The 144,179-nt window shown below is 40.8% G+C and overlaps 1 protein-coding gene across 1 annotated transcript; it reads left to right on the top strand.

The window, feature by feature from the left end:
* The first annotated feature begins 11,933 nt into the window (after positions 1-11,933).
* On the top strand, positions 11,934-69,498 carry trim29 (tripartite motif containing 29). The gene is made up of 9 exons (XM_016994710.2): positions 11,934-12,994; positions 37,924-38,019; positions 42,002-42,235; positions 42,937-43,135; positions 48,598-48,684; positions 50,209-50,304; positions 57,761-57,862; positions 58,145-58,224; positions 64,499-69,498. The coding sequence occupies exons 1-9, from the start codon at positions 12,155-12,157 to the stop codon at positions 64,559-64,561; spliced, it is 1,797 nt and encodes a 598-aa protein (XP_016850199.1). The 5' UTR covers positions 11,934-12,154; the 3' UTR covers positions 64,562-69,498.
* Positions 69,499-144,179: the final 74,681 nt, after the last annotated feature.

The following is a 144,179-nucleotide window of genomic DNA, read 5'->3' on the forward strand; positions in this document are numbered from 1 at the left end:
GAGACCAATGCTAATGGACAAGTAACTAAAGATATAATTTGGAATGCAAGTAAGGCAGTGATAAGGGGTTACTGTATAAGTTTAGAGGTAAATCTTAGAAGGAGATGGAGGAATGAACAGGATAACAGAAGCTTTCTCTCCTGTCGTTTCGCCCACATCTGTGGTAGGCATTCTCAGAGGTTGTGACTGCTGTGAGTCTTTTGTGACTGCTGGTTTCCAACAAAACTCGCAACTTCTGAGGATGCCTGCCATAGATGTGGGTGGAATGTCAGGAGAGAATGCTTCTGGAACATGGCCATACAGCCTGGGAAACTCACAGCAACCCACTATCTGAACTGTGATCACTGACTCTCAGTGGTTTGGTCACATGGCAAACAGAAGACAGAAACCGCTCTTGCTTCACGCCACGGTTTTAGCTTATTCAGGGGTTTCGCACAGAAGGTAAAGAAAGACATCTCCATAAAAACAAACAAAAAGAACCTTCTGGAGGAGCCTTCTTAGAGTTGACGGGGTGCAAATCAAAGGGAAACTGCTCCGCAAGCTGGGACAAGTCTCCTTGGGAGGAACATGAGCAGCACGCCCTTCTGTCTCCTTACTTAGCAAAAAAGGTGTTGGCAAGGAAGGCTGGGCTTGCATTTCATCTTATGTCATGAGATACATGCTTCCATTTCCCTGGTGGGGCAGAAACCCAGTGGAGAGATAGATGGTTATCTGGAGCACAAGAAGAATCATAGAATCATAGAATAGTAGAGTTGGAAGAAACCTCATGGGCCATCCAGTCCAACCCCCTGCCAAGAAGCAGGAAATCGCATTCAAAGCACCCCCGACAGATGGCCATCCAGCCTCTGCTTAAAAGCCTCCAAAGAAGGAGCCTCAACCACAGTCCGGGGCGGAGAGTTCCACTGCTGAACAGCTCTTCTCACAGTGAGGAAGTTCTTCCTGATGTTCAGGTGGAATCTCCTTTCCTGTAGTTTGAAGCCATTGTTCCCTTGTGTCCTAGTCTGCAGGGCAGCAGAAAACAAGCTTGCTCCCTCCTCCCTATGACTTCCCTTCACGTATTTGTACATGGCTATCATGTCTCCTCTCAGCCTTCTCTTCTGCAGGCTAAACATGCCCAGCTCTTTAAGCCGCTCCTCATAGGGCTTGTTCTCCAGACCCTTGATCATTTTAGTCGCCCTCCTTTGGACGCTTTCCAGCTTGTCAACATCTCCCTTCAATTGAGGTGCCCAAAATTGGACACAGTGTGATTCCAGGTGTGGTCTGACCAAGGCAGAATAGAATAAGGGGGAGCAGGACTTCCCTGGATCTAGATGCTATTCCCCTATTGATGCAGGACAGAATCTTGTTGGCTTTCTTAGCAGCCGCATCACATTGTTGGCTCATGTTTAACTTGTTGTCCACGAGGACTCCAAGGTCTTTTTCGTACACACTGCTGTCAAGCCAGGCATCGTCCCCCATTCTGTATCTTTGATTTCCATTTTTTTCTGCCAAAGTGGAGTTTCTTGCATTTGTCCCTGTTGAACTTCATTGTGTTAGTTTCGGCCCATCTCTCTAGTCTGTCAAGATCGTTTTGAATTCTGCTCCTGTCTTCTGGAGTGTTAGCTATCCCTCCCAGTTTTGTGTCGTCTGCAAACTTGATAATCGTGCCTTCTAACCCTTCGTCTAAGTCGTTAATAAAGATGTTGAATAGAACCAGGCCCAGGACGGAACCCTGCTTGTGGCACTCCACTTGTCACTTCTTTCCAAGATGAAGACGACGCATTGGTGAGAATCACCTTTTGGGTTCGTTCGCTTAGCCAATTACAGATCCACCTAACCGTAGTTTTGTCTAGCCCACATTTGACTAGTTTGTTTGTCGAAGGCCTTACTGAAATCCAGGTACGCTACATCCACAGCATTCCCTGTATCGACCCAACTCGTAACTCTATCGAAAGACATCTGGAAACTCTGCAAGACTGTTGAAAGAGAAGGAAGGAAGGAAGGAAGGAAGGAAGGAAGGAAGGAAGGAAGGAAGGAAGGAAGGAAGGAAGGGGGAAGGAAAAGTCAATGCAGTTCTGCTGGCTTGCAACTCTGTGGGGTAGTGAATCCATGCTTTTGTCTGAACTGTGTGAAAACGGTCTGTCTTGTCTGTACATGCTTCCCCTCGTCACTTCCCAGGCATTTCTCATCGTGAAAACTCCTCCCAAACGATGGTTCTGCAACCTCCTTTTATACTTCATGGCCTGATTTCCACCCGGCAAAAAACCTTTCATCTGAATCCACTTGTCAAGTCAACCATCATTCGTTCCCAAGCCAAAAAACGTTGAAGTTTGACAAGTTGGCATGATTGCACTACTGTAGGCTGGTCCAATGCTGGGAAGAATGTTTGGAAGATTCTCACTGACCTATTATCCAACTGTCAAACTATGAATTTTTTTTTTGCTTGGGAATGAAAACTACCATAATTACCGTATATACTCGAGTATACCCAGAGGATCCTGTGGGATTAGTTGGGCTTCAATAGTTACTTGTATGTGGTCTTTAGCCTAGATTTTAAATTGGTAAATAATTTAATTTTATAATGTTTTTTAAATTTTTTATTATAATTTTATTATTATTAATGAAGTCTGACATGGATGTACAGAACTAGGTACCCCTGTTACGAGCTGGTCATTGACTGTAATAAAAATTAGGACTTTATTTATCTTTTCTTTTTGTTGTATCAACCTAGAGCCATGGATGATGGGTTGTGTTGTCAAATTTCGAGGTTGGGGGGCCTGTAGTTTTGTTGTTTTGTGGGTCGCCGTGATGCCATCACTCTTTTATATATATATAGACTAGCTGTGCCCGGCCACGCGTTGCTGTGGCAAAGTGGTGGTGGTATTGGTTAAAAATACTTGTATTTTTAAATTTTATTTATTATATTTTATTATTTTCTTGTATAATTTTTAGTTATTTCTTTGTTATTATGGTATTTTAATGTATTAATTTTTTAGTGTTTTTAATTATTTTTTAGTGTTTTTTTATTATTTTTTTACTGGGTTGCTAGGAGACCAAGTTGGAGGAGCTTAGCCTTCTAACTGGCAGCAATTGGATAAAAGCAATTATTCCTCTCTCTCTAATTAGGACTTTATTTTTCTTTTCTTTTTGTTGTATCAACCTAGAGCCGTGGATGATGGGTTGTGTTGTCAAATGTCGAGGTTGGGGGGGGGGGGCTGTAGTTTTGTTGTTTTGTGGGTCGCCGTGATGCCATCACTCTTTTATATATATAGATTGCAAGCAATGGGCTCCAGGTTCTGTTGTCCGGCCTTGACTGTGACCCCATTATAAGCCGAGGGAGGATTTTTCACCTTAAAAAAAGGACTGAAAAACTCAGCTTATCTTTGAGTATAAACGGTAAGTACTGGTCTAATTTAGTCAGTCCAAAATTCAGGTGATTGTGCACCAGGTCTTTGATACATCTGCTGAGGAAGGAAAGGAAAAACATATTGTTAATGAGCAACCTCTGCAGACCAGCTGATGTCTGCCAAGCAAGGAGGATTAAACTGCTTCCTGAAACAGCAAGCCAGTTGCTCCGGTCCAGAAAATCATGCACGGAGTTCTAGCTCCAGCCAGCCAGCCCCTAACAAGACTAATTTGGAGTCGGGGCCAAAGATAATACAAATGGAAAGTGGAACTGGCACAACAGGTCCCTGGTCTGCCCTGGGGAGCGTTTTGGTAGGTCACAAAAAGGAAACGAAAGGGGAAGGAGAGAGAATGCCTGCTTTGTTTGCTTACCTCTTCTAATACGCCAAAGGAGGGAGGAGATGTCATTTTCTGACCTAATGGTATTTATTTAAGGGAAAGATTTGCATATTGCACTCTGCGCATGGTGTGCAGCCCTAAACAGCTTTGTTAGACCCCTATAACTATGAAACCCACCAAAGAGAAGGCGAAAGACCTTGTAAAATGACATCTCCCTTTTTCCATAGCATTGAGGCATTGGAGTCCAAGTGGTGCCAAACTGAATTAATTCTATAGTGTAGATCAGTGGTTCCCAAGCTTTGGGATTCCAGGTGTTTTGGGCTTCATCTCCCACAGTTCCTAACAGCTGGTAAGCTATGTATTGTCGAAGGCTTTCATAGCCGGGATCACAGGGTTGTTATATATTTTCCGGGTTGTATGGCCATGTTCTAGAAGTAACTCAAAAATCAACAGAGAAATGTAAAAAAAAAGGAAAGTATGGTATATAGTATGTAAGTACTGTTGGTAATGTAATATTATCTTCTATATAAACAACTTCCCTATGGAATCTCTTACGTTTACTAGTAGTATATATTGCAATGAATACTTTACTCAAGGTATCCACTATATGTATTCTCATTCACTACATTAGTGTAGTTAAATACAACACCATAATTCCCTTCGTTTGCAGCTTGTATAACAAGTGCCACTAAAAGTTGTTTATATAGAAGATAATATTACATCACCAACAGTATTTACATACTATATACCATACTTTCCTTTTTTATATTTCCATGTTCTAGAAGTAGCCAGTAGATGAAGCCATTCAATGCAAATTAGGGTGATTAACTGCAACATTTACACCAGCCTCCAACTGACAAAGAGTTCTTCCCTCACCCTGGACTTCCCAGATATATATATAAACCTTCCTTGCTGAGTTTCTCCATACCTCACAACCTCTGAGGATGCCTGCCATAGATGTAGGCGAAACGTCAGGAGAGAATACTTCTAGAACATGGCCATACAGCCCGGAAAACATACAACAACCCAGCTGGTAAGCTGGCTGGGATTTCTGGGAGTTGAAGTCCAAAGCATTGGAGGCCCAAAGGTTGGGAACCATTCCTTAGTTCTGGATTGGGAATCTCTAGTTGGATATTGTTGGGCTGTCGCTCTCAGCTGCTATAACCGGCATAGCCAATGGTGAGGGATGATGGGAGATGCAGTCCAACAATACCTGTGTAGATGCACCCTACAACAGGGGGCGGAGCTAGAGGAATGGGCGTGGCTTCTTTCCAAGAGTCCGAGACAGGGCTGAGAATCTATCTATACCTCTCCTGAGGAGCTTGTTGGGACACAGAGGGCGGAACTAGGGAACAAGGTGGGGTCTCCTTCCAAGAGCCTGAGACAGGGCTGAGCCTCTATACCTCTCCTGAGAGGCCTTTTAGGACTAAAGGGCGGGGCTAGGGGTGGGGGCGGGGCCTCTTCCCAAAAACATGAGACAGGGCTGAGCCTCTATACCTCTCCTGAGAGGCCTTTTAGGACTAAAGGGCAGGGCTAGGGGTGGGGGCGGGGCCTCTTCCAAAGAGCACGAGACAGGGCTGAGCCTCTGCATACCTCCCCTGAGGCACTTGTCAGAACACCGGGGGGGGGTATAGAGGTCCAGCCCCGTCAGGCACTTGGGAAGAGGCTCCGCCCCCTCCTCTAGCCCCGCCTCCTGTGTCCTGGAAGGCGCCACAGGACAGAGATAGAAGCTCAGCCCTGCCTCAGAGCTCGTAACTCCGCCCATCCCAGTCCTGGCTGCCCATTTGTGGCCCCGCCCACCTCCCCTCATAGCCCTGCATCTTGGACTAGGTGAAAGTCTTAGCCCCGCCCTCTTGAACAGTAGCCACACCCACTCCTCTAAGCCACGCCCCCTTTCCAAGGGGAAGCTGAGTCATATTTTTTATGGAAAGGGGGTGGACGGCCAAATAAGTTTGGGAACCACTGTTCTAATGGCTTTCTGTTGGCACAAAGCTTGGAACAAACTCATAAAGATCATATCCATTAAAAAGACAGTATCAGTATGTTTGATGTGCTGTGTACGGAATGGTTTCCTAGCACATTACGTTGATAGCACCATTTGGCTTGGGAATACCGGCGGTGGCAAGGAGATTGCTGGTGGAGATAGCGAGAGGATGCAACAGCTTCCGATGCCGAGGATGCAACAATCTGTCACCACCATCCACTTCCCCTGTCTAGACACACCTTGAGTTGAGAGAAATGACAAAAAGATTGGATCATGCCTGGGAAATGAGTCACCAATCACAATCAACAAAGTTCTGAATTCTGAAGAATGCAAGGAGAGGCGGGCTGGCAAAGACACAGCCATGCCCTTACCGGTCCTATCCCATGACCTAGATATTTTGTTTTTTAAAAATAATCTTTATTAAGATTTATTATTACAAAGTTAAAATATAGATATAGTGTGGAGCCTCCGGTGGCCTAGGGGATAAAAGCCTTGTGACTCGAAGGTTGGGTTGCTGACCTGAAGGCTGCCAGGTTCAAATCCCACCCGGGGAGAGCGCAGATGAGCTCCCTCTATCAGCTCCAGCTCCATGAGGGGACATCAGAGAAGCCTCCCACAAGGATGGTAAAACACCAAAACATCCGGGCAATGTCCCCTGGGCAACGTCCTTGCAGACAGCCAATTCTCTCACTCCAGAAGCAACTCCGGTTTGCTCCTGACACGAAAATAAATAAATAAATATATATAGTCAGAAAAATAGATAAGGAAGAAAAAAAATAAAAATGAAAGAATATATGATACGTGTCCAGTGTATTACCGTATATACTCGAGCATAAGATGACCCAAATATAAGCCGAGACACCTAATTTTATCACAAAAAAAACTGGGAAGACATTCACTCGAGTATAAGGCGAGAGCAGTAAGTTTCAAAAATAAAAATACAGTAGATATAACATAAATGCGCCGGCAGAATGTTGGATAAGCGAATACATTGGATAATAAGGAGGAATTAAGGAAAAGCCTATTAAACATCAAATTAGATTATGATTTTACAAATTAAGCACCAAAACATCATATTATACAACAAATTTGACAGAAAAAGTAGTTCAATGCGTAGTAATGTTATGTAGTAATTATGAATTTAGCACCAAAATATCACAATGTATTGAAAACGTTGACTACAAAAATATTGACTACTAAAAAGCAGACTGCGTTGGATAATCCAGAATGTTGGATAAGCGAATGTTGGATAAGCGAGACTCTACTGTAGATACCAATAAAATTATGGTAATTGAGGCATTATTCGGTTAAATGTTTTTGAATATTTACATAAAACGGTAATTTAAGATAAGCCTGTCCCACTCTGATTAAATCATTATTCTCATCTTCTTCAATGTAAATGTGCTTATGTATCTTTTTAATAATAATAGAGTAAAACAAGAAATGTAATAATAGAGTAAAATAATAAATGTAGTAACAATAATAATATCAGAGTGAAGTAATAAATGTATTAATAATAATAAAAATAGAGTAAAATCAATAGAATAGTAACAATTATAATAGAGTAAAATAATAAATATAATAATAATAATAATAATAATTATAATAAATAGAGTAAAATAATAAATGTAATAATGTCAATAATAATAATAGAGAAAAATAGTAAATGTACCATATATTGTCGAGTATAAGCCAACCCGAATATAAGCCAATCAGGACCCTCACCCAAGTATAGGCCGAGGGGGGCTTTTTCAGTCCTAAAAAAGGGCTGAAAAACTCGTCTTATACTCGAGTATATACAGTATGTATATATTTGGTACTACAGAATGATTAGGTAATTCTAAATAGTAGATTATTTAATCAACTGATGTAACTGTCAAAATTTAATGTTAGATTAAATTAAAAACTGGTATGAGTAAGTATAGTGATAGCAATGATAGAAATAAATAAAAAAGACAAGAATATTTTGATTTTGACTTCCTAGTATCTTCCTGAGGTCTGGTCCTTTTCTTTTCTTTCTTTCCTTTTCTTTCTCTTTATTCTCCCTCCTTTTTTCCTTCTTCCATCATTTCTTTGTATCTTCTCTTTTTCAGATCAGGATCTATTTATTCTTTTGTATAAGATATTCAGTTCCTTGTTTCCAGTCGGTTTCTTTTATTTCCATTCCCTTATTCTTTGACATGAGAAAAGTTAATCTGTCCATGTTTCTGATCTCTAATATTTTTGTTATCCATGTTTCTTCTTCTGGTTATTCATCTTGACCTAGATATTTTGCATATCTCCATCAGCCTGAAAGAACTGTCTTTCCTCTCTGCCCCTCTCACAGATCTGGTGCCTCCTAATAATTGCGAGCAAACGTTTTTTAAAGGATTATAAAAATCCAGAAATGACAGGTGAGTCATTCCCCGCAGGGCTGCTTCTTTTTTCTACCTGTGGTGGGATTTGCAGTCTGAAAAGTAGACTTTCAGGTAGAGTTTGTGATCCTCTTAAACACACACCCTTGCCGCAATCGCCTTTCACAACTTCTCATCCCTGGTCACAGCTTAAACATGATGGTTATCTTAGCACAATTGTCAGATTTCTTCCTTCTTTGCTGTGGGATCCTACTCAGTCAGTGCCTTGGCAATGGTTTCCAAACTTTGAACTTCAATTCCCAGAAGCCACAGCCAGCTTGGTCAACACCTTCTTGGAGGTGCCAAAGAATGCTGGTGTCTCACCAAACTGGAAGGGAACGGTTTAGTAAACACTGGGTTCAGTCAGGGATTTCGGGAAGACTAAAGTTTGGGAAAACCAAAGAATGCTAGTATCTCACCAAGATAGAAGACCAAAGTTTGGGAAACACTGGATTCAAGCAAGGAACTTGGGAAGATCAAACTTTGAGAAGACCAAAGAATATTTGTAGCTCACCAAGATGGAAGACCAAAGTTTGGGAAACACTGGATTCAAGCAGGGAACTTGGGAAGATCAAACTTTGGGAAGACCAAAGAATGTTGGTATCTCACTGTTGCACCCCAAGGCTGCGGGAGCACCCTGAAAACCAGACAGGAGCCAGTATAACACACAAGCGGTTTATTGAAGCGTGTGTGTATGTATATATATATATATATATATATATACACACACACACACACACACACACACACACATACATACATACACACACACACACACACACACAGAGTTAGTGAATAAGTCAGTATGAAGATTAGTCCTTAATATGAAGTCTTTAGCAATTCAAAACAAGTTCAGCAATGTCTTTTTTGTAATCCACCAGTGACACTCGATAGTTTCAAACCAGAGTCAAGGATAGTTCTTTAACAAAAGCTAAGAACCAAACACTGCAAAACTGCAACTGTAATCCACTTGGATAGTCCCGTCTCAGAACAAGGAAAGCAAAGTAAACAAGGAAAAGTCAGTCTCGACTCAGGAACAAGGATAGTAAGGCAACAAGGCAAGGTCTACTCGGGAGTCACTGCATGGCACGGCTTGCATGGAACTGGGAACCTGACACAGTTTCCAGACAGGAGACAAGGCTAGGAGCTGGATACTGGAACCTCTTCTGAGGAAAGGCAAAGTTGACACTGCAATGAGAACACAAAGAGGAACACCTTTAAGGAGATCCCAAGGTTGCAAGATTAAGGGAGTGCAGGACCCACAAAGCTTCACATGGGAAAGTTAGTCATTATCGAGCCTGAAAGCTGACCTCTTGCTTCTTCGAACACCCTCCTTTTTGCTCCTATCTCTTGTAACAAACTCCCTCTGATTAAAAAGTCCATCTTCACCCAAAACAACACCATCTGGTGTAGGCAAGATTGATGAGGCATCGGAATGCTCTCCAATTAGTGGATCCTCTAGGCAGCTGCAAGGCCAAGGGGCCTCGTTCCAGGCTGGGAATGTCTCCTGGATCTGTAGCATAATCTGTTTCCAAATCCATCTCCTGGTGAAATATAGGCCATGATGGCTGAGCCACAACACTCACCAAGATGGAAGACCAAGTTTGGGAAACACTGGATTCAAGCAGGAAACTTGGGAAAATCAAACTTTGGGAAGACCAAAGAGTGTTGGTATCTCACCAAGATGGAAGACCAACGTTTGGGAAACACTGGATTCAAGCAGGGAACTTGGGAACATCACACTTTGGGAAGACCAAAGAATGTTGGTATCTTGGGATGAACACGATAATGGCTGAGCTTGTGTAGTATACACAGTGTGTTTGTTTACACTATTGACACAATGCAGTATGAAACCACCTCACCTGCCCTGGCTCAATGCTATGGACTCTTGGGTGTTGTAGTTTGGTGAAGCATTTGTCCTCTTTGGCAGAGGAGTCCAAAGACCTCATAAAACTACAACTCCATGGATTCCATAGCATTGAGCCATAGCAGTTCCAAGGACTACCAAAGTGCATTAATACTCATTGATGGACTACTCTTGAATATACTGACTTGCAAGTTTGTAGAACTTGTAGTGCAAATTGTGTCATCCAATGTACACCATAATTTGCATGGGAGAGTTAAGGGAAGCATTGAATAGGTACAACTCTGCAGTGCAGACACTTTCAAAGCACACTGATTCCAGTCAACTGCCTCATTAGAAGTTGCAAAGGCTTGTTTATCCAAAGTACCCTTCGGCTTGAAGACGCTTGGTGTCCCAGTGGAACAGCTTACATTCCCCCAGACTACCAACCTAGATATGAATTTGTTCTTTCTCAGTGTGCAGTTGCTGATTACCAGCCGCTCTTTCAATCCTCAAGTGTTAATCTGGATTTGAAAGGGTATCTTTTTAAAGCACCCTGCATATTTGTCTCAGTATATCTGAGAACAGAAACCTCCACCCTAGAACATTTTTGAATTGTCTAGAGTCAGTTTCCTCAAGGCTATGGCCTTAAGAGATCACTTTAGCTCAAGAAAGGCAGAGCAAGGGTGGAGGAGGAAGAGGAGGAGGAGGATTTTCCTCAAAATATAAGATCTTCCAAAACATTTCACTTGCACTTCTAAAAAGGAGATGGAAAAAAGATCTCACGTGTCCCAACAGTGGATGCCTCTATGTCTCGAATGAGTGCTGTTTGATATCATTTCGCTGCCATATCTCAATGGTATTATTATTATTATTATTATTATTATTATTATTATTATTATTATTATTATTATTATTACTATTATTACTATATTTATTTATACCCCATTTTATATCTCCCAAAGGAGACTCAAAGCGACTTGGCATAAAAATTGAGTTGTAGTTTTACAAAGTCTTTAACCTACTTTGCCAGAGAGCTGGCACATCATTTGATAAAATTTAGCTGCCATGGCTCAATGGTATTATTTGTTTGTTTGTTTGTTTGTTCATTTATTTATTTATATCCCACTTTATATCTCCCAAAAGGAGACTCAAAGTGGCTTGGCATAAAAATTAAGTTGTAGTTTTACAAATTCTTTAACCTACTTTGTCAAAGAGTGCTGGAGCATCACTTGATATCATTTAGCTGCCATGGCTCAATGGTATTATTATTATTATTATTATTATTATTATTATTATTATTATTATTATTCCATTTTATATCTCCCGAAGGAGACTCAAAGCGACTTGGCATAAAAATTGAGTTGTAGTTTTACAAAGTCTTTAACCTACTTTGCCAAAGAGGGCTGGCACATCACTTGATATCATTTAGCTGCCATGGCTCAATGGTATTCTTATTCTTATTATTATTATCATTATTATTATTATTAATACCCCGCTTTATATCTCCTGAAGGAGACTCAAAGCAGCTTGACATAAAAATTGAGTTGTAGTTTTATAAGATCTTTAACCGACTTTGCCAAAGAGGGCTGGTGCCTCACCAAACTATATCTCCTATTTAAAGCAGTAAAAGTGACATCAAACTGCTTTATGTGGACATAACGCCGAAGTGAGCCACCCTTTGACTCTACGTCAATGGGAACGACCCAAGACTCCAAAAAGATTGTTCCACGCCTGCTGTCAATGGGGATCCCTTTTCAAAAGCAGGCAGCCAAACTGGTTGCTGCGTCCTCTTTGTGCACATTATTTTTTTAAAGAACAAATAAATAAATAAGTGGAAACGACACGTAAACAGATCTTCATTCCCCAACCTGGTCGGACAGGAATCTTCTTGGGTGTGTCGGCCTTATATAATTAGCTATGTAGCCGAATCTCTCTGATGTCTTTTGTAACATCTCTCGTTGGCTGACTCTGCCCAGCATAACTCAGGTGTTCGCTTTCTCCTCCCCGTTCTCACAGGTGTGGCATTTTGGTAGAGCTTTCGTTGTCGTTCCTCCTCCACTCCTTGCCGGGACAGGAGCCGAAAAGGTTGGTCTATCTCTGTGACAAGGGCAGGTGAGGCTGAGCTTTGACTGTTTCCTAACAGAAACTCAAAGTTGCAGGCCAGAAAGGAAGGGAAAGAGCCCAGAAAGATAGAAGAAAGCCTACGGCATGGAGACAGCAAGGACCAATGGGACCACCGGGAAGCCAGAAGAAGGGAAGAACTCAACCTCTCCTAAGAAGGAGGGAGAAGAAGGGAAGAAAGCCACCAGCCCAAATCGAGGGGAGAAGGACACCAACAAAAACAATGCCTCAGTGGAAACAGGCCAACTGAAAAATTCTATTTATGCTGGGGGTGACTGGAAGAGACCAATCATCCAGTTTGTGGAATCGTCCGATGAGAAGAGGTCAACTTACTTCAATATGGAGTCCGGAGAATCCAAGAAGTCCAACTTCCCAAATGTGCAGCTTGGAGAACCTCGAAGGGCCCAAGTTTCCTTCCCTGAGAGAGGAGATCTGAGGAAGTCCTTATTTAACATGGAAGCAAAGAAACCCTTTGCTAATGAAGGGGAGGAGAAAAAGTCGCTGTATTCGAGCGGGGCGATTGCAGATCTCAGGAAGCCCATTGCCTCCCTCCGGGAATCGGGAGAAGCCAAGAGGAACAACTACAACCGGCCCAGCCGAAGTCCCACCTCCAGGCCCCGCATCCTGGAAGAGGTCCTCTGTGACTCCTGCATCGACAACAAGCAGAAAGCGGTCAAGTCCTGCCTGGTGTGTCAAGCCAGCTTCTGCGAGCTCCACCTGAAGCCCCACTTGGAAGGGGCGGCTTTCCGGGACCACCAGCTCCTGGATCCCATCAAGGACTTTGAAGCCCGGAAATGCCCCGTCCACGGCAAGACAATGGAGCTCTTCTGCCAGACGGACCAGGTCTGCATCTGTTACCTCTGCATGTTCCAAGAGCACAAGAACCACACCACGGTGACGGTGGAGATCGAGAAATCTGGGAAAGAGGTACTGTCCTGCTTTATTTCTTCTTTGTTTACTTGCTGTATACTTTACCCTTTTCTCCCTACCAGGACCGCCAGGATGAGGCATTTTAAGCCAAAGACAAGTGTACAATTTCTAATACATCTCAGTCTCTCAAATAATTCTGGCTGGGCTATCTTTCCTTGCTACAGAACCCATATGAGTTGGTTAGTATGGACATATCATTTGATAACTTGCAATATATGCTCAGGTCGTACTTAAGGTTGCATGCTAGGTGGGTAACAAATACATCATCATTATACAACAATACATAAATTTATTATGGTCCATGGACCCACAGCTGTTAAGTAAATAACATACAAGAGTTTACAGAACAGTCAAACTGGAGAAATTACTAAACGAACTACACAATGTCAGGTAATATCCCGATCAGAGACTAGGCCCCTTTTCAGCCTTGACGCCACTGCAAAGAACTTTGCCACCATGAGGATCACCTCATGGTGCTTATCCTCCATCAGATATCTGACCTTCATAGTCAGACAATCGAGTCAGGATTGGGTGACTGAGCTGACCTCGTTGGGCTGAGTAATAGCGGCACTGCAACAAGATGTGTTCTAATGATTATATTTCATTTCCACCAGCATAATCTTTGGGAGTAGGGGATATTTATTTATTTATTTATTTATTTATTTACAGCATTTATATTCCGCCCTTCTCACCCCGAAGGGGACTCAGGGTGGATCACATTACACATATAGGCAAACATTCAATGCCTTTTAACATAGAACAAAGACAAACAAACATAGGCTCCGAGCGGGCCTCGAACTCATGACCTCCTGGTCAGAGTGATTCATTGCAGTGATTCATTGCAGCTGCTCTCCAGCCTGCGCCACAGCCCGAGCCCAGATAGTCTGCCATTTAGGAGCTCTGCTGGAAGTACATTTCGTATCGCTTTTGTGAAGAATCTTCAGTAATTAGACCCTGTGAGACTCTTAAGATAATTGCTCTTCCTCATCAAATTTCTAAACCAATTCAAATGATCAAAGGGGTCAGTCAGGGCTGTATCTTAGTTCCTACCCTGTTTAACATATTCTTAAACAACCTAGAAGAAGTCATGATGGATCCACAAGGACACCTTCCCAGCTTGGGCATGAGGAGAGTCCCCATTCTGCTTTAGGCAGATGACACAGTCATCCTGTCCAGACCCAGACCAGGGCTCCTACTCTCAAGATATTTACAGGGAGAGCTCAGAGTTTGCTCAAATTCACCATGTTCCCCTAGGGCCTAGAATTTACCATACACCAAGCCATTTAAGTTATTATTATTATTATTATTATTATTATTATTATTATTATTATATTGTATGACACAGCAAACAAGATAGATATGCTGGATTTCGTATCACAAAATCACAAGTCGAACACTTCCCAAGTGTCTAGGACTGTGTGATGTATTTTCGGATGATGCGTGCAGATCCCAGTAGGGTGGCCTTTTGCAGTTGGCAGATCATGATTTTGTCAATGTCTATTGTTTCCAAATGCCGGCTGAGATCTTTTGGCACGGCACCCAGTGTGCCCATCACCACCGGGACCACCTGCACTGGTTTCTGCCAGAGTCTTTGAAGTTCAATCTTGAGGTCCTGATAGTGGCTGAGTTTTTCCTGTTGTTTTTCATCAATGCGACTGTCACCTGGGATGGCGACATCAATGATCCAAACCTTTTTCTTTTCCACAACTGTGATGTCTGGTGTGTTGTGTTCCAGAACTTTGTCAATCTGGATTCGGAAGTCCCACAGTATCTTTGCGTGCTCATTTTCCAATACTTTTGCAGGTTTGTGATCCCACCAGTTCTTTACTGCAGGGAGGTGGTACTTGAGGCATAAGTTCCAATGAATCATTTGGGCCTCACAGTTGTGCCTCTGTTTGTAGTCTGTCTGTGCGATTTTCTTACAGCAGCTGAGGATATGATCAATGGTTTTGTCGGTTTCCTTGAACAGTCTGCATTTTGGGTCATCAACTGATTTTTCAATCTTGGCCTTAATTGCATTTTATTTGCGATTTAATTTAATTGCATATTATTATTATTATTATTATTATTATTATTATTATTATTATTATTATTATTAGGTCTTCCAAATGGGGCAGATGTCTTTTGAGAGCTCACAGAGCTGGCTCATAAATGTCAACATTCCCACTTGATGCTGCAAATAGTCAGGTGAAGAACATGCAACTTGTCCTTCTTCACAACCACCTCTTATTTATTTATCTAACTCATGCTTTTCCAGGATTGGGACCCAACAACTGAACCTTGCCCTTATTGTCTGCCTTCAAATAATCTCTGATTAATGGTGACCCTGCATAAGTAAGATTTATCTCTGTGTTGACTCCCCAACCAGTAACTGATAATTGGATCTACTCCACAACATTTGATCTGTAAAATCCTTGCTACCAATGTGGACTAGGGGAGGTTTACTTAGGCATGGAAAAAAATGCATCAGTATTCCAGCATTCTATTGCATGGAAACTGGGGAAGCCTGTGTCTTTCCTTAAGTGGTACAGGTTTTGTTTCACTGGGAAAGCGATGAAAGGAAAAGATAACATGGATCCTGTGCCTTTAATACTTAAGCAGCAGAGAGTTTCAGCTAGCTACTTGTTCAACTTGTCCTGGCACAAGCCCGCAGGCTGAGTAAGGCTGTACTTAGCGGAAGGCACTTTCTCCCTGGAACGGGCAACAGTCCATTAAAAGAAAGCTTGTATCTCATGAAAAAAAGTTGGCAAGAAGAAGGAAATATAGATGTCGGGTGCAGAATTTGCTCAAAGCCAATGAATTATGTGAGCCTGAAATGGAGATGGAGACCCAGACTATCTTTGTGATTCATTCTGCAAAGGGTTTGCAGATTCTCTGAAATCCCATTGGCAACATACTCAAGACTAATATCAAACTACACCTGCAAACAGAATTCAAAGATATAGCTATGTTAGTCTGGAATATCACTGTGCAAAGATGGTGCATTGGGTTAAACCCTTATGCTGGCAGGACTGTTGACTTGAAGATTGGGTTTCTGACCTGAAGGTTGCCAGTTTGAATCTAAACCGGGGAGAGCGTGGATGAGCTCCCTCTATCAGCTCCAGCTCCATGTGGGGACAAGAGAGAAGCTTTTAATTACTCTGATTTTATCTGCTTGGATTTTAATGTATTGTCTATTATCTTATTTTGTGTATTGTTGGAATGTTTCAAGTTTTTGTCAAATATGTTGTGTTGTTGTTTCGGGCTTGTCCCTGTTGTGAGCCGCCCCGAGTCCCTTCGGGGACATGGGACGGGATATAAAAATAAAGAAGAAGAAGAAGAAGAAGAAGAAGAAGAAGAAGAAGAAGAAGAAGAAGAAGAAGAAGATGATTATTATGCCTCCTACAAGGAGGGTAAAACCATCACAACATCCGGGCAATGTCCCCTGGGCAATGTCCTTGCAGATGGCCAGTTCTCTCCCACCAGAAGTGACTTGCAGTTTCTCAAGTCATTCCTGACATGGAAAAAAAAAAACTATGCAAAGGGTTCTTAGGGTCTGAGAGAACAAAGTTGGTAGCATAAGCTTTCATTGACTTTTCTACACAGGGGGTTAAAGCCAGAACTATAGTATTTATGCTCTGAGCAGATGCCAAAGCAACTATGATGGTGGCCAGATGTACCAAGCTGGATCTGCTATGGAATCACACTAAGCCTATATAATATACTCCATGCAGTCATGCCGGCCACATGACCTTGGAGGTGTCTATGGACAATGCTGACTCTTCGGCTTAGAAATGGAGATGAGCACCAACCCCTAGCGTCAGACATGACTGGCCTTAACATCAGGAGAAACCTTTAACTTTACCTATAATTTACAATAATAAATAATAATTACTATATTGCATATACATATAATATTGATAAAATATTATAATGCCATGCAATATAATATTTATTTATTTACATTTATTTACAAACATTCAATGCCTTTTAACATAGAACAAAGACAAGGCAAACATAGGCTCCGAGCGGGCCTCGAACTCATGACCTCCTGGTCAGAGTGATTCATTGCAGCTGGTTGCAGCTGGCTTGCTCTCCCGCCTGCACCACAGCTCGGGCCCAACAATATAATAATATTAATTATATATTATTTATGAATAACAATACAATATAATAATATTAATTATATATTATTTATTACATGTAATATTACTTGTAATATTACAGTTGGTGTGGTGCAATATGCTGGTATATAGTGCTAGTGTTGTGCTGTGCTAGTGATATAGTGCACTATATGTAAATATTATTTGTAAGCCGCTCTGAGTCCCCTTCAAGGTGAGAACGGCGGGATATAAATGTCATAAATAAATACAAAAATAAATAAAATATTCTACCTTTTTGTTCTTATGGTTAGTCTCTCAGGCTCCATCCACACTGCCATATAATCCCATTTCCAGATCCGGATTATCTGCTTTGAACTGGATTATACAGCCAATAGGAAGAAATGCATGGGTTGAACCTAGATGTGGTCCACAGTGGTAGTCCCACCACCCTTGATCATTAGTGATGGGAATTGGAGTCCAGGAATACCTGGAATATTGCACGATTCAGACTGCTGAGTTGGAGACTTTTGAGTCTGATAGACAATGGAGCCCACAGCCTTTCCCTGTGGGAATCCATTTGCGGTGACTCCACGCGTTCTCCACTCCTGCAGCATAATGAAGGGTGTGTGTGGGAAAGTCATTTTGTTTCTGCTGCTTATAAGCAATTGGGAGTCAGGAGTCTTTGTTGGTCTGTTGCAAATCATCCTGGGATCTGCAGAAGATGAAGGCTTGCTTCCCAACCCCGTTGTAGACTAAAGACTCAGCAGTAATAGGCTGGGTCATTTCCATCCCCACCCTGAAGTTTATTTGCAGGCCACGCTTTGCTGAGTGTGAAGAACTTGTACATCTACCAGCAGGATCCAGGCTTTGGATGTCAAGAGGGTCTGGGCTTCAGCTTCTAGAAGTCCTTACTAATAAAGTTGTTCAGTTGACTGCAGTTGAGAACATCTGGAACACCAAAGCTTGAGAACAACTGGTTTGAATTATGGTGGCCACCCAAATCACATGATAAGCAGAACCCAGATGTTAATGCTCCAGACATCCATTCAATTGACTGCAGTTGAGAACATCTGGAACACCAAAGCTTGAGAACAACTGGTTTGAATTATGGTGGCCACCCAAATCACATGATAAGCAGAACCCAGATGTTAATGCTCCAGACATCCATTTAGCTGACTGCAGTTGAGAACATCTGGAACACCAAAGCTTGAGAACAACTGGTTTGAATTATGGTGGCCACCCAAATCACATGATAAGCAGAACCCAGATGTCAATGCTCCAGACATCCATTCAATTGACTGCAGTTGAGAACATCTGGAACACCAAAGCTTGAGAACAACTGGTTTGAATTATGGTGGCCATCCAAATCACATGAAAAGCAGAATCTAGATGTCAATGCTCCAGACAGCCATTCAGTTGACAGCATTTGAGAACATCTGGAACACCAAAGCTTGAGAACAACTGGTTTAAACTATGGTGTCCAACCAAATCACATGAAAAACAGAACCTAGATGTCAATGCTCCAGACAGCCATTCAATTGACTGCAGTTGAGAACATCTGGAACATCAAAGCTTGAGAACAACTGGTTTAAACTATGGTGTCCAACCAAATCACATGAAAAGCAGAATCTAGATGTCAATGCTCCAGACAGCCATTCAATTGACTGCAGTTGAGAACATCTGGAACATCAAAGCTTGAGAACAACTGGTTTAAACTATGGTGGCCACCCAAATTACATGAAAAGCAGAATCTAGATGTCAATGCTCCAGACACCCATTCAGTTGACAGCATTTGAGAACATCTGGAACACCAAAGCTTGAGAACAACTGGTTTAAACTATGGTGTCCAACCAAATCACATGAAAAACAGAACCTAGATGTCAATGCTCCAGACAGCCATTCAATTGACTGCAGTTGAGAACATCTGGAACATCAAAGCTTGAGAACAACTGGTTTAAACTATGGTGTCCAACCAAATCACATGAAAAGCAGAATCTAGATGTCAATGCTCCAGACAGCCATTCAATTGACTGCAGTTGAGAACATCTGGAACATCAAAGCTTGAGAACAACTGGTTTAAACTATGGTGGCCACCCAAATTACATGAAAAGCAGAATCTAGATGTCAATGCTCCAGACACCCATTCAGTTGACAGCATTTGAGAACATCTGGAACACCAAAGCTTGAGAACAACTGGTTTAAACTATGGTGTCCAACCAAATCACATGAAAAACAGAACCTAGATGTCAATGCTCCAGACATCCATTCAGTTGACTGCAGTTGAGAACATCTGGAACACCAAAGCTTGAGAACGACCACTCAAATCACATGAAAAACAGAACCTAGACGTCAATGCTCCAGACATCCATTCAGTTGACAGCATTTGAGAACATCTGGAACACCAAAGCTTGAGAACAACTGGTTTAAATTATGGTGGCCACCCAAATGACATGAAAAGCAGAACCTAGATGTCAATGCTCCAGACATCCATTCAGTTGACTGCAGTTGAGAACATCTGGAACACCAAAGCTTGAGAAAAACTGGTTTAAACTATGGTGGCCACCCAAATCACATGAAAAACAGAACCTAGATGTCAATGCTCCAGACATCCATTCAGTTGACTGCAGTTGAGAACGTCTGGAACACCAAAGCTTGAGAAAAACTGGTTTAAACTATGGTGGCCACCCAAATCACATGAAAAGCAGAACCTAGATGTCAATGCTCCAGACATCCATTCAGTTGACTGCAGTTGAGAACATCTGGAACACCAAAGCTTGAGAAAAACTGGTTTAAACTATGGTGGCCACCCAAATCACATGAAAAACAGAACCTAGATGTCAATGCTCCAGACATCCATTCAGTTGACTGCAGTTGAGAACGTCTGGAACACCAAAGCTTGAGAAAAACTGGTTTAAACTATGGTGGCCACCCAAATCACATGAAAAGCAGAACCTAGATGTCAATGCTCCAGACATCCATTCAGTTGACTGCAGTTGAGAACATCTGGAACACCAAAGCTTGAGAAAAACTGGTTTAAACTATGGTGGCCACCCAAATCACATGAAAAACAGAACCTAGATGTCAATGCTCCAGACATCCATTCAGTTGACTGCAGTTGAGAACATCTGGAACACTAAAGCTTGAGAACTACTGGTTTAAATTATGGTGACCACCGAAATCACATGAAAAACAGAACTTAGATGTCAATGCATGGAATTATTACATAGCATAGCATTGAGCATCATGGAAAAAGGTGTGTGGAAGAGTTAAGAGGGTATAGTGCAGGCCTGGGCGAACTTTGGTTCTCCATGTGTTTTGGACTACAACTCCCACAATTCCTAGCAGCTCCATGGAAAGTAGTAATGTTAAAAATAATACAAATAGTGGTTATTCAGAATGAGAAGATGGCATTTTAGCACAAACACTCCCCAAAGAACTATCTACATTCCTCCCTACTTTGTCAGCCTCCCCAGTTCTGTTCCAAAGACTTAGGTGCAGGCTGTGATTCACACACGGCATGCTATGACTTGATGAGTTAGTTGAAATTGACTGGAAATCCATTGGCCTAATTCACATTTCTAATACAGCAAGAGACTGGAATTTATCTTTTTTTCCCCTTCTTAAAAAGAAGTCATTGCTCATTGAGCATAGACTGAGTATAAAGGTTGCCAAGAGACGTTTGCAGCGAAGGCTGAGACAAGTGAGTAGCACGAGAAGGACTTGGAAACAGGAACCAGCACCAAAAACAGGGTATTCATTCCTCTTTATGCCAAAGCCAAGAAATCAAACGCCCAGAAAATGGTTGACCCAGTTTGAACTGAGCCAGGTGTTCTGTTCTGGAAGAAGAAAAGGGGGAAAAAGCAGCACAAGAAGCAGTTTGAAAAGAACTTGATTTTGGAGGCCTGGCTTTTTTTTTTTGCTGAATTAATTTACTACCTTTTCATCCTAGCGTTTAAAAATATTATCCCAAATGATGCCATGCCTTCCAATGAAAACTGGGACACATGTGATGTTGTAGAATTAATTGGGACTGTCCAAATTGGGACATTGGAAGGATATGCAGTATGACCCTTTACTTTTATAGTTGCAACAGCCCTGTAAGTTATTCCAAAAGTCCTCATATTTTTCTGTGCAATGTTAAGTCCACCAAAGCACTGGCTGATCAAATAATAGGGGAAATTGTAGCTAGATTCTCATTTAGATTCTCATTCTCATCTGATAAGGTCTCCAACAGTTGGGAAAACTTATTTTTCAATGGGTTGTAGTGTGTTTTCTGGACGGTATGACCATGTTCCAGAAGTATTGTCTCCTGACGTTTTGCCCACATCTATGCCAGAAATCCTCAGAAGTTGTAAGATACATATACCGAATCAGTTCGGGGAGATGTTCATTCTCTGTAACTTTTTCCGGCTTGCGATCCCACCAGTTCTTGGTTGCAGGCAGATGGTATTTGTGGCACAAGTTCCAATGAATCATCTGAGCAATGGTGTTATGCCTCTGCTTGTAGTCTGTCTGTGCCACATTATTATTATTATTATTATTATTATTATTATTATTATTATTATTATATGTTTTAATCACGTAATTTGTATTGTGTTTTAATTGTACATCAAACTGATGTTTTTAGGGCTTGTCCCCATGTAAGCTGCCCCGAGTCCCTTCAGGGAGATGGAGGCGGGTTATAAGAAATAATAATAATAATAAGCCATCAGAACAAATGCAATTCAGGCCAAGATTGAAAAATCAGCTGATGACCCAAAATGCAGACTGTGCAAGGAAGCTGACGAAACCATGGACCATATCCTCAGCTGCTGTAAGAAAATCGCACAGACAGACTACAAACAGAGGCACAACTATGTGGCCCAAATGATTCATTGGAACTTATGCCTCAAGTACCACCTGCCAGCAGTAAAGAACTGGTGGGATCACAAACCTGCAAAAGTATTGGAAAATGAGCACGCAAAGATACTGTGGGACTTCCGAATCCAGACTGACAACGTTCTGGAACACAACACACCAGACATCACAGTTGTGGAAAAGAACAAGGTTTGGATCATTGATGTTGCCATCCCAGGTGACAGTCGCATTGACGAAAAACAACAGCCGCTATCAGGACCTCAAGATTGAACTTCAAAGATTCTGGCAGAAACCAGTAGAGGTGGTCCCAGTGGTGATGGGCACAATGGGTGCCGTGCCAAAAGATCTCAACCGGCATTTGGAAACAATAGGCATTGACAAAATTACAATCTGCCAACTGCAAAAGGCCACCCTACTGGGATCTGCACGCATCATCCAAAAATACATCACACAGTCCTAGACACTTGGGAAGTGTTCGACTTGTGATGTTGTGATACGAAACCCAGCATATCTATCTTGTTTGCTGTGTCATAATAAAATAATAATAATAATAATAATAATAATAATAATAATAATAATAATAATAATAATAATACACCACACAGTCCTAGAAACTTGGGAAGTGTTCGACTTGTGATTTTGTGATACGATACCCAGCATATCTATCTTGTTTGCTGTGTCATAATAAAATAATAATAATAATAATAATAATAATAATAATAATAATAATAATAATACACCACAGTCCTAGACACTTGGGAAGTGTTCGACTTGTGATTTTGTGATACGAAATCCAGCATATCTATCTTGTTTGCTGTGTCATAATAATAAAATAATAATAATAATAATAATAATAATAATAATAATAATAATAATAATAATACACCACACAGTCCTAGACACTTGGGAAGTGTTCGACTTGTGATTTTGTGATACGAAATCCAGCATATCTATCTTGTTTGCTGTGTCATAATAAAATAATAATAATAATAATAATAATAATAATAATAATAATACATCACACAGTCCTAGACACTTGGGAAGTGTTCGACTTGTGATTTTGTGATATGAAATACAGCATATCTATCTTGTTTGCTGTGTCATAATAATAATAATAATAATAATAATAATAATAATAATAATAATGTTATTTTTATACCCTGCCCCAGGGACTCGGGGCGGCTTACATGGGGCCAAGCCCATGCTAAACAGTCGTCGTGTCAATAATAATAATAATCATCATCATCATCGTCATCATAAATTGTATGGGAGACTATTAATGATAGTTTGAATCAGTTTTTTCCCCTGTCAAGTTACTTTTTCTAACCTTCTAGCAAACCCATCAAGCTCTCAGCCCTGTCCTTTTATAGGAAACAGATTGAAAAGGGAAAAGGTGAGAATCGAAGTAGGAACCACAGCGGGAGAAAAGAAAGATCACTGGATGAAATTCTCTTTCATGGGCAGAGTTGAAACACAGCGTTTCTTTCCCTGGTGAAACATGCAAAATAGTCTTACAAACAGAATCTGGAAGATCTTCCAGAAAGTCAGTTTCCTTTTTTGAAAAACACACACACTCATGCAGACACGCAAGCCAGCGATTTGTTTTTGAAGGTTGTTTTTCTTCCCGCTTCACCTGCTTCAGAAAACAACACAAGGGCCCAACAAAGCGCCAGAAATATCTGACAACCGTCCGTCTGGAAATAACAAAGATGTGCGGGTCCACCCTTCACCGCATGTCAGAGCTCATCTCACGGGATGGGTTTGAATTCCTCTCTTCTCCTTCCTCCTCTCGCTCGGCCTTTGTGGGGTTTAATGCAATGCCTTCGAAGAAGAGCCGTCGGTGATGGTGATTTGTTCTCATTTGAACAAAGTGCTTTCGTGGATGAAAAACCTTGTTCAAAGAGATTCCCCTGCCTTTGATAGCATACCTGCCGGAGAAGAGCTTTGGGAATTTCCCCGATTGGTTTGTACAAAGATTTGTGTTTTGGAACAAGTGTTCTCTCGGAGAACAAACACGGCTTCAAGGATGTGCCTCGGAGAGAGATTCTCCTTAGCTTGCAATTAGAAAAGGCTCAAGGATTTGGCATCCACTTGCAGCTGAGGTTCGGACTGGGTTGTAATTCAATACGCAGTAATGTTATGTTGTAATTACTGTATTTATGAATTTAGCACCAAAATATCATGAAATATTGAATACATTGACTACAAATATGGCTTGGATAATCCAGAAGCTTGGATGAGCGAGGCTTGGATAAGTGAGACTCTACTGTATTCAAAAACGTTTAACCTACTGATGCCTCAATTAATGTAATTTTATTGGTATATATTTTTATTTCTGAAATTTACCACCCTCGGCTTATACTGGAGTGTTCCCAGTTTTTTTGTGGTACAATTAGGTGCCTCGGCTTATATTTGGTTCGACTTATACTCAAGTATATACGGTACTTTAGAAGGCTCATTTGTGGTTTTTCTAGTTCAGAGGTTCTCAACATGGGGTCTCCAGATATTTTTGGCCTGCAACTCCCAAAAATCCAGCAAGTTTATCAAATGTTAGGATTTCTGGGAGTTGAAGGCCAAAAACATCTGGACACCAGGTGGAGAACCACTGTTGTAGTTCTTCATGCTCAAAAGGATACAGATGAATCTCCATATGAAACTCATTGAGTCACCTTGAGCAAGTCACACTCTCTCTTCTCTGAACAAACCTTGCCAAGCAAAGCCATTGGATTGCCATAATTCAGAAATGACAAAAATGCCCCCAAAATACCACCAGCATATGCACTGAAGCTTAAATTCAGCGCCAGTTGAATTCATGATATGGACTACATTGGAAAGCAATTTTGACCAACTTGAATAACAGAGACATCACATTGTGTCCTAATCCATGATGAAAGAACCACAGTCTGACGTCTTCAATGCTCCTTTCCCATTAAAGCAGTTATGTTTAGCCAAGGCTCTTGCAAATGACCAGAGGACATTTGGGTGAAAGCCCAGAACTTCCATCGAGGACTAATGTGACGTTTCTAGTGTCTTTTCTTCATCCCATTGATTTCTGGTGATGTTCCCTTGTTGACTTATCCATGCACGAGAGGGATGTTTTTAAGTACATTAAAACTCCAGCTTATTTCTCACCTGGTTAGTCATCTGATATAAGTCACTGTTCCAAAAATGCCACCCATGTTAATACATTCGAACTAGGAAAGTGTCCTTCCAAAAAGCAAATCAATTTAAGGCAAGATTATTATTTTAATTATTATAGTAATTTTAAACATAGAAAGGGTGAGAACAATATTGGGTATAGGAAAGAAAGTGAAAGGAGAAGGGGGGATGATGTGGGAAAAGAGGGAAGAAAAAAGAGAAAAAGAAAAAAAGAAAAAGGAGAAAATAATAATTTTTATATATATATAAATACCAAAAATATAATTTTAAAAAAGTCTGGTTTCTGTTCTATTTCTTTTCGGTTTTATTAACCATGGTTTATTATTTCTCCTTTGTATTTAGTCTTTCTTTCCTTTTTTGTTTCTATTCTCATTACATTCCATCTGATTATTGTTACATTTGTTATTTTACTCTATTTATTATTACATTTATTATTTTACTCTATTTATTAGTATTATTACATTTATTATTTACTCAATTATTAAAAGGATACATAAGCACATTTACATTGAAGAAGATGAGAATAATGATTTAATCAGAGTTGGACAGTTTTATCTTAAATTACAGTTTTATGTAAATATTCAAAAATGTTTAACCTACTGATGCCTCTATTAATGTAATTTTATTAGAATCTATTTTTATTTCTGAAATTTACCACCCTCGGCTTATACTGGAGTCAATGTTTTCCCAGTTTTTTTGTGGTAAAATTAGGTGCCTTGGCTTATATTCGGGTCGGCTTATACTCGAGTATATACGGTAGTTATTTTTTTTTCAGAAGTTATTTTTAGGATGTGGTTCTAGAAGCACCTTGATGGGACTTTGTTTTGCAGGAGACATTCTTTTACAAGTCTCTTTTAAAAAGCCAAATAAACCCGTCTATCAGAAATTAATAAAAGAGGAATGAGCTGCAGAGCGAGAAACATAAGTTTCCTTATCATGGGAAGAGGTCACTTCTGAAACCCTCTTACGAACAAGAGGAAGAAATTACTGCACTTTAAAAGACAACGTTGCGAGGGCTGAGTGGACTCCTCCGGGGCCTGAGTGGCTTCTCAAAATGATTACTTCTCAAATGCTGCAATGGGTAAGAGAAAGAAATTGCTCAAAAAGGAGAAACTTCCCAAACTCTAATCAGTTTCATGCAGGGCATGGACTGATGTGATAGCCCCTCATGTTCCTGAGCGTTCCCGCTGCCATTGACCTTTGATATCCATGATTTCTAACATCTCCATAATCCCAGGAGGACTTTGGCCAACTTTTTCCACTTGGAAAAAAAAAATCTTTTTAGACTTGTAGTCAATTACCAGGAAATTGACATGTGGGGACCTCATAATTAAGAGACTTCTAAGTCACTGTCATTTGCAGCTCTGCTTTGTTGAAGCCATTTTTACTTGGAATATAGTTTCCTTCTTAGAGGACAACCCAAGAATATTATATATTATTTGACAGTACAGAAATGCCGGACCACTATCATGTCCGACGACACAGAGAAGCCATTGAAATCCACAAGCATGTGGACAACTTCAACAGAAAGGAGGAAACCATGAAAATGAACAAAATCTGGTTACCAGTATTAAAAAAAACTCCAAAATCAGAACAGTAAATAAGGAGCAACACTCTGAAAACAGAAGAATTCCAGACATGAGTCAATCAGGGGCAGCTAACGACTCTGAACAAAGGATTCCCTCAGGCCAGGACATGAAGCTTGGAAGGCCATTTAATGGTAATGAAGGGGTTTAATTACAACATTCACACTGGCCTCCAACAGACAAGAGTTCTCCCCCCCACCCAGGAACTTCCACAGATATATACAGTAGAGTCTCACTTATCCGAGCCTCGCTTATCCAAGATTCTGGATTATCCAAGCCATTTTTGTAGTCAATGTTTTCAATACATTATGATATTTTGGTGCTAAATTCGTAAATACAGTAATTACAACATAACATTACTGCGTATTGAACTGCTTTTTCTGTCAAATTTGTTGTATAGCATGATGTTTTGGTGCTTAATTTGTAAAATCATAACCTAATTTGATGTTTAATAGGCTTTTCCTTAATCCCTCCTTATTATCCAAGATATTTATTTATTATTTATTTTATTTCCATCATTTCTATGCTGCCCTTCTCACCCGAAGGGACTCAGGGCGGCTCACAATCTGGCAAATTCAATGCCGGTATACAGTACAAAAATAAAACATAACAATTAAAACAATCAATTTAAAATAATCCAATAAATACATTTGAAACAGCACAATAAAAATACTTAATCCATTCGTCCACATAAACCTTGCACATAAACCTTAAGATATTCGCTTATCTAACGTTCTGCCGGCACATTTAGCTTGGATAAGTGAGACTCTACTGTACCTCACAACCTCTGAGGATGCCTGCCATAGATGTGGGTGAAACGTCAGGAGAGAATGCTTCTGGAACGTGGTATAACAGCTGGGATTTCTGGGACTTGTAGGCCAAAACACTTAGGGACCCACAGGTTGAGAACCACTGAGTTAAAGGAATTATCCAATGAGCCTACATTGGGGTAAAGGCTCTAACATCTTGGATAGCTCCTCTGAGCATATCCCAAAACATATCCCAAAATTTGGAGTTATCATCCCACTGGCATGGAGGCCACAAACCACAGTTGCAACTACAGGATCTAAGGGGCTGCAAGTTGCCCAATACTGACCTCCAGCTTGATCATGGAGAAGCTGGAGATTGTATCCAGGCCTCCACATCATTTAGTTCGAGCCTCCTTCTGATTTATATTGATTTTCTCCATCCCGTTTGTGAGCACTCTTAATATATGAGAAAGGGCATTTCTCCCATCCCGTTCATAAATTGCCCTTCTTTGGTGCCTTCCATTATCTGCTTCGCTGCTCATGTTCTTTCTCCAAAACACTTGGAATGCACTGTGCTTCTTTCCACATAAATCTTTGGGCCGGGCACATTTCAATTGCAATGACTCTGAGACTTGGGCGACTAAATTACAGATGAATTTTCATTTGCAATCACTCTGGTTGTCCTCCTGTCTCCCATAAAGATGGATGTTGACACACCTTCCAGACCTACTAATCAGGAATGATTAAAAGAATGGAAGATGAATGAATAACTGAAGGTTTATAATCCTTTCCCTCCTTCCTTTCATCATCATCATCTCCCTTTTTGAAATCACCCAAGCTCTATCTAGACCAATGGTTCTCAACCTGTGGGTCCCTAGATGTTTTGGACTACAACTCCCAGAAATCCCACACAGTTTACTAACTGTTAGGATTTCTGGGAGTTGAAGGCCAAAACATCTGGTGAACCACTGATCTAGAGAATGGTTTTTGTTGTTTATCTTCAAGCTATTTGTAATTTCTGGCAACCTAAGATGAACCTCAGATGAACCTAATTCCAGGACAACATCTTCATTAGATTTATTCACAAGGGATTTGTTGGAGGGCTGCTAAGCCAGCAGTTAAACCAGTTTAAGTCGGAAGTGGAGATGAGCACTGAGATTTGGAACAGGACACGTCTCTACTCACTTGATAACTAGTACAGCCACAGGCACAGGATATAGTTGGATGTAATCTGTATTTGAGTAGAGCTATCTTTACCCAAGAACCACTAGAGAGTTGAATGAGTGTTGATAAGTCACAGTTACTCAGAGAAAGACAATAGCAAATCTTCACCTGGGTAATACGAGGGTTATCCAGAAAGTAGAACACGTTTTGGAATTAAAAATGAACAAATTATAGGAGAAAACATTTACCATATGCAGTTGAAAGCCACACCCAAATACCACTTCTCAACATAGTCGCCATTCAAATCTAGGCACTTATCATAGCAATGAATGAGCTTGGCAACTCCTTCCCCACAAAACTCTGCCGCTAGTTTATAATATATGCGATAGAGTCTTAGATGTTGGAGGAACAATAACAAGTTTATTCAGGCACAGAGCTTAGTGGTTACAATTCTCACTTAGAGGCACTTTCATTAACAGTTACAATATTAGAATAAGATGAGTCAAACTCCCTAAAATGTCACTTCTTTAACTTAAAGTAGTCAGAACTTCATCCTCTGCCACTTTTAAATCGTAGTCACCCCTGTGATATACGATCACAGATTCTCTGTTCCTTACTAGGACACAGACTACATAAAATAAGTCACCGAACTTATTTTAAACCGACTCAAAATGAACAATTGAGTCTCCCTTGATCCCCTCAACCTAGGATCAATCTTCCCTGTGCCTCATCAGAGCACAGACTGACTCTCATTTTAAAACTCTGCACTTCTTCAACAAAACGGCAGTTGGCTCTGCCTACTTCTCCATGGCAACCAGCCTCTGAGTGCAGAGAAGCAATAACTGCAATACTCACCCTTTTAAAACACAAACACACAATTAAACATAACATCTATAAACCAAAAATTCATACTTCATTACAAAGAGCTCCTCAACATCTCCAGATAGCTTGGTCCATAAGGTCCAAGCCACCATGGCCAGCATGAAGATGGGGAATCTAAGACTTGCAGTCCTCAAAAGGCATTTTTTTCTGGTGGCTGTGATAAGAGAACTAGTGAGGAACAGGAATCAAAGGTGGGTCTTAGATTTAGCTGTAACTTTTTGCTTGCTCACAATTTTTCTTAACTGGCCTTGGGCCAGTGATTGAATCTTGTGCAAATTCGCTTCACAGGAAAGCACGGTAAAGAGGATAAAATGAGATGAAAGTTCTTCCTGCCCGGAGCCTGTAGGGATGGGAGAGAAATTATCACATTTATAATAAAGAAGGGAGTCCACCCAGGAGATCTGATAACGTTGACTGTGTTCCTCCCTCCCCATAAGTTATTCGGCATATGGATGGGTGATGTTTATCTACCGTTTGGATTTATTGCCGCACAGCCTCCTCTCATTAATAGCGTCAGCTTCTCTGAGAGTTTTGCTATTCACGTCCTGAACTTGGCAGAGGGTAATAACTCAGTGTTTGCTTCCCTTTTGTTTTCTTGTATGAGTAAACAACACAGCTTTAGAGCAGGAGCTGCTCTCCAGCTTCAATGAGTGGCACTACAGGATCATGAAAATGTGATCGAAAGCGGCACCTTGGCCATTTTAATCAAGATGGCAAGACAGCAAGACAAAGTAGAAAGTGATGTGTGTTTTGCTTTAAGCCACTGGAAATTAAAGGTGGCTTATGCTCGACGTTATCCCTAAGTGGAAATACTGAAAAGGAAATCAGGAGAAGATCTGAAATGATAAAAAATTACATAGTGCCTGACAGGTATCCAAAGCTCTTCCTGAGTATTATTTTGGCTATTCAATAGAAATTTTTTTAAAAGCAGACAGAGCTACACAGCGCAAGATTTGCATTGTGAGGTGATCCATTACTTCTCTGGAACCACATGAAGGTGCTCTGTAATAGAAAGATAGAAGTATAGAGTCAAAGAATTGGAAGAGATCTCAAAGGTCATACAGTCCAACCCCCTTCTTCCATGCAGTAAGATATTATCCGGGCTCGGGCTGTGGCGCAGGCTGGAGAGCAGCTGCAATGAATCACTGCAATGAATCACTCTGACCAGGAGGTCATGAGTTCGAGGCCCGCTCGGAGCCTATGTTTGTCTTGACTTTGTTCTATGTTAAAAGGCATTGAATGTTTGCCTATATGTGTAATGTGAGTCCCCTTCGGGGTGAGAAGGGCGAAATATAAATGCTGTAAATAAATAATAAATAAATATCCAATCACGCCTGACAAATGGCCACCCAGAATCTGTTTAAAAACCTACAGAGAGAAGACTCCACTGGACTGTGAGGGATTAGAGAATCCCACTGTCAAACAGCTCTGGAAAGTAGGGTCATCATCATCATTAGGAAAGTGGGATCATCAACATCCTCCGTGGCTCCATAGCCTAGTCTCTGGAGTCAAAGAAAACCATCAAATTCATCTCCCTGTTGTACTCCAAAGCAGGAAGCACCTCTGTACTTAACCACCGCACTCCAAGTGAAAACAGCAAAGCAGTATATTGGAGATTATATAGAAAGCAGTTCAGCAAACATAGAAAAAACACTGAAGTCTTGATGTATTAAAAAGTCCATAAGGTTCAAGGTACAATAATTGTTTCAAAATCCAAGACAAAAAGACATCCAGCATAAAATACAAAAAGGCAGCATAAAAAATCCAATACAGAAATCCAGGAACAATCACTTAAACTTGATAGTAGGAAACTTGAAAGCATGAAACATGAAGGCATGAAACATGGAATTAAAAATCCCTTAGCAGGCTAGCTAAGACTTGACCATGGATGTTGCTTCTCAAATGCCAATGTTGAACAAACTGCTGAAAAATCTCCCTGGTCTCTCTAATATAGACATGAAATCATGCAGTCTCCCCTGAGAACCTAGTAACGACTTTTTGGCTGACAAGCACTGTGACCTTTGCAAACTGTTGGGCAGCTCTGCATTCACGAAAACTAAGTTGTAAGCTGCCTTGAGAAAGGCAGGGTAGAAATGGAGTAAATAAATAAATGTCTCCTATCTATCAGCTCATTAGTCTGTCCACCTGGAATTTCAAATATTTAAACATGGTTTTTGTGTCTCCACCTTAACTTTCACTTCTTCAGCCTAACTCCCTAAACTGTTCCTCAAAAGGATTCATGGTTTCCAGACCAGATTGTTGCTGCTATGTGGTTCCAAGATCATTTTATCTTATGGCAGACCTATCCTAAGGAGGTTTTGGGGGCAAGATATACTTAGAGGACGTTTGTCATTGCTTATCTCTGAGATTGAAAGAGTCTGACTTTTCACCAGTGAGTCTGAGTGAAGATTCAAATCCTTGGATACATTCCCAGATTTTGCATGCAAAACTGTGGATAATAGAGAACCCTATTGAAATAAAGGCCCTGCTCCAAGAATACCATACTGGAGGACATTGACGATGCAGAGAGGCATATTTTGTGGATAAATGTATATGTTAATTTATTCACTACATTTATATCCCGCTCTTGTCACCCTGGAGGGGACCCAGAGCGGCTTACAAACCAAATGTACATACAGTATATTATTAGCATAGCACAATATAAGCATTAAATTACTATATTGTACTATATTATTATATGGTAATATTATTAGTAATATTACATTTAATATATAATATATTATTATCAATATTATTAGTATATACAATATATTATATTTTTATAAATTATAGTATATTTTATATATATACTAGCTGTGCCCGGCCACGCGTTGCTGTGGCGAAGTATGGTGGTATGGGAAATAAAAGTACTGAGGAATTGGTGGTAGTTAAGGTCAAGGGTAAAGATTTTACCTTACATTAAGTCCATTATAAATGGGTTATATAGCTGTGTGGAAGGGCCTTGAGTCTACACTGCCATATAATCCAGTTAAAATCAGATAATCGGTATTTTATACGCAGTGTGCAAGAGGCCTAAGTAAGGCCTAACTCTGTCTGTCCCCTGGGCTGAGTGGGTTGCTAGGAGACCAAGTGGGCGGAGCTTAACCTTCTAACCGGCAGCAATTGGATAAAAACAATTCTTCCTCTCCCTATAATTAGGACTTTATTTTTCTTTTCTTTTTGTTGTATGAACGTAGAGGCATGGATGACGGGTTGTGCTGCCAAGTTTAGTGTTTCTGGGATGTGCAGTTTTGTTGTTTTGTCCTAGGCCGAAATTTCATTACCCTTTTATATATATAGATTAAACCACTAGCATCATTCCCATGGATATGGGTTGTATTTGGGGGAAAATGAGGTCTAAAGTGATTGATATGCCCAAGACTAATTGAAGTATGGCTACTACTCATACTGTCAAATATTCACATAAAGAACTTTTTGCAAACCAAACTGAATTAAGAGAAATTATACTGGGGTAAAAACAGAAAAGACAGATAGAAAGACACATATAATTATTTTCCAGCCTAAAGGAATATTGAAAATACTTGCAATGCACAAAAATCAACTGGTCCAATGCAAACGAAGCATCCACCACCATATTTTGGGCTTCCTTCACACTCATCCAATATAATTCACCCTTTCGAAAGAGCCCCCAAGAGACTGATTCGAAGCAGCAATTACGGATGCAATTCCTTATCATGGGCTCATACAGCAGTGGGAATATTCCTACAATTGTCCCTCAGCCGGGTGACAAAGTGAGAGTTTTTCTGCCTTTATCAAAGAGGAGATTTGACACTTGTGAAGCTTTTGTGTCTGCTAATTGTACAACCAATTTCTATGCAAGCTACTGTCCTAATGGCTAGTTGCATAGACTTTTAAAAAGCAGAAGCATTGGCTTGCATCTTTCGGGTCAATTAACAACGTGCTCCCAGAGACTAGACGCTGCTTGCACAAAAGTGCTTATTTCACATGTTTTGCATTTTAGCATGAGCCATCTAATACGTTGTCAAAGGCTTTTATGGCCAGAATCACTGGGTTGCTATGAGTTTTCCAGGCTGTATGGCCATGTTCCAGAAGCATTCCCTCCTGACGTTTCGCCCACATCTATGGCAGGCATCCTCAGAGGTTGTGAGGTCTGCTGGAAACTAGGCAAGTGAGATTTATGAATCTGTGAACTTTTCAGCATGGGAGAAAGAACTCTTGTCTGTTGGTGGCAAGTGTGAATGTTGCAATTGGCCACCTTGATTAGCATTGAAAAGCCTTGCAGCTTCAAAGCCTGGCTGTTGCTGCCTGGGGGAATCCTTTGCTGGGAGGTGTCAGCTGTCCCTGATTGTTTCCTGTCTGGAATTCCCCTGTTTTCTGAGTGTTGTTCTTTATTTACTGTCCTGATTTATTTACTGTCCTGATTGTAGAATTTTTAAATACAGTAGAGTCTCACTCTACTGCGGCAGAACGTTGGATAAGCGAATATGTTGGATAATAAGGAGACATTAAGGAGAAGCCTATTAAACATCAAATTAGGTTATGATTTTACAAATTGAGCACCAAAACATATTATACAACAAATTTGAAAGAAAAAGTAGTTCAATAGGCAGTAATGCTACGTAGTAATTACTGTATTTACGAATTTAGCACCAAAATATCACAATGTATTGAAAACATTGACTACAAAAATGTGTTGGATAAACCAGAACATTGGATAAGTGAGACTCTACTGTACTGGAAGCCATTTAATAGTTTATTTGGATACTCCATTTGTCTTCCTGTAGGTTTACTTTTTTTAAAAAAAATGTTTTTAATGTAAACATCGGTAGAATAATAACAAAATCCATCACTATTTCAATATACATGTCAAATTATATATTCTTAGTAACATTCTCTTTGCTAATTCCACCTTTATCTCCCACTTCCTGTAGGCGTATTTACACTGTAGAGTTAATGCAGTTTAATACCATTTTAACTGGCATGGTTCAATACTATGGAATGAAAGGGAGCTGTAGTTTTACAAGATCTTTTGCTTTCTCTGCTAATGAGTGCTGGTGACTCACCAAACTTCAACACCCAGGATCTACAGCATTGTGGCATGGCACTTAAAGCATTGTAAAACTGCATTAATTCCACAGTGTCAGATGCGCTCTGGGTTGGGACGCGTTTTAAATACTTGTTGGGCAATTTCTGCATCTCAAATGACCCAGCTAGAGATATTACTGTGGGAATGGAGTGTCTATTTGCATATGCCATTAATTCACCTAATAGATCATGAATTAGGTATGGAGAGTAAATGCAACTGCCACATTGAGATGCAGCATGCATATTCAAAGTGCAAAATTAGTTTGCATTCGGTTAACTCAGCAACGGGGAGAGGAAGGGAAAGGATCTCAACTTTCCAAGAAGACAAAAGCAAACCGCTGCAGGAGCTTCAAACTAGTTTGTGTGTTCCATGCCTGCCCATCGGCAGTACTGGAGGGGAGGTACCGGAAGACCCCTGCTCCGGAGAGACTATGCCCTTGTGAGTCTGGCCATATCGAAACAATTGAGCACGTGCTCCTCCAGTGTATGTTTTATAGAGATATTAGAATCAATTTAATCACTCCTTGGCTTTTAAAACATCCAGGCCGCACTGAAAGATACTACACCTCTCTGCTGCTCTCAGACTCTTGTTCTGCGATAACCTATAGTGTCGCCAGGTTCTGTGCGACAGCAATTTCCATCAGACGGACGATGACTGACCCCGCAGGGCCTGTAGCCAGAGCAATCTGTTATAACTGAAATGCTACAAATGCTCATTCTATCCCCCTCCAGAGCATTTTAGTGGATTGATATTTACTATTAGCCGATCCTGCTAATAGTCTGCTTTTAATTTGTTTTTATTATAACATGTTTTTAACTTGTTCTTTTATTTGACTTTTATGGGAACTGCGATTCCCCTTTTTGGGCACCTGTGCCCATTTTTATATATTCTGGTCATAGACCGTAATAAATTGTTGTGTTGTATTGTATAGTTTGTGTGTTGTTCCTCGTTCATAACGTCTTGCCATCTTGACCGCGCTCGGATTCTACTTCCCCACATTTGCTCTGTAAAATGTTTAATAGCATGTCGTTGATGTTTTGTTTGGAGCCGTTAAGCAAAGACCAAGCATCTCCAAGTACTGCTGCTATTTAGAGTTAAGACATGGACCATCCACCATGTACCTGTCAAGGGTCTCCACCTTATATGCAAGCAACTCTCTCCCACCTTCAGCCTGTCTTTATCATGCCATGGAAGGGCTAAACCCAAGATGAAAAAATCCTGGGTCATGTCTAAACAAAATTTCTGCAGAGGGCGTTGCCTAGTCTGTTGCAAGACTGAAGGACGTCATCCCATAATTACCTGAAAAACTGTTATTGTTGCAAAAGACACACCTTGGGCAGGGCTCTTTGCTTCAAACGCAGCTGGGTTTTGAAATCCACCTCCCGGCCTCCTCGCCTCTCCTCACCCCAAGCCATGCCTTCGCTGGCAAGTGGCTCCATTCCGGAGGAAGAGGAACAAGTTCACATTCTCTTCCTCAACCCTCAACCTTACTGTTTGTTTCAGCCATTTATGGAAGTGGACTGGACTTTTCAGGACCTTTAAAAGTATACGTGTGCACATGTGTGTTGGAGAGAGTGTATACTAGAGAATACTCCAAAGTTCTAGTTATGTTGTGACTCAGCCTTTGTGTGACTCTGCTGAGGATTCTGGGATGCAGTTTCCAGATGATGGGATTCAGGTTCAGGATGAGTTTCAAGATGATTCTAATGGGAATTATGGGATTCAGGTGCAGAGTGTTCCTGCTGTGGGAGATGAGGAGCAGGGAGGCTTTCTCACGGGAAGAAATGATACTGTTACTGATGATGGTTTTCAGGTGCAAGAAGCAGAAAGGGAGAGTAGCTCCCAGCCTCAACTTGATAACACTAATGTGCTCTGTGGCCTTGAAAGTGATGATGAGGCCACATCTCTAGATCAGGCTAGTCGTTTGGAATTTCGGGGGTTGTGCAGAAGTCTCAGAATAGCAAATAAGAGGGAGGTCAAAGGGCAAAGAAATGCCTTCATGGTATGCTATTAAAACAGTCTGCTGAGAGGGAAATCTTCATCAAAGCAATTCCTCACTTGAATGAAGAACCAAGTCTGCTCTCCTGTAGTATCCTATAGCCCGGATGTATCCTCATTTTTGGGACTTTGGCTTCATTTTAAGGACCTTGCTTCATGCCTAATGTTTCCATGGATTTGTTTTTACAGCCTTTGTTTTTGTACCTATCTTTTGGAACTGAACTTATACCTTTTATGAACTGTCGGTTCCTTATTTCCTAATAAACTACAAAAGACTACAATCTGTGTGCAGCTTGGTGTCTTTAGCAAGGTGAAACTAACCTGAGGTGCGACAAGTTACCCAACATTTGCAAGCTCTTTGGTGTGTATTGTGTTTGAGTGTGTGCTGTTCGACTATTTTCCCCAACTGGAAAAATGTCTGTGTATGTGCTGGTCCAAAAGTCATAAAACCTAATGCAGGTGGAATTCTAAAAAATTGAAATATTCCAAAATCATCCAGATGGGTGACTGTTGTAGTGACACATTTGCTTTCTGATACTCCAAGGTACACAAACCTTGGTTCCTGCGAATCATTATCATGTATACAATTATATTCAATCTATGGGTAAGGTAAATGGATGTCTTGTTTAGACTTGGGTACCATCTTCAAAATAATAATAATAATAATAATAATAATAATAATAACAACAACAACAACAACAACAACAACAACAACAATGGCAGAAACCAGTGCAGGTGGTCCCGGTGGTGATCGGCGCATTGGGTGCCGTGCCAAAAGATCTCAGCCGGCATTTGGAAACAATAGACATTGACAAAATCACGATCTGCCAACTGCAAAAGGCCACCCTGCTGGGATCTGCGCACATCATCCGAAAATACATCACACAGTCCTAGACACTTGGGAAGTGTTCGACTTGTGATTTTGTGATACGAAATCCAGCATATCTATCTTGTTTGCTGTGTCATAATAATAATAAAATAATAATAATAATAATAATAATAATAATAATAATAATAATAATAATAATAATAATAGGACTCAGGGCAGATCACAGTACACATACATGGCAAACATTCAATGCCATTTGGACAGACAGGACAGAACAGAACAGCATTTAATGCCATTATGAGACATATCACATATACAGACAGATAGTAGATGTCTTGGTACGCACAAAGGATTCATAATCTGGGGAAAATGTCAACAGATATATGGAACACTTGTGGTCCTAGCATTTTGGATAAGGGATATGCAATATCTAGGAATCTATACTTTGTGGGTACTGAGGTTCAAATGTGTACACAGCATGATGTATCTACAGCCCTGGAAGCTGGCTTTGAGCAGCACTATTTCATTGACCTCCTTTTCTTTCGCCCCCAGACTGAACTCTCTCTGCAAAAGGAGCAGCTACAACTCAAGATCATTGAACTTGAGGATGAGGTGGATAAATGGCACAAAGAGCGGGACCGTATCAAGGTGAGTGTGACCCCATTCCTTCCCTTCCATCCTCCTGCCTTCCTTCCATCCACAGGTATTTACATTCTTACTTTAGACTTAGGGTTGACCTAAGTCTACCTGGTCTTTAGAGGTCTCTTTGTTTATCTATGGTCTTATAAGATTGTCTAGATGGTCTTTGAAGGTCTTTTTGCTTAGCTATGGCCTTATGAGACCATCTAGATGGCTTTTGGAGGTCACTTTCCTTACCTATGTCTTATGAGACCATTTAGATGGCCTTTGAGGGTCCCTTTCCTTACCTATGGTTTTATGAGATTGTTTAGATAGTCTATGGAGGCCCTTACCTTACTTATGGTCTTATGAAACCATTTAGGTGGTCTTTGAGGCCCCTTTCCTTATCTATGGTCTTATGAGACCATCTAGATGGTCTTTGGAGGTCTCTTTACTTAGCTATGGCCTTATGAGACCATCTGGATGGCTTTTGGAGGTCACTTTCCTTACCTATGTCTTATGAGACCATTTAGATGGCCTTTGAGGGTCCCTTTCCTTACCTATGGTTTTATGAGATTGTTTAGATAGCCTATGGAGGCCCTTACCTTACTTATGGTCTTATGAAACCATCAAGATGGTCTTTGAGGCCCCTTTCCTTATCTATAGTCTTATAAGATCGTCTAGATGGTCTTTGAGGGTCCCTTTCCTTATCTATGGTCTTATGAGACCATCTAGATGGTCTTTGGAGGTCTCTTTGCTTGCCTATGGTCTTATGAGATCATCTAGGTCAGGGGTCCCCAAACTAAGGCCCTCCAAGATCATTGACCTGGCATCTGTCCTAAACTTTAGACTTAGGCTTGACCTAAGTCTGAAATAACTTGAAGGCACACAACAACAACAATCCTAATTTTGGACTATTCCATCATAGTCTGGCCGCCCAGTGGTCTGAGGGACTGTGAATCGGCCCTCCACTTAAAAAGTTTGAGGGCCCCTGATCTAAAGTTATCCTTCCTCTCTTTGTGAGTTTCTTCTCAACTCTTTCTCTTTCCTCATGTTTCCTTTGGAGGACCTCTTGAGGGCTTGACCAACCTCGAGGACTGGGAAAATGTCTCCTGTGCAATGGGCTTGGCATCACGCCTAGAACACACAACGTGTTCTCACACTCCGGGGAACTTAAGCTCTGTGCATTAAAGTTTCGTTGTGTGCTGGCACCTTTGCCCAAGATTTCTGCTTATCTCGCCTGCCGGCATTCATCCCGGCATATCTGAGGGTGTTGCGAAAATTACGGTCCGTAAAATATGCAAAGCCCTCTCACACTTGCCAAGTTGTGAAGAGAACCCCTGAGAATGTAAAGTTTCCTATTATCTGAATTCAATGTGCCCCACGTACAAATCCTTCAATGCTTGTTGTTTGTGACATATTTATGCATTGTTCCATAGTTTTCTAACTTGGATTGGCTTTATCCTTTCAAAAACCATGAAAGAAAATACAAGTAACTTAAGGTGAATCCTATGGATGGATATCTCAATGGCCACCATCCATACCCTCCAACTGTTCCAGTTTAGCAGGACAGTCCAATTAAACCTCTTCCATCCCATTTTCCCACCTGGCTTTAAAATGTCCCAGCTTTTGTCTCTCTCCCATTTCCTCATTGTTGCACCCCTAGGCTGCATAGGCACCTTGAAACCACACTGGAGCCCAGAATATCAGCAAACAAGCTGTTTGTTGAAGATTATAAGTAAACACAAGCAAATAAAGTTCAGAGTCAATAAAATTGGTTTAAATCCACAAGAGCAGTGTACTTGAAAGTCTTAAACCAAGAGTCTAAGAAAGTCACTCAAATAACATAATCCAAACCAGAACTCTGGCTCAGTCCCACAAGAAGTATCAAGAATAGTCCAAACAAGATTCAATTCCAAGCCATGAAACAATCTGGAACCACAGGAAACAAGGCTAGAATGCAGGATCAAACTCCAATATAATCCAAGGTATTAGAAATCCACACTCTGCCGAGCAGAGAACGACCAGGCATTTAAGGAAAATCCAAGGTCTTCCTCTCATGAGAAAACTACTCATTCGCGCACTTCAAAAGCAGTCGTTTACTTCTTCGTAAACATTCACGCTCCCTCCTTCTGTGAGTGATCACCTTCCTTCCATACCTCACAACCTCTGAGGATGCCTGCCATAGAAGTGGGCGAAACGTCAGGAGAGAATACTTCTGGAACATGGCCACACAGCCCGAAAGACATACAACAACAACCTTCCTTCTGTCAAATACATCCTCCTCCTCCAAACTAGAATGTCCATCTGGCACCTGGTGAACTGGCCTTGACAGCGGGGAAGAATGTGGTTCAGAATGCCTGCTTGCGACCATTCTGTCTCTGGTCCCAGAATCCACTGGAACAGACTCCGGCTGCATCTCAGGCCCGGGCTGTGGCGCAGACTGGTGAGCAGCCAGCTGCAGCCATCTGCAACAAATCACTCTGACCAAGAGGTCATGAGTTCGAGGCCAGCTCGGAGACTACATTTGTGTCTGTCTTTGTTCTATGTTAAGGCATTGAATGTTTGCCTTATATGTGTAATGTGATCCGTCCTGAGTCCCCTTCGGGGTGAGAAAGAAGGGCGGAATATACATACTGTAAATAAATAAATAATAAATAAACTCTGGCTGCATGTCAGGTCCAAACCCAGAACCCTCTGGCAAAGCTGGTGCAGAGACAATTACTGGCTGAATGGGCTCAATCTCAGGCTCAGGCTGAACTACAACACTCTCATTGCTTGTTTTCCATTCCTACAAAATTATTCGACAATTGATTGAGTGGGCCTAGTCTAGTTGGGGCTAGTCAACAGAAGGCCAACTGAAGTGGAACTAATGAGGAAAATGCCCACACGTAAGCAATGCTCTCACCCTGAGATTCCTCCCTCTTGCCCTGGAGAGAAGGATCCAGGCCCTGAGAACTGTCAACCCAGCCCATCTTTAACATGATACAAATGTCTCTGGGAATCCATGTGTAGGTGGAACGCTTCTCAATAGAGACCGCTAACTTTGTTAGATGAATCGGCACCTGGGAAGAGAAAAATTGACAGTGATGTCACATCTTTGTTCTGTCCCTGCCTGGGGTTATATTGTGAAGTATGAAAGCACCCTTTCAAGCTTCTCTTTGCTCAGCTGCTGTTCATAATGCTAGTGAAAGGCTTATATTACAAGGCAAACCCTGAGTTCAGCTGAAGAGTGAGAAAAACCCATGGCATTCAACATTTCCTCTATCCATCCATCGCTTTTGTTTTCGGCCACTTTTCTCCTTCCAACTTGGACTCAAAGTAGAGATAATGATAAATAATGAATTACATATAAGTAAAACCATACTAAATGTTGTACTACAGTAACAACCAAATTGGCACAAAGTGGACCTTCAAGGTCTTCATCTGGTGCTGAAAAGACAGCTACGAAGGAACCATCTTAAGCTCCTTCTACATGGCCATATAAAATTCAAACTATTTGCTTTGTAGACTTATATAATCCAATTCAAAGCAGATAATGTGGACCATCACCTTTGATAATCTGGATTATATGGCAGTGCAGAAGGGGCCTTAGATTAAAAGAAAGAGAATTCCAGAACCTGGGAGCAGTAACAGAGAAGGTCCTTTTCCATTTCGTATGATCCCAGGATTGATCACAAAATCATGTTGAAGGACCTAGAGATTCACAGAGAGCTGTTCTCCTAGATTGTTTTAAATGGGTATTTTTTCATTCACAGATCTTCTACTTTCATGGAGGTCCTTCACTCCAACTTCCATGAAAATGGAAAGGCCACCATATTTAAAGATCAACTTCAAAACATGAAGAGGTGGAAAACCCCCCATTATGAAGCCATTCCACCCATGAATGGTTTAAAAGTTGACTTTTAGCTATATAGGCATATAAACACATGACTGTAACATCTGAACTTCATAAGAGACCTACTGAGATGTGTCCAAGTTCATCTCACTCTTATTCTCTCTCTGTCTTTAGAACTTTACCACCAACGAGAAAGCCACGGTAGACCAGCATTTCAAAGAGCTGATCCGTGACTTGGAGAAGCAGCGGGATGAAGTGAAGGCTGGCCTGGACCACAGGGAGAAGGTTGCGGTGGAGAACATCAAGGAGATTGTGGAGGAACTGGAAGAAAGGACCAAGCTGTTGCAAGAAGATAAGGAGACGAGGGAGCAGATCAGCCAAATCAGTGACTCAGTGCTCTTCCTACAGGTAAGCAAAACTATTCTCTGTCCAACCCTGGAGAATAGATTTAGATGTCTTCAAGGTGAAGAACTGGTGAGGTAGTCAACTTGTAGCTCCTTAGTGCCACCACCGGGTTTGTGGCCACCCTGTTTGGATATATGTACTGTATATATACCTCAGTTTCTTCATTCAACCAGAAAATTAAATACAGGCACCTGAAACAATGCCCTTAAGCCTCATGGTTCAAGGAGGTCCAATTATGAATGGCATATCAACACATAGATCAATCCCATTTATTCTATGAGTCTATTCTAATTGGAACCAACTGAGGGATTCAGAGTATTATGCAAATGAAATTAATATGTGCAGCTCTAAATGCATATTTTATTCTTCTAGCAATGAGGAAGGTGACCTATCTAACCAGACTGATTGAACTACAAGATTCCAGCCAAGCTCTGGATGTTCTGTTCTGAGCCTTAGACATTTCATAAGACCATGATCACTTGCATTGATGCTTATCTTTATTTTCCTCTAATCCGCACCCAGTTATCTTTTTATTTTTAGACTGACTATGTGAATAATCTGCTCTTCTTCCTCACATTAGGTCTCTTCCAACTCTACTATTCTATGATTCTATGATTCTATGTTTGTTTGAGATCCTACCTCGTTTTGATGTTTTGCCCCACTTCGGTTTGGCTGTTGTTGACATGATTATTGTAATGTGGCAGGAATTTGGTGCAATGATGAGGAACTACACAATCCCGCCATCTCTGCCGACCTACAGCATCCTGCTTGAAGGCGAGAACATGAGCCCATCCATGGGGGTCCTTAGAGATGACCTCCTGAACGTATGCATGAGACACGTTGAGAAGATCTGCAAGGCAGACCTCAGCAGGAACTTCATTGAGAGGAACCACATGGAGAATGGTAGGTGGAACAAAGCTGTGGTTGAATGCCTTCAAGGCATTTCTGACTTACTGCAACCTTAAGGTGGATCCATCATGGGGTTTTATTGGAAAGATTTGTTCAGAGCAGGTTCGCCTCTGAGGCTCGGAAAGTTTGGCTTGCTCAAGATCTCCTAGTGAGTTTCCATGGCTGAGCAGGGATATGAACCCTGGTGTCCAGATAGTTCAGTGTCCAAATCACGACACCATGCTGGAACTAAATGAAAGTTTGGCAAGCTAGAATTCAATCCAGAAGGCCACATCCTGCTTGAAGGCGAGAACATGAGCCCATCCATGGGGGTCCTTAGAGATGACCTCCTGCATGAGACACATTGAGAAGATCTGCAAGGCAGACCTCAGCAGGAACTTCATTGAGAGGAACCACATGGAGAATGGTAGGTGGAACAAAGCTGTGGTTGAATGCCTCCAAGACATTTCTGACTTACGTTGACCTTAAGGTGGATCCATCATGGGGTTTTCTTGGAAAGATTTGTTCAGAGCAGGTTTTCCATTGTTCTCCTCTGAGGCTGGGAGAGTGTGGCTTGCTCAAGATCTCCTAGTGAGTTTCCATAGCTGAACAGGGATATGAACCCTGGTCTCCAGATAGCTCAATGCCCAAACCACGACACCATGCTGGAACTAAATGAAAGTTTGGCAAGCTAGAATTCAATCCAGAAGGCCACATCTTGCTTGAAGGTGAGAACATGAGCCCATCCATGGTGGTCCTTAGAGATGTTCTCCTGCATGAGACACATTGAGAAGATCTGCAAGGCAGACCTCAGCAGGAACTTCATTGAGAGGAACCACATGGAGAATGACTTACCGCAACCTTACCGCGACCTTAAGGTGGATCCATCATGGGGTTTCCTTGGCAAGATTTATCCAGAGAGGGTTTGCCATTGCTCTCCTCTGAGGCTGGGAGAGTGTGGCTTGCTCAAGACCTCCTGGTGAGTTTCCATGGCTGAGCCCTGGTCTCCAGATAGCCTAATGCCCAAACCACAACACCATGCTGGAACTAAATTAAGGTTTGGCAAGCTAGAATTCAATCCAGAAGGCCACAGCCCTGAGTTTGGGAGGCCTGGGGACAATGTGTCATGGAGATCTCTCATTACTGGGATAGCCATGTCAAAGTATTTGATGGCAGTTGATAATGAAAATTAGTCAGTGAGAGAAACCCAGAATTCAAAATATGAGTTAACTACTCCAAGATGCTTCTGGAAGAGTCTATGTGTCTTTGTTGTTGGGCAGAAATAGGGCATGAAACTATTGAGAACTAGAAATATTGTCTTGGCGGAGCAACATGTGGCCCCAGGTCTGCCCAATGCCCACTCCTGGGGCCTTTTCACAGCATAGAATTATATGAATCTCCTTAATTGCTAGAGAAACATCTAATAGAATACTGGGATTTCCAGTTTGGGAGGAAGTATTCGGAATTTCCAGCCTGAGAGCTCACCAAACAACAAATCCAAGCATTCCACAAGCTGCAGCCTTATGGCGTGTGAAACTGACCCTAAGTGAGAGTGGGGAGTGTAAGGCCATATTCTTTTTCATCTTTCGGTTACCGATCCACAAACTAGGCACAGCCTTTCTCCAAATAAAAAATAGAAAATGCACATTTTAAAAAGGCATTAAAATTTGGCAGCAGCCAGTGTTGAGAACCAGCCGGAGGCGTTGATAGCTCATCTTCTCTCCTCCTCAAGTCAGAATCTGTTTAGCCCAGGTCACGGGAGTTGGCAGGGATGGATAGCTAATAGCGTGCCCATCACCTCTCTGTTTGCAAAGGGAAGACGAGGAGCCGGAGTGAGACTTCGGGAGCAGGGCAAAGGCTTTGATGTGGCTCTTGATGAAGGTTGCCATGGGAACCCCAGATCCTCATCCTTTCATTAAGATCTGTATCAAACAGGCTTCTGTTTATGCCTTGGCAAAGGGTCTCAACATCTCTCCGGGCTTCAAACACATCTAAAGACTGGAGACGTGCTGGAACACTCCACTGCAATCGCAATAGATAAGAAGGAGCAGATCAAATGCCAAGGGGAGGTGGAGGCGGAGAGGGGTGTGATTCAGCTGGAGCACCCAAGGCTTAAAACTGAAGAGCCCAAAGAATGAGTAAAGCACTTGGGGAACTACAGATCCTACAATCCAACAGCTAGTCTGGCTGCTGCGGGATTTGAGGAGCTGCAGTCCAGAAAGCTACATTTTCCAAGGCTGAAAGTAATGCACATTTTGGTTAAAGTTGACATAGTTTATGGCAAAGTACTGCATGAAGGTCACTTGCAGCTTCTAGTCCACACTGTTGTGATCTCTGGAGCCACACTTCCAATTCACATTAATTAATTAATCTATATCTATATATATAAAAGGGTAATGAAATTTCGGCCTAGGACAAAACAACAAAACTACACATCCCAGAAACACTAAACTTGGCAGCACAACCCCTCATCCATGCCTCTACGTTCATACAACAAAAAGCTCCAGCTACTCCAGAAAACGGCCAGGCTTTGAGACTGCAAGGCTATTCACTCCTATTCCACCTGGCCAACAAAGGATTCCCATAAGCCACAGCAACGCGTGGCTGGGCAAAGCTAGTATATATATATAAATGTAATGTAAGTTTGTAGGACTGAGTAAACAACGAAACCACTGAACCAAATCACACCAAATTTGGCCACAATACACCAAGACATCCAAGGTATGTCCTTCACTCAACCCCCCCCCCCCCCCCCCCAAAATGGATTGGTCTAGGTATAACACAGCCAGGCATTGAAGCTGCAAGGCTATTCAGTGCAATTTAACCAGACCAACAAAGGATTAACCTTGGTAGAAGGTGGCCAGCTTTGAAGCAGCGATACTACTCTGTACTATTGAAGCTGGCCAAGCAAAGAGTTCCCAAGTAGTAAGCAGCCAGGCTATGAAGCAGCGAGGCTATTCATTGCAATTCTAGCAGCCCAAAAAACTATTCCCCTAGAATGCAAGTACCCAGGCTTCCAAGCAGCAAGCCTATTCTGTTGCATTCTAACTCACCAAATAAGGATTTCCATAAGAAGGAAACGGCCAGGCTTTGAGGCTGCAAGGCTATTCACTGCTATTCCACCTGACCAACAAACGATTCCTATATGCCACAGCAATGCATGGCCGGGCACAGCTAGTGTGTGTGTGTCTTTGCATATATGTATACAATATATGTGTGTATATATAAAACCATTAGCATTATTTTTCTTTCCATAAACCATGCCAGAAGTTGTCATTCCCACTCCCGCAAGTACCCAAAATCACATTTGGCCCAAACATATGTTTTCTTCTACAGACCTTCTCAAAATAGTGGTAAGGAGTGATAGGACAGTCTTCTTACTGCCATGTTGGGAGGGAAGGCAGAAGGAATTTGAGGTTTAGGCGCATCTTTGGGTGCATGTAATATTTCCACACTCTTTTAGGACCTCAGGGCAAGATTTCACCTCTTTTGCACTTTGAGCTCAGTTAACAGCAATCGGGGTCGATTGAGGACAAAAAAGCAGGAAGAGAAGAGAGGAACTAGGACATATTAAAAATAACAGGAAAAGTGGGATGACAGAGGATGAGCTGAGATTTCCCCTTGCCAAATTGGAGCATAGGAGCCGTTGCTTGATTCTTGAACTGAATGTTTAAAGTGGTTTGAGCCAGAAAAATATTGTCTCCAAAAAGTCATGTTTCTAAGGATAAGGGGAAAAAATACCATGTTCCTTCAATGCAAGACCAAATTGTACTCTCTCTACTTTCTGCCCACCAGAAAAAGGGGGAAAATATGGAATTGGATTCTCCTGTCTGGTTCTGTAATTGTTGTCTTATTTTGAGAATATTGCAGTGGCATTTTCACAGCTGGACAATTCCATGGGCAGCTGCAAGGAGTGTAGATAAGGGAGCTGGAACCGAAAAAGGCACATAAGAACTCTGCTGCAATTGATAGTTATTGCTGCTGGTAAAATATACGTTCTGTCCTCAAATTCTGGCTTCCAGGAAACAGCGATTCCTCCCAACCAGTGGGATTTCTGCATGAGAGACCCATTAAGCCACACAGGATATGAACCCCTGTGCTTCTAAGTTGGAAATGCACATCCTTTTCATTTTGTATGGGTGGTGTTGCATTGATCAATGCCAGAACAGCAGCCATGGAATAGATCATACGCCATCACTCCTCTTCTGGTTCCTCCAAAACAAACAACAATCAATGTATTTACAGCAGCCAACATTCAATCATATGTGCATGTCTCAAATTTCCATAAGTCTCTGTTGAGAATCTGTGAGCTGTTAGGCTCAAAATGACCCTCTTTGTGAGGTAGATTCCCAATAATATAGCAGAGTGCAGAACAGCAGAAACTTACGTGAGGTGAGCTAAGGGAAGCCTTTCTTCTCAGGATGGCAAAGGATTGCAAAGTCAGCTTAAAAGTTCAAAAGGTATTTATTTATTGAGGTAAAAAGAAATCCATTGTAGATAGAAAAGGTTTTGGAGCTAACTAGCTGTCTAAGCTAGCTTCTAAGGGTAGGTAGGCAGGTAAAAATAACAAAGATATCTAGATAGCTACATTTTGTCTAAGAGACTGGCAAAATGCATCTTTCTTGGTAGGAAACAAAGGAGGAAAAATGGTAATGACTGCGTGGTCTGTGCCTTCTCTTTTGGGGCAATAAACATTCCAATCTACGTAGAGGAAGTTACCTCATCCCTGAAGAGATCACATTGCTAAAACAAGAAGGTGAAGGGAGTGGATGTAGATAGAACAGAAGAGAGAAAACAGTAAAGCCTATTTGGGCATGCATGGGATTATAGAGAGGATTCCCTTCATCTATTCTATCCACTACTTATCTAATAAATGAGACTTGTGTGGTCTAGAATGGTTTCCAACAGTCTCCAGCAGATAATTCCCAAGTAGTGCCTCCAACTACAAATCCCTGGATTCCATAGGATGAAATCAGTAGCCAACTTCTATATGTGTCCAGAAAACGAAATACTTCAAAATCCAAAATTGTTTGCATGCATGGTTAATATAATGGGATGGCAGAATTAATTGCCTCTGTTAAATTGGGACAATTACAGGGTTTATAAGGGTTGTCACTTCGTTTCAGGTGTGACTCCTAAATCTCAGAGCCTGGAAGGTGATGCCTTGGCAAACCTATTGACTCGCATGTGATTCACAATGCAGATGTGTTGGGATGAGATGCAGATGTGTTGGGATGAGATGAAACACACATCTACAATCTTGCTCCAAGCCGGTGTCCACCATGCTAGTTGGGGATGATGGAACTTTTAATCCAACATGTCCCAGGTTCTGGGAGCATAATATACTTCCATTTTGTTCTTTTCCAATGTAGTCTTTGAGCTTATTCTTTGCTGTCTTGCAATTGTTGCTCCGCTGTTTTTCTGCAATATGATGTCATGACTCGGTGTATTTCTTTTCTTGTCTTTATTAAATCTAGGAGATCACCGCTTCATGATCAACAACTACTCTGACTGGAACCAGCCAGATAGCCTGAAGAGGTTTTCCATGTTTTTGAATCCAAAAGGTACGAAGAAGAGTTATCATACTTTGGATGTATCGTGAGATGGCATGACTCATTAGGAAATATTATAATGCTTGGTAAGGTAGACATCCGTAAGAAAAGAAACAAACCACAGTACAAGTGGGGGCAGGGAAGAAACTACCCTAAAACAGTGGTTCTCAACCTGTGGGTACCACCACTGAATTCATTTCACCATTTAGGAAGAGTAATTGACTATACAATCACTGGAACTTACCAGTGAACTCTTTCCGTCATTGAGTAAATCCACTTTGTTTCCACTTTGTTATCATTTATACGAGGAATGTATACCGCATTTTATTTACTTTGAATGACTTCACCTTGAACAATACTACAACAGATCTTGAGAATTTATCAAGACGACAATAGGACTGTATTAAGAATCAACAATTACATGAGTTAGAACTGGATTTAAGACTAGAGACTGAATTAGCTTTAACCGAATTCAAGCCCGATGTGATGTTATAACTATTTATTTATTTACAGTATTTATATTCCGCCCTTCTCACCCCGAAGGGGACTCAGGGCAGATCACATTATATACATATAGGGCAAACATTCAATGCCCATATACACATAGAACCGACACAGAGACAGACACAGAGGCAATTTCACCTTCTCCTGAGGGGATGTTCGATTCTGGCCACAGGGGGGAGCAGCTGCTTCATCATCCACTGTGGCGGCACTTCCTCATTCCAACTTCGTAAATTAGTTAAATTAGCCTCCCCACTTTATAAATGGTACCTTATTTCTTACTTGATAGATGCAACTATCTTTTGGGTTGCTAGGTCAGCAACGAGCAGGGGCTATTTTTTAATTGATTTTAAAAAAATGTAATTGATTTTTAAATTTATTTTTAATTTATTTTAATAAATAAATAAGTGACTTGAAGGTTGGGGTTGCTGACCTAAAAGCTGCCAGGTTTGAATCCCACCCAGGGAGAGTGCGGATGAGCTCCCTCTATCAGCTCCAGCTCCATGCGGGGACATGAGAGAAGCCTCCCACAAGGATGGTAAAAACATCCTGGGCAACGTCCTTGCAGACGGCCAATTCTCTCACTCCAGAAGCGACTCAAGTTGCTCCTGACACACAAAAAAAATGGATTTGGGAGCGTTTCCATTTGTGGATTTGGGGTTTTGTGCTCCACTTCCTTAGCAAAGAGCATTTTACATTAGCTCTAGATCTCTCTTTCTGCACAGCTTGGAGTCTCAGCAGGCCAAAGATGTATTACCTGGGACATAATTGGTCTGAGAGAGATCATGGGGCGGCAAATGAATATAACTAACCACCACTCAGATGGAGATTTGGGTCATTTCGCTCCTAAGTCCCAATGGTGCCGTTAGAACGGGCAATTTCGTCCGCTCGCTCCCAGGGCTTGCCTTATTCAATCCATTCCTTTACATCTGGCTTCTCATGGGAGAATTGCTTTGATGATAACCCAAGGTGGAGCCCCAGATTTACGAGTTTCAGCGATGCCAACTAATTCCTGAACTGGATTGTCTTGTCTAGGAGGGAACTACAACTCCAGATCCTGGGAGTTTTCTACCATGCAGACGGCTGCGGAGGAGACGCTTGCAACAGGGAATTCTGCTTTCTCCCTGAAAGGTACGACTTCTCCCCAAACTTCAGTGGGATTGGTAGTGGGTCACCTTTTCCTCTCTACTTCCTTTGGGATGGTTGCCATCTTTCTTGCATCTGTTAATGAGGTTAGAGAAAAATCTACTGTGCACCCAAAAGATTCAGGCTCCACATCTTGGCACCTTATCCCTTTGTATCATCAAAAATAATAAACATGTTAATAATAATAATAAAAATAGAATGAAATAATAAATGTAATAATAATAATAATAATAATAATAATAATAACAATAATAGAGTAAAATAAATGTAATAGTAGCAACAACAACAACAACAACAACAATAATAAAAAATACAGGAAAATAATACAAGTAATAATAAATAGAGTAAAATAATACATGCAATGATAATAATAATAAGCATAATAATATCAGAGTGAAATAATAAATGCAATAATAATAATAATAATAATAATAATAATAATAATAATAACAATAATAGAGTAAAATAAATGTAATAGTAGCAACAACAACAACAACAACAACAATAATAAATACAGGAAAATAATACAAGTAATAATAAATAGAGTAAAATAATACATGCAATGATAATAATAATAAGCATAATAATATCAGAGTGAAATAATAAATGTAATAATAATACTAATAACAATAATAGAGTAAAATAAATGTAATAGTAGCAACAACAACAACAATAATAATAAATACAGGAAAATAATACAAGTAATAATAAATAGAGTAAAATAATACATGCAATGATAATAATAATAAGCATAATAATATCAGAGTGAAATAATAAATGTAATAATAATACTAATAACAATAATAGAGTAAAATAAATGTAATAGTAGCAACAACAACAACAATAATAATAAATACAGGAAAATAATACAAGTAATAATAAATAGAGTAAAATAATACATGCAATGATAATAATAATAAGCATAATAATATCAGAGTGAAATAATAAATGTAATAATAATAATAATAACAATAATAGAGTAAAATAAATGTAATAGTAGCAACAACAACAATAATAATAAATACAGGAAAATAATACAAGTACAGTAGAGTCTCGCTTATCCAACATAAACGGGCTGGCAGAATGTTGGATAAGTGAATATGTTGGATAATAAGGAGAGAGTAAGGAGAAGCCTACTAAACATCAAATTAGGTTATGATTTTACAAATTAAGCACCAAAACATCGTGTTATACAACAAATCTGGCAGAAAAAGTAGTTCAATGCACAGTAATGGTATGTAGTAATTACTGTATTTACGAATTTCACACCAAAATAACATGATATATTGAAAACATTGACTACAGAAATGCGTTGGATAATCCAGAACGTTGGATAAGCGAGGCTTGGATAAGTGAGACTCTACTGTAGTAGCAACAACAACAACAACAACAATAATAAATACAGGAAAATAATACAAGTAATAATAAATAGAGTAAAATAATACATGCAATAATAATAATAAGCATAATAATATCAGAGTGAAATAATAAATGTAATAATAATAATAATAATAACAATAATAGAGTAAAATAAATATAATAGTAGCAACAATAATAGAGAAAAATAATAAATGTACCATATATTCTCAAGTATAAGCTGATCCAAATATAAGCCAGCCAGGACCCTCACCCGAGTATAAGCCAAGGGGGGCTTTTTTAGTCTTAAAAAGGGCTGAAAAACTAGGCTTATACTCGAGTATATGCAGTATATGTCATGAAATATATAATGTCATGAAACATATGGGTATGGATGAGTTGAAGGAAGGAAGGAAAGAAGGAAGGAGAGCTAAATTTTGGAGACACCATTCAAAAATATTAAGGCCTGCAATGACTAACTACCTGCTTGCTGATTTTTATAGATAGATAGATAGATAGATAGATAGATAGATAGATAAATCTAATGTCCCAATCTTTCTGTCTCTATCTATTTGTCATTAATTCCTGGGACTTTTTAAAATCTAGAAGGTTGGTTGTGCATGTGTGTGTGTGTGTGTTGGGAGTTTCCAATATAACCCGGATAAATTCCCACTTCTCTCTCTATTGTCTTGATTCCTCCTACACTTCTTGCAAATCAGGTGAGTGACATTTTGAACGAGGCCGTGACTTGCAATGAAACCTTTCCATTTATCTTCCTTCCTGTGAAGCATTTCAAGACTGAACATTTCTTCCCCCCCCCCTCCCACTTTTCTATTACCATTATATTGCTATGACTATAACAACAGGTGAAGTAAGATGAGAAATAAATGTGTAAGAAAGAGAACATAGATACTAGGATGAGGAATGGAAAGGAAGTGTGGAGTTCAAAGAAGGGAGGAAATAGTGTCGACTATTAACCATCTCAAGAACAAGAACAAGAGAGTGAAATTTTGACATTTTGGGGACATAACTAGATGTTGGAGTCAGAATAATCACTGGAAAGTGTAGAGCCACATTAAGACAACATTTGCTCGAACTTTTGGCCCATCTGTAGGAGATGTCAGTTTGCAGATATATAAGAAATCAGTATGTGAAAAATCTGAACAAATGGTGTAAGAAAAACATCCTAGAAGTCTTGTAAATGACAAGTAAAACAGGAGCCAACAGTGTTGTGTGTTAGAAAATAAACCAAAGAGATAATGTGCATCTTGGTTGTATCAATAGAAGTACCGTATATACCGTATATACTCGAGTATAAGCTGAGGCACCTAATTTTACCACAAAAAACCCTGGGAAAACATTGACTCCAGTATAAGCTGAGATACCAATAAAATTACCATATATACTCGAGTATAAGCCGACCCGAATATAAGCCGAGGCACCTAATTTTACCACAAAAAAACTGGGAAAACATTGACTCCAATATAAGCCGAGGGTGGTAAATTTCAGAAATAACAATAGATACCAATAAAATTACATTAATTGAGGAATCCATAGGTTAAATGTTTTTGAATATTTACATAAAGCTCAAATTTAAGATAAGACTGTGCAACTCTGATCCAATCATTATTCTCATCTTCTTCAATGTAAATGTGCATATGTATCCTTTTAATAATAATAATAATAATAAGGTAAAATAATACATGTAATAATAATAAATAGAGTAAAATAAGAAATGCAATAATAATAATAATAATAAGATCAGAGTGAAATAATAAACGTGTTAATAATAATAATAAAAATAGAGTAAAATAAATGTAATTATACAAATAATAATAGAGAAAAATAATAAATATACCATATATTCTCAGGTATAAGCTGACCCAAATATAAGCCAACCAGGACCCTCACCCGAGTATAAGCCGAGGGGAGCTTTTTCAGTCTTAAAAAAGGGCTGAAAAACTAGGCTTATACTCGAGTATAATAAGCTCTTTGGTATAAGCTAAAGTGGCTCTTTGATTGAGGGTGCTACTCCAGCTACTCCAGGAAATGGCCAGGCTTTGAGGCTGCAAGGCTATTCACTGCTATTCCGCCTGGCCAACAAATGATTCCCATAAGCCACAGCAACACGTGGCTGGGAAAAGCTAGTGATTTATAATATCAACCGACAACCAGACAAAAATTCTATCGTCTTCATGGGTGGGAAGAACAAAGGTAGTAATACAAAATAGGGTGATAATTAAATATTACCTCTATATGGTCATTGCGTATGATATCTGAATGCGCTTGTACATACAATCTATGCAAATCCCACCATGATTTGAAGAAAAAAAAACTTCCTGTTTAGAAAAGCGAGTGCTTCTTGTAGTCATGCTGCCTAGAGAAAACAGAGATGAAGTCCTAAAACAATGATGGGCAACCTTTTGCGCTTGGTGTGTCAAAATTCGCCAAAAAACCTAGCATGACTTGGGTGGTGTGTCACTTCGAGAAAAAAAAACACAATTTCACAATATGTATAGTTTAAATAACAAAAAAATATAATTGTAATATATAACTATATTCAATAAATCATAACTATTTAATACCATTATTTCCATGTACAACAATCTATGGTACCTCTTGCAGTTTCCACGCTGATTTTTCTCTATTCTAGTTTCAATGTAGTCATGAATAATCAATAATATAATAATAATATAATAGTAATCTATATATATAAAAGGGTAATGAAATTTCAGCCTAGGACAAAACAACAAAACTACACATCCCAGAAACACTAAACTTGGCAGCACAACCCCTCATCCATGCCTCTACATTCATACAACAAAAAGAAAAGAAATATAAAGTCCTAATTAGAGGGAGAGGAATGATCGTTTTTATCCAATTGCTGCCAGTTAGAGGAATAAGCTCCGCCCACTTGGTCTCCTAGCAACCCATGTAGCCCAGGGGACAGGCAGAGTTAGGCCTCACTTAGGCCTCTTCCACACTGCCTATAAAATACAGATTATCAGATTTGAACTGGATTATATGGCAGGGTAGACTCAAGGCCCTTCCACACAGCTATATAACCCATTTATTATCTTATATTATCTGCTTTGAACTGGATTATCTTGACTCCACACTGCCATATAATCCACTTTAGTGTGCATACTAAACATAAAGACAACCATACAACAGACATTCAATACCACCACTATCTCAACAATTTCTCACCAACACCACCAGACAACACCACAGCAACGCGTGGCCGGGCACAGCTAGTATATTATGTGAAGCTGGAGACTGATGTTCTATTGAAAGGTTATCCACAGACATGCAGGTTCTTTGACATTATGCTGACAGTAGGTCGGAGTTAATAGATTGACATGGCCACATGCAAGCACAAACCTGCTTCTCCTCTCTGTTCATGATGAGAATAATGCCTGGATTCGGGTGAAAGCCTTCCTCCGCTTTTGGAAGCCTGCAGTTCATCGCAGCTGTGCAATATTCTGTATTCTGTGTCGCCACTTTACAAAAGTCTCCTGGTCCTCTGAAAACGGCAGAGACAAATTGCTCCAAAGTGTACTTCTTGGGCATTGAAAACCAGGACACGAAGTGGGGACACAACTTCAAATATAAATCAGCGAGAGGGTGAGAGGCACAGACCCCAATGCAACCAAACTTCCCCTAGAACTTTAGGCAATATAAAATTTATCAAAACCAGCAAGGCTATGTAAGCCCGTTATGGCAAAAACAGAAATGAAAGCTGCCACCTAATTAAACAAAAGTTTAATAGGGTTCCTTCTATGAATTTAAATTAATTCATTAATGATAGGTTGATTAAACATTCACATATTTGCAAGGGAGTCAAAGCAGGCGTTCTGAAGCTTTTTCTTTTGTGATAACAATATTTTCAAAACAATGATTGCCCAGTTCATCAAAAGTACTTTTAGAGTATACTTGAAAAACAAACAAAACGATAAACATTGCAAGCTTTAGGGGAAAAAAACTTTTTTTTCAGAATTAGGACTTGTTTATTTTGGGATACTGGAAAATTTGAGGAGAACTTGGCATCTGGTTTTATGCCATTGGAAAACACAAAAATCGGTAGGATAGGATTCTTATCCATTTCCCCAGTTTCACAGCTATTCTTATCTTCAGTTTACCTTTTACCAGTGAAGTGGAAGCCATAGATGGTTGACTCTTTGGATCCCATCTCTTCTTCTCTGAAACACCCGTGTTTATTCAGTCTAGAGATGAGTGAAAATTTCATTTCATTTCCTTTGAGATGTGAATTTATCCAAGTCTTCAAAAACAAATGAACAGATTTGCTAATCTCAGGAGAAGAAGGAGAAGTCTCCAAATACAATCAACAAAAGGGATAGATTTGCCTGCCGTTACCATTGTCAATCCTGCAACCTTCAGCTTTGGTACAAAGGCTTATTTACTTACTTACTTACTTACTTAGGCAATCCCTTGTAGCTTAAGGATGATGGTCCTCCAAGTGTAGGTGTCTTGGCGGTGGATGCGTAGGTGGCTGTGGAGACCGATTCTTGACCCACATGTTCTTCCACAGTGAAGACATCAGTTTCCAGATGAAACACGGTTCCAGTTAGGATTGGCTTGATGCGCCTTCCTCTTGGCACATTTCTCCCTTTCACCCTCCATTCGTGCCTCTTTGAATTCCACAGCACTGCTGGTCACAGCTGACCTCCAGTTAGAGCACACAAGTACCAGGGCTTCCCAGTTCTCGGTTGTTAAGGTTAGCTTTGAGCCCATCTTTAAATCTCTTTTCCTGTCCATAACATTATGTTTCCCATTCTTGAGTTGGGAGTAGAGTAACTGCTTCAGGAGACGGTGATCAGGTATTCGGACAACGTTGCCACTCCAGCAAAGTCAATGGTGTAAGAGCATCATGTCAATGCTGGTGGTGTGCTTCTTCCAGCACGCTGACATTTCTCTGACTGTCTTCCCAAGAGATTTGCAGGATTTTTTTGAAGGCAACGCTGATGGAATCTTTCCAGGAGTTGAGTGTGATATCTGTAGACAGTCCATGTTTCACAGGCATACAACAGGATTGGGAGGACAAGAGCTTTATAAATAAGCACTTTGCTATCCCTATGGATGTCCTGATCCTTAAACACTCTCTGCTTCATTCAGAGAAATGCTGCACTCGCAGAGCTCAGGCGGTGTTGCATTTCAGATCAATATTGACTTTTGTAGAAAGGTATTTATTTATTTATTTATTTATTTAATTACAGTATTTATATTCCGCCCTTCTCGCCCCAAAGGGGACTCAGGGTGGATCACATTGCACATATACATGGCAAACATTCAATGTCATAACATAGAACAGAGACAGAGACAGACGCAGGCATGGACGAGCCTCGAACTCATGACCTCTTGGTCAGAGTGAGTTGTTGCAGCTGGCTGCTAACCAGCCTGTGCCACAGCCCGGCCTTAGCAGGTGGCTGCTAAGATTTATTTATTTATTTATTTACACCATTTATATTCCGCCCTTCTCACCCCGAAGGGGACTCGGGGAGGATCACATTACACATATTAGGCAAACATTCAATGCCTTTTTAACACAGGACAAAGACAAACAAACATAGCTCCGAGTGGGCCTCGAACTTATGACCTCCTGGTCAGTGACTCATTGCTCTCCCATCTGCGCCACAGTTTCTAATGTTACACCATTAAGCTGTATTCCTGGTCTTGAGAAGGGTTGGCTGACAACTGCTGGAAGAGCACTTTGGTTTTCTCAATGTTCAGCATGAGGCCGAGCTTCTCGTTTGCTTCTGCAAAGGTGTTTAGAGTGGTTTGTAGGGCTTCTTCTGAGTGCATACAGACTACGTTATCATCAGCATATTGGAGTTCTATAACAAATGTTGTTGTGACCTTGGTTTTGGCTTTCAGTCTGCTGAGGTTTTTTGGAGGATGGTCCAGAGAGCTCTGCGATTCACTGTGTCAAATGCCTTTAAGCTGTAATCCTGGCAATGCCAGGTACAAAGGCACATGGGACAAGGCCCAACGGGGTGTAAATGTGAGAAACACAAGACAGCGTCCTACCCCTTCTCAATGTAATGTTGCTTCTTCTATTTTCCAGTGGGCAATGTGACCAAGATGCCATATCAGTTCTCCCCAATTGGTCAGAGTTCACCCGGCGATTTCAGCAAGCATTCCGATGGGAGCCTCTATACTAAGAATGGTACCTTCGGGATTGTGTACACTTTTGGTTCTGCCCTCCCTTCTCCCGTCTTCTTAACCGGTTTTTCCTCGGGGCTGTATTATTTCCAAATGCCCCAATCTGATCTGGCATTTTGGACTCCTTGCCTTACTAACTTGGAGATGGAAAACATAGCAAACCGTCACACCTACATTTAGATAAGAACCCTCTCGCTTTCTCTCGCTTTAATTGGGGAATACACTGAGTTGCATGCAAGAAAGGCTGTTGAAGGGAATAACCTCAGCTGCCTTCTGTCTTCCCCAGCTTACCCCTCAATAGTGAGGCACCAAACTGCATCTAAGGCCCAGCCCCAGACATGGAAATCTTCCAAGCAGAGCATGCTGGTAAGTTGTTACACCTGCGTTTTCCATGTCTTCTATGCGACCGACCTTTAAGGTCCAGCAAAGAAGTCGGATCAGCATGGAAGCCGATGCTGGGAATAAGCATCTGAAGACCATTTTGTGGGAAACGGGCACAAATATTTTATTATTAGAACTCCAGAAGCAGAGATAGGTAGAAAGGTCAGGGCTCTATGATGAGGAGAGGGCCAAATGAGCGTGCTTCCTCAAATAGGAATTCTGAAATTTTCTGAAATGTCCAAATTTTTAGCATTGTAGAAACGAAAAACTTCAGGAGAGCATTTCCAAATATATGAGGGTTATCCAGAAAGTATATTACGTTTTGGAATTAAAAATGAACGAAGTATAAAAGATAAAGATTTTCCCCTGACGTTAAGTCCAGTCATGTCTGACTCTGGGAGTTGGTGCTCATCTCCATTTCTAAGCCGAAGAGCCGGCATTGTCCGTAGACACCTCCAAGCTCATGTGGCCATTGGCATGACTGCATGGAGCGCTGTTACCTTCCCACCGGAGTGGTACCTATTGATCTACTCACATTGGCACACTTTTGAACTGCTAGGTTGGCAGAAGCTGGAGCTAACAGCGGGAGCTCATTCCGCTCCCGGGATTTGAACCTGGGATCTTTCGGTCTGCAAGTTCAGCAGCACACTTCGCCATCGGGGCTCTTTTGAACAAAGTATAGCAGAAAACATTTACCATGTGCTGTTGAAAGCCACACCCAAATACCACTTCTCAACATAATCGCCATTCAAATCTAGGCACTTCTCATAGCGATGAATGAGCTTTGCAACTCCTTCCCCACAAAACTCTGCCACTTGCGTCCTCAACCAGCCAGTCCCCCCTTCCCGTAGCTGCACATTGTCGCCGAAATGCTGCATTGAGGACGCTAGTGGCAGAGTTTTGTGGGGAAGGAGTTGCCAAGCTCATTCATCGCTATGAGAAGTGCCTAGATTTGAATGGTGACTATGTTGAGAAGTGGTATTTGGGTCTGGCTTTCAACTGCATATGGTAAATGTTTTCTCCTATACTTTGTTCATTTTTAATTCCAAAGCGTAATCTACTTTCTGGATAGCCCTCGTAGTTGGGCTTCCAAAGAAAAGACACGGGCAAACGACTGAGGGAATGAATAGAGCAAATGAATGAACTCTCAAGGCATTTTCAAGGCCTCACTCTCGTCAATGCTTGAAATTTGGGGACAGAAGGAAAATTTCACGGGGGAAAGGAGAATCCTTATTGGAGGAGCAATTCATCATTTGAGTTCTAGTTTATATTGCTATTTATATATGTCTGAGAGAGATAGAAGGAGAAGGTGAGTGGGAACCAGAGAGAGGAAGGAACTGAAGTATTTATGCAAAAAATAGTCTCATTTATTTATTTACAGTATTTACAGTATTACAGTATTTATATTCCGCCCTTCTCACCCCGAAGGGGACTCAGGGCGGATTACGATGCACATATACGTGGCAAACATTCAATGCCATTATTAGACATAGAATATACAAACAGACAATAGAGGCAATTTAAGATTTTTCCAGCTTCCGGCTTCATGAGGGTATGATCGATTCAGGCCACAGGGGGAGCTGTTGCGTCATCATCCACTGTGACACCGAGTCCTTTTGATGGTAGTACTTCCTCATTGCTCTTCGCATGCCAGGTGTCGTAAATTAAGAATTTACGACATTTATGGTGTCGTAAATTAGAAATTTACCATATTTATGGTGTCATAAATTAAATTAAATTAGCCTCCCCACATTAAGTGGTACCTAGAATTCTCTAGTCAGAGTAGCAACTGTTTTTGAGCTGCTTAGGTGGGCAGTAAGCTAGGCTATTAATGGTTGGGAGCTTAATCCTGACCCAGGCTTCGAACCAATGACTTTTCGGTCAGTAGTGATTTATTGCTGCTGGCTACTAACCAGCTGCGCCACAGCCCAGTCTTGGGAAGATGATGATGATGACGACGACAATAATAATAATAATAACAATAATAATAATAATAATATTTTCCTACCTGCCTTTTCCCACTAACTGATAGTACACAAAGCATAGAATGGGAGCATGCTGGATTGTTTTGCTTTTGTGTTTCCATGCCTATTACTCACTGTGGGAGCATCATGCTTAGCACAGGTGTGGTTTTTCCAACACAGAGTAGACTTCCTGTCTCAGACCTCTTCAAGTAAGTGTCAACAACTATATTTGACTATGACTGACTCATAGGCCAAGCTTTGAGCTTCAGGGGCCAATTTGGAGACTTTGAGCAAAATCCAGTAACTAATCCCAGCTAGAGAAAAATCAATGTGTTTGACTTCCAAAGGTCCTACTGAGTTACTATTTTAACAAATAGGATGAAACATGGTAGATGTTGTTGGACGTCAAGACTCAGCCACTCTAGCCAACATTGCCAATGGTGAGGGATGATGGATATTGCATCCCAGCCACACCCAGAGGACCACAGAATCTCTACTCTTAGGATAAGCTATATGCATAATACTCTACCGAGCAAGAATGGTTTACCCAGAGAAGTAACTATCACCCAGGTTCATCAGAAAAAACACCGTTTCTAAGTGGAAACTGGCAAACTAGGGTTGTCACATCTCCCATTCTCTGCTTTGAATCTTTTCTGCATGTGTCACTCACACATCCATTCCAGCATTGAAGACTTAGGGGTTTGAGGAAAGGATTAAGAAGGATCAAGGGAAAGAATAGTGGCTCAGCTCTACTGATGAAGGAGAATCTGGATTGTTAGTTATTGGCACTTTAAAAAAAATACGACAAAAATAATCCGCAGAATGTAGAATGTAGCCAACTTGCAAATTTGGCTCTGATGGGGACAGTTTGGCATACTCTTCCCGCAATAACTAAGGCATTTGCTTAAGCTGACTAATAACACTGGGTCAAGCACACATGACTACTTCTGACACAGAGCTGGGAAAAGTCAGTTGTTCGTACTGCAGTGGCCAAATCCCATTGCAAGCACATCCAATGCCATGTTTTTCTGACCATTGCTGGGAAAAGTAACATTGCTGAAAACATCCAAGAGTTTCCCATGAAAGTAGAAGAGATATTGAGCACAAGCTCTGATTCTGGCTAGGCTCATTTTCACCACATATGCAAACCTGTTTGGATATGTTCATGTATATATTTGAACGGGTTTTTAATAGACTTTTATATCATTACTAGCTGTGCCCAGCCACGTGTTGCTGTGGAGTAGTCTGGTGGTTAGGATCCCTCTGGTTAGGAAGCAGCCTGGCTTTGAAGCTGCAAGGCTGTTCAGTTGTATTCAAGGTGGCCAACCGAGGATCCCCTGGTTAGGAAGCAGCCTGACTTTGAAGCTGCAAGGCTGTTCCACCATGGCGTATTTTAAAATAATAATAATAATCATTACTAGCTGTGCCCAGCCACGTGTTGCTGTGGAGTAGTCTGGTGGTTAGGATCACTCTGGCTTTGAAGCTGCAAGGCTGTTCAGTGGTATTCAAGGTGGCCAACCGAGGATCCCCTGGTTAGGAAGCAGCCTGACTTTGAAGCTGCAAGGCTGTTCCACTATGGCGTATTTTAAAGTAATAATAATAATAATAATAATAATAATAATAATAATAATAATAATACTTTATTTTTCTATCCTGCCACTATCTCCCCGAAGGGACTCAGGGCGGCTTACATGGGACAAGGATTGGGGATTCTGGGACCTGAAGTCCAAAATACCTGGAAGAGCAGAGTTTCAGAAACACTGGAACAGAATGGGTTTCAAGCAGACCTCTCCAACCTGCGGCCTCCAGGCGTTTGGGCCTCCGCCTCCCCGAAGTCCCTATCGCCAGTTTGTCCAATGGCAGGGAATTCTGGGATCTGAAGTCCAAAACGCCTGGGGGACCAAAGGTTGGATACTACTAAACTAACGGATTAAACCGCTGAAATGCAACAGTTCAAAACAGTGATTCCCAAATGTTAGTCCTGCAAGTGTTTTGGTCTTCAATTGGGCAAGGATCGGGGATTATGGGACCTGGATTGTGGGAGTTGAAGTCCAAAACACTTGGAGGGCCATAGTTTGCCCATGCCTGGACTAACCAATGACTAACCATGCAAAGTGTGGTGCCATGCATTTGGAGCAGCTGCTTGGTTTTAATGCTGCATTTATATTCACCCATTCCACCCCAAAGCAGAACAACCAGACTGATAAATAAAGAGCATTAAAAAGTCCCAGAATAGATGCACTTCCACTGGGTTGCCGAGTCTCGGCAGGAGCTTTTATGGTCTGGTGGGCCAGTAATCCACCTTTTTAAAGCCGCTTTCAATATTATGCCTTTGCGTAATCCCTGTAAATTTGGGGGAGGCCCGTAAATATGAATTCTCACCCTCAGCCCATGCTTCGGGAGCCTTGTCCCTCCAGCCTGTTGAGGATTATTTAAAGGGTAGCTTGTTCTCCTCTTTAATTAGGGACAAAATTGGTGCAGTAAAGCAAATGGGTTTTAAGACTCCCGGCAATGGCTGAGCAGCAGGTACTTGGAAAGAACGGCCAGGGTTGCTAATCCGGCACCCATTACGGGTCCTTTGCTATCAGTATAAATCTCTTTAACCAGTTGAGTTAACAGAAATGTGGCTCATGCTGCACAGGGATAGTGTGTAATGAGGAAGCACAATGCCACATGAGTCCCACCATGGCCAACATTTGGAAGTGGTTCACATGGTGGCAATAAATAATAATAATAATAATAATAATAATAATAATAATAATAATAATAATAATCCTAGACACTTGGGAAGTGTCCAATGTGTCTATCTTGTTTGCTGTGTCATACAATAAAATAATAATAATAATAATAATAATAATAATAATAATAATAATAATCCTAGACACTTGGGAAGTGTCCAATGTGTCTATCTTGTTTGCTGTGTCATACAATATAATAATAATAATAATAATAATAATAATAATAATAATAATAATAATAATAATAATAGTCCTAGACACTTGGGAAGTGTCCGATGTGTCTATCTTGTTTGCTTGCTGTGTCATACAATAATAATAATAATAATAATAATAATAATAATAATAATAATAATAATAATAATAATAGTCCTAGACACTTGGGAAGTGTCCGATGTGTCTATCTTGTTTGCTTGCTGTGTCATACAATAATAATAATAATAATAATAATAATAATAATAATAATAATAATAATAATAATAATCCTAGACACTTGGGAAGTGTCTGATGTGTGATCCAATACAACAGGCAGCATAGCAATCATGTTTGCTATGTACTGATCTTGTTGTGTATCAAGTAGTAGTAGTAGTAGTAGTAGTAGTAATCTTATACATTTGGGAAATGTCAGATGTGTGATCCAATACAACAGCCAGCATAGTGATCTTGTTTGCTGTGTACTAATCTTGTTGTGTATCAAATAATAGTAGTAAAAGTAGTAGTAGTAGTAATAATAATAATAATAATAATAATATATTTTGTTAGCTGCCTCTCCTGATGAGGAGAGGTACGGCATAGTTGTAATACATAGATAAAATACAAACAGTAGAGTCTCACTTATACAACATAAACGGGCCAGCAGAACGTTGGATAAGCGAATATGTTGGATAATAAGGAGGAATTAAGGAAAAGCCTATTAAACATCAAATTAGGTTATGATTTTACAAATTAAGCACCAAAAACATCATGTTATACAACAAACAAATTTGACAGAAATTTGCAGTAATGCTATGTAGTAATTACTGTATTTACGAATTTAGCACCAAAATATCACAATGTATTGGAAACATTGACTACAAAAACATTGACCACTACAAGGCAGACTGCACTGGATAATCCAGAATGTTGGATAAGTGAGACTCTACTGTATATTAAAAACATAGAACAGAGATTAAAAGAATGCCAGGAAGCATTCTTGGATCAATGTCCCTCGTACTCCCATAATGACCATTTTCCTTCTCATTCCTTTGGTTTGGGTTGGAGCACCTCAGATTGGGTTCCAGTCTCCCCTTCTTTAAAGTTGTGTGTATAGATGTGTTAAGTAAGTTGTGTTTTTCACAACTGACTGCAGAACGAAAGTGAGATGGAGAGCTAAGGCAAGCCTTTCAGGTGTCTCTAATTGATAAAGCCGGAAAATGGATTTTGTGACTCTTCAGCCTGGATGGATGGAGGGATTTGTGGAGAAACACACACACAAGGGGATTTGATACAAACCGGGGAAATCCATCTTAGTGTTTGTGACTCTCAGCTGATTCCTTGTCTTCTTTTTCTTTCTCTTTGCAGTCCCACTACCGCCCTTTCTACGTGAACAAGGGCAATGGAGTCACTTCCAACGAAGCTCCGTGATCTCCGAAATCCACGGGAGCGGCTGATAAACACCGGAAACAAGAGTTTTCACAGAATGCCCCTGCTATTGTATTAACCTTCCTGTGTTTTAATCTTTTCATTGTGTTTTTTTTAAGGGGAAAAGGGGATTCTGGGTACAAGGTGTTGTAGTCAACATCATGTTGTGATGGGATCAACCACTGAAAACAACTGCCCTAACGCAAACCAAAACATATGTTGGGAAGTTGCTTTTTTTGGACTACAACTCCCAGAATTCCCAGGCAACACACAAAAGTTTCTAATCATTTGTATGCTCTTCAACACTTCAGACTAAAATGTCAAGTTCTCAATTGGGACAAATGCCATAATGTGTTGCTCTCGTGTTGCTTGGGAGTTGGGTCTATCCCATTCAATTCCTCCAAGGCCCATGCTGGCTATGGGATTCTGGGAGTTGTAGTCCTCAAATAGAATTTCTCCATGCAGTGATCCCATATCTCCATTATATCCCACATTCCTGTTTCAGGAAGAGCTCTCTCAGCTTGCATTCATCTGCTTTCTTCCTCAGTTGGAGACCAATGTCATGATACTGGAAGTTCTCAGCATAACTATCATATGTTATGAAGCTTTGAGTGGTTTGCTTCCAATGCAGCTTTGATGGCCTCCATACCCATAGATGCAAGGCTCAGATTCATACCATCGTCTATCCATTTTTGGAGAATTTCTCCATGCAGTGATCCCATATCTCCATTCTATCCCGCATTCCTGTTTCAGGAAGAGCTCTCTCAGTTTGCATTCATCTGTTTCTTCCTCGGTTGGAGACCAATGTCATAATACTGGAAGTTCTCAGCATAACTATCATATGTTATGAAGCTTTGAGTGATTTGCTTCCAATGCAGCTTTGATGCCCTCCAAACCCATAGATGCAAGTGATTCCATATCTCCATTCTATCCCGCATTCCTATTTCAGGAAGAGCTCTCTCAGCTTGCATTCATCTGCTTTCTTCCTCGGTTGGAGACCAATGTCATGATACTGGAAGTTCTCAACATAACTATCATAAGTTATGGAGCTTTGAGTGGTTTGTTTCCAATGCAGCTTTGATGCCTTCCAAACCCATAGATTCATACCGTCGTCTATCCATTTTTGGACGACATCTCCAAACCTTCTCCACCATTAATGGTCCTGGTTAGGAGATGCAGTCCAACAACATTTGGACAATCTCATAATTATTTCCATAGCTGTACAAGCGCTATACTGGATCATTATATTTGTTAACATTAATATACAAAAAATACACCAATACTAACTATGCTTTGGCAATACCGCTCAGGTGGAATTGATAGCCGAAAGGTCCTCCGGTAGTCCATTAACCCATCTCCTGTCCCTGCCTCCAGCTCCCTTTTCAAATTAAAGAAGAAAAAGGGGAAAATCTATCCCGCTAATAGAAGATTGATTCGATGCCTTAGCTCTTCCCTTTCCATTGCTACCCTCAGCTAATATTGGCGGATGCGTTTTGCTTCAGCTGTTCTGTTTTATCTACCAGAAGGATGGCTATTGGTCATTTTTGGAGATATATTCTACAACACGCATGCCGTGTTTGCGAGACAAAGGCGCCCGTGTTGGAGGCCTGCACATAAACCAAACTATTGCAAACTTAAGAGTCAGGGCAAGATAAGAATCAGGGTGACCCTTTGGAGCTACAGTCGCCATGGGAACCATTTTTCCTAGAATTGGAACCTAAGGATGAAAATCTTTTGACTATTATTTCACCATCCATAGTCGTTTCCTTCCTGCTGCAGGGAAGAAGAAAAAACATTTCTAATATTTGAAAATGAATATTGAGCACAATCTCCTTTACAAAGTAATGCACAGTCAACAATAAAGAAGCAAAAAAGAAGACAGAAAAGGGGAAAACAGACATAGAATGAATACAGTTGGCAGTCCACATTTTCTTTATGGGAATGCTATCATGTTCTCTTATTTTTGGTGAAAAATGGAGAGAAGTGTCTTCATGACATAGGGAAAATAACTAGTTCTCATGATAATTCATTCTAGACTATACAGACATATGTACAGTACACACACACACATATATACATATAGTACGTAAAGGTAAAGGTTTTCCCCTGACATTAAGTCTAGTCATGTCCAACTCTGGGGAGTTGGTGCTCATTTCCATTTCTAAGCCGAAGAGCCAGTGTTGTTCATAGACACCTCCAAAGTCATGTGGCCATTGGCATGACTGTACAGAGCGCTATTACCTTCCCACCAGAGCAGTACCTATTGATCTACTCAAATTAGCATGTTTTCGAACTGCTAGGTTGGCAGAAGCTGGGGCTAACAGCGGGAGCTCACCCTGCTCCCTGGATTTGAACCGCCGACCTATATATATGTATATGTGTGTGTGTAAAGTAAACTGAAACTTGCAACCCTATAAAATACTTCCACAGTAGGAAAGTCTAACGAACTCAGTGACATACATCCATAAAGAATTGGGCTGAATATATATATATATATATATATATATATATATACACAGTAGAGTCTCACTTATCCAAGCCTAGCTTATCCAAGCTTCTGGATAATCCAAGGCATTTTTGTAGTCAATGTTTTCAATATATCGTGATATTTTGGTGCTAAATTCATAAATACAGTAATTACAACATAGCATTATTTCGTATTGAACTACTTTTTATGTCAAATTTGTTGTATAACATGATGTTTTGGTGCTTAATTTGTAAAATCATAACCTAATTTGATGTTTAATAGGCTTTTCCTTAATCCCTCCTTATTATCCAAGATATTCACTTATCCAAGCTTCTGCCGGCCCGTTTAGCTTGGATAAGTGAGACTCTACTGTATATTGCCATTGTGAGAGCAAAATTGAGATCGGAATGTTTGCTTATTGTTGCTTTGAAAGCTCTTGTGCACGTTAAACATGATACTTATACTTATGACCGCAAATACATCTACACCAGGCATGAGCCAATTTGGGCCCTCCAGGTGTTTTGGACTTCAACTCCCACAATTCCTAACAGCCGGTAGGCTGTTAGGAATTGTGGGAGTTGAAGTCCAAAACACCTGGAGGGCCCAAGTTGGCCCATGCCTGATCTACACTGCAGACTTAATGCAGTTTGACACCTTTTAACTGCTTTGGTTCAATGCTATGGTAGATGACAGTTTTAGAAGGTCTTTAGCCTTCTCTGCCAAGGAGTGTCCAATGCACCAGCAAACTACAAATCTCATGGCTCCATAGTATTTAGGTGTGGCAGTTAAAGTTGATTCACTGCCCAGCTTTTAAAGCTATATAGAAAAAAACGGAAATAATTTATATTCCATTTTATTTACAAACTGGCTTGGGGCCAGCATTGCTTGGCCGGGTTAACCCCAGTACTTAAAGTTGGGTATGTTGGGCAAGTTTGCTGTAGATGTATCATGGGTGGGCTTCAGTGTGATCACTGGCTGTAGGGTAAACTACAACTCCCACTATGGTGAGTCAGTCCACTCAAACCCCTACAGTAGGTTGAGATAGTCTTAAGGGATCTGTGTGCCAAGTTTGGTCCAGGTCCATCACCAGTGGAGGTCATAGTTTCTCTGGTTTTGGGTGAACTATAACTCCCATATATAGTTATATATATGGTTATAGTTATAACTATAACTATAACTCCCCAAACCTCTCCAGTAATCAATTTTCAGCAATATCAGCTATGTGTGCGAAGTTTGGTCCAGATCCATCAGTGTTTGGGTTCGCAGTGCTCTCTGGATGTAGGTGAACTACAACTCCTCCAAATCAAGGTGAATTTCCATCAAAGACCTCCAGTATTTTTTGCTGGTCATGAGGGCTCTCTGTGCTGTTAGTTCCAGGTCCATCTTTGTTTCAGAGTCCTCATTGATGGTTATTGCCTTGCTCACAGAGAAGGTATAAAGCGGTATCTATCCATCCACCTTGCACGAGCACCTGAGTTTTTGCAAAGCTTGCTTTGTATATTGTAAAACTGTCATCCTAGCAAAGGTAGAATAGTACAAGACAGAAGAAATAAATGTTTTGTAACGCTTTGTGAGACCATGCCTTGTGGCGGCGAGGTCAATTGATCTTTCGAGAGTCGCTTGATCCTGAAAAGGGACACGCTTTTAAACATTCACTTTCAATGTCTTGGATATTGGGAGGAAAACCAATAATTGCAGCTTGAGGTGTAAATCTAATTTTAGCCTGAATCGGAGGAGACCTGATTAGATCAATGGAGCTTATATAAGGGGCAATTGAGACGATCTTTTCAATGCATCTGCTCTGGATAAGACTGAAATTGGGTTACGGCAAGAATATGTTCTTCTTTTATAAAACGTCGAGTTGGGTTCTGCAGGGATGAAATTACACTGCTTCCTTCTGGCACTCATGACAAAAATGTGAGAGTGCTCCAGAGCATGTACAGATAGTGTCTTTGAGTTTACAGTCTTTGATATAAAGCAGACATGGGCAAACTTGGGTCCTCCGGGTGTTTTGGACTGCAACTCCCACCATTCCTAACAGCCTCAGGCGGGAGTTGCAGTCCAAAACACCCGGAGGACCCAAGTTTGCCCATGCCTAGTGTAGATGCACCCACAATCAATGTAAACAGTATCAATACTCCCAGCAAATGCTGATGTTAGCCATTCCTTCTTCCTTTAGAAGAATTAAAATTGAGATAAATGGGGCTGGGTGGAAGGAAGAATCCCAAGTGATTATTTTGTATGTTAATTCTGCTTCTAAAACGGCTGTTTTTGTACACTTTAGCGCTGCTAATGCATACACTTGCCTTGACGTTGTCACATCCCGAGCTTTCGGAGAGAACTGGGGGCACAGCTTTATAAAACACCTTCCGTGACAAGTTAAATGTTAATTTCCTTAAACGTGTTGTTCTTGAATACTGTTTCGCTTTGTCTCTGAAAACAGAGTGTTAGAATAAAAAAAATATGTCTTCAATTCTGGATTTTCTCCCTATTTTTTGTTTGACAAACGTAATGTTCTATTCCGTTTTCCATTATTAAATTATATACAACACACACACACACACACACACACACACACACACACACGTTTCTCTGATTGTGTGTTTACAATTTAGGCTTCCTCTGTGTATAACTTTTGGAAAGACATGACTTTTTAGAGTTTAGAGTTTAGAGTTTATAGTCTTTTGGAAAACCAGAATCTCTATAGCCATTTGGAAGCGTAACCCTTTTTGAAGATCAATCGGCATTCACACTATTTGGAACAATCGTAACCTTTTTGTAAAATATGATCTTCCTGAGAAGAGTTGAAAAACCTGCTTGAGACAATCTTCTCCTTAGTGGTATATATCCACTAGTATGCATGCAAGGCGATTTAGGTTTCTCAGTTGTTAGACTGACATACCTGGCTATCTCTTTGAACTGTTAGGAAAAAATATATGCCAATGCATGAAATATACAGCAGATCTTCAGAAGTGTTATTTCAGTTGCCCAAAAAAGAATAATCTACTTTTCCATAAAATATATTGCTTTTAAATCATGCTCTCAAGAGACCAAAAATAAGTAGTCTTTGTTGAAAGTTAACATAGTTTATTTACTTACAAAACTTCATGTATTCAGCATACAGGTACATTGCATATTGGTTCAAAATGTAAACAGTCGGCTCTTTAAGCATTCTGTTTCAGTCTCTTCTCTGCTGAATACAGACTAACAATTTCTTCTGATGCTTACTGTACTTAACTACATACTGTACTGATCTCTGCAGCATACTTAACTAACTTCTAATGCATACTGACTACTATAATATACTCAACTGTACTGACTTCTAAAATGGAGTCTCAGTCTAAATAGTCCCAGATCTGGTCACATGGCCTGTAGTCCCTCCCACAACCTCAAGCAACATAGAGTTAAGGAAAAACTGCATATCAATATATACAAACTATCTCAATTATATACATAACAAATAGCTAGTATAGGAGGCTTGTAGAAAGTTGCTATTTCCAACAATACCTGTGAGATGGAAGGGAATGATTCTTTAAATGACTCACTAGAGCATGACTCTATTGAAGAATTTTATTATTTTTATCGTGTCAGAGGCGACTTGAGAACGTATTGTAAGTTTCTTCTGGTGTGAATGAATTGGCCCTCTACAGAGACGTTGCCCAGGGGACGCCTGAATGTGTTAGCTGGGAAGTTAGTCTCATGTCCTCGCAAGCTAGAGCTGACAAATGGGAGTTCACTAATTCTTGCGGATTCGAACCGGCAACCTTCAGGTCATCAACCCAACCTTCAGGTCAGCAGTTCATATGGCACAAGGGTTTAATCCATTGCACTGCCGCAGCTCCTAGCCATAAAACCTATGGAAGAATGAAGTGTGGAAGCACCCTGTTTCAGAAACAAAACAAGAAAGCTCACAATGTTCTTGGCTTTGGCTTGAGTCTTCATTGTAATCATGCAATCAATACTATTAATAGCTCAATGCTCGATGTTATTATATTTTTTTCAAACGCAGTGTTGCCAACTTTATATCCATTCTGTGTTGCTTTGTCTTTTATGAGCAACTGTGATCTTAGCAAGATTGGTTCCCATGATCGGAATATGTGTGACCCAATGATTCCTGTAAATAGAACTCTGGAACGAGCGCAGGAGCCGACAAGACCATTTGCTTGCCTCATCAGTTGGCAACTGTAGTTAAGGCTGCAGAGTTACAGAGATTTTCAAATACTCCTTGAACTTTTCCTCCCAAATAGACGGCTGCGACTGGAGGTGTGTCAGCTCCATCTTTTTCATCACCTGCATCTTAAAAGAGGGAAATTATGGCCATTTCAGAGCTTGTCCTGCCATGATTGGAAAGGCAGGGGCTTTTAAGTGGAGACGGCCATAAATTCTCCCCATTTATCCAACATGTGCGGACTTTTTGGCTCTTCTCATCCTTTCTGCTTGCTGCACCCATTACCATTATTACCGTGATTAAAAAGCAATCAGAGAAAATCTCCTCTTCCCAAAATGGCAGCAAATGTTTTGCTTCCACCTCCTTGTGCCGAAAAAAAATATTTCGGTTCCTGCTGATTTTGATGCTTCAGGATTCTAAAGAGTTTGGCCAACTAGAGCCATGGCTTGATTGAAGTCATTTGAAGCCATGAGTCTGAAACTGATACAAAAATCTACTATTGGTACGATTTTGTCAAAGAAAATAATAATGTCTTCTCTTTAGTTGTGACTTGCAAAATTTGGCATAAGCTGAGACCTAATAATAATAATAATAATAATAATAATAATAATAATAATAATAATAATAATAATGAGAAAAATTCTAAAACGCGAGCTCAATGGAGGCAAAACCATCAAGGCCATAAACACCTGGGCCATACCTGTCATAAGATATACTGCTGGCATTATAAACTGGACACAGGTGGAACTGGACAATTTGGACAGAAAAACAAGAAAACTCATGGCCATTCATCATTATCTGCACCCTCGCAGTGATGTTGACCGGCTATACCTGCCTAGAAGATCAGGGGGCAGAGGACTCTTACAAGTAAAACATGCAGTCAAAGAAGAAGAACATGCCCTGGCAGAAGATGTAAAGCAAAGTGAAGAACCTGCTTTGATTAAAGTCAAAAATCAGAAACTCCTCAAAGCACAGCAGACAAAAAATCAGTACAAGAAAACTGCACTACAAACTAGAGCTGACAGCTGGCACAACAAAACGTTGCATGGAAAGTTCCTTGACAAAACTGAAGGAAAAGCTGATAAGGAGAAGACCTGGCTCTGGCTCACGAATGGGACCCTGAAGAAGGAAAGAGACAGAAGGCCTGATCCTTGCAGCCCAGGAGCAAACCATCAGAACAAATGCAATTAAGGCCAAGATCGAAAAATCAGCTGATGAGCCAAAACGCGGACTGTGCAAGGAAACCGACGAAACCATTGATCATATCCTCAGCTGCTGTAAGAAAATCACACAGACTGACTACAAACAGAGGCACAATTACATGGCCCAAATGATTCATTGGAACTTATGCCTCAAGTACCACCTCCCTGCAGTAAAGAACTGGTGGGATCACAAACCTGCAAAAGTATTAGAAAATGAGCACGTAAAGATACTGTGGGACTTCCGAATCCAGACTGACAAAGTTCTGGAACACAACACACCAGACATCACAGTTGTGGAGAAGAAAAAGGTTTGGATCATTGATGTCGCCATCCCAGGTGACAGTCGCATTGATGAAAAACCTGGAAGGCCATCATACTTGGACAAGGAGGGCTCGCCTAAGTAAGTCATGGGACAGAAGTCTCCAGCAGATGTCACTCTTCCACTGCACTTCATTTGGGCCATTTCTTTGCTCTTCTGTTATTTTCCTTCCCTGGATTTTTTTTTTTTGGAATTCATTATCTATCACAATTGCCAGAACACCCACCTGGATGTCAGGAAAGTGATTTGGAAATGTAGCCTACCGCCCCCACCTGTGTTTACATAGAAAAACTTAGGGATGTGCAAACATAGGGCGAGGACTGCGCAGAATTCGCATCCCCACATTTTTCATCCCAACCGAAGCATCCAGAAAGCACCCCCTCCCCTTCGTGATTTCTTTTTCATCCTTACTTTAATAGTCTGAATCTGCAGTTCATTATCTTTTGATTAACTCCTTGAGCCTGAGCAGTGAAAACCCCAGGCATTTTCCTCCAGAGTTGCCTCCTTGCTTAATATGAAGTACGCAAGACTCACATCATAGTTTGGGATGAAATTATGTACTGATTCAGGTTAGTGGGTTTGAAATAGAGCAAGCTCATTGAAACAAAGGGTTTTACCTGTGAGATGGCTTACCATTGAAGTATTTTTGCATTGGGTCTACTCTAGGGTGCATCCAAACTGTAGCATTAATGCAGTTTGAGTCCACTTTAACTTTGATGAATGCTGGGTTTTATTTATTTTTAAAAAATAAATTTTTATCAGTGTTCCTTTCAACATAAACACAGACAAAAATATACAATAAAATAAATTTTTACAGAATTGAGAGAAAAGAAAAAAATAAAAGGAAAAAAATTAGAAGGGGAAGAAAAACAAACAAACATGTATAATATAAAATAAACTTCCAACTATTGCATGGTGTCTTTGGATCTCATCTTTTCACCCTTTCCTAAGTTCTTGAATTCTTCCTGATAACCCAGATCATTCCTTTTCTCCTATTATGAGGTTTTGTACATATTCTGATTTTCTTAGATCTCAAATTAAAATCTTCATTTTTTTCTCTTTTAAGTATTTTTGCTGGATCAATAAGATCTTAGAAATAATGAATATGGACAAATTGACGTATCTACTAGCGAACAATCAAGGTTGCCCAAGAAAACAAATGGACTGGGAAATGATTAAAAATACTTAAAAGAGGGTTTTATTTATTTACTTATTTACAGTATTTATATTCTGCCCTTCTCACCCCGAAGAGGACTCAGGGCGGATCACAATGCACATACACATGGCAAACATTCAATGCCATTAGACATACGACATATATAGACAGACACAGAGGCAATTTCACATTTTCCAGTTTCCGGCTTCATGAGGGTATACTCGATTCCAGCCACAGGGGGAGCTGCTGCTTCATCATCCACTTGTGACACCGAGTCCTTGATGGAGTACTTCCTCATTCCTTTCCGCACACTGCTGTCATAAATTAGTTAAATTAGCCTCCCCTAATTTCCTACTTGACAGATGCAACTATCTTTTGGGATGTTTAGGTCAACAGCAAGCTAGGCCATTAATGGTCGAGAGCTCAATCCGACCTGGGTTTCAATTTCATAACCTCGCAGCTACTAACTAGCTGCACCACAGCCCGGCTCTGTTGTGCCACAGCCCAGCTTTTGTGTTTCTTTTGTCCACATCCATAAGACAACTAGTGTGTTAAAGCACTGAGCTGCTGAACTTGCGGACCAAAAGGTCCCAGGTTCAAATCCCTGGAGCGGAATGAGTGCCCGCTGTTAGCCCCAGCTCCTGCCAACCTAGCTGTTCGAAAACATGCAAATGTGAGTAGATCAATAGGTACCGCTCTGGCGGGAAGTTAACGGTGCTCCATGCAGTCATGCCGGCCACATGACCTGGAGATGTCTATGGACAACGCCGGCTCTTTGGCTTAGAAATGGAGATGAGCTCCAACCCCCAGAGTCAGACACAACTGGACTTAATGTCAGGGGAAACCTTTACCTTACCTATAAGCTGACCATTGGTGGTGGCTCATAATGCTAACTTTCCAACGGATTTTGACTTCCTTTTAAGACTTCTTGTGTAGACTTGGCTTCACAATTCTTGCAGAGAGAAACTCTCAGCTCTTGGTTTTTAAACCATGATCTTCTATGTTTTACAGAGATGTACCTGATGGGTCTCAGACAAGGGAAGCAGGGAGAAAAATGATGAGACATTCTCCACCCATCATCTCCATATTTTGGGGTCATCTTAACTCCCAAAGAGACACATCCCTTGTCTACCGCAGTCCGTCATCAATCATTTGTTGGGTCCTAAAAGGTCTCGCTTTCGACAGATGACCCACATGGAGGCCTCTCTATCACACAAATCTGATAGTAATGAATCTCAGATTTGGATGGGTTGCTTGACTCGGTCATGCAAAGCAACTCCATTGGAACTCATTACAATAGATTTCGAACAAAGGCTTTGATGTTGAGTTGGAAGGGAAGATTTTGTACTGAATGTGCAGGAACCGTCACCCCAAAACTCAAAAATGAGTCAGTTCTCAACCATAACTGGCTCATTTGCATTCCATCTCCATCTACGAGCCGAATTCATTTTAAGGAGCTCTCCATTAACCTTCCTATCTTTGAAGAGAAGGAATGGTTCTTCAGGAAGGGACAGGAGGTTAATACTTGCGCAACCTCTTTCCTCAAAGGTTAACAGAACAGAACACATGGCCAGATGTTGTGGTAATTAATTTATCTGGGATTTCCCCCCCCCCCCCAATGTGTAAATTGAAAGTAGCCGTCTCACAGACCTCCATCAGTCATCTACATACTTTCCAGACAGTCCCTGGACTGAGCCAAACATGATGTTTCCAATCATTTGAAAATAATTGCCATCTCTTTGTCCCCTAGAAGCAAAAAATGATTTGCAAATGTACATTTGGGAATGCAAATACTTGGAGAAGGAAAGAAAAAATATTGTTTCAGAGAATGGAAATGGCAGGGTAATAATAATAATAATAATAATAATAATAATAATAATAATAATAACAACAACAACAACAATATTATCCTCAGCTGCTGTAAGAAAATCGCACAGACAGACTACAAACAGAGGCACAACGATGTGGCCCAAATGATTCATTGGAACTTATGCCTCAAGTACCACCTCCCAGCAGCAAAGAACTGGTGGGATCACAAACCTGCAAAAGTATTGGAAAATTAGCACGCAAAGATACTGTGGGACTTGTGAATCCAGACTGACAAAGTTCTGGAACACAACACACCAGACATCACAGTTGTGGAAAAGAAAAAGGTTTGGATCATTGATGTCGCCATCCCAGGTGACAGTCGCATTGACGAAAAACAACAGGAAAAACTCAGCCGCTCTCAGGACCTCAAGATTGAACTTCAAAGACTCTGGCAGAAACCAGTGCAGGTGGTCCCAGTGGTGATGGGCACACTGGGTGCCGTGCCAAAAGATCTCAGCTGGCATTTGGAAACAATAGGCATTGACAAAATTACGATCTGCCAATTGCAAAAGGCCACCCTACTGGGATCTGCACGCATCATCCGAAAATACATCACACAGTCCTAGACACTTGGGAAGTGTTCGACTTGTGATTTTGTGATATGAAATCCAGCATGTCTATCTTGTTTGCTGTGTCATAATAAAATAATAATAATAATAATAATAATAATAATAATAATAATAATAATAACAACAACAACAACAACAGTAGGCTGTTAGGAATTGTGGGATTTGAAGTCCAAAACACCTGGAGGGCCAAGATGTTTCCAATTCTTGCTTCTACACTGCCATATAATCCAGATTAGGTAAACGTAAAGGTTTCCCCTGACATTAAGTCCAGTTGTGACCAACTCTGAAGGTTGGTGTTCATCTCCATTTCTAAGCTGAAGAGCCGGCGTTGTCCTTAGACACCTCCAAGATCTTGTGGCCACTGGCATGACTGTATTTACGCTATTACCTTCCCACCCAAGCGGTACCTATTGATCTACTCACATTTGCATGTTTTTGAACTGCTACGTTGGCAGAAGCTGGGGCTAATAGTGGGTGCTCACTCTGCTCCCCGGATTCGAACCTACAACCTTTTGGTCCACATTATTTGCTTTGAACTGGATTAGATGCCTTACCTAGTCTACTTTTACAACCTCTCCATTTTAATCCATGTTTTTATTAGTTCTTGTCATTTGTTTTTATTGGCTAATATTTACATTTTTATAATTGTGCATGTTTTTTGTCTATTGTTGTGTTTTATATTGCTATTGTTTTTATTTGGGCTTGGCCCCATTTAAGCCGCCCTGAGTCCCCTTTGGGGAGATAGAGGCGGGGTATAAAAATAAAGTTATTATTATTTTATAATGACACAGCAAACAAGATAGATATGCTGGATTTCGTATCACAAAATCACAAGTCGAACACTTCCCAAGTGTCTAGGACTGTGTGATGTATTTTTGGATGATGCGTGCAGATCCCAGTAGGGTGGCCTTTTGCAGTTGGCAGATCGTGATTTTGTTTCCAAATGCCGGCTGAGATCTTTTGGCACGGCACCCAGTGTGCCCATCACCACCGGGACCACCTGTACAGGTTTCTGCCAGAGTCTTTGCAGTTCAATCTTGAGGTCCTGATAGCGGCTGAGTTTTTTCTGTTGTTTTTCGTCAATGCGACGGTCACCTGGGATGGCAACATCAATGATCCAAACCTTTTTCTTCTCCACAACTGTGATGTCTGGTGTGTTGTGTTCCAGAACTTTGTCAGTCTGGATTCGGAAGTCCCACAGTATCTTTGCGTGCTCATTTTCCAAGACTTTTGCAGGTTTGTGATCCCACCAGTTCTTTGCTGCTGGCAAGTGGTACTTGAGGCATAAGTTCCAATGAATCATTTGGGCCACATAGTTATGCCTCTGTTTGTAGTCTGTCTGTGCAATTTTCTTACAGCAGCTGAAGATATGATCCATGGTTTCGTCAGCTTCCTTGCACAGTCTGCATTTTGGGTCAACTGCTGATTTTTCGATCTTGGCCTTAATGGCCTTTGTCCTGATGTCTTGCTCCTGGGCTGCAAGGATCAGGCCTTCTGTCTCCTTCTTCAGGGTCCCATTCGTGAGCCAGAGCCAGGTCTTCTATTATTATTATTATTATTATTATTATTATTATTATTATTATTATTATTAATTGCCTTTGTCCTGATGTCTTGCTCCTGGGCTGCAAGGATCAGGCCTTCTGTCTCCTTCTTCAGGGTCCCATTCGTGAGCCATAGCCAGGTAATAATAATAATAATAATAATAATAATAATAATTATTATTATTATTATTATTATTATTATTATTATTATTATTATTATTATTATTATCCAGTTCAAAGCAGACAATGGCAGTGCAGAAGAGGCCCAGATCTACCTGTAGATTAGTTTGCTCAGGCTTTACTTCCTTTCTCAGAGATCACTCACTGCTTTTTATCTTCCCAGCAGGAAGCACATGAAGTCTTCATCATGGATTTTTTTTGTTGCTACGGGGCTTTCTATCACCAAGTATAGGGCTTTACCTGCACCCTTTGTCTCCTACCTTTAAAGATACTAATTTACTATGAGCATCCGAAGTACTTACGCCTATTTTATAGCCACACACTAGCAGCACTGGCACGCCACACTCTGCGAGCATAAATCCCAAGTCTGCTTACACCTCCTGTGGCTAAATTATTCACTTTGTGCCTTCTCAGTGGGCAAGGCGCCGTACGTGTAGGAGGGAGGAAGTGCCAGGAAATGAAGATTTCGCTCTTCAGGAGTTTAGGAACAGCATGTTTGTGGTACCTTCTTATTGGTTTATTTGTGTGTTTATCCGCATCCAGCCTTTTCCGAACATCACAAATCCTTTCCTCTGTTATCATGAGCTCTCACCTTCTCCTTTCTTGTCTCAATGAAGCATGTCTCATAACAGCCTCTCTAGGTGAGATGTTTCTTTCTTTTTTTGGGGTACCACCTAGTCCTGTTTCTTTTCTTACATTTCATCAAGAAGATGTGTTGATTATGCACAAATGTTCGTAAGTATGAGGGTTGAATGAAAAGTAATGCCTCCACCTTCATAACTCCTCAACAGATGGCAGTCCTGGTCTGTGGCAGGCTTGTTCAGTAGACTCTATTCTACAGTTCCATTTGGCGGGAAGCCTTAGCATTGAACAGTTGTGTTGTTAAAGTGCAAAGTATGGAACCCTGTGCAGACAGCGAAGCCTTAGCATTGAATTGTTGTGTTGTTAAAGTGCAAAGTATGAAACTCTGCGCAGACAGGGAAGCCTTAGCATTGAACGGTTGTGTTGTTAAAGTGCGAAGTATGAAACTCTGCGCAGACAGGGAAGCCTTAGCATTGAACAGTTGTGTTGTTAAAGTGCAAAGTATGAAACTCTGCGCAGACAGGGAAGCCTTAGCATTGAACGGTTGTGTTGTTAAAGTGCGAAGTATGGAACCCTGTGCAGACAGGGAAGCCTTAGCATTGAATTGTTGTGTTGTTAAAGTGCAAAGTATGAAACTCTGCGCAGACAGGGAAGCCTTAGCATTGAACAGTTGTGTTGTTAAAGTGCAAAGTATGGAATCCTGCGCAGACGGCGAAGCCTTAGCATTGAACGGTTGTGTTGTTAAAGTGCAAAGTATAGAACCCTGCCCAAACGGGGAAGCCTTAACATTGAACGATTGTGTAGTTAAAGTGAAAAGTATGGAAAATCTGCGCAGACGGGGAAGCCTTAGCATTGAACGGTTGTGTTGTTAAAGTGTAAAGTATGTGATGTATTTTTGGATTCTGCCAGGGCATGTTCTTCTTCTTTGACTGCTTGTTTTACTTGTAGGAGTCCTCTGCCCCCTGATCTTCTAGGCAGATATAGCCGGTCAACATCACTGCGAGGGTGCAGAGAATGATGAATGGTCATGAGTTTTCTTGTTTTTCTGTCCAAATTGTCCAGTTCCATCTGTATCCAGTTTATGATGCCAGTAGTATATTTTATGACAGGTATGGCCCAGGTGTTTATGGCCTTGATGGTGTTGCCTCCATTGAGCTTGCTTTTGAGAATTTTTCTGACCCTTTGTGTGTATTCTTTGCTGACCACAGTCTTCACATGTTCATCATCAAGTGCCTGGACGCCATCCGGATTAGTAAAAACGTTGGCACCTTCATTGAAAACATGATGGAGCACTGGAAAACTGAACTGTTTGTTGGAAATGAAAGCTATGGACTTGTCAACATCAGGAGAGGAATTTTCCAGGGAGACTCATTGTCCCCTCTGCTTTTCATTATTGCCATGATCCCTCTGTTAACAATCTTACAAAAAACAAATCTCGGCTATCAAACATCTAAGAATTCTCACAAAATTTCGCATCTGATGTACATGGATGACCTGAAGCTGTATGGGAAAACGGAAACTGAAATCCAGTCTCTGACTAACACTGTCCGAATTTTTAGCACTGATATCAGCATGGAGTTTGGCTTGGACAAATGTTCGACAGTGGCATTGAAGAAGGGAAAAATCATTGAAAGTGAGGGCATAAATATGCCCAATGGCCAAACAATAAAGTGTCACCAGCCAGAGGCCTATAAATATCTGGGCATATTACAGCTGGACAATATAATATATTATTATTATTATCAACACAACGACGTTGTATGGCACAGCAAACAAGATAGATATGCTGGATTTCGTTTCGCAAAACCACAAGTCGAACACTTCCCAAGTGTCTAGGACTGTGTGATGTATTTTCTGATGATGTGTGTAGATCCCAGTAGGGTGGCCTTTTGCAGTTGGCAGATGGTGATTTTGTCAATGTCTATTGTTTCCAAATGCCGGCTGAGCTCTTTTGGCATGGCACCCAGTGTGCCCATCACCACCGGGACCACCTGCACTGGTTTCTGCCAGAGTCTTTGAAGTTCAATCTTGAGGTCCTGATAGCGGCTGAGTTTTTCCTGTTGTTTTTCTATATTATTATTATTATCTATAATATTATTATTATTATTATTATTATTATTATTATTATTATTATTATTATTATTATTCCCTTAACACTAAGCCTACCTGGGTGTGATTTGTCTGTAAAGTTCCTCAGCGATGAGTTAAAACGGCGACAACGTTGTTATAGATAAAAATAGAGACGTGTCTGATCTCTCCGTTTGTCCTACCTTATTTCCACACTCCCACATATTCAGTGTTGCCAAAGGGCCTTTTTTGTCACTTGCTGTGTGTTAAATTCATTTACTTGGTCTTTCACCAGCTTCTGAAGCATTGTGTGTCAGTAAGCGGACCATAACACAGCCTCCTTTAAAGACTTCATAAAATGTTCAGTAAAATGTTTAATCTCACAGCGGAGCCGGTGGTACATAATAAGGGAGCGGCTACAACTCCAACACATTCTGCAAACATTTACTCTTTGGGCCGCAGCTCGTGTAGGGATGGGAAGGGAACTTGCGCGTACGTGTCGTGCGTTAATGCAATGGATGGAACAAATATTAGAAAACATTTGAGAAATGGTGGAACAAATGCCTTTGGTGAGTGCTGGGAATTTTAAATGAGAAGAATTCTGGACAGATGAGAATATCCACAGTTTGAGATTCTTCCTAAACGTCATCAAGCATTTCCTATGCAGAAAATAATTTCACCTTCCTATCAATCACTTATGATGGCACTTAAAAAAAAACCTTAGATTTTAACTACAGTAGAGTCTCACTTATACAACATAAACGGGCTGGCAGAATGTTGGATAAGCAAACATGTTGGATAATAAGGAGGGATTAAGGAAAAGTCTATTAAACATCAAATTAGGTTATGATTTTACAAATTAAGCACCAAAACATCATGTTATACAACAAATTTGACAGAAAAAGTAGTTCAATACGCAGTAATGCTATGTAGTAATTACTGTATTTATGAATTTAGCACCAAAATATCATGATATATTGAAAACATTGACTACAAAAATGCGTTGGATAATCCAGAACGTTGGATAAGCAAGTGTTGGATAAGTGAGACTCTACTGTACTTTTAAAGAATAAAAAACAAATGAATAAAAGGATTCTGTGAGTTTTCCAAGCTGTGTGGCCATGTTCCAGAAGCATTCTCTCCTGACGTTTCACCGACATCTATGGCAGGCATCCTCAGAGGTTGTGAGGTATATGGGGAAACTAAGCAAGGAAGGTTTCTATACAGTAGAGTATCACTTATCCAAGCTAAATGGGCCAGCAAGACCTTGGATAAGCAAATATCTTGTATAATAAGGAGGGATTAAGGAAAAGTTGTGAGGTCTGTTGGAAACTAGGCAAGTGGGATTTACAGATCTGTGAAAAATCCAGGGCAGGAGAAAGTATTCTTGTCTGCTTGAGGTGCAATTGGCCACCTTGATTAGCATTGAATGGCCTTGCAGCTTTATAGCCTGGCTGCTTCCTGCCTGGGGGAATCTTTTGTTGGGAGGTGTTAGCTGGTCCTGATTGTTTCATGCCTGGAATTCTTGTGTTTTCTGGTGTTGTTCTTTATTTACTGTCCTGATTCTAGAATCTTTTCTTTAATACTGGTAGCCAGATTTTGTTCATTTTCATGGTTTTGTCCTTTCTGTTGAAATAGTCCACATGAACTACGGAACTACAGACAAAGCATGAGGATGAACGGATCTGATTTTATGTTTGAAATTTATATTTTGTAATTTATAATGTATTTTAATAGTTTTAACTGTTTTATGCACTGTTTTATATTGATTTGTATGGGCATCGAATTGTTGCCATTATTGTAAGCCGCCCTGAGTCCCTTCGGGTGAGAAGGACGGGATATAAATGTGAGAAATAAAATAAATAATTTTTGGATTTCAATGGCTTCTCTGTGTAGTCTGACATTAGAGTGGTCCAGCATTTCTGTGTTCTCCAATAATATGCTGTATCCAGGTTGGTTCATCAAGTGTTCCACTATGGCTGACTTCTTTAGTCAGGAAGCAGCCAGACTTTGAAGCTGCAAGGCCATTTAATACTAATCAAGGTGGCCAATTGCACCATTCACACTTTCCTCCAACATACACGCGTTCTATCTCCCACCCTGGACTTTCCACAGATATATAAACCCCACTTGCCTAGCTTCCGACAGACCTCACAACCTATGATGATACCTGCCGTAGATGTGGGCGAAATGTCAGGAGAGAATGTCTGGACCAAGAAGCACTCTTTTCTAAGTGTTGTTGAAGGCTTTCATGGCTGGGATTACAGGGTTGTTGTATATTTTCCAGGCTGTATGGCCATGTTCCAGAACATGGAACATGGCCATACAGCCCGGAAAACATACAACAACCCACTCTTTTCTGAAGGTTGCCTCTCTTCAAATTTGGAAACAGGCACTTCCTTTAGAGTCACTAGAGTCACTGATGTTGGCCATATTTTGGTACTGATTCAAAACGTAGCCTTTTAAATTAAAGGCTTTGAGAGTCGAATAATTTCCTCCTATTTGAGCACAGTTTTAACTGCGTTAACCTGTATGAATTGGTTATCCGGCTTAATGCATTTTAGATTAGAAAAGGATATTTTGCTTTTTCACATCTAAAATCATTTCGAACTGTTAACTGGATTTTAAAATTATACACTGGTGGAAATGTTTTAATAAATAATACTTAATGAAGTCTGGGATCAAATATTAGGGATGCCTTCCTCGAAGGGACATTGGAGTCTATAGATGGAATTAGTAAGTGTGCCATTGTGTGGGTTACTTCTTTCCATGTGGCAATGGTGGTTAAATGGATTAAACCCTTGTACTGCTGAACTGCTGATCTGAAGGTTGGCAGTTTGATTCCGTGGGACAGGGTGAGCTTCCACTGTTAGCCCTAGCTCCTCGTTGTATGTAATTGTATCAAAGCATTGAATGTTTGCCTGTGTAAGCTGCCCTGAGTCTCCTCGGGGAGAAGGGCGGGGTAGAAATATCAGAAATAAATAATATATATATATATCTATATATATAAAAGAGTGATGGCATCACAGCAGCGGACAAAACAACAAAAGTAAACACCCCACAACCTCAAAAATTGACAGCACAACCCCTCATCCATGCCTCTAGGTTGATACAACAAAAAGAAAAGAAAAATAAAGTCCTAATTATAGAGAGAGGAATAATTTGCTTTTATCCAATTGCTGCCAGTTAGAAGGCTAAGCTCCTCCCACTTGGTCTCCTAGCAACCCAATAAAAAATAATAAAAAACACTAAAAATAATTTAAAACACTAAAAAATTAATACAATAAAATACTATAATAACAGAAAATAACTAAAAATAATTCAAGAAAATAATAAAATATAATAAATACAAAGATAACTTACAATAAAATTAACTAAAAAATACAAATAACGTCAAATAAAAATTACACAACAATTTTTAACCAATACCACCACCACTTTGCCACAGCAAGTATATATATATATATATATATATATATATATATATATATATCCTGTAATCCGTTCTGAGTCCCTTCGGGGAGAAGGGCGGAATATTAATAAAGTGTATCGTTATTATTAGTGTATTATTCCTTGGCATCACCATTTCTATCTCTTCCTCAGCAGTGATAATCCAGCAAAATCCAAGTCAATGCAATATTCTTTTTAGTGAATTTGAAGTGCCAATGCCTGTAAACACTCTCTTATCTCCAATCATTGCTTAGTAGCAGCAGCAGCAGAAGGAGCTTGTGTGCCAAATTTGGAGAAATGTCTTCAAACACCTTCTTATCTCCAATCACTGTTTAGAAAATGCAGCAGAAGGAGCTTCTGGGCCAGATGAGAAATTCTCTTATCTTCAATCACTGTTTAGAAAATGCATCAGAAAGAGCTCATGTGCCAAATTTGGAGAAATGATTTTAAACACCTTCTTATCTCCAATCACCTTTAAGAAAACACAGCAGAAGGAACTTCTGGGCCAGATGATGCACTCTCTTATCTCCAATCATTGTTTAGAAAACGTAACAGAAAGCGTTTGTGAGCCAAATTTGGAGAAACGTCTTCAAACACCTTCTTATCTCCAATCTCTGTTTAAAAAACGCAGCAGAAGGAGTTTTTGGGCCAGATGAGAAATTCTCTTATCTCCAATCACTGTTTAGAAAATGCATCAGAAAGAGCTCATGTGCCAAAGTTGGAGAAATGCCTCCAAACACCTTCTTATCTCCAATCGCTGTTTAGAAAAGGCAGCAGAAGGAGCTTCTGGGCCAGAGGAGACACCCTCTTATTTCCAATCATTATTTAGAAAATGTAACAGGAGTTCATGTGCCAAATTTGGAGAAATGCCTTTAAATATCTTCTTATCTCCAATCTCTGTTTAGAAAATGCAGTAGAAGGAGCCCGTGTACCAAATTTGGAGAAATGATTTTAAACACCTTCTTATCTCCAATTGCTGTTTAGAAAATGTAACAGAAGGAGTTCGTGTGCCAAATTTGGAGAAATGTCTTCAAACATCTTCTTATCTCCAATCTTTGTTTAGAAAATGCAGCCAAAGGGTGTTTTTGGGCCAGATGAGAAATTCTCTTATCTCCAATCACTGTTTAGAAAATGTAACAGAAGGACTTCATGTTCCAAATTTGGAGAAATGCCTTCAAACACCTTCTTATCTCCAATTGCTGTTTAGAAAATGCGGCAGAAGGAGCTTCTGGGCCAGATGAGACACTCTCTTATCTCCAAACACTGTTTAGAAAATGCATCAGAAAGAGTTCGTGTGCCAAATTTGGAGAAATGTCTTCAAACACCTTCTTATCTCCAATCTCTGTTTAGAAAACGCAGCAGAAGGAGCATTTGGGCCAGAAACATCTCCCGGCCTCATCTTTAGTTTAGATGAATGCCCACCTCTTCTCTTGACCCTTTTCTCGGACCCTCAAAAATGATCCGTTGTGATGCTTCCAGTCCTCTCGGAAGCCAGGATGGGTCGGAGTTGGCCTGGCCACCCTTCCTCTGCAGCTCTGCCTCCGCTTGCTTCTCGGCTGCTTGTGGATTCTGCTGGCCACCTCCTCTTGCAAATCCTGTAGGATTTAATATCCACTCTGTAATCTATTGGCACCAACAGGCATTATCTAACTAAACTTTAAATTGAAAATGTGAGTCTCTTCATTTCCCCAGACTATCAAGAGAAAAGTGTCGGGAGCTTTCATGGCCCAGTGTAATTTACTCTCTTGCTAATTAAAATATGTCCATCAGCTGGTCCGAGCAGGGCTTCTCAATGGCTAATATTATGGGTCCTTCAAGGCACAGCGGCATGTGCATGGCAAAGACTTGTGCAGGGAGAATTGTAATGGCCTCGATGATGGCAGCAAATGGAAAAGAGTGACAGGTAAAGTGGCCATAAATCTGGAAATTAAGACCTAGCAAATTATGGCTGGAATCCTGTTCGTGACATGTTGTATTACACCTGCATGTGTTTTTTTAATGGTCATTGCAGCTTTTGCATTTGAATACTTTTAGAAGTCAAGACTTCCAAAGTAACCTCTGGTGCTTTAGTTGTGCTTTAATGTTTTAGCCCCTCCATATCCATTTATTGGCTACTGCCATGAACCGATGGGTTTTAGAATCCTTGTTGGCATTGCAGCCAAGCAATAACACTTATCCAGTTGGCACCACAAGAGTTACTTTGTGTCGAGTAGGTCCAGCTTTAGTTTTGCAATTCAAACCAGGGCAGTAAATATATTTTTCACCCATGTCCTTACAACATTCTCATAGCTACTATAATGGGAGAGAGGTTGCACTTGTATAGTTAAGTCTACTTTCTTAAGTTTCCAATTCTGCCCTTTGTAACCTCAGAGGTCCATCACCCAGAGATCTTGTGGAGGAGGTTTATTGCAACTCACAGATCCATTATTCAGCCATTGACCTCAGCTTCCATTATTCCATAGTATTTATTTATTTACTATATTTACATCCCGCCCTTTTCACCCCGAAGGGGACTCAGAGCGGCTTAGAAATAATATGTGCATATAATAACTTATATTATTAGCATAGCACAATATTTGCATTACATATTACTATATTGTACTATACCACTATACTGTAATATTATTAGTAATATCGCATGTAATATATAATATATAATGAATATTATTATAATGTATTATTAGTATTATATTGTATTACATTACAACATTATTATCAATATTATATGTATATAGAATATATTATTATTATATATTACTAGTTGTGCCTGGCCACGCATTGCTGTGGCATAGTCCTAAGTGGCATTCAAGGTGGCCTAGAAAGGATTCCCCTATGTATGAAGCAGCCAGGCTTTGAACCTGCAAGGCTATTATTCAATGGTATCAAGTTGACCAACAATGGAATCCCCTAAGCATGAAACAGCCAGGCTTTGAAACTGCAAGGCTATTCAATGGTATTCAAGTCGGCCAACAATGGAGTCCCCTAGGTATGAATCAGCCAGGCTCTGAAGCTGCAAGACTATTCAATGGTATTCAAGTTAGCCAAAAATGGAGTCCCCTAGGTATGAAGCAGCCAGGCTTTGAAGCTGCAAGGCTATTCAATGGTATTCAAGTTGGCCAACAATGGAGTCCCCTAGGGATGAAGCAGCCAGGCTTTGAAGCTGCAAGGCTATTCAATGGCATTCAAGCTGGCCAACAATGGAGTCCCCTAGGGATGAAGCAGCCAGGCTTTGAAGCTGCAAGGTTATTCAATGGTATTCAAGTCGGCCAACAATGGAATCCCCTAGGTATGAAGCAGCCAGGCTCTGAAGCTGCAAGGCTATTCAATGGTATTCAATTGGGTAACAATGGGATTTTTCTGGCCTTGTCTCTGTTTTCTTTTCTTTTTTCTTTTCTTTGCTTTTGATGGTAACTCCTTGGAAAGTAATGAGTATTGTGGAGAAATTTGGTGCGATTTGGCTCAGTGGTTTTGTTGTTAACTCAGTCCTAATTACACACATTACATTTATACATATATATATATATATATATATATACACACACACACACACACACACACACACACAGTAGAGTCTCACTTATCCAACGTTCTGGATTATCCAACACATTTTTGTAGTCAATGTTTTCAATATATCATGATATTTTAGTGCTAAAGTCATAACTGCAGTACTACATAGCATTACTGCATATTGAACTACTTTTTCTGTCAAATTTGTTGTATAACATGATGTTTTGGTGCTTAATTTGTAAAATCATAACCTAATTTGATGTTTAATAGGCTTTTCCTTAATCCTTATTATCCAACATATTCGCTTATCCAACATTCTGCCGGCCCGTTTAACTTGGATAAGTGAGACTCTACTGTATATAAGAATGTAATCTGTGTTTTATTATGGAGTAAACAACAAAACCACTAAACCAAATCACACCAAATTTGGTCACAAAAGACATAGTCATCCAAAATATGTCTTTCAAATAGAAAAACCTAGAAAAGTAAAGTCCAAATTAGAGGACTAGGAAAAGCCGTTTTTTCCCCTAGCTGCCAGTTAGAAGGGTAGGCCCCACCCACTTCGTCTCCTAGCAACCCCCTCAGCCAAGGGACAGCCAGGGGTCAGTTAGGTCTCTTCCACGATACCTATAAAATACAGATGATCTGATTTGAACTGGATTATATGGCAGTGTAGACTCAAGGCCCTACCACACACCTATATAACCCAGAATGCCAAGGCAGGATAATCCACAGTATCTGCTTTGAACTGGATTATCTTGAGTCCACACTGCCATATAATCCAGTTCAGTGTGGATTTTATACAGTTGTTTAGAAGGGGCCTCATATTAGTAAAAGGTAAAATATATTATTGTTAGAATAGCATAGCATGTTAGTGGGGAGAAGATACTAGTACTGAGCCACGTGAGTGCAAATAGTATCAAATCGCATTAATTCTACAGTGTGGATGGACCCACAGGCTATAAAGTGCAGTTATGTTATTATCAAGATTCTGAGATGGCAATCTTTTCAGTTTCAGGCCTAATTCAACAAGACGTCAGCTTCCTTTGTAATAGCCTAAGTGAGAGATGTCTTCTGAGAATCAAACAGAAACCATCACATTTTATTCATGACCAACCAAGTCTCTGCTAGTAACACCTGTTGGCCAACTGCTTTGCTTTGTCAACCATCTGGAGTGGGATCAAGGGAGATAGAAAGGAATCCAAAACATTGCTGCTGAAATTCACATTGTTCCTGCCCAGATGTAGATGAGCAAGCAGATGATTAACCTTGCTCATTGCTGTGTTTCCAAGTAAGAGAGTCCTGTTCCCTGAAAGTCTTCCTGCCTTTTGTTCCTGGAATGTCATCTCAGGGAAACCATTGAGCCCTGAATGCCACTGAATATTGCTCATTTCCTTTGATGAGTTTTATTTTGAAAAGGGTGGACGTAAGTATGGGGGGAAATGGCCCGCATGCCGGCATGCAAAGGAAGAAGTGGTGGCGGCAGCGGGAAACCGAGCCAATCTTTTCTTTTTTCTGCACCACTTGGCTGGATGAGATTTCATAACAATCAAGCCTCGATATGAACGGGTGTTCCAAAGAGTGGAGAGTGGGAAATTGAAGCAAGGAGTCATTTCATCTTTGTCAGAGTTGGGGCCGGAAGACTTGCAAAAATGGCCACAATTAAGGATCCAATGTTGCCTAAGAATTTACAAGCATGGCAGTCCTACATCGAAGAGAAAATGTGAAGAAGCCTATGATGTTGATCATGATGATAATCCGCCCAAACGAAACTCAAAGCTGTGGCGGATGAGAGGTCAGCAGTCAAAGCCTACAATAGATTAGAGCTCAGAAGGCTCTATGTTTGGGACACTTTTATCTGAAATGAACTTCAGCAGGGACAAATGCAAGATACTCTGCTTACCGTATATACTCGAGTATAAGCCGACCCAAATATAAGCCGAGGCACCTAATTTTACCACAAAAAAAACTGGGGAAACATTGACTCCAGTATAAGCCGAGGGTGGTAAATTTCAGAAATAAAAATAGATACCAATAAAATTACATTAATTGAGGCATCAGTAGTAAAGGTAAAGATTTCCCCTGACGTTAAGTCCAGTCATGTCTGACTCTGGCGGTTGGTGCTCATCTCCATTTCTAAGCCGAAGAGCATTGTCCGTAGACACCTCCAAGGTCATGTGGCCGGCATGACTGTATGGATTGCCATTACCTTCCCGCCGGAGCGGTACCTATTGATCTACTCACATTGGCATGTTTTCGAACTGCTAGGTTTGCAGAACCTAGCAGTTGCATCAATAGGTTAAATGTTTTTGAATATTTACATAAAGCTCAAATTTAAGATAAGACTCCAACTCTGATCCAAATCATTCTTCTCGTCCTCTTCAATGTAAATGTGCTTATGTATCCTTTTAATAAAAATAGAGTAAAATAATACATGTAATAATAATAAATACAGGAAACGAATACATGTAATAATAAATAGAGTAAAATAATAAATGCAATAATAATAATAATAATAAGATCAGAGTGAAATAATAAATGTATTAATAATAATAATAAAAATAGAGTAAAATAAATGTAATAGTAGCAACAATAATAGAGAAAAATAATAAATGTACAGTAGAGTCTCACTTATCCAACATAAACGGGCCGGCAGAATGTTGGATAAGCGAATATGTTGGATAATAAGGAGGGATTAAGGATAAGCCTATTAAACATCAAATTAAGTTATGATTTCACAAATTAAGGACCAAAACATCATGTTAGACAACAAATTTGGAAGAAAAAGTAGTTCAGTACACAGTAATTCTATGTAGAAATTACTGGATTTATGAATTTAGCACCAAAATATCATGATATATTGAAAGCATTGACTACAAAAATGCGTTGGATAATCCAGAACGTTGGATAAGCGAGTGGTGGATAAGTGAGACTCTACTGTAATAATACCAATAATAATAGAGAAAAATAATAAATGTACCATATATTCTCGAGTATAAGCTGACCCAAATACAAGCCAACCAGGACCCTCACCCGAGTATAAGCCGAGGGGGGCTTTTTCAGTCTTAAAAAAAGGGCTGAAAAACTAGGCTCATACTCGAGTATATACAGTAAGTGGAAAAAAATGAAATGCAAAGAGACAGAATGGGGGACGATGATTAGCTCGACAGCAGGATGTGTAAAAAAGATCTTGGAGTCCTCGAGGACAACAAGTTAAACATGAGCCTACAATGTGATGCGGTGGCAAAAAAAGCCAATGGGATTTTGGCCTGCATAAATAGGAGTCTAGTGTCTAGATACAGGGAAGTCATGCTATCCCTCTATTCCGCCTTAGTCACATGGAATACTGTGTCCAATTCTGAGCAACACAATTGAAGGGAGATGTTGACAAGCTGGAAAGTGTCCAGAAAAGAGTGACTAAAATGATTAAGGGTCTGGAGAATAAGCCCTATGAGGAGCGGCTTAAAGAGCTGGGCATGTTTAGCCTGCGGAAGAGAAGGCTGAGAGGAGACATGATAGCTATGTATAAATACATGAAGGAAAGTCATAGGGAGGAGGGAGGGAGCTTGTTTTCTGCTGCCCTGCAGACTAGGACGCGGAACAATGGCTTCAAACTACAGGAAAGGAGATTCCATCTGAACATTTATTTATTTATTGACAGTTTTTATATTCTGCCCTTCTTTCTCACCCCGAAGAGGACTCAGGGTGGATCACAATGTACATATATATGGCAAAATATATGAAAAAACACTATTATGGATATCACCATTAGAGGCCTCCCAAAGAAGAAGAATAGGGTGGGAAAATTGGCTTAAATATAAAGATCTCTTAATAAAAATAAAAAAGGGAATTGGGCACTAAAAACACAACAAGAAATGAATAAATTAGATAAAAATATTTCCTGGTTTCAATATTATCACATAAGGAGGGGTAGATCATAATCAGACTCGGGAGGGAGAGTCTTACGGCGTCTATAAAGCAAGATTTGGGCCCATCTTAGCGTTAAAGTCACCTCCCGAAATGAGGGAAGCATTTGAGTTCTGCATTATGAGATCACCAACATACATTTCCAAATCGGAAACTGGGGAAAAGAGACTCGCGATCCGAGGATTCCAGGTTCTTCTGCACTGTGACAGGAGGGCAAATAGTTTGGTCCGGCTTTTCAGTCTGTAGCCAACAAGTCCCCATGAAAAGCAAAGGGCAGGATCTCACTTTGCAGTTGCCATAGCAAGTGGTGTGACAGGAAGTAAATACCGTCCTTTTGGCCTTTCTGCACCCAACGCTCGCATTGTGCAAGATCTTCTTTCTTTCTCTTACAAAATGCAACCCATTCTGGGATGAAAGCTGGAATGGGTGGATGAAGGAGGGAAGAGGACTGTGGGGCTGCCCTGCAGCTGATAAGCAGAAGAATGGTAGCATTTTCTGATGGGCTGGGCATGTAGCAAAGAAGACGATGGTTCTGGCAGGAAGCTAAAGAGAGGGTTATCTTCCTTAGCCTGCAGGTGTTTGGAAATGCTGCCTTTCCTTGATAGAGAGCCTTGAAGAATGCCTGGATATCATTAGAATTCACGAAATTCACAAATGTGTTGCAATTTCATTGTCTTTCTCAGATGCGTCTTCCCCATACATTTTGCCTGGGATTGATCCCCTATTCATGCCACATTATCATCCTATTTGCATGGTGTCCTTGAAAATTGGCATGGACTGGCAACAGCCAAGGGACTGCCACTTGACTTTGCATGACTTTGCGCAAGGTTGAAGGAGCGACTATGGTGCTGAAGCTGCTTTAAAGATAGGGTTCAGCACCATGGAGAGCTCCTTCAAAGCTGAGACTGGAATCTACACAGGTTGAATGAAAAATAATGCCTCCACCTTTGTAACGCCTCAACAGATGGCAATACTGGTATGCAAAAGGTCCTGGCTTGTTCAGTAGACTCTACTCTACAGTTCCATTTGGTGGGAAGCCTTAGCATTGAACGGTTGTGTTGTTAAAGTGCAAAGTATGGAACCCTGTGCAGACGGGGAAGCCTTAGCATTGAACGGTTGTGTTGTTAAAATGCAAAGTATGGAACCCTGCGCAGATGGGGAAACCTTAGCATTGAACGGTTGTGTTGTTAAAGTGCAAAGTATGGAACCCTGTGCAGACGGGGAAGCCTTAGCATTGAACGGTTGTGTTGTTAAAGTGCAAAGTATGGAACCCTGCGCAGACGGGGAAGCCTTAGCATTGAACGGTTGTGTTGTTAAAGTGCAAAGTATGGAACCCTGCGCAGACGGGGAAGCCTTAGCATTGAACGGTTGTGTTGTTAAAGTGCGAAGTATGGAACCCTGTGCAGACAGGGAAGCCTTAGCATTGAACGGTTGTGTTGTTAAAGTGCAAAGTATGGAACCCTGCACAGACGGGGAAGCCTTAGCATTGAACGGTTGTGTTGTTAAAGTGCAAAGTATGGAACCCTGTGCAGACGGGGAAGCCTTAGCATTGAACGGTTGTGTTGTTAAAGTGCAAAGTATGGAACCCTGCGCAGACGGGGAAGCCTTAGCATTGAACGGTTGTGTTGTTAAAGTGCGAAGTATGGAACCCTGTGCAGACAGGGAAGCCTTAGCATTGAACGGTTGTGTTGTTAAAGTGCAAAGTATGGAACCCTGCACAGACGGGGAAGCCTTAGCATTGAACGGTTGTGTTGTTAAAGTGCAAAGTATGGAACCCTGCACAGACGGGGAAGCCTTAGCATTGAACGGTTGTGTTGTTAAAGTGCAAAGTATGGAACACTACGCAGACAGTCGGTCAATGTGACTTAAGCAACGTGCAGTCATTGAATTCTTGACAGCAGAAGGTGTCACCCCAAAGGATTCATCAGAGAATGAAAACTGTTTATGGTGATTTTGTTGATGTGAGTCCTGTGCGTCATTGGGCGAGTAAGTTTAAAGATGTTGAGGTGGGAACACCTGACTTGCATGACAAACAAAGAGTTGGACATCCTGTGAAAGCAACTACCGAGTTTCACAAGCAAAAGGTTGACAGATTGATTCAGGACGATCATCGTATCACTCAGAGAGAAATTTCAAGCATCATCGGCATTTCACAAGAATGTGCATGAGTACTGTGTGTCGTTGGGAGAGTAAGTTTAAAGATGTTGAGGTGGGAACATTTGACTTGCGTGACAAACTAAGAGTTGGATGTCCTGTGACAGCAACCAGCGAGTTTCACAAGCAAAAGGTTGACAGATTGATTCAGGATGATCATCGTATCACTCAGAGAGAAATTTCAAGCATAATCAGCATTTCACAAGAACGTGTGAGTCGCATTATTGCTTTGCTTGGCTATCGGAAGATCTGTGCACAATGGGTCCTGTGAGACGCCGGTTGCAGAAACAGAGTGTCGACTTCTTCCGTGACGACTTCAGAAAACTTGTTCATCGTTGGCAGAAATGTATCCAATTGTCTGGTGATGATGTGGAAAAGTGAATAGTGATATTTAAAGAGCACATTCTAAAGATTATTTCTGCATGTGATTTGTTAAAATATTCCCATCCAAACCCAAGTAACAAAGGTAGAGGCATTACTTCTCATTCAACCTTCGTATTTATGGAAGCATTGCATACAAAGAGAGGGTGGTCAAAGTGGGTGCGTGAGTATGTCTAGATCAGGTATAGGAAAACTTGGGTCCTCCAGGTGTTTTGGGCTTCAACTCCCACAATACTGGGCTCGGGCTGTGGCGCAGGCTGGAGAGCAGCTGCAATGAATCACTGCAATGAATCACTCTGACCAGGAGGTCATGAGTTCGAGGCCCGCTCGGAGCCTATGTTTGTCTGTCTTTGTTCTATGTTAAAAGGCATTGAATGTTTGCCTATATGTGTAATGTGATCCGCCCTAAGTCCCCTTCGGGGTGAGAAAGAAGGGCAGAATATAAATGCTGTAAATAAATAATAAATAAATAAATACCTAACAGCCAGTGGGAGTTGAATTCCAAAACACCTGGAAGGCCCAAGTTTGTTCATGCCTGGTCTATATATACGTCTATATAGATATATATATTTTATTTATTTATTTATTTATTTCCAGAATTTATACCCCGCCCTTCTCACCCGGGGGGACTCAGGGCGGCTTACACAGTTGGCAACATTTAATGCCAAGAACATAATAATAAAACAAAAAACAGTACATATAATCAATTAAAACTATAAAAATACATCATTAAAATACATTATAAAAATTAAAACATAAGTAATTAGATCCATTTGTCTAAAAACCTCATGCTTCAGCCTTCAATCGGACCATGTCGATGTTATCATATTACTCGTTAAAAGCTTGTGCACACAGCCATGTTTTCACAGCCTTTCTGAAACCCAGAAGAGTTGGGGCTTGTCGGATATTTGTGGGGAGGGTGTTCCACAGCCGGGGAGCCACCACCGAGAAGGCCCTGTCCCTCGTTCCCACGAGCCGCGCCTGCGAGGCAGGTGGGACCGAAAGCAGGGCCTCTCCAGATGATCTTAGGGATCTAGCTGGCTCATAGGAGGAGATACGTTTGAATAAGTAAATTGGGCCAGAACCGTTTAGGGCTTTATAGGTCAAGACCAGCACTTTGAATTGGGCTCGGTAGCATATCGGCAGCCAGTGGAGCTGGCTTAGCAGGGGGGTGGTACGCTCCCTGTATGCCGCCCTAGTTATTAATCTGGCTGCCGCCCATTGGACTAGTTGGAGCTTCCGGGCCGTCTTCAAAGGCAACCCCATGTAGAGAGCGTTGCAGTAATCCAAACGAGCTGTAACCAGAGCGTGGACCACCGTGGCCAAGTCAGACCTCCCAAGGAACGGGCGCAGCTGGCGCACAAGTCTCAGTTGCGCGAATGCTCCCCTGGCCACCGCCGAGACCTGGGGCTCCAGGCTCAACGATGAGTCCAGGAGAACCCCCAGACTGCGAACCTGCGTCTTCAGGGGGAGTGCGACCCCGTCCAACACAGGCTGTAACCCTATTCCCTGTTCAGCCTTACGACTGACCAGGAGGACCTCTGTCTTGTCTGGATTCAGTTTCAATTTGTTGGCCCTCATCCAGTCCGACACAGAGGCCAGACACCGGTTCAGGACCTGAACAGCCTCCTTAGTGACAGGTGGGAAGGAGTGACAGAGCTGGACATCATCTGCGTACAGATGACACCGAACCCCGAAACTCCGGATGATCTCTCCCAGCGGCTTCATGTAGATGTTAAACAACATGGGGGACAGTACTGACCCCTGCGGGACCCCACAAGACAATGGTTGTGGGGTCGAGCAGGTGTCCCCCAATGACACCATCTGGGAACGACCCTCCAGGAAGGACCGGAGCCACTGCAGAACAGTACCTCCGAGCCCCATCCCAGCAAGGCGCCCCAGAAGGATGCCGTGATCGACGGTATCAAAGGCCGCTGAGAGGTCCAGCAGAACCAGCAGGGACACTCTACCCCTGTCCAGTTCCCGGCGTAGATCATCGACTAAGGCGATAGAGCAGTGTTTCTCAACCTGGGGGTTGGGACCCCTGGAGGGGGTCGCAAGGGGGTGTCAAAGGGATCGTCAAAGACTCACCCTGTCTCGCGGATTCAACCCAACCTTCATGACAGCAGTCCAGCCAGCGCAAGGGTTTAACCCTTTGCGCCACTGCATGCATGGATGTGACACAACCAGGATTCTTATCTTTATGCTCTTAATTCTGCATTTCACCACAGATTTGGCCCGTCTGCCAGGTCATTGTGGGGGCATGAAATTAACTATTTCCCCTCTTCTTTCTGTTCTTTTCAATGCAAAGCTTCCAGTCCTCAAAAATGCTTCAAGGCTTGCAAACGGCTTGCAACTACAGCTTAGAAAATGAAGGCAAAATATGGATGAGTAGGATTTGTAGTGGTCAGGGAAAGACAGCTTGGATATTCTGCCTGCCTCTTCCCATGGTGAGCAGAAGCAGTTGTAATTATGCAAATGAGAGCCATGTCTGCTAATTTCCCTAATTTCCACCATTCGTACCTGTCATAAAACTCCTTAGCTGTAAAATCTAGGTTGCCAGAGAGCAGAGCTCATATTGTCATTTTTAAGGGCAGGGCTTTTGCAGACAAAGGGTCCTGTTTGCTGCATTGATATTATATCACAGATCTCCCTGCAAAGTGCACTGTCACTGAGTGCTTCATTTCCTGCAGTAAATATTCATTCTATATTAATTTTAATCCTGCCGAGGAATCAATAATTTATGCCGTTGCCTCTTTTTACAACTTTCTCTCCCTCCCTGCCTCCCTCTCTCCCTGTAACAAGGAGAAAAGCAAGCCATATTTCATAACCGTCTTGCTCCGGCCGTCGCCAAAAGGGCCTCTAGTCAAAACACTGGCTTTAATCACCCAATAAAGAAAATTCGTCACACACACATATCCGAAATAAAAGCAAAGGAAGATGCAAATTTGCATAATATTTGGAGAAACTAATTTATTTGGAGTGATGCAAATTTTGACAGCATTGCAATATTTTGCATAGGAGTTCGGCTCACTGGAGTGGAGAAAATTGGGACTCGCTGAATCGTTTGTCCAGAGGCTAATGGTTGGTGGAAACATCCAGACCTCTAAACTGCCCTACTTTGTTGTGTTGTTTTTTAAAATCCCCAAATCGAACTGGGGCTGCCAGATAGCCTTGCAAAGAGAGGGTTCTTTCCTGTGCCAACCCTTCATAAAGAGGACTATAAAATGGGATGCATGGGGCAGATTTCTGCTATTAGTTTCTACTAATAAGCCCATCTTTCAATCTCTTTTCCTGTCCACCGACATTCCGTTTTCTGTTCTAAATTATGGTGTATTTAAAGACATTGCACAAGGAGGTATCCAGTACCTCCCTCTACAACACATTTGCATCAGGTGCTCAAGAGAACCTGGGACATCCTAGGTATAGTTCTGTTCTGTCAACTATTGAATGGAAACTTGGATATTAATATGCCCTTATGTGCCCCAGGGACAGACTTTCCTTTTGTCCAGGATTGGACAGCTGCTTTTTCTTTGCAAAATGTGTAGGTACTTCAAGATCCTAGTGGCCAGTCAATGGTTCCAAAAGTCTCAACTCTTCCAATGACTTGACCATGCCATGCCATGCTGATGTTGCTCATGGTTAAGAGATATGAAGTATCCTGAACTGTATTCTTTTGGAACTAAGATGTTTTTACCTGTATGACCATCATCATACAAGATTGTGAGTAAACGTATTTTTACTATTTTATTTTCGATGTCTCTGATGTTTATTTTATGCGCATGACTTTTTAAAGGGAAAGGGAGGCTGGCTATTTTGTTTCTTTTATATATTTTTTTTACCTCTGCTCACATAAACCCCTAGTCTTCTGTGTTTTTGCTACTCTGCACCAGTATCTAACCATATTGGTAACATAATCCTAACAGGTTATGAATATATATTTCTATTATAGGAGCCTCCGGTGGCGTAGTGGACTAAAGCCTCGTGACTTGAAGGTTGGGTTGCTGACCTGAAGGCTGTCAGGTTCGAATCCCACCCGGGGAGAGCGCGGATGAGCTCCCTCTATCAGCTCCAGCTCCATGCGGGGACATGAGAGAAGCCTCCCACAAGGATGGTAAAAACATCAAAACATCTGGGCAATGTCCCCTGGGCAACGTCCTTGCAGACGGCCAACTCTCTCACTCCAGAAGTGACTCAAGTTGCTCTTGACATGAAAAAGAAGTCTTACAATGCCAAGGCTGTACCCATAAGCTGTTCAGCTATTCTTGCACATTTTCATCACCCACTATCCCCATCCAGCCAGGATTCAACACATTTACTTTGTTGGACTATGGAGTTCCCAGAATCCCATGGATTACACCTAGGGTTTTTGGAACAAAGCTTCCAGAATCCACAAACTGGTGCCCATGCTGGAACCTTTTGTAGCCACCTTCTTTGGCTCTGGACTCTTAACTAAACTACAAGAGTAGGAGACAACTCTGGAGAGGTGAAGCCAATGCCTCAGAGCAGGATCAGGGCCTTTCCCAAAAGTTATTTCTTCCAAACCTGGGCGATGGAAGCAAATCCTGAAGTCACCCTTGGGAAAGGTCTTGCTCTTCCAAGCATGAAGGCAACAGATCTCATCCTCCTCACTCACTGAGATGGGTTTGTCTTCTAAACCTGTCTATTAGCATGAGGGATGCCACCCGAGGGGCCAAAACACCGCTTGTAAATCCAACGGTACAGATCTCCCCGCCCAAAGCGTGTTGTTTTGTTTGCAGCAGCTTAAAGACAGGAGATGGAAACCATGGCCTCTCGCTCTTTCCTTTTTTTCCGGTGTGGCGCTTAGAGTTGTCATCTCATCAGTCACTCAGCAGGGGTTAATTTGAGCCAAGGCTTAAGCTCCGAACAGGTGAAGGAATAAATAATAAAAGAGACAGAGCCGTGAACTGTACTGCTTCCTCGCAATTCAACAACTGTGGTGCCTCATACTTATGAGGAAGGAAGACATGTTCTTCATTTGCTGCCCTAAGCAAGGGCAATCCCACTTCAAGAGTTGGGATATCTCTTTGAGTCTCATCTTCGCAATATTTGGTTGGTTTCTGGCGGCTGGCGTTTCGGCTGAATATAAAGGAGCTCTCCAAGGCACTGACCCATTTGGGAAACCACATTCAACATCTTGCAGCCTGTAGGGTCCATGTGATCCCTGTTGACTAGTTTTGAACCAACAATCAAAGCAAGATAAGTGGTAAGGTCGCATTCATTGCATGGATGTCTGTACTTTGTCCTCCACATTAAATACAGGTGCGTTCCTCTCTCTGCTCTTTGCTAAAAGGCCTCCTTTCCTCACTGCCATGCTAAGAAATTACTTTCTGTTCTTCTGTATTTATAGAAGCAATAACTGCATTAGCCTAATTGATCTATTAGGCTGTCCTATTTATGGATTTAATCACCCTTCATTCTAAAGCTCGGCCTGGATCCAAGAGCCAATTAAGATCAATAAAAGGAATTCAATGGGTTTTCTATCTGCCTTCTAATAGCTGCAGGGTGTGTGTGTGCCCGCACGTAATTCAGTTCACTGTGTGTGTATATACTACATTTTCCTTTCCATTGTGGTTACTGGATAGCAAAGCAATCAAGGGGAAGGTGAACTGAAGAAGAAGGAGGAATAACTACCAGTCGGTTGATTAAATCTAAGCACTGAGATAAAAGCCTGCGGTCCTATGAAATCTTTTTTTAAGCGCCTCCTCCTTCAAGTGATTATTTTCTGATCAACCCTTGACCTAAGTCTATCAAACTGTTTTTATGAATGTACTTTAATTCTCTCGGAAGTTTAAGAGGAGAAGACAGATACCTGGTTGAAAATAGCATGGTGTCGATAGGAGGAGGTGCTCATATTTGAGCAAAACTGCAAAGACTTTCGAACAGAGGAGGAAATGTGTTGTCGAAGGCTTTCATGGCTGGAATCAGTGGATTGCTGTGAGTTTTCTGGGCTATGGCCATGTTCCAGAAGCATTCTCTCCTGATGTTTTGCCCACAGCTATGGCAAGCATCATCAGAGGTTGTGAGGTCTAGGCATGTGGTGTTTATATATCTGTGGAATAATGTCCAGGGTGGGAGAAAGAGGCAAATGTTGGAGGCAAATGTGAATGTTGCAATTGGCCACGTTGATTATCATTGAATGACCTTGCAGCTTCAAATCCTGGCTGATTCCTGCCTGGGGGAATCCTTTGTTGGGAGGTGTTATCCACAAGCATGTAGACAATTTCATATATCTGTGGAATAATGTCCAGGGTGGGAGAAAGAACTAGTGTCTGTTGGAGGCAAATGTGAATATTGCAATTGGCCACCTTGATTATCATTGAATGACCTTGCAGCTTCAAATCCTGGCTGATTCCTGCCTGGGGGAATCCTTTGTTGGGAGGTGTTATCCACAAGCATGTAGACCATTTCAGCTGAAAGGAACAAAATCTAGTTACCAATATTTAAAAAACTCAGGACATTAAATAAAGAACAACACTCAGAAAACAGGGGAATTCCAGACAAGAGGCAATCAGGGCCAGCTAACACCTTCCAACAAAGAAGACTTTGAAGCTGCAAGGCCATTAAATGCTAATCAAGGTGATTAATTACACCATTCCAACAAACAAGAGTTCGTCCTCCCACCCTGGATCTTCCACAGATATAGAAACCCCTCTTGCCTTGTTTCTAACAGACCTCACAACCTCTGAGGATGCCTGCCATAGATGTGGGCGAAACATCAGGAGAGAATGCTTCTGGAACATAGTCAGACAGCCCAGAAAACTCACAGCAACCCAGGAAATATTTGGCAGTGAGTCCTATCTTGAACATAAGTATTTGCCTATGTGAAGTGAAGCTCCTGGATATATTGGTTGCCTTGCCGTATTGCATTTACAGATTACAACATATTTCTATATTGTAATTACAGATCAATGACAGATTAGTAACATTACATAGCATTACTTTAAAACTATATTGTTGTCACTCCAAGGCACCTTAGGATCCAGCCGCTGAGATAGGCAAAACAGGTTTTCACAAAGAAGTCCAAAAATGCAAGTCCTAAAATCTTGAGGACGCGGACCATTATTTTCCTCAAACAGGTTATCCCAATGTGTTGAGACACACTTTCTCATTGTGAGCGTTATTTATGTTCCCTGTGCCAGGCCCATTGTGCAACCTGGGAACGAAATTGATGCTCCGAACCCTAAGACATCATCCGTATCCTTGCACCGAGCTGCATTCGTTCTACGGAAATGTAATAGGTGTTTTCTGCAGCGGCAAAGCAATTATGGTAAATTATAGCTTCTTCCCACACTTATCCTGGGATGTATATATGCACGAGGAATGAAATAAGGCAAGGCTCCTTTTGGGGTGAGCTGAATAAATAACAGGATCACGTTTTCTTGACAGCCTTCCGAAAGTGATGGCTTCTGTCTGGCCACAGAGTCCCCAGGAGAACGGATACCCATAGAATAAAATGATGCCTGCGGAATAAATTTACAATGAAGAAAAAAGAAAATTGTAAATGGCCCCCCACTAAAAAAAAGGTTACTTTTAGGACTACAACTTTCAATGTTTCCCAGCACTCCAGGAGTCAAAGTCCAAAAACGGAACTTTTCTGACTCTTTGAAAGTGAAAACATTCAATTGCTTTTGTTTCTGCAAAACTGTAACCATTTCTGTGTTTCCACAATGCATTGTGCATAAATCAGCAAGTCCAGACACTGAAAAGCTTACGAGATTTCGGATGGATTCTTCCAAGTCTTGTTTCTTTTTTGTGCTTGTCGATCGGTGGGAAATGTATAATAATTTTTCCATTGTTATTGGAGTAATTACATCTCCCTTTTTTTCCCAGTTTCTCTCCGTATATGTTATTGGCTTTGTCTGTTTGGCGAATAATGATCTCGGCAGTTAATTGTTGCTTTCCTTTCTCTCTCTAAATTATTGCTTTGCTTGTTCTGGGCAATCTTTTATCTTAGATTTGGTATTGATCCGCTCTCCGTTCTTGGTTATTTTTTTTTAATGTGTCTTAAAGTGACAAGGAACAGAACAGAATGAGAAGAGGCACAGTAGTGGAAGTACCTTGTGGATGATGACCGTGGAAATCTGGATTTAAGTTATAGAATTGGAAGGGACCACATGGGCTATCTAGTCCAATCCCATATGATGCAGGAAAAGCACAATTAAAGCACTCCTAACAGATGACCATCCAGAATCTATTTAAAAGCCTCCAAGAAAGGAGCTTTCATTGGACTCTGAAGCAGAGAGTTCCACTGTTGAATAGTTCTCCTTACAGCAGTGGTGCTCAACCTGGGGTCCCCAGATGTTAAGCTTTGGTGTTATTGCTGATCACAAATTGAACATGTGTCAACAGTGTGCTGCTGCAGAAAGAAAGCAATTTAAAATCCAGAGTGGATTCACCAACCCACTGAAATGGTAGTCAAGCAATGCCACTGGAAGTACATAGCCACATTTCTTCCTATGTACGAGGGTTGAATGAACAGTAATGCCTCCACCTTCATTACTTGGGTTTGGATGAGAGTATTTTAATAAATCAAACGCAGAAATAATCCTTAGAATGTGCTCTTTAACTAACACTATTCACTTTTCCACATAATTACCAGAAAATTGGATATATTTCTGACAACGATGAACATCGTGCACAGATCTTCCGATGGCCAAGCAAAGCAATAATGTGACCCACACGTTCTTGTGAAATGCCGATTATGCTTGAAATTTTTGTATAGAATGTAATCAGGTCTTTTCAAGCCTGGTTGTTTGGCTTGGTACTTTGATATGGCCTAAGGGCTAATCAATAAAATGTTCTTCTACAATATAATAATTTAATGCTAATATTGTGCTATGCTAATAATATATTGTATGTACATATGAGTCCCCTTTGGGGTCAGAGAGGGCGGGATATAAATGTACCAAATCAGGGGTCCCCAAACTTTTAAAGCTGAGGGCCGGTCCACAATCCTTCGGACTGTTAAGGGGCCGAATTATCATTTGAAAAAAAATACGAACAAATTCCTATGCACACTGCATATGTCTTATTTGTAGTGCAATACAACAATAACAATTAAAGAACAATACGATATTTAAAAATGAAAACAATTTTAACCAACATAAACCTATCAGGATTTCAATGGAAAGTGTGGGCCTGTTACTGGCCAATGAGATAGTCAAGTTAATTAGGATTGTTGTTGTTGTTGTGTGCCTTCAAGTCATGTCAGACTTTGGCCGAGCCTAAGTCTAAAATTATTTATTTATTTATTTACTACCTTTATTTACTACATTTATATCTCACCCTTCTCACTCCGAAGGGGACTCAGAGCAGCTGTATGTACATACAATATATTATATTATTAGCATAGCATAATATTAGCATTATATATTACTATATTGAACTATACCACTATACTGTAATAGTATATGTAATATATAACATAATTAATATTATTATATGGTATTATGATTAGTATTATATTGTATTTTTATCAATATTATATGTATACTAGCTGTGCCTGGCCACGCGTTGCTGTGGCGTTGTCCTGGTGGTGTTGGTGAGAAATTGTTGAGGTAGTGGTGGTATTGAATGTCTGTTGTATGGTTGTCTTTATGTTTAGTATGCACACTGAAGTGGATTATATGGCAGTGTGGAGTCAAAATAATCCAGTTCAAAGCAGATAATATAAGATTCTAAATGGGTTATATAGCTGTGTGGAAGGGCCTTGAGTCTACACTGCCATATAATCCAGTTTAAATCTGATAATCTGTGGAAGAGGCCTAAGTGAGGCCTAACTGTGCCTGTCCCCTGGGCTGAGGAGGTTACTAGGAGACCAAGTGGGCGGAGCTTAGCCTTCAAACTGACAGCAACTGGATAAAAACTATTATTCCTCTCCCTGTAATTAGGACTTTGTTTTTCTTTTCTTTTTTGTTGTATCAACCTAAAGCCGTGGATGATGGGTTGTGTTGTCAAATTTCGAGGTTGGGGGGGGGGCTGTAGTTTTGTTGTTTTGTCCGCTGCCCTGATGCCATCACTCTTTTATATATATACTAGCTGTGCCCGGCCACGCGTTGCTGTGGCAAAGTGGTGGTGGTATTGGTTAAAAATTGTTCTGTAATTTTTATTTGATGTTATTTGTATTTTTAAATTAATTTTATTGTAAGTTATCTTTTTATTTATTATATTTTATTATTTTCTTGTATTATTTTTAGTTATTTTCTGTTATTTTAGTATTTTATTGTATTAATCTTTTAGTGTTTTTAATTATATTTTAGTGTTTTTTATTATTTTTATTGGGTTGCTAGGAGACCAAGTTGGAGGAGCTTAGCCTTCTAACTGGCAGCAATTGGATAAAATAAATTATTCCTCTCCCTCTAATTAGGACTTTATTTTTCTTTTCTTTTTGTTGTATCAACCTAGAGGCATGGATGATGGGTTGTGTTGTCAAATTTCGAGGTTGGGGGGCCTGTAGTTTTGTTGTTTTGTGGGTCGCCGTGATGCCATCACTCTTTTATATATATAGATAGATACAATATGTTATATTATTAAAACTGATATGAAAATATTATATTATAAAACTGAGGGCGGGGGCCAGGTAAATGACCTTGGAGGGCAGCATCTGGCCCCCGGGCCTTAGTTTGGGGACCCCTGTACCAAATAAACAAATAAATAAATCTGTTGAGGCCTCAGATATACTTATGCGTATGATATGCGCGAGAACTGGTTAAAAATGCAATATAGATGGAGGCTGGGGGATTCCAAGTTTAGAAGTCTATCACGATGCGTTTCAAATCCAAAGATTATTGGAAATACAGTATACTAAAAAAAAATGGGCAAATATGGAGAAGATAATAAATAATACTAAAGAAAAAGAAATAATATTTAGGGAATGGAGTAGGAGAGAAGAAGCAGAATTTAAGGAACCTTTTAAAGGAACAATAAAAGTGTGGAAAAAAAGAAAGAAGAAGCTAAGTCCAGGCAATGAGAATAAGATGGCAACTATATGGCAAATTAATTACAATAACAACGAAATTATAGGCAGAACATTGAGATCAATTGAAAGTAGAGGGAAAAGGTTAGTGGAGGATTTGTACACAATAGATGGAGACCCTGTAGAACAAAAAGAAATTCAGAATTGGATAGGATCAGGGAATTGGATTCAAAGCTGGGCTATAAGACAGGAAATTTTTAGATTGAGAGAAAAAATTAGAGAACAGGACAGTCCATTTGAGAAGGCGATTAGGAAATGTTTGAGAGAGGAAAAGAAGGTGGCAGGAGATCTGTATGAACAAATTATAACGGTAAAAGAAGAAATAGTAGAGGAAATTTTCCAAACATGGAGAATGGACATGGAAATTGAGAGGGAAGATATACAAAGGGAAATAAGTAATATAGCAAAAGAAAAGTACAATGTATTAAGGGAAGCAAGAAGGAAAATGTTACAAAAATGGTGCAGAACTCCTGCACAACTTTCACGGTTTTTACCAGGGATGAAAGATAGGTGTTGGCACGGTTGTGAACAAAGAGGGGTGTTCAATCATATGATATGGGAGTGCGATCGGGTGCAAGAATACTGGAGAATGATTGAAGGAGAAATCAATAGAATGCTAAATCTACAAATAGTAATAGTTAATAGAAATGTACTACATGCAAGGATAACAGAAGTGAAGAATATACAAAAAGAAAAAATGATTGACAAATTAATAGCATGTGCACAAATTGTTTTAGTGAGCGGTTGGAAAGATAAAACAAAATGGACTCTGACGAATTGGTATAAGTATATAATTGATATGTTAAATGTAGAAATCACAAATTGCAAATGGAATAATATAGATAAAATTGAAAATATTGCAATAATCAAGGGGATGTGGGAACCAGTTAAGAACTATTTAGAGAATGTACTAAGATGTGGAGTGGAAAAATTAAGATTGAGATTGATATTTCAAATGTAACTTCTGTAGTTTGTTGTATAAAGAGTATGTACAAGGAGGGGAGGGTGGGAGGGTGGGAGTGGGATAAGATGACAAAACAACAATAAAAAAAAAAAATCTAAAATGCAATATAGATGGTATATAACCCCCTATAAAATGTCGAAATGTTATAAAAATTCCTCAGATAAATGTTGGAAGTGTGAGCATCAAACGGGCACGTTTTTTCACTTATGGTGGTCTTGCCCAAGAGCCCAACAATACTGGAAAGAGGTAAATGAAGCAATACAATCAATTCTAAAGATAAAGATCAGAAGAGAACCTGAGTACTTTTTACTCGGAATGTTAGATATAGAATATGACAAAGACAAAGAGATCCTGTTCAACTATCTGGTTATTGCGGCGAGAATAACTTATGCCAGGAGGTGGAGACAAAAAGAGACCCCAAATAAGGAGGAATGGCTGATTAAAGTCATGGACGTGATGAACATGGATAGGCTTACTTACTGGTTATCTCCAAGTCAAGGTCTGCCTAAGAAAGAAACTAACTGGGACCTAGTAAAGGACTATATAAAACAAATGAAATTTAATACCATCTGCTGAAAAAATTCAATCTTAGAATCTGATGAGGACGAAGGGGATATGGATTTGATTGACTTTCAGAATCTTTTTGTAGAACCAGTTAAAGGAAGATGGAAGTCAACATTTTTTTTTCTCTTTTCCTTTTTTTATAAAAATACTATTTTTATTTTTTATCAATTTTTTTTCCTATTTTTTTCTTTCTTTTTTCTCTCTCTCCTCTTTACTCTTTTTTCCTACTTTCTAACAAAAACAATTGTTCCCCCACTTTCGATGTAAAAATATTATTTTCTTATCAAGATATATATATATATATGTGTGTGTGTGTGTGTGTGTGTGTGTGTGTGTGTCTTTTCTTCATTTTTAATATATAAAACTTTGAATAAAGATAATTATAAAAAAAATAAATCTGTTGAGGAGTTACGAAGGTGGAGGCATTACTTTTCATTCAACCCTTGTATCAGTATTATATGCATGCATCCACATAAATGATAGAAAGGAGTATCTTCCCCTTCTCACTACTAGCTCAACAGCCAACATAATACCGAACAAGGGATAAGGAAAGGCGAAATGCAATTTCTCATTAACAGGAGTAAATTAGCGCAGGGCTGTTTGGCAAAAAGAGAGGAAGATGGAACATCCCCCATTGTCCCCAGCAGCAAACCTGGGCCCAGCCTCTCTTTTTCTCCCTCTCTTTTGCCCCCTTTTCATGCCTCCCTTTCTTGTTTTATGATCTAGCCTAATTTATTTCCTCCTCCTTCTTTTTTTAAAAAAGGAGCACACAAAACCTTCTGCCTGCATTATAAATTATACCAAGGTAGAGAGAGGGGAAAAATAAGAGAGAGGGGGGGGACTTTTCTGTTTTTGTTGTCGCCGGGATTCTTTTGAGCCAGGCGTTCATTAATCAAAGTTAATTGTAATCAGCTGTTGGGGCCTATAAATAATCAGCCCTGCCACCCAAGGAAGGGATGAATCCACTCCAATTATGCAAATGCAATGATTAGGGTTTCTTTCTTTTTTTAAAAAAAAAATCTAAATTTTGGAACAGCAAAGCAATCATTTGGGGGGAGAAATCCATTTCTGCCTCTCCCTGTGGCCTGTGGGTGTCCAGGGGCAGGAGGTGAGCCTATTAAATCCTTATTTAAAAAATAATAATAACAAAATTGAAAGTTGTTCAAAGGCAAAATGAAAGGCCTTAGAACCTGATCTTCTGCCTAGGAGAAGGCCATTGATGTTGCCCCACAACGTGTCCTGGAAAGCCAAATGGTTCACAATGAGTAAGCGGATAGAAACGTTAACAACAACAACAACAACTACAACTTTATTTTTGTATCCCACCTCCATCTCCCCGAAGGGACTCGGGGTGGCTAACATGGGGCCAAGCCCAAACAATTACAATAAAACAACATAAAATACATACAAGGCACACGACAGCATCCAATAAAATGCCTATATAATAACAAAGTAAAACATAACGTAGTAACCGCGGCATAATAAAACAAAGTATTAAAAAAAACTATTTGGATCTGTGCCTTTGGCTGGGCACAGCTAGTGTATGTGTGTGCGTGTATATATATATATATATATATATATATATATATATATATATATATATAAACAAACTTTGGTATGTGCATGCACCACCATGACCCCTTGTACATGTACATACCCAGGTACTATCTATCTATCTTTCTATATATATAAATATATATATATATACACACACACACACACACCCTAGCTGTGCCTGGCCATGAATTGCTGTGGCGTAGTCCTAAGTGGGGTGTTCTTCATGATAGTCAAGGTGGCCTAGAATGGATTCCCCTAGGTATGAAGCAGCCAGGCTTTGAAGCTGCAAAGCTATTCAATGGTATTCAAGTTGGCCAACAATGGAGTCCCCTAGGTATGAAGCAGCCAGGCTTTGAAGCTGCAAGCCTATTCAATGGTATTCAAGTTGGGCAACAATGAGATTTTTCTGGCCTTCTCTGTTTTCTTTCTTTTGATGGCCACTTTTTGGAAAGTAATGAGTATTGTAACCAAATTTGATGTGATTTGGCCCAGTGGCTTTGTTGTTAACTCAGTTCTAATTATGCACATTATATATATATATATATAAAAGCTGTGCCTGGCCACGTATTGCTGTGGCTTATGGGAATCCTTTGTTGGCCAGGTGGAACCATAGTGAATAGCCTTGCAACCTCAAAGCCTGGCCGTTTTCTTTTTATGGGAATCCTTGTTTGGTGAGTTAGACTGCAACAGAATAGGATTGCTGCTTGGAAGGCTGGGTACTTGCACACAAGGGGAATGGTTTTTTGCACTGCTAGAATTGCAATGAATAGCGTCGCTGCTTCAAAGCCTGGCCACCTTCTACCAAGGTTAATCCTTTGTTGGTCTGGTTAAATTGCACTGAATAGCCTTAAAGCTTCAATGCTTGGCTGTGTTATACCTAGGTCAATCCATTTTTTTAGGGGGGGGGGGGGTTGAGTGAAGGACATACCTTGGATGTGTTGGTATATTGTGGCCAAATTTGGTGTGATTTGGTTCAGTGGTTTTGTTGTTTACTCAGTCCTACAAACGTACATTACATTCATAGATATAGATATAAACATAGATATAGATATATAAGCCAACCCCATAAAACCCCATGAAAAGAGTCATCATAGGGTTGGCCTTAGTGTGAAATGACTTGAAAGCACCCAACAAGAAACATTATTATAGTATATGCTTATCTTTCCCTCTTTCTTTGTTTCTGTTTTTCCTTCTCTGATTTTAAATATTGATTTAATTGTCTGTATTGAAATTAATATAGTATGACTTTTAAGACATGGAAGTCGTCCAAGAACATTGTGCAAAATCAATGCAGCCCAGTACATCTTCTTAACCTCAGGGTATCTGAGTACGGAACATGCTTCCATCGGTGGATAATGGATTCTGTGCCAGTGGGATGATGATTCCACTTTAGCTTTAGTCTGAACTTTAAAGACACTTCTATGGTGCTAAAGCTATCAATGCATTCTTATAAAGTTCAGCCTAGAAGAATGCAAAATGGATTCACCATCTTCGTCAATTGCCACTGCGTTAATCCCTGAATCCTAACCCTGAGATATACCCTATAAACTTGAGTATAAGCTGACCCGAATATAAGCCGAGGCACCTAATTTTACCACAAAAAACTAGGAAAACATTGACTCAAGAGTGGTAAATTTCAAAAATAAAAAGGTACCAATAAAATTACATTAATTGAGGCATCAGTAGGTTAAATGTTTTTGTATATTTACATAAAGCTCAAATTTAAGATAAGACTGTCCAACTCTGATCAAATCTTTATTCTCATCTTCTTCAATGTAAATGTGCTTATGTATCCTTTTAATAATAATAGAGTAAAATAATACATGTAATAATAATAATAAAAATAATAATAAATACAGGAAAATAATACAAGTAATTATAAATAGAGTAAAATAATACATGTAATAATAATAATAACAATAATAATAAATACAGGAAAATAATACATGTAATAATAGAGTAAAATAATAAATGTAATAATAATAATAAGAGTGAAATAAATGTATTATTAATAATAAAAAAGAATAAAATAAATGTAATAGTAACAACAATAATAGAGAAAAATAATAAATGTAATAATATCAATAATAATAGAGAAAAATAATAAATGTACCATCTATTCTTGAGTATAAGCTGACCCAAATATAAACCAACCAGGCCCCTCACCCGAGTATAAACCGAGGGGTTTTTTTTCAGTCTTAAAAAAGGGCTGAAAAACTAGGCTTATACTCAAGTATATACAGTATATTTCTATCTTGTACATGGGATAGAAAAAACAAGTTTTGTCTGAGTCCCTTGTGCCGGTTCTTATGAGATTTTAATTTTAAGATTTGTCTCTCTCTCAGGCTTGCATCCGATCCTCTTCTCTTTCCATTTCTCGCCCCAGGGATTGTCGGAAGGAGCTTGTCTATCCTATCCGTTAACCTGAAATAACCCGCCGCTTAACTGGCTTCAGTTCCTAACCTGTTTACCCAATGAAAGTGTAAATAGAGTCTGAAGTGAGATTGAAAGTGAAGAAAATAGACTGAACTCAAGATCGGTGAGTCCTTCGTTTCGAGATAAGTTATGGTTTGAACAAATAACAGGCTTGTCGGAAGTTAGGTACAGACAAGGCAACTATCTGGTACACTCTACGATGAAATGAATACACAGTGGATGTCACGGTGCTTGATTCCAAACTATGTTGTGAATGTACGTGGAATATTGTGTGTTAGTTTTGGTGTCAGTTTGGGTGACATCAAAAATGTAAAGATGACACTATTTGGGGGCTAGTACAGGAAAAAGGCAACTAGGTTGAGGGTGACATCAAAGGAAAAGCCATCAAAGCAACAGGAAATTGGATTGAAAAGTGGAATAGTCTCAAAGCGTGGAGACATAACATGTATCTCCTCTTATAAAAATAAAATAAAAATGAGTCTCAAAACTTAAACCGGACAGTATTGAGGACAGTAGAGTCTCACTTATCCAACATAAACGGGCCGGCAGAACGTTGGATGGATAAGCGAAAATGTTGGATAATCAGGAGGGAAAAGCCTATTAAATGTCAAATTATGTTATGATTTTACAAATTAAGCACCAAAACATCATGTTTTACAAAAAATTGTCAGAAAGAGCAGTTCAGTACACAGTAAACTTTATGTAGTAATTACTGTATTTACGAATTTAGCACCAAAACATCACAATGTATTGAAAACACTGACTACAAAAACATTGATTACTAAAAGGTAGACTGTATTGGATAACAAAGAATGTTGGATAAGCAAAGGTTGGATAAGCGAGACTCTACTGTACTTATTTATTTACTTACTTACTTAGGCGATCCCTCGTAGCTCAAGGATGATGGTCCTCCAAGTGTAGTGTTTTGGTGATGGATGCATAGGTGGCTGTGGAGACCTATTCTTGGCCCACATGTTCTTCTGCAGCGAGGACATTGGTTTCCAGACAGAAGACAGTCCTGGTCAAGGTTGGATTAACGTGCCTTCCTCTTGGCACGTTTTTCCCTTTTGCCCTCCATTTGTGCCTCTTCAAATTCCACAGCACTGCTGGTTACAGCTGACCTCCAGTTAGAGCGCTGAAGGTCCTGGGCTTCCCAGTTTTTGGTGTCTATGCCACAGTTTTTAAGGTTGGCTTAACATTACATGTCCACCAACATTACGTTTCCCGTTCTTGAGTTGGGAGTATAGAAACTGGCTTGGAAGACAGAATTAAAAGGAGGCTACACCTTCTTCTGGAAGGGACTGCCTGAAGAAGAGCGATGAATACATGGAGTTGGCTTTGCTATCAGAAATGACCTAGTGAAGCACGTGTCCGAAGCACCCATTGGCATTAACGACTCTCAACCTTCTTAATTAACCTTGCCAAAAACCAAAAGGCATCTAGTATTGTCTATGCAGTAATACTAGATGCTGATGAAGACATCAAGGAAAGTTTTTACTATCAGTTGGACACCATCTTAGCAGAGATACCTAAATCATCCTCCTGGGAGATTTTAGCACAAGAGTCGGACGAGACTCCGACCTGTGGCCATAGGAAAAGAGGGCTGGAAACAACAACTCGAACGGCATCCTGTTTCTCACCAAATGTGCAGAACACAACCTTATCATCACCAACACATTCTTCTGCCAGAAAAACAAGCTCAAAACATCATGGAAGCATCCCTGGTCAAAGCATTGGCATCTCTTAGACTATGTAATGGCATGTGCCAGAGACTGCTGTGATGTGCTTCTCACAAGAGCCATGACAGGCGTTGATGACTGCTGGACAGACCACAGGTTAATCCGATCCATGATGTTTATCAAGATCACCTCCAAACAGTATTGATTATAGGTATAGCAGTGGTATCCTTCACCATCTTCTATAGCATCTGAACTCAACTTGAAGATTTCCAAAATCAAAGACGGCTCAAATGAGTGCCTGCCTTCCAACCCAATACGCAGCACTTTGAGGAGTCAGGAAGACTTAGCCTTGAGGAAGGTTCCTTCCCCTACACGGTTCTGTCTTCCCAGTAAAAGCTTTGCAGCATTCCCTGGGGTCCTTACAAGAAAATAGAAACTGAACGAAGGTTAAAATGCTGATCCTGAGTTGCTAATATCCCTCGGGGGCTTTGCAAAGCATCCGCTTGGAACGTGTCCCATCTGGATAACAGGGAGAAAAAGCTCAGGGGCGCAGAGAATCGAGAATAAAACTTTGAAAGGCTGGTGAATGCTTAGATCAAATATATTCCTTTTGCTCGACTCTCTTGATTCAGTGGCGGCTGAGGGCTGCCCTGTGAACCCAACTGGGGTTGCAGTCTAAACCTTAAGGAAAATATCTAAGGCGCTGAACCAGTTTTGGTATTGGGTTTCAGAATCTTGGAGAGCTTTTCTCAATTCTGGTCTAAAATCTAGGCAGAAATAATATTGAGGTCTGTGTTGTCGAAGGCTTTCATGACTGGGATCACAGGGTTGTTGTATGTTTTCTGGGCTGTTTGGCCATGTTCCAGAAGTATTCTCTCCTGATGTTTCGCCACATCTATGGCAGGCATCCTCAGAGGTTGTGAGGTATGGAGAAACTATACTTCGCACTTTAACAACACAACCTTTCAATGCTAAGGCTTCCCGCCAAATGGAACCATCTGCGCAGTGTTACATACTTCACACTTTAATAACACAACCGTTCAATGCTAAGGCTTCCCACCAAATGGAACCGCCTGCGCAGTGTTACATACTTCGCACTTTAACAACACAACCGTTCAATGCTAAGGCTTCCTGCCAAATGGAACTGTCTGTGCAGTGTTCCATACTTCGCACTTTAACAACACAACCGTTCAATGCTAAGGCTTCCAAACCAAATGGAACCGTCTGCACAGTGTTCCATACTTCTCACTTTAACAACACAACCGTTCAATGCTAAGGCTTCCAAACCAAATGGAACCGTCTGCACAGTGTTCCATACTTCGCACTTTAACAACACAACCGTTCAATGCTAAGGCTTCCAAACCAAATGGAACCGTCTGCACAGTGTTCCATACTTCGCACTTTAACAACACAACCGTTCAATGCTAAGGCTTCCCGCCAAATGGAACTGTAGAGGAGAGTCTACTGAAGAAACCCGTACCTGCCGCAGACCAGGACTGCCATCTATTGAGGAGTTACGAAGGTGGAGGCATTACTTTTCATTCAACCCTTGTATATATTTACTTACTGGGTGATGGTAGAAAGCTATGGAGCATGACTTTTGCTCTGCCACGCCATCATCAGCACGACCAATCTCATCTAATTTCAGTAGCTAAGCAGGGTTGTCCTGCTTACCAGATGGATAGGTAACCATTGAGGATTAAAGCTAGGAAGACTCCTCCATGGCAACCTGGAAAGAAAAATCAAGTTCCTATGTTCTTCAATCTAAAGGCCATTCTACCATCTAATAAGACACTGCTTCTCTTGGTTCAAATGCTAGAGCCCCTAAGAATGACCGTCATAGCTTTGATCCGACATGGTATGAGGAAAGACGTGATACTGAAAGTTCAGTTGCTTCCATTTTCGAGAGGAAAGAGTAGGCTTTATCCATATCTTCACTTTCTCCCAATTTATTAACAGATGCTGAGGTCAAAGACGTGGACAACAGAAGCACTCAGCATCAACAAATTAATTTCTTTCTCTTGTTCTCTCTCCCTCCGCCCTCTCTTTTATCTGGGCTGCGCCCGCCCGCCAGTGATGTCTTCTGTAGGAGAGAATCGAGTCTTCGCTGGGAAGCTGCAAATGTCAAAGAAGCCGTCACCCCCTCGATTTGCCTGTTTCAATAATGAATTGCCCTCGCCGTGAACAATTAAATGCCTTATCTCTAATTTGAGTTTGTTCAGGCATTAATTTCTTTTTATGCCTTCACCTGCGAGATTAAACAGCCTTTTCTGTAATATCCTCTACGTGCTGCCACTCACCAAATATGTTTTCTCAGTGTCTGAGAAAACTACAGGAAAGGAGATTCCACCTGAATGTTAGGAAGAACTTCCTCACTGTGAGATCTGTTCAACAGTGGAACTCTCTGCCACGAAGTGTGATGGAGGCCTCTCCTTTGGAGGCTTTTAAGTAGAGGCTGGATGGCCATCTGTCAGGGGTGCTTTATTTATTTATTTACAGTATTTATATTCCGCCCTTCTCACCCCGAAGGGGACTCAGGGCGGATTACAATGAACACATATATGGCAAACATTCAATGCCAACAGACAAACAACATACATTAGACAGACTCAGAGGCATTTTTAACATTTTTCCAGCTTCACGATTCCGGCCACAGGGGGAGCTGTTGCTTCACCGTCCAGAAGTGGCTGTACTTCCTCATTCCTTTCCTCGTGTTTTGCTGGCAGTTTTATGGTGTTGTAAATTAGTTAAATTAGCCTCCCGCATAAAGCGTCCCTAAATTTCCCTAATTGACAGATGCAACTGTCTTTCGGGGCTGCATAGGTCAACAGCAAGCCGGGGCTATTAATGGTCGGAGGCTTAACCTGACCCGGGCTTCGAACTCATGACCTCTCGGTCAGTAGTGATTTATAGCAGCTGGTTACTAGCCAGCTGCGCCACAGCCCGGCTTTGAATGTGATTTTCCTGCTTCTTGGCAGGGGGTTGGACTGGATGGTCCATGAGGTCTCTTCCAACTCTATGATTCTAGACTGCTGAGATTGATCCCATGACAAGTTCCCTCTACTATGTTGGAAGGATGAAACCCTCCAAAGATCCCCACTTTGCTGATCAACCATGATGTGAAGGCAACCTTGGATATTTGAAGACTCTGACAATGGAATGTTTGCTCTATGAGGTTCTATCAAGATAATAGGACTTCAGATATTTCTCTAAAAGTCGTATTTCTCATGGTTGAAGTTCCAACAATGTATTTATATGGTCATCTGGGAAGGTGATGGCTGGACTGTAGTATGGCAGATGTCTTCTAGGTGTTCAACAACTCAACAGGGTTTCATTCTTTAGTTTTTGAAAGAAACTAGGTCTTCCTTCCATAGACAAAGAACCACCAAGCATTGGAATGATGTGTTTCTTAGGAAGAAAGTGAACAAGTGTCTTCAGCTGCTCGTTCCTTGGTTGAAGCCAAAAACAGGCAGTGATGGGGATGTCACACTACATCCAGCTGCTGAAAAAGAGCCAGAAACACCCAATTCATCTTCCTGTTCTCCAGAAAGATGGACATGTTCATGTTGGAATGGAAATTATGTTGCTTAAGAAAATGGTTTTTGGGAGTAGCTTCAGCTAACTTGGTTTGAGCATCGGACTAGGACTCCAAAGACCAGGGTTCGAGTCTCAACTTAGACGTGGAACCCTACTGAGTGATTATAGGCAGGCCACTCTCATTCAACCTCAGAGGAAGGCAGTGACAACCCTTTCTGAAGAAATCTTGCCAAGACAACTCCTAGGGTCTGTTGCACCTCAGCGCTGGCTCACCTTACTCTTAACAGACACTCCACCACAGCAGACTAAGTTTAAACAGTTTATTGATAAAAGATAGCAAATTCTGAATAAAAAGCAGTAAAAAAAGCAGCCATTCAAATGCAATGGCAGTCAGTCAAAAAGGCAATAATCCAAGGGTAAAGGCAATTGTCAGAATATAGATCCAAGTCTCTGATATAGGAAATCAGTCCTGAAAACAAGACAACATGAACTTCAGAGCATAATCCAAAACATAGGTTCCAGGCATGAACAAAAAATCCTTCAACAAGGCAGGAGATGTGCTTTCCAAAATCAACGTTGCTTTGTCCGAAATCTTTCCCTGTTTCTCCCATATTTACCCATGTTTACAAGCCAAGAAAGCATTTCTCTGTCCTTGAATTCCCTTGCATTTGCCAGCTATTCTAAGAGATCTGGGATGATGAATCTTTAACCTTAACCTTGTATCTCTATCTAAGGAAGATTCCTCTGACTCACTGCCAGAGACACCTGGGACTAGTTGATGTTCTAAATCCTGTGAAAAGTCACCCTTATCACTAGTTTCTGTTTTCTCGCTAGCCTGCTGCTTCTCTGACAATATAGAGCCTTCAACATTCTGAGCATCAGAGCCTTCAACATTTCCCTCATCAGCATTGCTTTGGTCAGCCTGCATAAACCCAAATTGGTAACACATCTGGGTGTCCCCTGGGCAAAGTCTCTGTAGACAGCCAATTCTCTCACACCAGAAGTGACTTTCAGAATGTTCTCAAGTCACAAAGACGTTGCCCAGGGCTGAAAAACTCAGCTTATAATCGAGTATATACGGTATATCTTTGCCATTGACTTACCATTTCATTTGCATTTCTGCAAAGTAGCTACAGACCCAAAAAATTATGATTTCTAGGATGAGATATAGGAACTGAGCCAATTTCCTTTCCAGTAGTTATTTCCTTGTTCTGTACTACAGAAAGAACTCAGCACCTTTTACATGGAAGATTAGCTCTTACATAGAACTGAGTTAACCAGAAATAAATGGGGGGTAATGTACTGTCACTTATCACCAGAGACTTTCCCCCACTTTACCTAACCATCCGGATACTTTTGCAAATTATTGAACTATTTATTTTTGGTTTTGTGCATGCCAGAGACACGGGAGTAAAGCATCTTACCGATGTAGATGGTGGTGCGCTAATACGCGCCATTAGTGCTTTTCCGGCAAGGGCATTAGCGGCACTTGCCACCTTAATTCTCTGTTGCTATAGCAATGACACATAAACAACCCACTTTCAATAAGGGGACTTGGGGTTATCCGGATTTCCATTCTGCGGCTGGCATTCTTCCATTGAAGCAACAACACACCCTGCTGATCCTTGTCTCTCTCTTACGTTGCCTCCCTGCTGGGGACCACACAGAAAATTCACCCATTCTAATTATCAGGTCGAAAAGAGGAATATATTTATTCCCAAAGAAACTTTGAGTTTGCAAGATATCATATCCCTCTATGCCATTCTTTCCCTGTTTTATGTGGGAACAAAAGAAAGATCTCCTTGTAGGGTTTCAGTATTTCAGCAGATTCATATAGTTTCACACGGAGCTTCCAGGGCTCAGTGTGTTAAAGAGCTGAGCTGCTGAACTTGCAGACCGAAAGGTCCCAGGTTCAAATCCGGGGAGTGGAGTGAGCACCCGCTGTAAGCTCCAGCTTCTGCCAACCTAGCAATTCGAAAACATGCAAATATGAGTAGATCAATAGGTACTGCTCCGATGGGAGGGTAACGGCACTCCATGCACCCTTTTGAGTTTTAGAAAAGCCTTAAAAACATGGCTATGTGCCCAGGCTTTTAACAAATAAATGACAAAGACGACCCAGACTGTTATATGGATAAAATTGGAGGATATTGTACGAACGGATTTTAAGCATATGTTTTATGTTTTATATTTTATACTGTATTTAATTGGTTGTAATATATTTTTATATGTTGTTGTTTTTAATGATGTATCGGCATTGAATTGTTGTCAATTGTACGCCGCCCTGAGTCCTTTCGGGTGAGAAGGGTGGGATAGAAATGTTGGAAATAAATAAAGAAAGAAACAAAATGCAGTCATGCTGGCCACATGACCTTAGAGGTGTCTATGGACAATGCCGGCTCTTTGGCTTAGAAATGGAGATGAGCACCAACCTCCAGAGTCAGACATGACTGGACTTAACGTCAGGGGGAAACTTTATCTTTACCTATATAGTTTCACAGTGACACTTGATTAGTCCAACTTGAATAGTAAAAGTAAAGGTTTCCCCCTGAAATTAAGCTCATCTCCAGAGAAAATAATATACTGTGTCCAGAGAAATCAGCCATAGCAGAGCACTTGAGGAACCAACCTGGACACAGTAGATTATTTGAGAACACAGAAATGCTTGACCACTCCAACAACCACCATGTAGACGACACAGAGAAGCCATTGAAATCCACAAACATGTGGACAATTGAACATATATAAACCTTCCTTGCTTAGTTTCTCCATATACCTCACAACCTCTGAGGATGTCTGCCATAGATGTGGGCGAAACATCAGGAGAGAATATTTATTTATTTATTTACAGCATTTATATTCTGCCCTTCTCACCCCGAAGGGGATTCAAGGCGGATCACATTACACATATAGGCAAACATTCAGTGCCTTTTAACATAGAACAAAGACAAACAAACATAGGCTCCGAGCGGGCCTCGAACTCATGACCTCCTGGTCAGAGTGATTCATTGCAGCTGGTTGCAGCTGGCTTGCTCTCCCGCCTGCGCCACAGAATACTTCTGGAACATGGCCAGACAGCCCGGAAAACACACAACAACCCGGATCACGAGATGAACAATCTCCACTCCTCTGTTCTGGAAAGACAAAGAACGATTGAGAAAAGCTCGTGTCGATTGTAATAAAACCTCAGTAAATTTCCCATTCTGGGTACAGATCAGTGAAGCACTTGGCTTCTGTCCTGGCAAAATCAAGATGACTGCATGGCTAAATGGAATTATCTCTTCCTTCCTTCACTGTTCTTGCTGCAAATGCTCAACTTGCATTTATTTACTCTGATGGCAAGATTCGGAGAGTTCTTCATCAAGAATCTGGGCTATCCAGCGGCAAGTGTGCATGTGGACTGACAGCGCAATCTTCCAACGGAGGGAAATTCTCCATTTAAAGATGATGGGAAGTAAGGGCGGGTGGTTTTATCCATGAGTGCCTGCATTTAGGGTGTATGCATAATACATCACTTGGATTATTTATGCCGTAAGCATCCTTTAACCACCTTGTCTCCCATCTAATCAGCCTGATAGTTTTCCCAAGGCATGTTTACAGGTGAAGTGGGGATTCTCAGACACTTTCAGGACTGAGATGCTGGTGTGCGCTTATGTGCCCGTGGAGGAAAACCACTTGACAATAAATGGATCACGAGTACGAAGTTGTGATTACAAAGACGATGGTGTCAGAATTCATCACGAGGATGCAGAAGAAGGAGATCTTTTGGAGAACTTTATAAAAGTCAGAGTTAGTAAAAAATCTTGAGTTAGTGAATGTGAATGTGAAGGTGATGGTGATGAGGATGGTGTTGCTGTTGGAAAGCTGTTGGGGTGGAGCTGAAGAGAATTTGAAGACTAAGAGTCAAAACCAGAGAGTTTGAAAGGTTGGAGCTTGAAAGTTTGAAGATAAGAACAATTTGTTTCGCCATTTGAAAGCAGCTGGTAAAAGCCAAGGACTGTTGTGTTGTATATATTTTCATATAAATCTTTCTTTACTAAAAGACAGTTTGCTTATGGGTTTTTCTCCTTGGACGAAGGGTGCAGCTTCCGCAGAAGCAGTTGAATGTTTGGAACCCCAGTTTGATAGCTGCGTCTTCAGGGATGGCCAACTATCACATATGCTCACTGTGCCTTTTCCTATCTCCACTTTACTCCATCTTTATCAAGACAGAGATAGAAGTCTTCGAGCTCTGTTTCTGGGAAACAGAATGCCATTAAGTCCTTATATATCATCTGATGGTCTCCAAGGGCCTCGTATTCCATGCGCATGGAAATTGAGCCCATAGACCATCTAATAAGGTCCATAGTCTCAATTAGTAGCACTTCTAAACTCTGGCCTCAGATGATGCATATCAGTAAGAGTCAAGGGGATTTTCACTCAATGGATAGCTTTGGAGTCAAGCCTTACTGTATGTACTCAAATATAAGCCTAGTTTTTCAGCCCTTTTTTAAGACTGAAAAAGCCCCCCTCGGCTTATACTCGGGTGAGGGTCCTGGTTGGCCTATATTTGGGTCAGCTTATACTCGAGAATATATGGTACATTTATTATTTTTCTCGATTATTATTGGTATTATTACATTTATTATTTTTCTCTATTATTGTTGCTACTATTACATTTATTTTACTCTATTTTTATTATTATTGCATTTATTATTTTACTCTATTTATTATTACATATATTATTTTCCTGTATTTATTATTATTATTGCATGTATTATTTTACTCTATTATTATTAAAAGGATACATAAGCACATTTACTTTGAAGAAGATGAGAATAATGATTTGATCAGAGTTGGACAGCCTTATCTAAAATTTGAGCTTTATGTAACCTACTGATGCTTCAATTAATGTAATTTTATTGCTATCTATTTTTATTTCTGAAATTTACCACCCTCGGCTTATACTGGAATCAATGTTTTTCCAGGTTTTTTTATGGTAAAATTAGGTGCCTTGGCTTATATTTGGGTTGGCTTGTACTTGAGTATATATGGTAAGTGAAAGGGCAGAAACCACTTGTTGGCCTCTTGTTCTCAAAAAGCTGTTGCAGGTAAACACATGTATGGGGGTTGCAAAGAGAAGAATCTAAGTCTTTCAGTTTGGGCAAGAAGCGGGTCAAGGATTACACCAATCTGGGCCAGGCTGTGGCACAGCTGGTTAGTAGCCAGCAGCAATAAATCATTACATTGGTTCGAAGCCCATGTCGGATTAAGCTCCCAACCGTTTAATAGTCTAGCTTGCTGCCCACCTAAGCAGCTCGAAAACAGCTGCAGCTGTGACTAGAGAATTTAGGTACTGCTTTAATTTAACTTAATTTACGACACCATAAAACTGCTGGTGTGGAAAGAGCAATGAGGAAGTACTACGATCGAAAAGGACTTGGTGTCACAGTGGATGATGAAGCAACAGATCCCCCTGTGGCCAGAATCGAGCATAACCTCATGAAGCTGGAAGCTGGAAAATGCTAAAATTGCCTCTATTGTCTTTTTGTATATGTCGTATGTCTAATAATGGCACTGAATGTTTGCCATGTACATTTGCATTGTAATCCACCCTGAGTCACCTTCAGGGTGAGAAGCGCAGAATATACGAGGGTTGAATGGAAAGTAATGCCTCCACCTTTGTAACTCCTCAGCAGATGGCAGTTCTGGTCTGCGGCAGGTACTGGCTTGTTGAGTAGACTCTCCTCTACAGTTCCATTTGGTGGGAAGCCTTAGCATTGAATGGTTGTGTTGTTAAAGTGCAAAGTATGGAACCCTGCACAGATGGTTGGTCAATGTGACTTAAGCAACGTGCAGTCACTGAATTCTTGATTTGTAAAATCATAATCTAATTTGAAATTTAATAGACTTTTCCTTAATTCCTCCTTATTATCCAACATATTTGCTTATCCAACATTCTGCCGGCCCGTTTATGTTGGATAAGTGAGACTCTACTTACATTTAATTTGGGATACTTCTGGCTTGCAACATGCTTTAAAAGCACCAATGGGAGGTTGTGTTTATGCAAATACAAATCGCCAAGACACAAAAAGAAGTTGCATCAATGGTAATGTTCCGGCAGTTTTGAGAGATAAGAGATGGCTAAATAAGCATGTGGATTTCAGGCACGCACTTGCAAGCCACACAGCTCCAACCACACTGTATTTAAGGGGTCCTGGCCCCTGTTTGGGTGCCAAATTTGGCCTGACCCGTCTGCCCACCGCATTGCCCCGGTTGCCTCCTCCTCCCCTCCCCGGAGTCATCAATGAAGCAGTTTCCAGGTGCCTCTCTGTGCTCTCAATGCTGGCAGGTTATTTATATGCAAATTCCTCCCCTGCCTGGCATGGCTTGTTCGTAAACATGATAAGGGAACCTTCTGCGGAGATGGGACGTGACTGCATCCCATGAGGCCCCTTCTGATCCAGGCGGGAGAGTTAATATGGGATTATCCGCAAGCAATTAGATGGTATCAGAAGCCCCCAAAAAGGATACAGTTTGCTTTACTGACACATGGATTGTTCAAAGTGGGATTGTGGCGAGGAGAAGAAGGGGGCAGAGGAAGAAAAAGAAGGGAGTGATACCCTTCCCGCTTCCCTATTTATTTGCCGAGGATTAGAAGCCACCTTTCACTGTTTCCAAGGACATGGCGGAAACTTTTCCGACTGTGAGGTTTACTTCTTTGCATTTCTGCTCTACAGATAGCGAGTCAAGACATGGTTTGAAATGTTCTTGCAAAGAGAAGAAATGAAATTATACTCTCCAGTCTTCCTTATGGTTGTTGTGTGTTTTCCGGGCTGTATGGCCATGTTCCAGAAGTATTCTCTCCTGACGTTTCACCCACATCTATGAAGCCGTCTTTCACTTTTTCCTCTTTGCATTTCTGCTCTACAGATAGCGAGTCAAGACATGGTTTGAAATGTTCTTGCAAATAAAAGAAATGCAATTATATTCTCCAGTCTTCCTTATGGTTGTTGTGTGTTTTCCGGGCTGTATGGCCATGTTCCAGAAGTATTCTCTCCTGACGTTTCACCCACATCTATGAAGCCGTCTTTCACTTTTTCCTCTTTGCATTTCTGCTCTACAGATAGCGAGTCAAGACATGGTTTGAAATGTTCTTGCAAATAAAAGAAATGCAATTATATTCTCCAGTCTTCCTTATGGTTGTTGTGTGTTTTCCGGGCTGTATGGCCATGTTCCAGAAGTATTCTCTCCTGACGTTTCACCCACATCTATGAAGCCGTCTTTCACTTTTTCCTCTTTGCATTTCTGCTCTACAGATAGCGAGTCAAGACATGGTTTGAAATGTTCTTGCAAATAAAAGAAATGCAATTATATTCTCCAGTCTTCCTTATGGTTGTTGTGTGTTTTCCGGGCTGTATGGCCATGTTCCAGAAGTATTCTCTCCCGACGTTTCACCCACATCTATGAAGCCATCTTTCACTTTTTCCTCCTTGCATTTCTGCTCTAGAGATAGTGAGTCAAGACATGGTTTGAAATGTTCTTGCAAAGAGAAGAAATGCAATTATACTCTCCAGACTTCCTTATGGTTGCTGTATGTTTTCCAGGCTGTATGGCCATGTTCCAGAAGTATTCTCTCCCGACGTTTCACCCACATCTATGGCAGGCATCCTCATACCTCACAACCTTTATTTCGACATATTCTTTATATAGCTATTGAAGAAACGTTGCTCAGCAAGTTTAGTCAGCTAGCTGAGTAAGTGCAAACTGTGTACATGCATAGCCACTTGCGGAGCAAGTTCAGCAAGCTGACTATGTGGCGATCTGGGGACGTGGCAGGCAGTTGCAGCATATATGGCAGGGTAACACTTTTCTTTTATTGCTCTCTCTCAGCTATAAGAGGGTTAAACTGATGCAACACTGAATCGCAGGGCTGGGAATGTCAGAGTAATTCGCAGCACAGCAGTAGTTGGATGGAACCAGTGGAATGCAGAACGAAGAGACACCCAGAGACGTTGGTAAAACTATATACAAAGTTTTACTGACTTCAGCAATAATCAATACAAACAGACTTGCAGAGAATAGACACAGGACTTGACTTCTCAGCAGACAGCAGAACAGAACTGAACTGAACAGATGCGATTAGTAATGCATACACACTTGTGTCTGGATACTCCCCAGTTCCAGCCACACATCAAAGTCATCACAGCTTCTCAGCAATTAACTCTTTCCAGACTATGTTACACTCTGGATGATGCAATCAGTATGCAATACATGCAAGACACAAATTGCATTTAAACACTATCAATACACAAATCCTACATTAACAGGGAAAGTGGGGAAAGTGCAAGCAGGGGCCTAGCCAATGGCCAGGATAGGATCTGAAAATGGATCTAACCATTTTCACTATGTGGCGATCTGGGGACGTGGCAGGCAGTTGCAGCATATATGGCAGGGTAACACTTTTCTTTTATTGCTCTCTCTCAGCTATAAGAGGGTTAAGCTGATGCAACACTGAATTGCAGGGCTGGGAATGTCAGAGTAATTCGCAGCACAGCAGTAGTTGGATGGAATCAGTGAACGCAGAACGAAGGGACGTTGGTAAAACTCTATACAAAGTTTTACTGACTTCAGCAATAATCAAGACAAACAGGCTTGCAGAGAATAGACACAGGACTTGACTTCTCAGCAGACAGCAGAACAGAACTGAACTGAACAGATGCAATCAGTAATGCATACACACTTGTGTCTGGATACTCCCCAGTTCCAGCCACATATCAAGGTCATCACAGCTTCTCAGCAATTAACTCTTTCCAGACTATGTTACACTCTGGATGATGCAATCAGTATGCAATACATGCAAGACACAAATTGCATTTAAACACTATCAATACACAAATCCTGCATTAACAGGGAAAGTGGGGAAAGTGCAAGCAGGGGCCTAGCCAATGGCCAGGATAGGATCTGAAAATGCATCTAACCATTTTCAAAGGCCTGTTGGGAACCACAAGCTTTTCAGGTCCCTCTGAAGGAAGATCTAGACGGACTTGCCTTATTTTTTTGGTCCTCCCGACCATCCTTGAATGTTGTTTGCCCACACGTCTTCTACTTTTTAATCTGTGGAAGTGTCCTTGTGTGACCCTGGCCTAATTTCTGCACTGCCAAGGCTCCCAAGCCCTGCCACTCATTTCAGTGGCCTTTTGACTTCCAAGGTTGGAGGCTTCACATGTCCCCTTTTGTCACAATGGACCTAACGCTCCCTGACAGCCTTTGTCGGCTCCCACTTTGCCACTTTTGACAATGTTGTCAAAGTTTCAGAAGCCTGGCAGAGCCTCCAAGTCTTTGCCCTGTCTTCCTATGCTCACTCCTTGCAAAAAAGCAACACAAACAAAAAATGCCAGGACTTGTGGCTTTGCGTCGCGGGAGAGAGCGACAATCATCAAGGCTCCGCAACAGTGAATGGGGCTAAATTTAGCAGGATTTCATCGTGAAGCACAACAAAGTGGAAGGTGAGGCCCGGCTCTGAGTCACGCCATCCTGCTTTCTCTGATCAAGGGCTGGAGAAACACTAATGAGGCTCGGCTAATAAGGAAGGCACAACAGCAACTCCTCTCTGCCTGTCGTGGTTGTCTCGGCCTCACACCTTATTCATTAGTCAAAGGAAATCCAGGCTCCTTTCTGTATTTGCTGTGGGTGTGATAGCTTCATGGTTTTTGACAGACATCAAAAGCGTGTGGTGCAGAGTAAATGAGATTCACCCCCTCCCTCTCCTCTTTTCGGTATGTGTGTGGCTAAGTTTGTTTTGCCTGCTGTCAGGCTTTAGACGCGGCCGCCTTTGACCCTCTCTTGCGAATTTGCTCCGCCGGCAATTGCCAGATCAAAACACCGAAGACAAAAAAGATGCTGCGATAGCACAACCTCAAATAAGGACATGCAGAGCATTGACACTCTCAAAAGAAGGGTTTGAGCCACAAGCAAGCCTCGAGGATTTGTATTCCCAGATAGTAATGGCTGGAGGCTCCGAGGTTAGTGGAATGTTGAGTCCGTTTGAGGTTTTAGTCCAAACTTTAAAGTGTCTCCGGTCAGAGTAGTATACTGGCTTGAGTGTTGGATTAGAGGTGCATTTATATTGTAGAACTAAAGCAGTTTGGTACCACTTTTCCTGCCATGGCTGAATGCTATGGACACTTCATTTCCTCTCAGCCTGTGCAAGGTTCACGTTAGGGCAGAAATGACGTAAAGGCAAACAACAACAACAACAACAACAACAACAACAACAACAACAGGCCAGTTGAACCCATTGTTGAACCATGAGTCAACATGGGGATACATTTAATTGAGTCAATGGGATGTTGAGTCCACTTGGGGTTTTAGTCCAAACTTTAGAATGTCTCCAATCGGAGTAGTATACTGGCTTCAGTGTTGGATTAGAGGTGCATTTATATTCTAGAACTAATGCAGTTTGACACCACTTTTCCTGCCATGGCTGAATGCGATGGACACTTCATTTTCTTTCAACCTATGCAAGGTTCACGTTAGGGTCAGAAATGACTTAAACGCAAACAACAACAACAGGCCAATTGAACCCATTGTTGAACCATGAGTCAACAGGGAGATAAATCTAATTGAGTCAATGGGATGTTGAGTCCGCTTGGGATTTTAGTCCAAACTTGAAAATGTCTCTGTTCAGAGTGGTATACTGGCTTGAGTTTTAGATTAGAAGTGCATTTATATTGTAGAACTAAAGCAGTTTGGTACCACTTTTCCTGCCATGGCTGAATGCTATGGCATCATGGGTTGTGTAGTTTTACAAGGCAGAGATGTCACAAAGTACTGGTGCCTCACTGAGCTCCCATTATTCCATAGCTTTGAGCAGTGATAAAAACTGTATTAATTCCACAGTATAGATCTAGTCTAGGTTAAGGTTTGAATCCCCACTTTAGTCATGGAAACCCACTGGGTGACTTTGGACACTTCACTTTCTCTCGACCCGTGCAAGGCTCACGTTAGGGTCAGAAATGACTTAAAGGAAAACAAAAACAACAACAGCAGCAGCAGCAGCAACAACAACAACAACAACAACAGGAACAGGCCAATTGGATCCATTGTTGAACCATGAGTCAACATGGAGGTACAGTAGACTCTTGCTTATCCAACGTTCTGGATTATCCAACGCAGTCTGCCTCCCACTCAGATCCACAGCTGTTTCTCTAGGCAGCAAGAACTGGACTTTTTATGGATTTAACTTCCGACAATATTGTTACTCTAAGTTCGTTTTATGCAATTCTATCTTTATTTGTAGTCAATTTTCTAGTAGCCAATGTTTTTGTAGTCAATATTTTCAATACATTGCAATGTTTTGGTGCTAAATTTGTAAATACAGCAATTACTACATAATGCTGCTGTGTATTGAACTTCTTTTTCTGCCAATTTGTTGTTTAATAGGCTTTTACTTAATCCCTCCTTATTAGCCAATATTTTCGCTTATCCAATGTTCTGCCAGACCATTTATGTTGGATAAGTGAGAATCTACTGTACTACAAAATATTACCATGTATTGAACTGCTTTTTCTGTTGATTGGTTGTAAAACATGATGTTTTGGTGCTTAATTTGTAAAATCATAACATAATTTGTCATTTAATAGGCTTTCCTTAATCCCTCCTTATTATCCAACGTTTTCGCTTATCCAACTTTCTGAAAGCCTGTTTATGTTGGATAAGCGAGACTCTACTGTAAATTTAATTGAGTCAATGGGTTTCTTTTAACCAAAACTAGCAATAAGAATTGAACCATGGTAATTCCCTCTCCAATTATTACTTCCGAGTTTCTTTGCAAACACACATATCGTTTTGTAATTAATGAGCAAAGAAACAAATCAATTTGGAAAATGAAATGATAGGCGAAAGGCAAAAAAAATTCTCCCTTCTCTTTCAGGGATTCTAAAGGAACTTATATTCCGAATGAGAGCAAATATGGCAGAGTACTTTGGGTTTTGGACTATAATATCTGTCTCAGAGGCAGTGGGGTCTACAATTTTGCTCAGCCATAGGAATCCATTGAGCGACCTTGATCGAGTCATCTTCTCCCGGCCTAAAAAGACCTAAGATGTGAGTCACTTTGAAGGCACGTAACAACTAGAGATAGGAATGAAGGTTGCAAGGTATGATTGACTCCATTCTCGTCACCTGACAAGAAGAGTCTTGCTCAAGCCCTGAAAATACCAACATGACATTGGACTGACTTGCGTTGGATGTCTAATCTTTTCTGCTGCAAAGTGGAAGGAAAATAACTTGTAATGAAAGAAAGCTGCAATAACAGCCCTGCCAAAGGAGGGAGGGAAGAAAAAAGGAAGTGCTAGAGGTTGCAGAAGTAAATAAATAGAAGCTTTACCACAGTATCTGAACCAAAATATACCCTCCACTATAGGAAAGTGTCACTCAGGCGTGTGTAACAAGTAATAGTAGCTTTACTTCAGTTCAAAAGATCAAACAGGGCAACAATATATACAGCAGTCTCTCTGAATTCACACAGAAAACAGAGTGAATATGGTAAAGGTAAAGGTAAAGGTTTCCCCTGATGTTAAGTCCAGTCATGTCTGAATCTGGGGGTTGGTGCTCATCTCCATTTCTAAGCCAAAGAGCCGGCGTTGTCCGTAGACACCTCCAAGGTCATGTAGCCAGCATGGTTGCATGGAACACCGTTACCTTCCCACCGGAGTGGTACCTATTGATCTACTCACATTTCCATGTTTTCGAACTGCTAGGTTGACAGATGCTGGAGCTAACAGTTGGCGCTCACTCCGCTCCTTGGATTTGAACCTGGGACCTTTTGGTTCGCAAGTTCAGCAGCTCAGTGCTTTAACACACTGAGCCACTGGAGGCTCCATTCAGTCTTTAAATAAGCCTCATTTCCTTATACAGTAGAGTCTCACTTATCCAACATAAACGGGCCGGCACAATGTTGGATAAGCGAATATGTTGGATAATAAGAAGAGATTAAGAAGAAGCCTATTGAACACCAAATTAGGTTATGATTTTACAAATTAAGTACCAAAACATCATGTTATACAACAAATTTGACAGAAAAAGTAGTTCAATACATAGTAATGCTATGTAGTAATTACTGTATTCAGAAATTTAGCACCAAAATATCACAATGTATTGAAAACACTGACTACAAAAATGTGTTGGATAATCCAGAACGTTGGATAAGCGAATGTTGGATAAGTGAGACTCTACTGTAAATAGTCAGGCTTCAGAGAGTTGGCAGCCATTTCCTTCCTGACCATTTCCAGTCAGCGTTCTCTTCACTCTCCGAGGTGAAAGTAACAGTTAAAACTGTTCGTCTCAACAGCAAGCTAGAGACAGTAGCTCCAAACTTAAAATTTACTACGGACAAGACACTTGTTTTACTTACCCCTGTCCTCGTTCAAACCTTAGGAAATTACTAATTTTAACCTTTTTACTCTGTATTTGTCTAGGAGCGGGTTATTAGGCCGAAGGTCTGGATGTTTTGTATCTTTACATGGTTTTATTGTATGTATGCGTAAGTGTGTACATATTGTATGTTTTACATGTTTTGATATGGTCAAAAGTGACTAATCAATAAAGAATTGTGTGTGTGTGTGTGTGTGTGTGTGTGTGTGTGTGTGTGTGTGTGTGTGTGTATTAGCTGTGCCCGGCCACTCGTTGCTGTGGCAAAGTGGTGGTGGTATTGGTTAAAAATTGTTGTGTAATTTTTATTTGATGTTATTTGTATTTTTTAATTAATTTTATTGTAAGTTATCTTTTTATTTATTATATTTTATTATTTTCTTGTATTATTTTTAGTTATTTTCTGTTATTATAGTATTTTATTGTATCAATTTTTTAGTGTTTTTAATTATTTTTTTAGGTTTTTTTTGGGTTGCTAGGAGACCAAGTTGGAGGGGCTTAGCCTTCTGACAGCAATTGGATAAAAGAAATTACTCCTCTCCCTCTAATTAGGACTTTATTTTTCTTTTCTTTTTGTTGTATCAACCTAGAGGCATGGATGATGGGTTGTGTTGACAAATTTAGAGGTTGGGGGGCCTGTAGTTTTGTTGTTTTGTCAGGTGCCCTGATTCCATCACTCTTATATATATATATATATATATATATAGAGAGAGAGAGAGAGAGAGAGAGTAGCCAATCGGAATTCTGGCTCCTGGCTGGCTCAGCCAATCAGCAGTCGACACATGCTTTTCCAGTCAACCCATTATATCATGGTGTCTTTTTACAAATCTCCACAGGAAGGAAGGAAGGAAGGAAGGAAGGAAGGAAGGAAGGAAGGAAGGAAGGAAGGAAGGAAGGAAGGAAGGAAGGAAGGAAGGAAGGAAGGGAAGAGAGAATGAACAGCCTTCATTTGGATCAGCTTGCCATACTGCCGAATGACTCACAGGCAATGAGCTCTTGAAGAACCTGTCAGAAAGCCCAGGATGCCAGGCTGAGATTTATGCTGGCAAAATAAATATATTTCGCCCTGGTGACAATTGCTTTTCTAATATTTTAATCACACTTTTCACCTTCGGAGTGGCTGGAGGAATCCCAAAGCCAACCCTCTCGGCTGAACTTCCTTGTGAGTTAATGGCCGGGGCAGAGAGGGTTTTGAAGAGGAGGCCACAGAGCCAGAGGTCAGGGGAGCATCTGGCGCTCTGGATTCTGGAGATCTGAAGAGCGTGTGTTTTGCAAGTCTAATCAGGGCAGCGCCTTGCATTGATGTCCGGAAGAAAGTGCCAGGTTATTTTTATATTCAGCAAGTGGAATAATCAGGTCACCTTATTATGACCACTGAAATCGGAGTGGGTTGTATATTATTCCAGGAAATTATAGGGGCCACTTAGGGTTTGTCATGGTAAAAGACCAGGCCAGGAAGTGTCAGAAGGCATGGTCAAGGCTTGCTCATCCATTTGTCATCCAAATGCAGTCTACCATTGCATATATATGGGATCATCTATGCCTCACACAGCAGAGAAAACAAAGAAGCAGAGCTTGGAAAGAATAAGCACAATGACAATGGTAATCAAGCCTACCCTAACGAAAGAGAGATAGATTGATGCTCTTGTTGTTCCTAATTGTCACCAAGTTGACTTTGACTTATGGTGGCTCCATGAAGAAGAGACCTTGAAGGAGTAATAGAATCATAGAATTGGAAGAGACCTCGTGGGCCATCCAGTTCAACCCCATTCTGCCAAGAAGCAGAAAAATTGCATTCAAAGCAGCCTCCCTTTTCTTCTCTATGGTCTTCTGATGGCCTGATGAGATCATCTAGATGGCCTTTGAGGGTCACTTTTCTTACCTATGATCTTATGACATCATCTAGATGGTCTTCAAAGGTCTCTTTGCTTAGCTACGGCCTTATGAGACCATCTAGATGGTTTTTGGAGGTCACTTTCCTTAGCTATGGTCCTATGAGACCATCTAAATGGCCTTTGAGGGTCCCTTTCCTTACCTATGGTTTTATGAGATTGTCTAGATGGCCTTTGGGGCCCCTTTCATTACTGATAGTCTTATGAAACCATGTAGATGTTCTTTGATGTCTCTTTTCTTATCTATGGTCTTCTGATGGCCTGATGAGATCATCTAGATGGCCTTTGAGGGTCGCTTTTCTTACCGATAGTCTTATGAGACCATCTAGATGGTCTTTGGAGGTCTCTTTGCTTACCTATGGAGCCCCGGTGGCTCAGTGCTTTAAGAGCTGCTGAACTTGCAGGCCGAAAGGTCCCAGGTTCAAATCAGATCAGATTAGTCTGGCATGATTTGTTTTTAATAAATCCGTGTTGACTATTAGTGATGACAGCATTTGTTTCTAAGTGTTTGCAGACCACTTCCTCAGAGAGCTTGATTCCTAACTGAATCCATTTAATATATATTTCCTTTCTTCCTACTACTCTCCACCTTTCCAAGCTGACTGTGATTTCTTGTGAGTCGTGTCTTCTCATGACATATCCATAGTATGATAGGGGAGTCGTCTTGGTTTCTAAAGGAGAATTCAGGCTCGATTTGCTCCAGGACCTATCGATTTGTCTTTTTAGTGAGGACTTCTTTATGAATATTTCCTGAGGATATTCTCCTTTGTGTTTTCTTAGTTGTGTTAAGAATTACAAAACAGGCGTCAGGTGCAGAAAGGTCAATCTTTTAAGCAGCATTACCCAAAACAGGCATATGATTCAGCCAAGGAATAAGAAGACTTAATGCAGGAGCCTTTTCTGCTTGTTATGGAGGGGATAAGATGGGTGAAAAAAATGGGGTTGGAGTTGAGTTTAATACAAAATCGCAGCTTAATGGGAAATTTCATGGCTAGTACTGATACCGAAGGCTCGAGGTTTTATCTATGTTCTTTGGGTTTTGCAACATCTCAATAAAACAAGGGCTGTCTTTTAAAAACAGGGAGTGACAAGTGCATTAGCAAAAAATCAATACGAAGTATCTTTGCCTTGTTGATCCAAAAACCAGTTGCTGCTGCTATTCTTAAATATTTTCTTCTCCGCATCTCAGAGGCTGTTTTTTTAAAAAACCAAAGTTGGTGTAAAAGAAAAATACGATTAGAAACAAACTAACTTTCTCTGCCAGGGAGTTGCTAGAGGCTACTTGTCCAGGCAGCAAACTGATGATGCGAGCCAAAGAATAAGCAAACAAAATTGGCTGCTGTGCTGCCGCCTGCCCAAAACCAAGCCTCTTATCTTGATAAGAGAAAACAAATTCCATCTGTGCGGCCCTGAGAAACTGCGATTAGAAGACAGTCCTTGTACATCAATCCCTTTCTCGGCCCCATGCTCTTAATAAACCCTTTTCCAGAGATCGGCAGCACAAATGTGATACTGCAGGCAAGCATCGGACCCTTTTGTTCATGCTAAAAAGGCAAAGAAGTCTGCAGAAAGAAGACGAGAGAAGAAGCAAAGGAGAATGGAGAGGGAGAAAAACCGGACAGAGGGTGGAGATGAAACCCTCTAGATAGAGAGAAAGATGGGAATACTTTCTCAGTTTGGGTTGCAAAAACTTTTGCTGTGTGCAAAATACTATGATTTGTACCTTCCATGCCAGTAGAACATTATCCAAGCTTATGGACATTGAGTGCACTCTCCAAGGTGCTGATCTACACAAAGTACTGAACTCAGTTCTAGGACAGGGCTCATCACTTGACGAGCTATTTCAAAGTTTGGACTAAACCCCAAAGTGGATTATACATAAGCAGACCAGGATGTGACTTTACTAAGTCCAAATAGCATTGTGCTTAAAACTGTTAATGTGGGATTTGTGTATTGATAGTGTTTAAATGAAATTTGTGTCTTGGTTTGTATTGCATACTGATTGCATAATCCAGAGTGTACTATAGTCTGTAAAGAGTTAATTACTGAGAAGCTGTGATGACCTTGATGTGTGGCTGGAACTGGGGAGTGTCCAGACACAAGTGTGTATGCATTACTGATTACATCAGTTCAATTCTGTTCTGTTCTGAGTTGAGTCAAGTCCTGTGTTTGTCTGCAAGTCTGTTTGTCTTTATTACTGCTTTCAGTAAAACTTTGTATATAGTTTTACCAACGTCTCTGATGTCTCTTCGTTCTGCGTTCCACTGATTCCATCCAACTACTGCTGCGCTGTGTAAATTACTCTGACAATAACAATAGTCCTCTGCGTGGCTGCTAGCACCAATTAGACAACTGGTGGGTTCTGGAAATTGCTAAGTCAACAACCCATATGCAAGCACCATGGTTTCAGCAGGGTTACTCTAAAGGGCAGTTGACATTTTGATCTAGGCCCAAGAGTCTTGTGGCATCTTACAGACAGAGAAGTTTATTATGGTATGAGCTTCCATGGGCAACTTTTGGAATGCCAACAGTGTAAATGTTGATACATCTTCATCCTCATCTTCATCTTCATCTTCATCTTCATCATCATCATTATCTTCATTTTCACCTTCACCATCATCATCTTCACCTTCACGTTTACCTTCATCATCATCGTCATCATCCTCTTCATCTTCATCTTCATCTTGTGGACCTTCAAGTCAATTCCTACTTCTATTGAAGCTATCCTATGGTTTCTTGGCAAGGCTGATGCATGGGGTGTTTCCTAGTAGTTTCAGTAGGATTGTTTAGCTGGATCTGTAATGATACAACAATAATTTCTCCCCATTACAGTCAGGACTAGAGTGGCTTCTAGAGCTTTTCTGTGTTATATACTTTTTGGTCTTTTTCCCTTCTCTCTCTTCTTTTTGACTCAATGTGATAACTTTCCTGGTTAATCTAAATTCACAAAGAAGGTGAGATGGAATCCTCGATCCTGGACATATGATGACATTTCAGAGACACTTACGACAGTGTGTTTGTTTGAAAATGTTCTTCTCTTTCCTCCGATCCTTTTCTGTCTGTCTATTATGCTGTCCAACAGACAGACTTTCCAGAAGGCCTCGGCATCTGGAATTAGAACGGCTGATATTAAAGCACAAAACCTGTTTCCAAGTCACACTCTTTGACCCCGAAGCTCTGTCTGTTAATTGCAGATTCATAGACCTGGACAAAGGCATTTCTTTAAGGTCAAGAGAAGACCTACAGCCAGAAAATTGATCCGTGAGGCCGGCTTTGGATCACGTAAATCTGGCTCTAATGGACAAAATTGATCAATATGCACATACACTGACAGATATATCTGCTGCAAGAAAAACAAACACAGAGATGGAGAGAGAAGGAGACAACAAAGAGACAGATGGACAGACATGTGATTTAATTGCTTACAAAATACTTTAGTTGTTGGGGGCTGGGTTACGGCAATACACATTTCAAATCACATCAAGGACTGTGAAACGTCTCATGGGAAGCCGAGAGAGACAAATTCCCCGGGAAAATTATGTTTATTGCAAACACATGCTTTGCAAAATGTATTTCCCCCCACGGAAATTCATCGTAGAGATGCAATTTATGCCACCGAGTAGCCCCGCGATCCATCTATTGATCAGTCCATAGATAAAGATCTCAATAAACGAAGAGTTAAATGAGAACTTGGCGCATTTAATCTCTTTTGGAAGGAGTTATTTAAGAATTTAAAGTGCTTCCTATTTCCTCCATTTATAGATGTCGAACGATATCTTGAGAGGAGTCAATATAGTTGAGAAAGTGTATTTACTAGCAGGCTACTTACATGGCTTAAAATGTGCTCTGGAGTGTGAAATTATGCTTTACTGCGGTCAGAATGAAACCAGGGGGAACAAACCCCACCACAAATTCTAAATTGGAACAATCCTGTTGCTTTAGAGATAATGCAGAGCTGGTTCTGCGTTCTTCAAGAAGGATTGATAAAGGCTTTGGCTGAAGATTTTGCCTGATTCTTTGGACATGGCCCCACAGGATAGGATGCAATTCATGTTCCAGCCAAGCCTTTGTGGCTCGGTGATGATGCCAAATGGAGTCAGCTTTGAGTGATGATTTCTTTTTGTGTCAGGAGTGACTTGAGAAACTGCAAGTCGCTTCTTGTGTGAGAGAATTGGTCGTCTGCAAGGATGTTGCCCAGATATTTTGGTGTTTTTTTACCATCCATCTCTCAAGTTCCCACATGGGGAGCTGGAGCTGATAGAGAGAGCCCATCAGTGCTCTCCTCAGGTTGGATTCGAACTGTGAGTGATGATGCTACATGGAAAACAAGCAAAGCCAACTGAGAATAAGGGCAGGAGAGGACAGCAAGGTCTAAGCAGCTTTGCAAGAAGTGCCACATAAATATTTTAATTAAAACAATTTCTGATATATAAATAATAATAATAATAATAATAATAATAATAATAATAATAACAATAATATTATAATAATAATAAACTGCACTACAAACTAGAGCTGACATGGAAAGTTCCTTGACAAAATTGAAGGAAAAGCTGACAAGGAGAAGACCTGGCTCTGGCTCACGAATGGGACCCTGAAGAAGGAGACAGAAGGCCTGATCCTTGCAGCCCAGGAGCAAGACATCAGGACAAAGGCCATTCAGGCCAAGATCGAAAAATCAGCTGATGACCCAAAATGCAGACTGTGCAAGGAAACCGATGAAACCATGGATCATATCCTCAGCTGCTGTAAGAAAATTGCACAGACAGACTACAAACAGAGGCACAACTATGTGGCCCAAATGATTCATTGGAACTTATGCCTCAAGTACCACCTCCCAGCAGCAAAGAACTGGTAGGATCACAAACCTGCAAAAGTATTGGAAAATGAGCATGCAAAGATACTGTGGGACTTCCGAATCCAGACTGACAAAGTTCTGGAACACAACACACCAGACATCGCAGTTGTGGAAAGGAAAAAGGTTTGGATCATTGATGTCGCCATCCCAGGTGACAGTCGCATTGATGAAAAACAACAGGAAAAAATCAGCCGCTATCAGGACCTCAAGACTGAACTTCAAAGACTCTGGCAGAAACCAGTGCAGGTGGTCCCGGTGGTGATGGGCACACTGGGTGCCGTGCCAAAAGATCTCAGCTGGCATTTGGAAACAATAGACATTGACAAAATTACGATCTGCCAACTGCAAAAGGCCACCTTACTGGGATCTGCACATATCATCCGAAAATACATCACACAGTCCTAGACACTTGGGAAGTGTTCGACTTGTGATTTTGTGAAACGAAATCCAGCATATCTATCTTGTTTGCTGTGTCATACAACGTCGTTGTGTCAATAATAATAATAATAATAATAATAATAATAATAATAATAATAAAAAAAACTTTATTTATACCCCGCCACCATCTCCCCGTGAGGACTCGGGGCGGCTCACAACATTACAAAAATAACAGCGCAAATACATTAAACAATATACACAGTATAAAACACAAGAAGATGATAAAACAGAAGTTAAAAGAAAGGTTTATACAACAGTAATAATATCAAACAACCACCGATGCAATTCAGTCAACTTCAAAGGTGTTTGGGGGGGGGGGGGGGGGACTATAGCAGCAATATAAGATAAAATCATTAGATTAAAATACTCTGATGAAAGGAACCTAATAACATTCAGAATAGAATTATAATGAGGCTGGTCATCCAATGGCTGTCTCTCCAAAGGCCAGCCCAAATATCCAGGTTTTCAATTGTTTCTTAAAGGATGGTAGGGAGGGTGCCAACCTAATCTCCCTATATGCTTAAAGATGCTTCATAGACTTGCAAAAAAGACAAAGAGTTTCGTGGCCAACCAGAACTCAACTGCTGTAAGACCTGAAATGCAGGAAACTGTACAAATCATCTGTTACGGTTGAGCAGAAGCTCTCTGAAGCTTTAGGTGCTCTTACTGCCTATTAGTTTTTTTCTAATCCATCTAAAACATAGGCATGTGCTTTCCATCTTAAGAACAGACAAACATTCTGAGTTCTGAGGATCACCTGGGAAGGAACCCCAGTTGAGCATTGCAGCACACCCAAATACCTGGGATTTACTCTGGACTACTGTATGCTCTGACTTATAAGAAGCACTTCTTGAATATCAGGCAAAAAGTGGGTGCTGGAAATAATATAATATGAAAGCTGACTGGCACAACCTGGCGATCACAGCCAGATACAGCAGAGACGTCTGCCCTTGCACTTTGCTGTGGAATACGCATGCCCAGTGTGGAATACATCTCACCACATTCAAACAGTGGATGTGGCTCTTAATGAGACATGCTGCATTATCACAGCCCATATTTCTATGCCCTACACCACTAGAGAAATTATACTTTTTATCCAGTATTGCACCACCATAGCAGCCAGCAATGAAAGAACCAAGGCATTGACATCTCCAGCCCATCCTCTGTTCAGATATCAGCCAGCATGCCAATGACTTAAATCAAGAAGCAGCTTTCTAAGATCTACAGAGATGCTTGCAGGAACACCTCAGCAAGTGAGAGTCCAAAAGTGGCAGGCAAAAACCCGGATCCTCAATCAGTGTCTGATACTGGATGAGAAACTCCAGGCTGTGGAGTAATAAATTACTACTGACCAAGAGGTCACGAGTTTGAAGCCTGAGTCGGATTAAGTGCCCGACCATTAAATGGCCTAGCTCATTGTTTACATAAGCAACCTAAAAGACAGTTGCATCTGTCAAGTAGGAAAATTTAGGGACCGTTTATCCGGGGAGGCTCATTTAACTAATCTACATCACCGTAAAAATGTCCAGCAGAGTTCATGTGGAAGAATGAGGAAGTACTACATCAAGGACTCGGTGTCACAGTGGATGATGAAGCAGCAGCTCCCCCTGTGGCCAGAATCGAGCATACCCTCATGAAGCCAGAAGTTGGAAAATGTTAAATAGTCTCTATGTCTTTGTCTGTGTGTGTTGAATGTCTAATGGCATTGAATGTTTGCCATGTATATGTACATTGTGATCCGCCCTGAGTCCCCTTTGGGGTGAGAAGGGTGGAATAAAAAGGAAATTTAGTATAATGCCAAGTTTTTAACTTTGTTTGTGCTTTTTCTATACATTAGTGCCACATATCTTAATTGAAGCCATTTCTCACATATAAGCTTAAAGACGCTTCAAAAGTTTGCAAAAAGAGTTTTGTGGCCAACCAGAGTCCAACTGCTATAAGATCTGAAATACAGGAAACTGTACAAATCATCTGTTCGACTTGGAAAAGAGCAGGCTCATTTAAAAGTTGCAAGCTGGTTCCTAGTAGAACTTTTCCCTTAATATCTCTCATTCTATGAAAAACTTAAAAAAAAATCCTCTACCATCAAGGCAATAAATCCTTTTAGATTCTTGACTACTCTCTTGCCCTTCACTAGTCCTTTTTCCCCCTCTTTTTTTTTTTGGGACAAAGAGCAAATAGAATATTGCTGCTTACAGACAGGAGAAAAAATTATAAGGTTCATTTCAGAAGCAGTAAAAAGGAGCTTTTCAATTCCCTTTTAAAACCACAACATAATAATTCTTTCACATGGGTTTCATTGGGCATGGAATGGCTTGAAAGGCTGCATGAGAAGGCCCCAGGTACCCTGCAGAGAGAAGCAAAGCCTTCTGAGCATTGATACTGATCATTTGGCTGTTCATTTCACTGCAAAAAATTCCTTTGAAAGGAATGAAGTTTGCACACTGGTTCTCCTGGGTGGAACGTGTTTTTTCTCTCTCCAAATTAAGCATTATCTGGCCATATACTTCTTGACCCAAAGATCCGATCTGTATTCCCAGAGAGCTTTATGGAGACTATGCTTTGGAAATAAATGCTGAGATTTTACATGGTGCTTTGGGAATGTAAATCTAGACTCTTAAAAGTACACGGAGGTTGCAATCTTCTGCAAAAATAACCATGTTGGGTCATGGGTTGTGCATCTGAAAATCTGCCTGTGCATTCTTCTATTTGCAAAACGAAGGCACAATGGTTACCTCTCCTCTCCCAGCAAGAAAGGTGACTCACCGAAGCTGCTGACAAAAAATTGCATGCCGTTGAAAAACGTGACAAGCCCAGAGCTGGAAATCAGTTGGCTAATCCAAACAAGAATAGATTCAGCCATGGAAAAATGATTCAACCCATTGGTGAATTGAATAAACAATGGATACGAGAGTAGGGTTTCAGTCCATGCGAAATGTTACACTATGTAACAAAATTTGGAAAAAAAAATCTGTTCCTGGTTTGAAAATATTCTTTCCTGGTTAATTGTGTAGTACTACTTACAGTAGAGTCTCACTTATCCAACATTCGCTTATCCAACATTCTGGATTATCCAATGCAGTCTTCCACCCAGATCCACAGCTGTTTCTCTAGGCAGAAGACCGAACTTCTTATGGATTTAATTTCCAACAATGTTGTTACTTTAAGTTCATTTTATGCAATTCTATAGTTATTTGTAGTCAATTTGTTAGTAGCCAAAGTTTTTTGTAATCAATGTTTTCGATACATTGCGATGTTTTGGTGCTAAATTCGTAAATACAGTAATTACAGTAGAGTCTCGCAGCTTGCCTTTTAGTAGTCAATGTTTTTGAAGTCAAATTTTCAATACATTGAGAAGTTGTGGTGCTAAATTCGTAAATACAGTAATTATTACATAACATTATCATGTATTGAACTGCTTTTTCTGTTGTAAAACATGATATTTTTGTGCTTAATTTGTCAAATTATAACGTAATTTGATATTTAATAGGCTTCTACTTAATCCCTCCTTATTATCCAACATTTTTGCTTATCAAACGTTCTGCCAGCCTGTTTATGTTGGATAAATGAGACTCTACTGTACTTTGAAACCAGTTGTTATACTTCAGAAACTTTGTTTTTGTGGCTGCTACAAACTGTGTTGAATTGGCTGAGACTCTATAAAATAATCATTGGAAAATTATAACAAAATGTGCTGCAGGATGTCCTGCAAAAATATTTATTTTGCAGTTTAATAAACTTTTTTCATATTTTTATGATAGAACCAATTAGGAAATGACATTTATAACCCAGGAACAATAGTGTTATCTTCCAAAGGTAGAGTCTTGGTGATGAATTAGAACGGCTGAGTCCCTATCCCATGGGCCGATCCTTAGCTGCGGACTTCCAGATGTCACAAACTTGGTTTGTCATCCCTAGCCAATTGCCATGGGACTTTTGTTGATTTTGGTTTGCTTGAAGAATGCCTGTGTCTGAATTTGTTTTATGTGTAGGAATCGGTGCACAGTGACCAACACATGGAAAGCCGTTCTAATCCAATGGCATGGATACCACCACAACAGGTATCCATGGCAGCCTTTGTCCATCGACGCAAGCATTGTAACATGCACCCATGTCATCATCCATCTGTTCTGCCATTGAGGACTTCCTCAGATCATTTTATGTAATGCACAAGACGTGATGGAGTTGTGTTTTCTAGCTGCCTCCCTCCCACTCAGTGGGCAGCAAAATGAGACTCTGTAACCATGCAATGAAAACGCCTGTTGAATAATGCCCTCAAATTCCTATTTATTATTAGTAATTAATTTAATTCATGTATTAGAACCAGGCTGTGGCATAGCTGGTTAGTAACCAGCTGCAATAAATCACTAATGACAGAGAGGTCATGAGTTCGAAGCCAGCCAGGGTCGGAGTGAGCTCCCGACCATTAAATAGTCTAGCTTGCTGTTAACCTATGCAGCCCGAAAGACTTAGCATAGCGATGAATGAGCTTGGCAACTCCTTCCCCACAAAACTCTGCCACTTGCGTCCTCAACGCAGCATTTTGGTGACGCTACGCAGCTGCGGGTAGGGGTGACCGGCTGGTTGAGGACGCAAGCGGCAGAGTTTTGTGGGGAAGGAGTTGCCATGCTCATTCATCGCTATAGCAAGTGCCTAGATTTGAATGGCGACTATGTTGAGAAGTGGTATTTGGGTGTGGCTTTCAACTGCATATGGTAAATGTCTTCTCCTATACTTTTTGAGGATGCAAGTGGCAGAGTTTTGTGGGGAAAGAAGTTTCCAAGCTCATTCATCGCTATGGCAAGTGCCTAGATTTGAATGGCAACTATGTTGAGAAGTGGTATTTGGGTGTGGCTTTCAACTGCATATGGTAAATGTCTTCTCCTATACTTTTTGAGGACGCAAGTGGCAGAGTTTTGTGGGGAAAGAAGTTTCCAAGCTCATTCATCGCTATGGCAAGTGCCTAGATTTGAATGGCGACTATGTTGAGAAGTGGTATTTGGGTGTGGCTTTCAACTGCATATGATAAATGTTTTCTCCTATACTTTGTTCATTTTTAATTCCAAAATGTAATCTACTTTCTGGATAACCCTCGTATATTGGGAAGGTGTCCCTTTGGAGAAGTCTGGTGTAGCACCAGTTTCCTTCTCCACAAAGTTGCTCATGATCTATGCCTTCAAATCTCCTATCAATGTATGATCTTAAGAGTACTTAGGACAGACTTTTAGTGCCTGATTTTTCTCTTTTTGTGGTCTCTTCTCAAGCAAACTTCTAACGGAAGAGTTGGCATTGGTTTTCTATGGTCTTTAAAGCCAGGGTGGGCTGTTGTAACTGCCTACAAAAGAGATGTTACTATTTCGAAACCAAGTTGTTTCAGTCCATTTTAAATGTCGTTATTTGCATAGTTTGCATTTCAACTATCTGTTCTTTTGCCTCTGGGACCTGGGTAGACTGATTGATTGACGTAAATACTGTAAAAAAAATTATCCCCCTCAAATGTACATGAATGTCGAGCTTACTTTTGCATGGAACATATGAGTCATAAAAGCGTCCGCAGGTGCCCACACACGTACACGTAGAGAGCAAATCTGCTCCTCCAGCAATTCAGTTTTTAAGGATGCTTGAATTAAGCCCGGCCACCTGTTCCGAACAGAAACAACTCGCGATGCCAAGCTTCCCAAACGCATTATTGGGTACTGAAAACTGGCACACAGTAATGCTGTAAGATTTATCCTTGGTAAATGCTTCAGCAGGTGGTGTAAAGCAGAAGAAGCATCATGAGTATTAGTCCTTGGTTGGAGTATGTCATCCTCAGCAAATGGATGATCTATCTCAGGACCTTCATGACCATGGATGTTCCATCAGTCTCCTAGTTTATGATGCATCTTTCTTAAGTCAAAGGCAGTGAGGGTTGAATCAATGGATCAATTTAGGGCAGACTAAAATAAAGAAACTGAACTTAGCCATCCCTCATCATAATATCATGACCCTTCTTTCATCCTAATAGGTAGGAGAAGTTTGTAACCAAGTACTCTCTTAGTTCGTTCCTGCTAAAGTAACACTATTAAAAAGCATTTTAGGTTACTAGATTGAAGCTATCAATTGGTCAAGATGTTGACAAGGGTTCAAGTATCCATCAGCCATACTTTCTTCACCATACTTCATTGTCTTTGAGAGCTCCAGAATGGTATTTTGTCTCATGTACTACGAGGGTTGAATGAAAAGTAATGCCTCCACCTTCGTAACACAACCAATGGCAGTCCTGGTCTGCGGCAGTACTGGCTTGTTCAGTTGACTCTCCTCTACAGTTCCATTTGGAGGGAAGCCTTAGCATTGAATGGTGGTGTTGTTAAAGTGCGAAGTATGGAACCCTGCACAGACGGGGAAGCCTTAGCATTGAATGGTGGTGTTGTTAAAGTGCGAAGTATGGAACCCTGCGCAGACGGGGAAGCCTTAGCATTGAACGGTTGTGTTGTTAAAGTGCAAAGTATGGAACCCTGTGCAGATGGGGAAGCCTTAGCATTGAACGGTTGTGTTGTTAAAGTGCAAAGTATGGAACCTTGTGCAGACGGTCGGTCAATGTGACTTAAGCAACATGCAATTGTTGAATTCTTTACAGCAGAAGGTGAAAGGCATCACCTTCATTCTTGTAACACAAAGGAGTTCCTGAAAAATTTCAAGTCTATGTGCTTTCATTTCAGGCGTCAGCATCCTGGCTTTCCATCATGCACAGATCTTCTGATAGCCAAGCAAAGCAATAATGTGACCCATACTTTCTTGTGAAATGCTGATTATGCTTGCAATTTCCCTCTGAGTGATATGATGATCGTCCTGAATCCATCTGTCAATGTTTTGCTTGTGAAACTCAGTGGTCTCTGTCACAGGATGTCCAACTCTTTGTTTGTCATGCAAGTAAGATTTCCCAACTTAACATCTTTACTCACTTAACATTGCACAGTACTCACATCAACACAATCCCCATAAACAGCTTGCATTCTCTGATGAATCTCTTTTGGGGTGACACCTTCTGCTGTCAAGAATTCAATGACTGCATGTTGCTTAAGTTGCATTGACTGACCGTCTGTGCAGGGTTCCATACTTCGCACTTTAACAACACAACTGTTCAATGCTAAGGCTTCCCACCAAATGGAACTCTAGAGGAGAGTCTACTGAACAAGCCAGGACCTGCCGCAGACCAGGACTGCCAACTCTTGAGGAGTTACGAAGGTGGAGGCATTACTTTTCATTCAACCCTTGTATCTATGAGTATTGCCCTGCTGTTTGTAGTCCCTTGCTTGGATCCTTGATGGGTTTCCCTTGGTAACTTTCTGGGTTGCCTTCGTTATGTCAGCCTGTTCTCGAAAGTGTTTTGCAGTCTCTCCCCAACATGTGTATGCATAAAACACAATGGAAAGAGAACAGGGAGAGAAGAGAGGTTGGGTGTTTGTCTGACACAGCTGCAAAATAAAGGGGGGAAAAAATGCCACGCAATCAATTTTTCTCCCCTTGATAGATTCATAAATCTCTATGCTCTGTCAATACGGCTAATGATTTGTGACATTATGGATTACAAAAAGAGAGAGAAAAGAATCCAGAGCCTCGTTACAATTTATGTCGCCGAAAAAAAAAACCCCCATCAACAGAGTCATAAAATCAAGGGTAAAAAGAACAAGCCGATCAGCACAATACAAAACTTACAGTTTTCAGTATAAGTTAACTAGGAGTTTGATGTGGGGAAACAGAGC

The sequence above is a fragment of the Anolis carolinensis genome, unplaced genomic scaffold, assembly GCF_035594765.1.
Source record: "Anolis carolinensis isolate JA03-04 unplaced genomic scaffold, rAnoCar3.1.pri scaffold_8, whole genome shotgun sequence".
NCBI classification, from domain to species: domain Eukaryota; kingdom Metazoa; phylum Chordata; class Lepidosauria; order Squamata; family Dactyloidae; genus Anolis; species Anolis carolinensis.

Bases quoted from the DNA above. Each gene is read 5' to 3' on its own strand.
- trim29 (XM_016994710.2), top strand. From the start codon at position 12,155: ATGGAGACAGCAAGGACCAATGGGACCACCGGGAAGCCAGAAGAAGGG. The intron at 38,020-42,001 runs GTGAGTGTGACC...CTCTGTCTTTAG, and splicing joins AAGAGCGGGACCGTATCAAG to AACTTTACCACCAACGAGAA. The intron at 57,863-58,144 runs GTACCTTCGGGA...TGTCTTCCCCAG, and splicing joins GAGCCTCTATACTAAGAATG to CTTACCCCTCAATAGTGAGG.